This window comes from Salmo salar, chromosome 02 (genome assembly GCF_965601325.2).
Source record: "Salmo salar chromosome 02, fSalSal1, whole genome shotgun sequence".
Lineage (NCBI taxonomy): Eukaryota > Metazoa > Chordata > Actinopteri > Salmoniformes > Salmonidae > Salmo > Salmo salar.
In genome coordinates this window covers 14,667,162-14,772,284 of record NC_138292.1, presented here as the reverse complement: position 1 = coordinate 14,772,284, position 105,123 = coordinate 14,667,162, and the positions used below count along the sequence as shown (strand labels likewise).

At 44.5% G+C, this 105,123-nt stretch overlaps 6 protein-coding genes across 13 annotated transcripts; 1 reads left to right on the top strand and 5 right to left on the bottom strand.

Moving 5' to 3' along the window:
- Nucleotides 1-730: 730 nt before the first annotated feature.
- Nucleotides 731-14,868, bottom strand: LOC106574167 (BCL2/adenovirus E1B 19 kDa protein-interacting protein 2). 3 transcript variants are annotated; one of them, XM_045719064.2, is made up of 10 exons: nt 14,695-14,868; nt 10,423-10,503; nt 10,181-10,239; nt 9,831-10,088; nt 7,912-8,109; nt 6,492-6,594; nt 6,258-6,389; nt 2,923-3,009; nt 2,639-2,737; nt 731-2,534 (listed from the first exon to the last, which is right to left on the bottom strand). In XM_045719064.2, the coding sequence occupies exons 1-10, from the start codon at nt 14,736-14,738 to the stop codon at nt 2,510-2,512; spliced, it is 1,086 nt and encodes a 361-aa protein (XP_045575020.1). In that variant the 5' UTR covers nt 14,739-14,868; the 3' UTR covers nt 731-2,509. The 3 variants fall into 3 exon arrangements, with proteins under 3 accessions (XP_045575020.1, XP_045575021.1, XP_045575022.1); XM_045719065.2 differs by lacking the exon at nt 14,695-14,868 and adding an exon at nt 12,294-12,858; XM_045719066.2 differs by lacking the exon at nt 14,695-14,868 and adding an exon at nt 12,264-12,853.
- Nucleotides 14,869-15,665: 797 nt separating this feature from the next.
- On the bottom strand, nt 15,666-23,973 carry LOC106606071 (prune exopolyphosphatase 1). Of its 2 annotated transcripts, none has more exons than XM_082960103.1 (8): nt 23,763-23,973; nt 21,454-21,558; nt 21,148-21,350; nt 20,770-20,954; nt 20,499-20,657; nt 20,245-20,339; nt 18,307-18,465; nt 15,666-18,143 (listed from the first exon to the last, which is right to left on the bottom strand). In XM_082960103.1, the coding sequence occupies exons 1-8, from the start codon at nt 23,799-23,801 to the stop codon at nt 17,757-17,759; spliced, it is 1,332 nt and encodes a 443-aa protein (XP_082816229.1). In that variant the 5' UTR covers nt 23,802-23,973; the 3' UTR covers nt 15,666-17,756. The 2 variants fall into 2 exon arrangements, with proteins under 2 accessions (XP_082816229.1, XP_082816232.1); XM_082960106.1 differs by having other exon boundaries at nt 20,272-20,339.
- An 802-nt stretch (nt 23,974-24,775) lies between these two features.
- Nucleotides 24,776-44,311, bottom strand: LOC106574105 (unconventional myosin-Ie). The gene is made up of 27 exons (XM_045719068.2): nt 44,053-44,311; nt 41,536-41,673; nt 41,047-41,136; nt 38,235-38,329; nt 37,998-38,085; nt 37,802-37,891; nt 37,436-37,567; nt 37,224-37,358; nt 37,005-37,137; nt 36,692-36,888; nt 36,226-36,306; nt 35,462-35,548; nt 35,275-35,361; nt 34,977-35,144; nt 34,677-34,762; nt 34,495-34,576; nt 33,741-33,946; nt 33,368-33,512; nt 33,141-33,255; nt 29,285-29,454; nt 28,909-29,054; nt 28,656-28,802; nt 27,089-27,246; nt 26,902-26,976; nt 26,599-26,815; nt 26,259-26,434; nt 24,776-25,992 (listed from the first exon to the last, which is right to left on the bottom strand). Exons 1-27 carry the CDS (start codon nt 44,053-44,055, stop codon nt 25,916-25,918), a joined length of 3,324 nt encoding a protein of 1,107 aa, XP_045575024.1. The 5' UTR covers nt 44,056-44,311; the 3' UTR covers nt 24,776-25,915.
- Nucleotides 44,312-44,485: 174 nt separating this feature from the next.
- LOC106599237 (phosphatidylinositol 4-kinase beta) lies at nt 44,486-59,205 on the bottom strand. Of its 2 annotated transcripts, none has more exons than XM_082960100.1 (12): nt 58,440-59,205; nt 57,962-58,330; nt 54,610-54,837; nt 54,230-54,457; nt 54,020-54,129; nt 53,535-53,639; nt 53,284-53,407; nt 52,364-52,477; nt 51,670-51,821; nt 51,347-51,479; nt 46,308-46,428; nt 44,486-46,095 (listed from the first exon to the last, which is right to left on the bottom strand). In XM_082960100.1, the coding sequence occupies exons 1-12, from the start codon at nt 59,151-59,153 to the stop codon at nt 45,914-45,916; spliced, it is 2,580 nt and encodes an 859-aa protein (XP_082816226.1). In that variant the 5' UTR covers nt 59,154-59,205; the 3' UTR covers nt 44,486-45,913. The 2 variants fall into 2 exon arrangements, with proteins under 2 accessions (XP_082816226.1, XP_082816227.1); XM_082960101.1 differs by having other exon boundaries at nt 46,308-46,371.
- A 5,352-nt stretch (nt 59,206-64,557) lies between these two features.
- LOC106574568 (methanethiol oxidase) lies at nt 64,558-75,459 on the bottom strand. 4 transcript variants are annotated; one of them, XM_014150556.3, is made up of 13 exons: nt 75,358-75,459; nt 69,664-69,720; nt 69,330-69,380; nt 69,079-69,191; nt 68,737-68,922; nt 68,119-68,239; nt 67,362-67,544; nt 67,101-67,282; nt 66,958-66,997; nt 66,608-66,729; nt 66,173-66,265; nt 65,914-66,032; nt 64,558-65,508 (listed from the first exon to the last, which is right to left on the bottom strand). In XM_014150556.3, the coding sequence occupies exons 1-13, from the start codon at nt 75,359-75,361 to the stop codon at nt 65,346-65,348; spliced, it is 1,434 nt and encodes a 477-aa protein (XP_014006031.2). In that variant the 5' UTR covers nt 75,362-75,459; the 3' UTR covers nt 64,558-65,345. The 4 variants fall into 4 exon arrangements, with proteins under 4 accessions (XP_014006031.2, XP_014006027.2, XP_045554193.1 ...); XM_014150552.3 differs by having other exon boundaries at nt 66,919-66,997; nt 75,358-75,457; XM_045698237.2 differs by lacking the exon at nt 69,330-69,380 and having other exon boundaries at nt 75,358-75,456.
- A 23,127-nt stretch (nt 75,460-98,586) lies between these two features.
- On the top strand, nt 98,587-104,192 carry LOC106606092 (retinol dehydrogenase 12). The gene is made up of 7 exons (XM_014202212.3): nt 98,587-98,881; nt 99,830-99,964; nt 100,212-100,403; nt 100,683-100,844; nt 100,933-101,052; nt 101,215-101,419; nt 101,654-104,192. The coding sequence occupies exons 1-7, from the start codon at nt 98,815-98,817 to the stop codon at nt 101,757-101,759; spliced, it is 987 nt and encodes a 328-aa protein (XP_014057687.1). The 5' UTR covers nt 98,587-98,814; the 3' UTR covers nt 101,760-104,192.
- Nucleotides 104,193-105,123: the final 931 nt, after the last annotated feature.

Below are 105,123 nucleotides of genomic sequence, written 5' to 3'. Positions count from 1 at the left end.
AGGACGGGTGAAGGCTACGGGGTGTCTAGTAGAGGACGGGTGAAGGCTACGGGGTGTCTAGTAGAGGACGGGTGAAGGCTACGGGGTGTCTAGTAGAGGACGGGTGTAGTCTACGGGGTGTCTAGTCGAGGACGGGTGAAGTCTACGGGGTGTCTAGTCGAGGACGTGGTGAAGGCTACGGGGTGTCTAGTCGAGGACGGGTGAAGCCTACGGGGTGTCTAGTCGAGGACGGGTGAAGGCTACGGGGTGTCTAGTCGAGGACGGGTGAAGGCTACGGGGTGTCTAGTAGAGGACGGGTGAAGGCTACGGGGTGTCTAGTCGAGGACGTTGTGAAGGCTACGGGGTGTCTAGTAGAGGACGGGTGAAGGCTACGGGGTGTCTAGTAGAGGACGTTGTGAAGGCTACGGGGTGTCTAGTAGAGGACGTTGTGAAGGCTACGGGGTGTCTAGTCGAGGACGGGTGAAGGCTACGGGGTGTCTAGTCGAGGACGGGTGAAGGCTACGGGGTGTCTAGTCGAGGACGGGTGAAGGCTACGGGGTGTCTAGTGTTTTTGAACAGTAATATTCACTGGATGTACTTTGTATTACCACCTTTAACTCCAGTCCTACTCTGCTCAGAATAACCAGCAGTCTTTATGTCACACCTGAAGATTATTATTATTATTCCATCTTCACTTATTTACGTAAGCTTCTTCAACAACAACAAAACACACAAACAGCCCAAAGACGAGTCCCGTGATAACAGCTTTATTTACATGAACAACTGACGAGCAGACAGACCACCGGGACAAAGATGTGAATGCAGAGGAGTACAAAATAATCCCTGAAAAACAAGCAGCCAGATTCCAGTCGTTAACGAAGGACACCATATCTATCTGAGGCCATTCAGTTTCCTCCTCCACAATGCAACACAATTCTGAGTATTTCAGAACACCCAGCTGACATGAGCGATACCAACCACCATATAATCTTACTGAATACTAATCTGATTTAATACTGAATGCATCATCGTCTCATGTATTTAAGATCTGTTGTCCATAAATTTTAACTACCACCATTTTTTTTTTTTAAAGGAGTCTTTTGAGGACTTGTGTAGATTTAAAAACATCCCCAATGTGGTGTTGTTATAATTCAGTAGCAGTAACATTGAAAAAAAACACATTTCCAGTGGTAGCATTGTCATTGGTTACACTAATTGCACTGTTTGTCTACATAACCTGTTTCAAGTACTCATGACATCACCCTGAAGGAGGTAGTGATGCCGAAACGTTGGTAAATTCCTGGGAGTTTATATATGGAGTGTGAGACTTTATTTTCATAGCTTATAGTTTATTCGTTGTTAGTCAGCACCTCCACACAGACACATTTTTTCTGGGTGTGCGCCAGCTCATGTTTTTTAATCAGCATAAAGGACTAACATAAAACAATACATTCAATAGCTCCCTTTTTCAGAAAAATGTTTTTCATTTTCAGATGAATATTCTTCATCATCCCTAATTAATGGACAAGTCACTGTTCCTGTGTACGAGTTACAGTAAATGCAGGCAGTAGTATTCTTCTTCCATGGCTACCTCACTTCCTGTGGCTGTCAAAGCCCATTTCCTGAATGCCTGCAGCATTTCCATGGTGACACCCCTTCCTTTAAAATAGTGTAAAAGCCCTTACACATGTGGTAAGCAAAGCTCTAAAAAAATATATCTTAAAGTGAGAAGATCATTCAGCTATAGAAAGTATGGTTAGAAAATTAGAAAAGTACAGGTTGTTCAAGAGTTCTCTTACATAAATATTTGCTCTGAGGGTAGGCTATAAAAAGGCTTAGGTTTACAAGGTCAGAATAATACATCAGAATTTGTCATGCTGTAAATTCTGATTTATTTTATTAAATACACTTTGTCTCCATCTTAACCTAAAGTATTTGTTGCGCATCAATCACATTTTAGTAAACATTAAAAGGTGACATCCTAACAACCTGACAGTCAAAAGTGTTGTACTTGGCACTAGAGTGCAGTAAGCCCTTACAGATAAAGTAGCAGTAAATGTCAATGTGAGTTCCAGTGAAGGTAACTGTAACAGAAAACCATCTGGACCATTCATTTAACTCTAGTGTTAAATGTTGTGTTCAAACTGACTGTAGGTTGCTCCTTGATGACAGGTCTCACAAATCACTCTGGCATCAATACATATGATAGGGTTGCATTCAAGTACCACAAAATAGGGGCAGTTATGAAACTGTTGCAAAGCCAGTGGCTTGGGGAAGTGAACTTCTTTAGTGACGTTACGTTCAACGATGAACAAATAAAAGGTGTGTCTGTACACACAAAGTCTTTCATTTTCTGTACAACAAAAGTGCTGCACGTCCAAGCATACCTGCAGGGTGACATTTGGACTAGTTAACTTTTGAACTTGCATGGTAATTCAGCCCATAGTTCCTGGTCGTCTGCTGTCTTCCCCTCCTTCTCCTAGCCACTCAAAATGTCCGCTCTTTGGCTTCCCACGATATGTCCCTCACCTCACCCGTTCATCCTCACATCATACCTAGAGAAAACAAAGCACTTTTAATACGGGAATAATAATCCTACAAAGTAAAATTGTAATAACTTTGAGGCTAATATAGCTCTGAAGAGAAGCCAGTCACTCACTCTCGGATGCTGTCGGGGATCTGTAGGTGTTCCATTGGGATGTACTCGGACAGCTCCTGCAGGCTGTGAATGAAGCGGATCTTCCGGCTGAACTTCTCACTGTGGAGGGCACAGAGAGGTCAGAGGTTAGAGTGAACATCAGCATGGTCAAGGCATAGGCATATGCTGTAGCTGGATCTTCACAACAGATGGAGTGGGACTCACTGAAGCAGTGTGACTCGTTGAATCATCTTCTGAGGACTGATGTGGTTCAAATGAAATATGACTTTAATGGTTCTGCTCACCTGATGAAAGGCTTGACGACAGTGATGAGTGCTTTGATGTACCAGGCAGGGTGGACCACAAAGAGCCCCTTCAGGTCCTTCCTCAACCTGCCAGGAGAACCATCACCATGACTCCACAGACATTACATTTACATGACTCATCCACATTATTCAGGGCGAGTTACAATACGTGTCAAATACGTAGGTGGAAACAACCACATGATATGAGTAACATAGTGGCTGAGGCAGAATCTCTGGATGGAACACGGCGAATGTCTGTGATTTCGTAAACGATCCCCTAGGCATGGGCAGAAACCTGACGTCAATGTCTGTTTCTCTGAGTCACATGAAGAAAATCATTCACTTAGACGCCTCAGTAAACACCAGCCTTATGTGAATACAATAAGAATGTTCATCCTATGTGTAGTTCTCCTCTTAATGCCCTGGGAAGAGTGCCGTGATATACGGCTTTGAGATCTGACTCTGATGATATGACTCAAAAGCTCACGGTTGCATAGCAACTGCATTTGCCTCCCTCCAAATTGAGCGCGTGAGGTAACGTCTGAGGGCTGGTTTTCTCAAAGACACCAGTGTCTGGAAGTAGGTCTGGTCTCGTCCAAGTTCACCAGAAGACATGCTACAGATGGAGGATCTAAATTGGATCACCTGTTTGCAGGATAGCATTCCTGCAATGCAGGACATTTTTATGTAGTGTTTTTGAGGTTTAAAAAGGCTTCTGACGTTTTGACTTGATTTTCCCTTACGAAAAATATATCAACCCTTACACAAATGTCTAATTATAATCCACATAATAATTCACATTTCCGGTTGCTTCAAGATTATTTTCCTGTTGTAGCAAACTGGCTCAAATTAAGATCCTACATCTGTACCTTTGGCACTATAATTCCCTAAGGCAGGGTTTCCCAAACTCGATCCTGGGGACCCCCTGGGAGCAAGTTTTGTTTTTTGACCTAACACTACACAGCTGATTCAAATAATCCAAGCTTGATGAGTTGGTTCTTTGAATCAGCTGTGTAGTGCCTGGGCAAAAACCAAAACGTGCACCGAGTTTGGGAAACCCCACCCTAAGGTATATTAGGAGCAAGATGGTCAACCTGACGTTTTTCATGAATATTGTCTTCAATTGGGAGGCCACTGTGGTATGCACAGTGAATGTGGTGGTTTATGTATGGGAATGTTATGTTGTGGAGTGTGGCCAGTGGCCAGGCATGCAGAGACTGAGCACTGAGCTGCCTTTATATGGACTATGGAAACATCTCAGTGATAAGGAGGACTACATTACAGTAGAACCAACAGCACAGATACAGTATGAGACAACTGGCAAATATACCGACACGTGGATATACTTTAATACATTTATTTTTGATTGGATTTGTATTATTGATATTGATTATTGTACTGCGATATTGAGAGAGCCAGCACACAAGCATTTCACTGCACCTTTTATACCTGCTGGAAATGGTGTACGTGATGAATACAATTCGATTTTGCACACGCACACAGTCAGGGGTCAGAGGGTTATCTGAGGAATGTCCGGAGGGGGCACTTCCCTGTGGTAGAGATCCTCACAGCCCTGAGTCATTACACTACCCTGTGGTAGAGATCCTCACAGCCCTGAGTCATTACACTTCCCTGTGGTAGAGATCCTCACAGCCCTGAGTCATTACACTACCCTGTGATAGAGATCCTCACAGCCCTGAATCATTAGACTACCCTGTGGTAGAGATCCTCACAGCCCTGAATCATTACACTACCCTGTGGTAGAGATCCTCACAGCCCTGAGTCATTACACTACCCTGTGGTAGAGATCCTCACAGCCCTGAATCATTACACTTCCCTGTGGTAGAGATCCTCACAGCCCTGAGTCATTACACTACCCTGTGGTAGAGATCCTCACAGCCCTGAATCATTACACTACCCTGTGGTAGAGATCCTCACAGCCCTGAATCATTACACTACCCTGTGGTAGAGATCCTCACAGCCCTGAATCATTACACTACCCTGTGGTAGAGATCCTCACAGCCCTGAATCATTACACTTCCCTGTGGTAGAGATCCTCACAGCCCTGAATCATTACACTTCCCTGTGGTAGAGATCCTCACAGCCCTGAATCATTACACTACCCTGTGGTAGAGATCCTCACAGCCCTGAATCATTACACTTCCCTGTGGTAGAGATCCTCACAGCCCTGAATCATTACACTTCCCTGTGGTAGAGATCCTCACAGCCCTGAATCATTATACTACCCTGTGGTAGAGATCCTCACAGCCCTGAATCATTACACTTCCCTGTGGTAGAGATCCTCACAGCCCTGAATCATTACACTACCCTGTGGTAGAGATCCTCACAGCCCTGAATCATTACACTTCCCTGTGGTAGAGATCCTCACAGCCCTGAATCATTACACTACCCTGTGGTAGAGATCCTCACAGCCCTGAATCATTACACTTCCCTGTGGTAGAGATCCTCACAGCCCTGAATCATTATACTACCCTGTGGTAGAGATCCTCACAGCCCTGAGTCATTACACTTCCCTGTGGTAGAGATCATCATTACACTTCCCTGTGGTAGAGATCCTCACAGCCCTGAATCATTACACTTCCCTGTGGTAGAGATCCTCACAGCCCTGAATCATTACACTTCCCTGTGGTAGAGATCCTCACAGCCCTGAATCATTATACTACCCTGTGGTAGAGATCCTCACAGCCCTGAATCATTATACTACCCTGTGGTAGAGATCCTCACAGCCCTGAGTCATTACACTTCCCTGTGGTAGAGATCCTCACAGCCCTGAATCATTACACTTCCCTGTGGTAGAGATCCTCACAGCCCTGAATCATTACACTTCCCTGTGGTAGAGATCATCACAGCCCTGAGTCATTACACTTCCCTGTGGTAGAGATCCTCACAGCCCTGAGTCATTACACTCCCCTGTGGTAGAGATCCTCACAGCCCTGAATCATTATACTACCCTGTGGTAGAGATCCTCACAGCCCTGAATCATTATAGCATTCCTGTGATATTCATTTTTAACATTTACATTTTAGTCATTTAGCAGACACTCTTATCCAGAGCGACTTACAGTAGTGAATGCATGCATTTTTTTTGTACTGGCCCCCCATGGGAATTGCTATATATTCCACACGAGGGGAGGAGAAGCAGAGATAGGACAGGAATAAGAGCCCTCCCATTACGTCCTCCCATTCTGTCCAATACCTGGACCACAGCAGTGCTATACAGAGAACCATAGGGCCACTTGCCCCCTCCTCTGGACTCTTTCAGTACAACAGCAGAGGGAACCTTGTGAGAGAAAGAGCAAGAAGAACGTACTGTACCTTCTGTCAATGGAGGTGTAACACTGTCGCAGCCATTTGATGGCAGGCATCTTATTCCTGGGAGCCATGCTGCACAGGTACACCATGACATAGCCTTCTGACACCATCAGGTCCAGCGTCCCCACTATGTACCTGCACCGTACACACACCCCCAAATAAGAAACAAAAAGTACTTTGATTGTCATCTTTAATTGAGACCTCAACACCAGAGGGTGTTTGTCCGTCTACACTGACCTGAAGAGATTGTCCATGACGTACTCATAGTTCTCCACCGTGTTCTCTGGTAGGTAACAGGAGGAGAACGTGATGATGGCGTTCATAGCCTCCCCGTAATAACCTAGGAACACAGAGGCATACCTCATGAGATACAGCACATGTATATCACATAGAATTACATAGCGAAGAATGACAAGTTCCAACTGTGGGAGTATAGACGGAGTACATGTTGAACTGCTACTGTGTTAAGTACTGCTAATGGGGGTCCTAATAAAATACTGAAATACTTAAGGCAAATGTATTTCTGTTTGAACTCTTGTTGTTTGACATCATGATGAGGTAACTTGATTGGGCCCAGTAAGGCTGTTCAGAAAATACATACAATCTTATAGTCAAAGGAAGTCATTCCCCTCAACCTAACATACTATTATTTTAGGGGTATAAACAGTAATATATAGATGGATTCACCTGGATTCACACTGAGTATACCAAACATTAGGAACACCTTCCTAATATTGAGTTTTCCCTCAGAACAGCCTCAATTTGACGGGGTATAGACTCTACAAGGTGTCAAACGCATTCCAGAGGGACGCTGGCCCATGTTAACTCCAATGCTTCCCATAGTTGTATCAAGTTGGTTGGATGTCCTTTGGGTGGTGGACATAGGATACACATGGAAAACTGTTGAGCATGAAAAACCCAGCAGCGTTGTAGTTCTTGACACAAACCAGTGCGCCTGGCACCTACTATTTAAAGATATATATATATTTTTTAAATGTAACCTTCATTTAACTAGGCAAGTCAGTTAAGAATAAATTGTTATTTACAACGACAGCCTACCCCGGCCAAACCCAGACGACGCTGGGACAATTGCGCGCCGCCCTATGGGAATCCCAATCACGGCCAGATGTGATGCAGCCTGGATTCGAACCAGGGACTGCAGTGACACCACTTGCACTGAGATGCCGTGCGTTAGATCGCTGCGCCACTCAGGAGCAACCATACCCTGTTCAAAGGCACTTAAAGCTTTTGTCTTTCCCATTCACCTTCTGAATGGCACACATACACAATCCATGTCTCAATTGTCTCAAGGCTGAAAAATCCTACTTTAACCTGGCTCCTCCCCTTCATCTACACTGATTGAAGTGAATTTAACAAGTGACATCAATAAGGGATCATAGCTTTCACCTGGATTCACCTGGTCAGTCTATGTCATGGGAAGAGCAGTTCTTAATGTTTTGTATATCAGATAGAATTACATAGGGCAACTGAAAACCATTCCCTTTCACTGAGGCCTGTCGTTTTCAGCAAATGCATAAAGTGGGAGCTACACAACAGATGCTGAGTCATATGCACTCAGCTGGACTCAGTTATGGAAGCTTTGATTTTACAGGCTGGTGAAGTAGCTACTTGACAGTCATCTTCAGCTGTGTCTCACCTCCGTGGGAGAGCACCTGGAGGTATGGCTCCAGGACACTCATGTTGACGTGGTACTCCTGTCCTGCAACGCAGAACCTTCTCCAGCGGCGCCCCCTGTTGTCCACCTGGTCTAGCTCCATGGAGCCCATCTCTGCCTGCTCCATCACCGAGGTGCCTGAGACACCATCCTCCCCCCGGCCCAGCCGCGGCAGGTCATCTGGAGAGTCATCAGAGGTCAGATGAAGGTCAAGAATAGTGGGATTAGATTGTGCAAGCATCATACCATTCCATTTCAGAATGGAATTCAGAATTATAAAATGGAATGGAATAGAAGAATTCTATGTTCCAAATTGGAATTTCTCTCTCTCTCTCACACTTTCTTTCCTACTCTCTCTGTTTTCTGACCTCCCACTACAGTTCATTCTACCCCCACACCCCCTCAGTCTCTCTCCCCACCCTCATACCTCCCACTCTCGCTTTCACCTTCCCACTCCAGTTCTCTCTCACCCTCCCACTCCAGTTCTCTCTCACCCTCCCACTCCAGTTCTTGTCTCCTCTCTCACCCTCCCACTCCAGTTCTTGTCTCCTCTCTCACCCTCCCACTCCAGTTCTGCTCTCACCCTCCCACTCCAGTTCTCTCTCACCCTCCCACTCCAGTCTCCTCTCTCACCCTCCCACTCCAGTTCTCTCTCACCTTCCCACTCCAGTTCTCTCTCTCTCACCTTCCCACTCCAGTTCTCTCTCACCCTCCCACTCCAGTTCTCTCTCACCTTCCCACTCCAGTTCTCTCTCACCTTCCCACTCCAGTTCTCTCTCACCCTCCCACTCCAGTTCTTGTCTCCTCTCTCACCCTCCCACTCCAGTTCTTGTCTCCTCTCTCACCCTCCCACTCCAGTTCTTGTCCCCTCTCTCACCCTCCCACTCCAGTTCTTGTCCCCTCTCTCACCCTCCCACTCCAGTTCTTGTCCCCTCTCTCACCCTCCCACTCCAGTTCTTGTCCCCTCTCTCACCCTCCCACTCCAGTTCTTGTCCCCTCTCTCACCCTCCCACTCCAGTTCTTGTCTCCTCTCTCACCCTCCCACTCCAGTTCTTGTCTCCTCTCTCACCCTCCCACTCCAGTTCTTGTCTCCTCTCTCACCCTCCCACTCCAGTTCTTGTCTCCTCTCTCACCCTCCCACTCCAGTTCTTGTCTCCTCTCTCACCCTCCCACTCCAGTTCTTGTCTCCTCTCTCACCCTCCCACTCCAGTTCTTGTCTCCTCTCTCACCCTCCCACTCCAGTTCTTGTCTCCTCTCTCACCCTCCCACTCCAGTTCTTGTCTCCTCTCTCACCCTCCCACTCCAGTTCTTGTCCCCTCTCTCACCCTCCCACTCCAGTTCTTGTCCCCTCTCTCACCCTCCCACTCCAGTTCTTGTCTCCTCTCTCACCCTCCCACTCCAGTTCTTGTCTCCTCTCTCACCCTCCCACTCCAGTTCTTGTCCCCTCTCTCACCCTCCCACTCCAGTTCTTGTCCCCTCTCTCACCCTCCCACTCCAGTTCTTGTCTCCTCTCTCACCCTCCCACTCCAGTTCTTGTCTCCTCTCTCACCCTCCCACTCCAGTTCTTGTTTCTTCTCTCACCCTCCCACTCCAGTTCTTGTCTCCTCTCTCACCCTCCCACTCCAGTTCTTGTCTCCTCTCTCACCCTCCCACTCCAGTTCTTGTCTCCTCTCTCACCCTCCCACTCCAGTTCTTGTCTCCTCTCTCACCCTCCCACTCCAGTTCTTGTCTCCTCTCTCACCCTCCCACTCCAGTTCTTGTCTCCTCTCTCACCCTCCCACTCCAGTTCTTGTCTCCTCTCTCACCCTCCCACTCCAGTTCTTGTTTCTTCTCTCACCCTCCCACTCCAGTTCTTGTCTCCCCTCTCACCCTCCCACTCCAGTTCTTGTCTCCTCTCTCACCCTCCCACTCCAGTTCGTGCATGCTGTCAGGGAAGTTGCAGGATTCGCTGTCCGAGGGCGTCTCCAGGGCCTCCAGGTTGATGTCCAGCTCTGTGTCATCTTCGTCGGGTGAGAGGGCGGCGGCAGAGTACCCGGTGTCCCCCGACTTCACGCTGCGGTCCGCTGAGTCGGTGCGGGACAGGGTCAGGCTGAGGGTGGGCGCCACCAGACGCTTCTTCCTTATGGGGTTTTCTGACAGGGCCAGGCTAGTGGGTGGAGCTGGGGGAGTAGCATACACACAGGTATTGTGGGATATGGTGCAGTGCTTTTGGAATTAGGCCTTTGCAGACATATGGGTATTAGGGATTTACCTGGTCTCTCTGCATTTTCTCCTGGGGTCTCAGGACTATGGGCATCTTCAGGAAGAGGTCTAGGGGGGATTACAAAATACTTGAAAAAGCTTAGTACTGCTTTCTTACCTAGTCATAACCAAAAAGCATTCTTTGCAGGGACCTAAAATATTGTTTAAGATTGTCATGGTGAACAGGCTGGGGTTTCCAGTTCATGTGGTCAGGGGGTAAGGTGAAAGGTCAGGGTTAGGTTTGTCTCTGACCTGGGGAACTCCTCATCCTGCCATTCCTCCCTCAGCTCCATGTCCTGGATGTAGGAAGCAGCCTTCGCCCCCTCTGGACTCCTACAGAACAGACAGCATATCACAGTACATTCAATAGTCTTCAAATGCTTTGCTGTACATGCTGTAATAATCAAAAGATTCAACAACTGTCTATAGTCCTTAAGAGCTCAAATAAGACAAAGTCTGACAGACACTGATGAAGGCCACTGCCCAAACGCATGTACCATGTTTTTAATGTGATGATGCCAAATTAATAAAGTCTTATTTGTAAAGTCCCTGTCCAACATTACGCACGAATCACAAGGTCCAATCATTGCAATATGTTCATTGGTCACCAGGGGAGAACGACTGCCCCCTCTCATTGAAACCAAGGAAGTTCAAGGCCGACTGTGGTACTGCAGGCATTGTTAGCAGAAAACAGGATTATAGGGATGGGCATTTGACATTTTTTGATTGTTCTAGTACTCGCATAATGTGCATTTATTTATATGCCACCAGTGTGAAACAATACCTAATTTATCATAACCATTAGTGCTATATAAGATGAATTTATTGAAACTGTAAAATCAACTGGTTATATTATGTGGTGGAACACAATCTTCAAAAAGGCAGTAACATCAGCAGTGGCACTTGCATAGAAGCCTATGGCTGTGCAATGGCATAGCATTGTTTTGTTCATTTAACAGACAAGCCACTCTTACTTCCCAAGCCCTTATCACAGTCAAGACACACCTTGCAAGCAAGCACCCGCCCCACACACACACACACCCACCCACCCACCCACCCACACACACACAGAGAGAGAAGAGTCCTCAAGTTCTCCCTCAGCTCACTCCAGTGCTCAGTGAGTACACAGACACAATCACGTCCAAGTGCAGAAGAGTGAGAGAGAAAAACTAACAATGTAGAAGCTTGCAACTTGTCTTACTCCATGTGTGTCCTCTGGCTGTCATTGGTCTAGACTGCCTCTGCCAGTGGACACACTTGACAAGGTTTCAGGACCACTGCAAGAGTCAAACAGCACCCTCTGTGACTGTGCCTCCAGTACTCCATGGAAGAGTGGTTCACAAAGTGGCCAACACACCCTTAGACCCACCAGCTGCATGCATAATGCATGCACCCTTGGCACATATGTACAGTATGTCTGCTGATCACTTCCCTATATTGCGTTAACATTTACATTACATTTACGTCATTTAGCAGACAGTCTTATCCAGAGTGACTTACAAATTGGTGCATTCATCTTATGATATCCAGTGGAACAAACACTTTACAATAGTACATCTATATCTTTTTGGGGGGGGAGGGTAGCGGGGTAGGGTTAGAAGGATTAGTTAATCCTATCCCAGGTATTCCTTAAAGAGGTGGGGTTTCAGGTGTCTCCGGAAGGTGCTGAGGGATGGGCATTATATGCATTTGGTTTGCTAACTTGCTAAGTGGCTAGATGTCAAGATCAAGCTTCTTGGTTACAGTAGATAGTCTTGGTTTAGAAGACTCCCAGCTGTCACTTAAAAATTAAAACAAAGTGATAAGCAAATGCTAGATGCACCAATAAATTGGCAATGATAAAATAATTATAATATGTCCAACTGTAGGCCCTATATAGAAAGAAATGAAGAATCGTGAAACTACAGTAAGTTTATCCATATAGTTTAAGCACTTTTAGTGTCATTACACAGTATTAACATGTAGTAAACTAACTTTGCACAACTGTATTCAAGCCGTCAACTGGATTATACATTGCTTCCACATCAGCTTCCCGTCTCCAACTTAGTTCTACAGTAGTTACACAATGCCTTTGTAAAGAAAGATAGACTCACCGATACACAAAGCAACTGAGCATAGACTACCTTTCACCCTTTCCTCTGTATAAACGCGCACTCATGCAGACATCATGATTAAAAGATGAGTAAAAAAACGTTTAAAAAATGTTGATAAAGAAGATAAGTCATTTCAAAGTCGTCAATTGTAAACACTCCGACGTTCGCACAAGTACAGTGTTCTGACGACCCAACCACACAGCAAACAATACATTAGCTTAGCCAATCAGAGGGCTTTGTACGTGCTCGGCTGGTGACACGTTCACCACACCTGAGTGACTGAGAACTTTCTGATCTATCACTCATCGCAACTGGTAAACGCATCAAAATGAGCAGATCCGTAGAGAAATAGTTGAGTATCTCAATGCAGCAGAGTCTCAATCTCTTACCACACTGAAAGGAAACACATTTCGGCAACAATAACAGTTCCTGTTTACTCAACTATCATTAAAAAATGGTATTGCCTTCTCCTGATTTGTTTTTTTTACGAGAATGACACATCAATATATCCATCTCGAGAGCCTGTATGTGTATGGTTTGATGAGTCAACCCAGCTGAACTCGTGACAGTAAGGTTTAGCTGCGTTGGTTTGTGAGATGTGGTCTGAGTATAAACTCATATATTTAATTATATAAAATGTGGCCGTCCCGTTATGACGTGATCGTTGTGGCACTGAATACCTGAACATCTTGTGAGATTGGAACATAGGGGGTTTACAGGGTGTGTGTGTGTGTGTGCGTTTGTGTGCGTCTCTGTGTGCAACCAACCAGTGAACAGATCTCAACTCAATTGAACACTTACGGGAGATTCTGAGCGCTCATGAGACAGCGTTTCCCACCACCATCTACAAAACACCAAATGATGCAATGTATCGTTGAATAATTGTGTCGCATCCCTCCAATAGAGTTCCAGATACTTGTAGAATCTATGCCAAGGCGCATTGAAGCTGTTCTGGCTCGTGGTGCCCAACGCAATATTAAGACACGTTTGGTGTATTTTGGCAGTTACCTGTAGACGCGTGTAAAAAAAGCTGTTAATAGCTGCTCGTGGTGGGAAGGGAAGACAACCTCTGTGTTCTTGCATTGTTCCCGATGAAGCATGCCTATGGTGTATACTCTATCTTCCATTGTACTCTATGTTAAGGAAACCTGATCTTGTGATGGCCACGGCCTGTCGAGGCGGTTATTGAAGCCTCTGCCTATAAGAGGACAGGAGTAGATAGCGGGGATTAACCTAACGCAAAGAAAACTCCGATTCAAACTCCCTTTCCGACATCATTATAATGTCAAAATATGTTCCTTCATCACCTAATATGGAGTTTCGCTGAGCAACTCTCATATTTACTCCCGTTACAGCCGGTATGTAGCCTTCTTCCAAAAAGCAACGGAAAAAAATGCCTCTTCACCTCTAATCTATCGATAACTCCAATCTATCCACCTCCGGCAGATAGACTGATGACAATATACAGAAGAAGGGATATGGAAGGAATTCGGAGGCAACTAATGATGACATCAGAGATACAGTGGCAGTATTTCTGTACCTCGCAGTACAAGTATAAGACAGAGACTAAGATCAGTATGTTTCATTCCAATTACCGGTATATTAATTATAGGCCTAAATCAAATTTCTATCTAGTGGCATTATTACTTCACCCCAGACACTGTTCGTGAATCCTGTCAACAGCTCACAAAATACAGTGGTGGAAGTTTCCCTTTAGTCCATGTACATCTTAGTTATAAAACAAACATTGGCAATTACTAAGCCCATGCATGAATCAAAGCTTTGTCAGCTTTGCAACGCCAGCGATTCAGCACTGAGGAAGTCATTAGAGCAGAGACTCCCAGGACGGATGCCATCTTTATCGTCACTACTGGCCTGGTTAGTGTCAGTGGCTTGTGATTTCCCATTTCTCCTTTTGTTATTAACCCCTGTCCATTGTCCAGAGAGCAGGTCATATGACATGGAGTCTAGAGGGTGTAAAGGAGATAGATACAACACTCACACTTCTGTACTCCATATTTCCCTCTAGCAATTGAAATTCACTACTCCATATTTCCCTCTAGCAATTGAAATTCACTACTCCATCTTTCCCTCTAGCAATTGATATTCACTACTCCATCTTTCCCTCTAGCAACTGATATTCACTACTCCATCTTTCCCTCTAGCAATTGAAATTCACTACTCCATCTTTACCTCTAGCAATTGATATTCACTACTCCATATTTCCCTCTAGCAATTGAAATTCACTACTCCACATTTCCCTCTAACAATTGAAATGAGCTGAAACACTGATAATACTTAGTTTTTGTTTCAGGAAACCCACACCGCTATGAGCGTCACTTCACATTTGTTACACACACTGGTTGTGAAACTATGGGTTTCCACAGAATAAACTAGCACAGTGGTAGATACATTCAGTTTAATCACTTACCCATTTAGCATGTACTGGTCCCCCTGGTCTGTATAGGTCCCCATATCGTCCACCCTGTGAGTGAGATCAGATGATTATTACAGCACTGAATGGGTACCTCCAGGAACTAGTGTTTCTGGCAAAACAAGACAGCCTGCTGGCTCATCTGCCTTTCTCATGAGGAAGTCTGTTGATGTGGGTGGGTGTGTTTGTGTGGATGTGTCAGTGAATTCACCCTCTTCCTGTCCCTACAGGTTTTTCTGCATTTCAGCAGGACCTGTTGTGGTTGCTTCCCTATTGCCTAAGGCTAAGCTCACCTGGGCAGCTATGGTGCTTAGTCGTCAGATTGAAACATGTTTAGCTAGAGCCTCGCAGATAGAAATGCACAGCATAGAATAAACAGAAACATTTGTACTCTGCATAATGGAGGTTTGTCCATTCTATACATTACATTTCTATCTGCAGTGTTCTAAACATTGCATCCAATTGAATGTGCCTCAGTTCTCCCACAGTCAGGGAGGAGTTAAGGATAGGAGGGAGGTAGGCTTGGGCAATATACCGTTTATAACAGGGTATTTAGAAAAATACCAACGGTATGATTTTCAATACCATTATTTGGGTTGGGGGCACCCCCACCTCGCAGGGCCTGCCGCGTTGCAACTTAAGTATAACTATAAGAAATACATGATATCCAGCTCAGGCCTCCAGCTATGCATTTGGTTTGCTAACTTGCTAAGTGGCTAAATGTCAAGATCAAGCTTCTTGGTTACAGTAGAGACATTCAATGCCCTCCTGGATCAAGATCCCTGTTGCCTAATTTGTTTTGTGCATAAAAAAGAAGTGTGCACTTCCGGTAATACGTATACCCCGGTATGGTACAGAAACGGTATGACTCTAGAGGAAGGTAGACAGTAGATACCACACTGGGAAGACCTCCATGGTCCCAACATCCTCCACATCACACATACTGAGTTGAAATAACAAAGACAAAACAGGATAAGAAACTTTAATACTATTTAACCCTTTTCAACATTTCAGGTGAAACCATTACATTTCTAACTGTAAAACTTTAGTCCGCTGGTTTCCAAATGATTAAAAACTGATTGTCCTTCATAACATCTGCTAATGGTCTAACCTTGACTGAAATCTACTCTACCTTTTGGTGCAGATTATAGCTAGATCTCAACACTGTTCTCATCAATTTGGAGCATTTTATGAAATAAACAGTCATTTAATTAGACTACATCAGGCCTGGAAGTACCTTGAGTGGTTCTGGGGAGTCCTAGTCTCAGATAAAAGAGATCAAAGTATTATATTCAAATTAACATGACATCAGCAATATCATTGGTACCAAGTGCTTTAACACAATAAAGCGGAAGTTACAGTATCTTCTTGCGATACAATTGCATATAATCAGATAATTCTTAAATAATATTTTTTTTAAATTATGTTTACATACATTTGCAGTATACAAAATCTTTCATTTGGAGAAGATACAGTATTATAATGGTGTTTTGAATCAGAAGAACATTCAAAACGGATTTATTATCAATAAAACAGTCAGTCAAGGAATAATGTCTAGCTATCTCTAGCAATAACTATTCAACACAAACACTTTACTTCAACGTCAAACTGCTTATCAATTATGTAAAATCAACACTGCATATCATGCAGAGTGACACTTTATTTGGACCGTCCATCTGTAGATGCTCTACAGACTATCACATTTCAACTATGTACTAAACGCCAACCTTAACCTAACCCTAAACTTAACTCTTTGCCTAAACCCAACTATTAACCCTTACCCTAAGCTTAGTAATAAGCTGCTTATCAACAGATAGTTTGACCATCTGTAGAGCATCTACAGCTGGACTATCCAAATAAAGTGGGGCCGCATATTGGTTTAGGCATCTATCATAAAAATCTTTCTATACACATTAGTATAGGGCACAGTGCCTAGATGTCAAGATCAGGCTTCTTGGTTACAGTAGAGACATTCAATGCCCTCCTGGATTAAGATCCCTGTTGCCTTTGTACACAGACCACATATTGGTTTAGGCATCTATCACAAACATTTTCATATACACATTAGTCTAGGCTGCACACACACTCTTGGGGAGATGAGAGAGAGTGGATCTATTTTCTCAAATGTATTTCCCGGAAACATTTTTCCATTAACAGAGTTCCCACGTAAATGTCTTATTCCCATTTAAGGATGAAAGCATCGGTGTCACTAATATTTGATTATTTAACCTTTATTTAACGAGGCAAGTCAGTTAAGAACAAATTCTTATTACAATGACGGCCTACCCCGGCCAAACCTTAACCCGGACGACGCTGGGCCAATTGTGCGCCGCCCTATGGGACTGCCAATCATGGCCAGTTGTGATACAGCCTGGAATCGAACCAGGGTCTGTAGTGATGCCTCTAGCACTGAGATGCAGTGCCTTGGACCACTGCGCCACTCGGGAGCCCCCCCCATATAAAGCACAGGTGTCACTAACGTAAAGCACGGGTGTCACTAACGTAAAGCACGGGTGTCACTAACGTAAAGCACGGGTGTCACTAACGTAAAACACGGGTGTCACTAACGTAAAACACGGGTGTCACTAACGTAAAGCACGGGTGTCACTAACGTAAAGCACGGGTGTCACTAACGTAAAACACGGGTGTCACTAACGTAAAGCACGGGTGTCACTAACGTAAAGCACGGGTGTCACTAACGTAAAACACGGGTGTCACTAACGTAAAGCACGGGTGTCACTAACGTAAAGCACGGGTGTCACTAACGTAAAGCACGGGTGTCACTAACGTAAAGCACGGGTGTCACTAATATTTTCAATACATTTCCATCATCTCCAATATGATTGCCAGTGGATTGTTTACTCCTCTGGATTGGGAACAGTGTGCCTCCCAGTCCTTGTCCCAGCGGATCAATGTTGTGCCTACCTTAACACCCTGCACAGTCACAAACAATCTGTACTGACTGGTCTGAATCCTGTTGCGAGAGCTCTCTGACCATCCAGCTGTTATACAGGTTAGTGAGCTTGGATGCTCCGCTGACCACAGGAGTGTGAGTGACATCAGAGTCCCCCTGCGTTCTCCTCTTCGCTGGCCATCTTGCTGAACTTCTCCGTCAGAGCTTCAGCGCTGATCTTGGGCAGCCCGTTGTCAAGGGGACAGCCCTCCACCAGACTGTTCATAGGGGTGGGGGGGAAGTAGGAGTCCTCCTCTATCCCAGCGTCCTCAGTGCACGCTCGTTGCCGTGGTGCCTCGTAGCTCTCTTCTAGGTTCCCACCTTGCACCTCTCTTCGCTCCCTGTCCCTCAGGAAGTCCTTGATGATGGGCAGCACCTTCTTCCTGGAGGCCAACGTGTTTCCCTGGAGATAAGCCCTGATGTCCGAGTAAGGGCTGCTCATTGGACTCAGGCTCAGACTGGGGCTCCGGGATTGCTCCAAGGCTTGGCTCATCTGCAGGACAACAAAGACCGTTCAGTTCATCATATAAAGTAGACATTGTAAAAAACAACACTGGCAACCCAAAGCTTACTATCAACTCTTCATAATGACTTACTTTAACTCTAGATAGTCAACTCTATGGGATCATGTCTGATTGGGATGGTGTAGTTCTTACCTCCCCCCTGTAGAGGGTGCTGGAGCTGTAGACGGCCAGCTGCCTGAAGGGCTCCTTGTTATTGTTGAAGGAGATCGTCATGGCCACCACCAGGTTGTAGCTGTGCTTGTGGCAGAACTCACAGAGCTCTTGCTGTAAGCTTTGTCTCTGTAGAAAAGCCTGAAGGACAACATTTATAGATATTACAGTTTGTTTGTGAATCTCAGTATAAACTCAAGTGCACCTGTTGAGTCCCTTTATAAGTTCACATGAAGAGACGGCACAGGGTTTGTGCCTTTTTACTTGTGGTTCCACCTGATTGGACATGTGGGGGGGTGATCTTCATGAACTAGGTGCAACATCCCACCTTTACGTTTTGAGTGTCTGAAGGGTGCGTCAGGCAGTAACACGGGGAAGTGTCTGAAGGGTGTGTCAGGCAGTAACACGGGGAAGTGTCTGAAGGGTGTGTCAGGCAGTAACACGGGGAAGTGTCTGAAGGGTGTGTCTGGCAGTAACACGGGGAAGTGTCTGAAGGGTGCGTCAGGCAGTAACACGGGGAAGTGTCTGAAGGGTGCGTCAGGCAGTAACACGGGGAAGTGTCTGAAGGGTGCGTCAGGCAGTAACACGGGGAAGTGTCTGAAGGGTGCGTCAGGCAGTAACACGGGGAAGTGTCTGAAGGGTGCGTCAGGCAGTAACACGGGGAAGTGTCTGAAGGGTGCGTCAGGCAGTAACACGGGGAAGTGTCTGAAGGGTGTGTCAGGCAGTAACACGGGGAAGTGTCTGAAGGGTGCGTCAGGCAGTAACACGGGGAAGTGTCTGAAGGGTGCGTCAGGCAGTAACACGGGGAAGTGTCTGAAGGGTGCGTCAGGCAGTAACACGGGGAAGTGTCTGAAGGGTGCGTCAGGCAGTAACACGGGGAAGTGTCTGAAGGGTGCGTCAGGCAGTAACACGGGGAAGTGTCTGAAGGGTGCGTCAGGCAGTAACACGGGGAAGTGTCTGAAGGGTGCGTCAGGCAGTAACACGGGGAAGTGTCTGAAGGGTGTGTCAGGCAGTAACACGGGGAAGTGTCTGAAGGGTGTGTCAGGCAGTAACACGGGGAAGTGTCTGAAGGGTGTGTCAGGCAGTAACACGGGGAAGTGTCTGAAGGGTGTGTCAGGCAGTAACACGGGGAAGTGTCTGAAGGGTGTGTCTGGCAGTAACACGGGGAAGTGTCTGAAGGGTGCGTCAGGCAGTAACACGGGGAAGTGTCTGAAGGGTGTGTCAGGCAGTAACACGGGGAAGTGTCTGAAGGGTGTGTCAGGCAGTAACACGGGGAAGTGTCTGAAGGGTGTGTCAGGCAGTAACACGGGGAAGTGTCTGAAGGGTGTGTCAGGCAGTAACACGGGGAAGTGTCTGAAGGGTGTGTCAGGCAGTAACACGGGGAAGTGTCTGAAGGGTGTGTCAGGCAGTAACACGGGGAAGTGTCTGAAGGGTGTGTCAGGCAGTAACAAGGGGAAGTGTCTGAAGGGTGTGTCAGGCAGTAACACGGGGAAGTGTCTGAAGGGTGTGTCAGGCAGTAACACGGGGAAGTGTCTGAAGGGTGTGTCAGGCAGTAACACGGGGAAGTGTCTGAAGGGTGCGTCAGGCAGTAACACGGGGAAGTGTCTGAAGGGTGCGTCTGGCAGTAACACGGGGAAGTGTCTGAAGGGTGCGTCAGGCAGTAACACGGGGAAGTGTCTGAAGGGTGCGTCAGGCAGTAACACGGGGAAGTGTCTGAAGGGTGCGTCTGGCAGTAAGACAGGGAAAGACTCTGATAACTTGAGGACTGTGTTCAGTTTAGATCTGAAGGTGAAACATGTGCATTGTGAGATGGCATACTGCAGTAGAACTGGGTACATGATAGTATTTGAACCATGTTATTATCCACCAGTAGTAGGTATAACCTTGTGATGTATCACATAGTGAATAGTTAAGATGCACCTCCAGTGTCATATATATCACACTGACTGCCAGTTTTAAATCTCCTTCCGATGCCACCTTCATGTCTTTCAGTAGCATCTGTTCTGTGGTGAGACCTGGGAACAAGGGAATACGAGCAAAAAAACATTGTAGGTCTCCCTCTCCTTCATACGTAAACATGGCATTGATATCATGGGATGATTATCGTTCTAATCTGAGAGGCAAAAATCACATCCACAAGGCTGAGCTTCAGGTATTCATCCTGGGGTGTTTACCTGACACGTCAAATTTAGCATTCTGCAAGGACTGGAAGAGGACGCCCCTTGGTGGCAGGTTGGGGAAGTGCGTCTCCAGGAGGACAGCGTACTGGCTGTCTTTAGGGGTGACTTTCCCTGCCTCTGGGGCCATGTTCACACAGTCTAACACTATGGTGCCTGTGATCACAAAGAACAGGATGTCAGTCTCTTCACACAGTGACACAGTTAAAGGTATAGTTCACCAAATACTGACATGATTTCCACATACATCAGTTATATTTCTGGTTACCATATAAGAGCTGGGCCACCTGTTGGTCGAGGACTTCAGGGGCTTTCTGGATGATCCGTTCTGTCACCAGGGTGGTGCAGGAGCCCACTGTCTCCACGGTAACAGGACAGGAGGGAGAGGGCTTCCTCTCCAGGAGGTGATGGTCGATCACCTCCAACACCGCCTCCTCTAGATCACGGTCAGAGCTGCAACAGACAGACAGACAGACAGACAGACAGACAGACAGACAGACAGACAGACAGTCAGCCAGGCTATTTCAAGGAGTCTCTAGGTCAGTGTAGCTTTTGTAGAGATACAGGTGATGATCACATGGGGAAGTGTTTACGTCCTGGATGACAGTCAGTGGACAGGGGTTAAGGTGTCATGGTTGACCCTGACCTGGGCAGCACGTTGTGGTCCACCAGTGTGAGGTCCAGCCGGCCGGCCCGGTGTAGACTCCCCAGGTCCACCTCGTCCCGGAACACCAGGTCATCCTGGGAGAGGCCACTCTCTCTCAGCAGGAAGGTATTGTCCGTGCGCAGCGGGAACTCTTGCCGGGGAATGTTCAGAACGGGAAGAGGAATTTTCCCAGAATCAAGTGTCTGGGAGGGGGGAGAGAGAGGTGTTATAACACCTGACACTTGCTCTGTTGAACCATTCTCAACACATGGGTCGGGTCCAAATGATGGGGTGGGTTACTCTCACCTTGGACAGGAAGTATGCGTAGGCCAGAGCTGACACCATGGAGTCCAGGTCACAGGCCTCGTTCCCCAGGACCACATGGAACCCTGGGCTGCCATCTGCGTTCCCCTGAGGAGGGTAGAGTGAGATGAAGACAGTCACAAGAATATCCAACTCCTATGAGGGGATTTACCATGAGAAAATACAGGGCAGTCTATCCATTACTCTTGTAATGGGCCTTCAAAGGCAATCAGATGTGTCTTAGTGAGTGGACAGTGCTATGTGGACAGGCTGTGTGTGTGTGTGTTGTAATGTCAATGCACGTCACGATGATGCTGTTCACTGGAGATTAGGTACTCTCGGTTCTGCACAATGTCCCCCATCCTAGAGTAAAACCCTGGACACTGTTTGAATAGCCTTCTGAAGGGTCAATGGCAGATCCCAGTGCAGCCTAAAGTGGATGAGCTAAGGGCTGACTTCATTCCCCTGCCTGAAGGCTCTGGCTAGCTCTTTGTCAATTAGCCTTAGGCTAATTCCATCAATGACCTCAGTAGAGCAGACTGTGATGTAATGGCTAAGCTACATGACGGCCTGCTAACTCCACTACATGTTCTTGTTGAATGTTTTAATGTGGAGTTGAGAAACAAGTAGGGTGTTTCATTTTCCCAGAGCATGGCCGTCTGTGACAGCGGCACGAGTCATGGGTGCCAGAGCTAGGGCCTAACAGAGACAGCTTGTTGCGATAACAAAAGCCGGTCATGTGACAATTAGCCAGTCTACAGCCTGAAGCCTAGCAGCAGGTAGCCTAGCAGTTAAGAGCGTTGGGCCAGTAATCGAAACGTTGCTGGTTCTAATCCCCGAGCCGACTAGGTGAAAAATAAAATCGATGTGCCCTTAGAGCAAGGCACTTAATCCTAATTGGTCCTGTAAATCACCCTGGATAAGAGTGTCTGCTAAAATGTTCCCAGTCAGTGAGGGGATTATTAACATGCTCCTCTCCCCTGAACACTCAGTAGGTCAGCATGGAGGTATAGGGAAGGGACATCAGCCATCTGTTGCAGATTAAGAGTAAACAGAGTACTGAAGTAACTCAACTAGACAGGTGAAAGAAAATTCTCAGGAAGCATCCACCATACGACCCAGTCTCATCTATCCACCATACGACCCAGTCTCATCTATCCACCATACGACCCAGTCTCATCTATCCACCATACGACCCAGTCTCATCTATCCACCATACGACCCAGTCTCATCTATCCACCATACGACCCAGTCTCATCTATCCACCATATGACCCAGTCTCATCTATCCACCATATGACCCAGTCTCATCTATCCACCATATAACCCAGTCTCATCTATCCACGATGTTTTCAGATTGATGCAGAAGGAGAGGAAGCCACTGTTAACTATTGAAATGCACCGCACCTGTCTTTCATTTGCCATTAGACTTCTCTAAACCCAGCCTCCCCATGTACACACTGGATAGCACATCTGCAATAAGAGCCCTCTGTGTGTGCTGGTGCTGACTTCTCTTCCCCCTCACTGAACACTGAGTAAATAAGGTGTGACCTCTGAGGCGCTATAAACACCATCTGATCTCACTCATCTTGATAGGGCTTGTTTTGAACCCAAACAGTGCTCTTTTCCTTAAGGTCAAGAGCACAACATCAAGACCCTGAAATTAAAGCCATCGTATAAATGTAAGTGTGGGAGACATGCAACGCAAAACAATGCACGTGGGCATATTGACACCTGAGAGGCAGCTGACAGGCAGCTGACCCTACAAGAAATCTACTTTCATGTTCCATTGCAATTGAACAATTATATTTGTTTGAATATCACTGAAATATATTAATGCAATATATAATGCAACATAATGAAGCAGTGTATGAGTTACATTTAACGCAATTATGTGATCACGTGACAGTGCTAATTTACTTGGCTAGCCAACTAGCTAGCTGTAATTACAGTCTATGTACAGTACAAATGTAGCTAATGTACGGTGACAACTGTCTCAGTCGGATCTAATTTGTTGCGCATGCACGAGCCCTGAAGCAACACCGTGACCATGCGGCGGGCTGCTGTCACACTGCCCTACTGTTTTTAAATGACAAGTCTTTCGACTTGATCTACTCGGAATTTAATGTCTAGCTGGCTTTCTCCTGATATCTCTGAAAACTACACTAATTGAATTTGACCATCAAATGTACATGTCGAAGTTATTTAGAAGACTACATATCTAGCTGACGTTACCCGTTAAGACAAACTAAACATTGAAAATGGATAAAGCAAGCAAACGGCGCGACCACCAGAAACATTCGATGTTCCTACCTTCAGCACATTGCGACAGCTTTTTAAAAATATATCCATGGTTAACGGATGCACTACGTAAAGACAGTCTGAAATTACAGTTTGCTAGTTGTCTTTGTTGCATATAGCTAACAATAGCTGTATCTGCACGTCTCAGGAATAAACTGTAAGTTTGAAATGTTAATGTTCAAGAGTGGTGCGTGACTCGTTTTGGGCTGAAGTGACGTTCAAAGACGTGACGTGGTATTATGGGTAGTGTAGTATGAAATATGGTTTACAAACTGGTCGTTTCAAAGAGAACTGTTGTAGCAAAGATTTTTATAACTAAAGCAAGATAGACCACAGCCTCTCGCTTCCAATGGGAACAAATGAGCCATAGTGGGCAGAAGAAGCAAGAAGGGGGGCAGAGCCAAATACGAGCTAGCGAGATCCTATTGGCGCGTTCTAGCGTTATCTTCATATTTCTGTTAGGGAACGCCTACTCTGAAGTGCGCGTGTGCAATAACTTAATTTGCATTTGCACTCCCAAAGAATGCGACTTTTGAAAACTTTTGCAAGGGTAAAGTCTACAAACCTTAGTCCACTCTGTTCATAACATATTCCAGTTTTGGGAACAGAAAACTGTATTGAGATCAAATGTTTCATCGGTAGTGATTGGAAACGCCAAGCGGATGCTTCACATTTAAACATCCAGTGAAATATCTGTCTCGTTGTTCTATCTGTGGTAAGTAGTGTCGAGAGGTTTGTGATGGGATGCCGCTAATGTCAGAAGTGACTTTTAGTACCAGGTTAGGATAACTTACGCAGCAGGTTAGTATAATTAACGTAGCAGTTTAGGAGAATAGGTTAAGTTTATGAAAAGGGTTAGGGTTAGCTAACATTATCCTGACGCAACTCAATAGTTGACGTCACTTTGACATCAGTGCCATCCCTTCTAGACATGACCAGTGTCTATAGGATGTAAAAAGAGTGTCATGGGACCATCTTTTGTGACCCCCCCCCCCCCCCAAGAAACAACCCTCAATATATGATGGTTTACATTCTTAAAACATCTTTATTTTTTTGTTCATTATGACCTTAGACGTCAACTGTTGACAAACAATCAACTGTCTTTTTTTAACAGACAACTGTAGCCTATCTCTGGGTAATAACATGTACCATGTAGCCTATTATAAAACATGGGGAATGGTAGGCTCTGTTAAAATCTTATATGGTTCATCATCATCTTAGGTAGATATTTCACAATTCTATATCAGTAAAGATTTGTAAGGCTGGGTTTACACAGGCAGCCCAATTCTGATTATTTTCCAATTAATTAATTTGACCAATCAGATCAGCTGTTTTACTGATAATTGGGTAAAACATCAGAATTGGGCTGCCTGTGTAAACCCTGCCTTACCGATCTTCACTGATATAGAATTGTGAAATATCTACCTAAGATGATGAAGCATATGAGACTAACAGAACCAACCATTCCACATGTTTTATAATAGGGTACATGTACATCTACCTAAGACGTTGAGAATCACATAAAATACACAACTAATATATATCTTGTCAAAAATGTTTTATAATTACCCATTCTATCCCAACTCCACCTGAACTGAGATTATTATGGCCATTTGGTCCTATGTATTAAACAAATGTGAAAGAGCAAATAAAACAAAGATTTATTTGAACACTTGAGGTAAATGTCTATAAAAAGATGCCGGATAAAACAAAGTGCCTTTAAAAACAATGCTATCCCATGCTAAAACAATAGATCAAATCCATTGATAAAAGTTAGTGGTATTTGCACTTCAAACCATCTCTGGCAAAAATCATCACGTTCCCTTGTCTCTGACTCCAAAGAGAGATGGCATGGAGAAATGCTTTAATTATGCTTTTTGTGTTGTCTCTGTAGTAATGCACTTGGTATGGTTGTAATTCTACTGTTGCCACCTGACTCCTCGCTCTCATTGAACATGTCCCTCATCGCTTCATTCTAGATCTTCTCTCATTGGACATGTTCCTCATCGCTTCATTCTAGATCTTCTCTCATTGAACATGTCCCTCATCGCTTCATTCTAGATCTTCTCTCATTGGACATGTTCCTCATCGCTTCATTCTAGATCTTATGTCCCTTGATCCAGTCTAGATATTCTACCTTTAGACAAGTCCCTCATCGCTCCAGCCTAAATCTTCTTCACATAATTCCCAGGAAACATGCCTTCCCTCCCGCGAAGACGACCGTACCACCAGCCTGATGGATCTGGAGGGAGGACAGGTGAGGAAACCAGTCAATCTAGCCATTATAGATTATATAGTCCTTTTCTATCCTACAGATGAAGCACAGGAAGACTGCAAAATTTAAAATGTGGTTATAGTATGCCTTTAATAATGCTATACTACAAGCAGTATATAATATGTAGCAGTACTTATAGTGTATGACTAATAGCAGTTTTATACTACTGTAATTAATATACTCAGTTTATAAAAATATCACCTCAGAGATGATCTACTGTAAGGGTTTAGTACCTTCAGTGAGGATTTCAATTACATCCTCTGCGTTGAAGCTCAGCTCATCAGTGTCCTGGGCGTCGTAAGCATACAGCGCTCGGCATTCTGGGGAGCGAGGCTTGGGCTTGGGGGCAGGCTTGGGGCGGCCCGCTCCTGGGGAAGGCTTGACATCCTTCGAGCGTCTACGATGAAGACTGAAAGAAATTGAGATGAGAGAAAGAGAGATCTAGAAAAAGTGTCTTTCCCTTGATTTACAGTATCTAATACTATTTGAGTATTTGAAAAAACACCAGCAACAACAGGAAGAATATCCATTTTAAAAACCTAACAAGTATCCAAACAGGGCCTGAGAACTCACCCAGCCACTCCCTGGTCAGGCACGTTCATGAAAGCGGTGTCTGCCTGGCTCTGGTTGTTGGAGCGGTTGTTGGTCTGCCGGGACCCCTGTTGTCGTGGTAGTGTGGGCTGCTCCATACTGGACTGTCGGCGGAGCAGAGAGACCCTGGACGCCCTGGACGAGGGCGGCCCACCCCGCTGACCACCACCCCCACCTCGGCCTCTGCCCCTGGGGGCGCCTGAGACAGATGAGGGAGATGTTGAGTCAGGTCAAAAGTGAAATGAGTGGCATCATTGGAGAGGCTCAGATATCTAGTTCTCTCACCTTGTGACTGCTGTCCTGAGCCTGGAGTCTGGTTTCCCATGTAGCGACTTTTCCTGTTGTCCCTGCGGGTCGGTCCTGGGGAACACATGACAAAAAGGTGTGATGTGTCTGAAATGCTATGGGATGGTTGCACAGACCCAGATTAAGCCTACTAATAGAAGTCTCCTTTCAAAGTGCATGGACTCACTGGAGTTCTTGGGGAGCCCAGGTCCGATGGTGACTATGAGGACCTTGCTGCTGGGCTTCACAACCGCCTCTTCTCCTTGGCCCGGCTGGAACTGGATCTGCCTGGAGCCAGCCGCTGAGAACGGCCCCCAACCTCCCTTCTTCACCTTAAACTCCAGTCTAAATGAGGAACGGAGAGGGGGGAGAGAAGAGCAATGGGTTAAGAAATGGCTTAAAAGACTCAAACTGCATAACCTTTTTGCGTTATGTATCTTTGAGAGATTATTAATGATCGTTGTTGTAAAGCATTACACTGGTATGTTTTAAGGGGCAACCTGCAGTTGCAACATCAAATTTTGGACTTATAAATTAATGATATATACCCATTGATTCTCGAAACATAACAATTTAGAAATGCCTCATGAGTTTAGTTCAACTTTCACACCCAGTCCAGTGTTTCCCCTAGGATTTTTTTTCCGAAGCGGTGGCAAAGTTAGAGTGGTGGGGACGGGGTCTCCCTCCAAAATTCTTCCAGGCCCTCCTCTTGGCCGCAGGTTCTGCTGTTTTAAAGCAAATTCCCTGCCATTTAACACATTTCAATATGGGGTGGGGAGAATTGTTTTCAAAGCTAATTTCCTACAATTCTCCACATTTAGCCAGGGCTTATGCCATGTTCTTATGCTATCTGAGTGACTCAAACAGTATAACAAAATCACATCGGGACCCATGCCATGACATTTTTTAATTTTAGATTCTCCCTGACTGTCTAGTTTTCATTTTGGTGGTTGTAACATGATCTTATAAATATATAGCTCCATCGTCTTTTATACATACTTTATATGTGGTTTTAGTCATTTAAGTTGCTGATAAATGAATACACTGCAGTCAGAACCCAAAATATACGCTTACTTTACTCCAAGTTTTGTATACAAAGTAAATGCAAAACTGTATAGCCGCAAAACATGGTTAAAGCTATCTTTTTGATATTATGGATGATCAGTCCTTGCACCCATATGTCTATGAATTTGAGAGTGGTTTTATTTATTTAGCCCCATCCCTCAGCTTTTTATAGAAACCACTTTGTTATGGTTTCAACTGCGGATTGGCCCTTTTAGTTTAACAGTAAGGCCCCTTTTAGTTTAACAGTAAGGCCCCTTTTAGTTTAACAGTAAGGCCCCTTTTAGTTTAACAGTAAGGCCCCTTTTAGTTTAACAGTAAGGCCCCTTTTAGTTTAACAGTAAGGCCCCTTTTAGTTTAACAGTAAGGCCCCTTTTAGTTTAACAGTAAGGCCCCTTTTAGTTTAACAGTAAGGCCCCTTTTAGTTTAACAGTAAGGCCCCTTTTAGTTTAACAGTAAGGCCCCTTTTAGTTTAACAGCAAGGCCCCTTTTAGTTTAACAGCAAGGCCCCTTTTAGTTTAACAGCAAGGCCCCTTTTAGTTTAACAGTAAGGCCCCTTTTAGTTTAACAGTAAGGCCCCTTTTAGTTTAACAGTAAGGCCCCTTTTAGTTTAACAGTAAGGCCCCTTTTAGTTTAACAGTAAGACCCCACTGATTGGTCTAAGGCTAAGCTCAGAGTAAAGACTGACTGACAGGTTGTTGAACTTGAGCGGTAGCTTCCTCTGGGTCTTCTCATCATAACGTTTGTAGAGCAGACTGAGGAACTCCGTCTTGAAGATGCACTGAAGGACACTGTCGTAATGCTCCTCGTGGATGATGAAGAAGTCATCCTGCAGGGTGCTGAGGGAGGAAAAGATACACATATTTTCAATGAAAACCCCATTTCTACTACTGTGCATCATGACCATCAACTGGTATAACACTTCCAGAGTATCTAAACCTGCACCTGAGAGAGACTGACTGAATCTTCTCCACTTCTATCTGTCTCTTCAGAACCTCGTGGATCTGCCCCTTATCTGGTCCCTGCTTCACCTTCTCCCGACCAATCAGATACAGGAACTTAGGGGTCAGGATGAGGTCACGCTTCACAGTCTGCAAGATGGAGAGAGGCATATTATATAACTTGTTGCTATTATAGGCTTACTGACCAGGAACCACAATATATAGGGGGTTCAATGAGCAGACAAGCATTGGCAGTATCCACCAAACCATTGGTGGAGTATTAACACTGTCTCGTCTATCTAACATGAATAACAATAGCATTATGCGTTCTGTGACAATATCAATGTTGGTTTGTTACTGTGGTCATACTTGACTCTTACCCTAAACCTGCGGTCATATTTGGCAACCACATCTGCAAAATCGATCTTCTCCCGGCGGCCCACGAACTGCCGGATCTCGGGGTGGTTGTTGGTGCCGATGTAGTCGCCCACAAAGTTCCTGTTGAGACTGTTCCTCCTCCTCTCCTTCTTATTCAGTAGGATGTCTGAGGCTACAGGACACGACACAGTGTGATACAGTACTGAACTGTTCCTCCTCCTCTCCTTCTTATTCAGTAGGATGTCTGAGGCTACAGGACACGACACAGTGTGATACAGTACTGAACTGTTCCTCCTCCTCTCCTTCTTATTCAGTAGGATGTCTGAGGCTACAGGACACGACACAGTGTGATACAGTACTGAACTGTTCCTCCTCCTCTCCTTCTTATTCAGTAGGATGTCTGAGGCTACAGGACACGACACAGTGTGATACAGTACTGAACTGTTCCTCCTCCTCTCCTTCTTATTCAGTAGGATGTCTGAGGCTACAGGACACGACCCAGTGTGATACAGTACTGAACTGTTCCTCCTCCTCTCCTTCTTATTCAGTAGGATGTCTGAGGCTACAGGACACGACACAGTGTGATACAGTACTGAACTGTTCCTCCTCCTCTCCTTCTTATTCAGTAGGATGTCTGAGGCTACAGGACACGACACAGTGTGATACAGTACTGAACTGTTCCTCCTCCTCTCCTTCTTATTCAGTAGGATGTCTGAGGCTACAGGACACGACACAGTGTGATACAGTACTGAACTGTTCCTCCTCCTCTCCTTCTTATTCAGTAGGATGTCTGAGGCTACAGGACACGACACAGTGTGATACAGTACTGAACTGTTCCTCCTCCTCTCCTTCTTATTCAGTAGGATGTCTGAGGCTACAGGACACGACACAGTGTGATACAGTACTGAACTGTTCCTCCTCCTCTCCTTCTTATTCAGTAGGATGTCTGAGGCTACAGGACACGACACAGTGTGATACAGTACTGAACTGTTCCTCCTCCTCTCCTTCTTATTCAGTAGGATGTCTGAGGCTACAGGACACGACACAGTGTGATACAGTACTGAACTGTTCCTCCTCCTCTCCTTCTTATTCAGTAGGATGTCTGAGGCTACAGGACACGACACAGTGTGATACAGTACTGAACTGTTCCTCCTCCTCTCCTTCTTATTCAGTAGGATGTCTGAGGCTACAGGACACGACACAGTGTGATACAGTACTGAACTGTTCCTCCTCCTCTCCTTCTTATTCAGTAGGATGTCTGAGGCTACAGGACACGACACAGTGTGATACAGTACTGAACTGTTCCTCCTCCTCTCCTTCTTATTCAGTAGGATGTCTGAGGCTACAGGACACGACACAGTGTGATACAGTACTGAACTGTTCCTCCTCCTCTCCTTCTTATTCAGTAGGATGTCTGAGGCTACAGGACACGACACAGTGTGATACAGTACTGAACTGTTCCTCCTCCTCTCCTTCTTATTCAGTAGGATGTCTGAGGCTACAGGACACGACACAGTGTGATACAGTACTGAACTGTTCCTCCTCCTCTCCTTCTTATTCAGTAGGATGTCTGAGGCTACAGGACACGACACAGTGTGATACAGTACTGAACTGTTCCTCCTCCTCTCCTTCTTATTCAGTAGGATGTCTGAGGCTACAGGACACGACACAGTGTGATACAGTACTGAACTGTTCCTCCTCCTCTCCTTCTTATTCAGTAGGATGTCTGAGGCTACAGGACACGACACAGTGTGATACAGTACTGAACTGTTCCTCCTCCTCTCCTTCTTATTCAGTAGGATGTCTGAGGCTACAGGACACGACACAGTGTGATACAGTACTGAACTGTTCCTCCTCCTCTCCTTCAGTAGGATGTCTGAGGCTACAGGACACGACACAGTGTGATACAGTACTGAACTGTTCCTCCTCCTCTCCTTCAGTAGGATGTCTGAGGCTACAGGACACGACACAGTGTGATACAGTACTGAACTGTTCCTCCTCCTCTCCTTCTTATTCAGTAGGATGTCTGAGGCTACAGGACACGACACAGTGTGATACAGTACTGAACTGTTCCTCCTCCTCTCCTTCTTATTCAGTAGGATGTCTGAGGCTACAGGACACGACACAGTGTGATACAGTACTGAACTGTTCCTCCTCCTCTCCTTCTTATTCAGTAGGATGTCTGAGGCTACAGGACACGACACAGTGTGATACAGTACTGAACTGTTCCTCCTCCTCTCCTTCTTATTCAGTAGGATGTCTGAGGCTACAGGACACGACACAGTGTGATACAGTACTGAACTGTTCCTCCTCCTCTCCTTCTTATTCAGTAGGATGTCTGAGGCTACAGGACACGACACAGTGTGATACAGTACTGAACTGTTCCTCCTCCTCTCCTTCTTATTCAGTAGGATGTCTGAGGCTACAGGACACGACACAGTGTGATACAGTACTGAACTGTTCCTCCTCCTCTCCTTCTTATTCAGTAGGATGTCTGAGGCTACAGGACACGACACAGTGTGATACAGTACTGAACTGTTCCTCCTCCTCTCCTTCTTATTCAGTAGGATGTCTGACGACACAGTGTGATACAGTACTGAACTGTTCCTCCTCCTCTCCTTCTTATTCAGTAGGATGTCTGAGGCTACAGGACACGACACAGTGTGATACAGTACTGAACTGTTCCTCCTCCTCTCCTTCTTATTCAGTAGGATGTCTGAGGCTACAGGACACGACACAGTGTGATACAGTACTGAACTGTTCCTCCTCCTCTCCTTCTTATTCAGTAGGATGTCTGAGGCTACAGGACACGACACAGTGTGATACAGTACTGAACTGTTCCTCCTCCTCTCCTTCTTATTCAGTAGGATGTCTGAGGCTACAGGACACGACACAGTGTGATACAGTACTGAACTGTTCCTCCTCCTCTCCTTCTTATTCAGTAGGATGTCTGAGGCTACAGGACACGACACAGTGTGATACAGTACTGAACTGTTCCTCCTCCTCTCCTTCTTATTCAGTAGGATGTCTGAGGCTACAGGACACGACACAGTGTGATACAGTACTGAACTGTTCCTCCTCCTCTCCTTCTTATTCAGTAGGATGTCTGAGGCTACAGGACACGACACAGTGTGATACAGTACTGAACTGCCAGGACACAGTGTGATACAGTACTGAACTGCCACGACACAGTGTGATACAGTACTGAACTGCCAGGACCCAGTGTGATACAGTACTGAACTGCCAGGACCCAGTGTGATACAGTACTGAACTGCCAGGACCCAGTGTGATACAGTACTGAACTGCCAGGACCCAGTGTGATACAGTACTGAACTGCCAGGACCCAGTGTGATACAGTACTGAACTGCCAGGACCCAGTGTGATACAGTACTGAACTGCCAGGACCCAGTGTGATACAGTACTGAACTGCCAGGACACAGTGTGATACAGTACTGAACTGCCAGGACACAGTGTGATACAGTACTGAACTGCCAGGACCCAGTGTGATACAGTACTGAACTGCCAGGACACAGTGTGATACAGTACTGAACTGCCAGGACACAGTGTGATACAGTACTGAACTGCCAGGACCCAGTGTGATACAGTACTGAACTGCCAGGACACAGTGTGATACAGTACTGAACTGCCAGGACACAGTGTGATACAGTACTGAACTGCCAGGACAGTGTGATACAGTACTGAACTGCCAGGACCCACTGTGATACAGTACTGAACTGACAAGACACGACCCACTGTGATACAGGGCTTAACATATACAGTAGATGTAACCTACTGTGATGCAGTACTGACCGTGTATGGTAAAAAGCTCATTCCCACAGAGAGAAACCAATGACTTACCTTCCTCTCTCATCTTGACGTACTTGCGGACGGCGATGTGTTTGCGCCAGGCCTTCTGGATGGCCCGAGCATATCCGTTATATTTCCTTTCCCTCATCTCCTCCAGCAAGAACAACTACAGACACACATTTCACAATACTTCTAGAAATCATCACCTTTACACTCAGAATAACCAGACTGTTATGTGTCAGTAAAGAGGTTTTCTAGGGAAGGAGAGAAAGACGTACTGATTCTGGGGCCTTGATGAAGATCTTAGTCTTTCCCAGCTGGTACTGGTCCTGGTCCATGTTGACAGAGCGGAGGAGGTGGAGAACCCCCTTCCTCTCCTCCCCTGTCCACCGGGGCCATGTCTCCCTGGTCAGGATGGCGTACCTGTAGGACCACACACAGCCATTTTACTGGACTGGTAGAATGTCCTCAAGTCCCCCATACATTTTTTAAATAAATAGAAACAAAATATTGGGTGGAATTTATTCCGATCAAGCCAAACGCTGATGAAAAAAACATGAACAAATACATTTGTACTGACGTTTGAAATCTGTAAAGCCAGCATGGAAATCCATCTCTTGCACCCCTGACCCCTATGACCTTAGGGCTCACCTCTGCAGGAACTTGGCAAAGGCTCGGCGGAATGCGTACCCGGCGCGGCGCACACGAATGTTCTCCCGCAGGCCCAGGTACTCCACCTGGTGTTTGGCCCGAGTGTCCTCCCAGTCCCGAGGCTTCTTGGTCTCGTTGGGCTTGATACAGCGGATGTAGTGGGGGGTGCACTTCATCAGGGTCTGGACCAGGTTGTTGGCTTGTTTCTGAAGGACATGGAGGTTCAATGATTGGTAGCACCGACCAGGCGCTCAGAGCAGTAAACAGACTGATGGAAGAAAATACATCCCTGTACAATAACACATTCAGTGACCCGTGGCCTGGATGTTATGGAAGACAGGGGGGTGGGGGAGTCACTCATCTGAGATTGGACTGGCATGTCTGTTTCCATAGCAACAATAATATTTAGTGGACAGATCTACGTAAGCATAACTGGCATCGTAGAATCTGTGGGGAAGGAATGGGATGGGTGGGATAATGAGCAGCAGTGGTTACAGTGTGGGTCTTTCCTCACTGGTTATTTGGACAAATCACGATTTCGTAGGTGTTAGCATCTTTCGAATTTCGGGAGGGGAGGGGACAGTCGGCCCGTAGAGAGGGTTCCGCTCCACGTTCCGGTTCCACACCTCGTTCTAGCGTCTCTTCTCTTCACACGTATGAACCCAGAACTTAATCAAGCAGCTGACCAATTACGTGAGACTTTGTTCTGGTTCTACAGAGATTATAGTAGCACACAACCGCGTCAGATCCTTACCTTGATCTTGCTACTGGCGGTGGTAGGACGGCCCTTTTTCTCTGCCTCTAGGTTTTCTGGGAAAAGGGTTTTTATGAAGGCACTGCCCAAACACAGACAGACAGAGAGAGAGAGGCTGGTCAGTGGCGGTCTATGTAATTATCATATAGTATACCTATTATAACACGTCTCACTACACTTACAATTCACTGCTCTGCATCAGCTCAATGATGTCGTTGAAGAGCACATCTCTGTTCCTCTCACAGAAGCCACTGACGTCATAGGACACCTGAGAGAGAGAACAAGCTATCAGTCTTTCATTTCAGCATTTTCCCTCTAACACATTCTGACATTTAGGACATGTAGGCTCCATGTACTCCAAACCCCCACCAGGGGGCAATGTACCAAATAATCTAAGAGCTGTAATCTTTGGAATGTTGAATCAGGTTGTAATGAGGATGCATTCTAAAAGCCCATAGTGTTGTACTGTATGGTGTTCGTGCCTTGCCAGCGTAGTGGTGCACTATGAAGCCTTTATTCCAGCTGTTGAAGTGCTCATGGGAGCTGATTCCCGCTTGTAGCTTCTGGATCAGGGTCTGGTCTGCACCCTCCCCCTTAGCATGCATGGTGGCACACACATCGTCCAAGATACTCATGATGCCTGGGGGGTTCTGGGTAATAAGAACAGGGCATATCAAGAACTGTACCACACACACCATCTACTGGTACTGTAACTAGTTCACCTGAATTACAGACAAAATGGCCGGTCAACTTCAGCAATGGCCGAATATGATCACTCACCAGTTTGGACTCAATGAGGTCACACACGACTTTGTTGTTAAAGTACTCGATTGGCGTCCACTTAATCCCTTCCTGCACATACTCCTCCTACAAGAAACAACGTCAGTATCTGGGAAAACAGGCCAAAGTAATGTAGACGTATCATAAGACGAAAGAGTGAAACAAGTAATGTAGTGTTATCACTTACCTGCTCAGCTTTTAACGTGAGCTCAATGAAAATCTGCTGCAGTTTCTCATTCACAAAGTTGATGCAGAACTGCTCAAAGCCGTTTTTCTATTCGTGTTAAATAGAGATGTGAAGGAAAATGTTATGTTTGTGCTTTTCTAATAACCAATTCGACTGAGTTGATGCAAGTTACTGATTGATCATGCCTGGGAGGAATCCTCACTATCAGTATAAGCAATTTGGCAGTACGCCCAGAACCTTGTTTTGAGAAAGGAAAGGAATATCTCAGTTTCAAGGTGTCAGCTTGGAGAGAAGAAGCCTTGTGAGGTATTGGTCGGTCACAAGCATGAACCAAAAGTTAATGATGAATAAGCTAAACCATGCAAATATAACTTGTCTGTGGAAGCAGTATATAAGATAACTAACAGGACTACCATGGCAGAGCTAATACTTGGTGCATTTGTTTGTTGGAACCTCTCCAGCTTGATGATAATAAAGAATCATTCATTTCAGATTGACTTCAGGAGTCCCTGGTGGTAATTTCCACAACAGAGCGCATATGTAGTATTAACGATTTTGTATGAATAAAAAGCAGTAACAATTCAACGTAACTGGAGGTGGAAATTAGGTGTGCAGGACATACGTGTGCAATCTTAAACAAAATGATATGTGGTCTAACAGCCTATAGGTGGAAATGACTATGTATGCAGTGTTAAACGAAATGAAGGCTAGTCCAACAGTAGAAGTGGAACAACTCCTGTATGAGGCAGCACAGAAATATCCACCTGGAAGATTTCAAAGCCATAGATGTCCAGCACCCCGATGTTGAATTCCTCATGGTCTTTCTGTATGGCTTTGTTGATAGACTGGGGGAGTGGAGAGAAGAAAGAAATCTATGAAGAAGTTGAATTGCTAGTCTATATTTTCATGATACAGTACTACAATAAAAGGAAGTGTCATGGTCGTAGCAACAGTAAACCTCTTGTGAGACAACAGGACAGAACATGTGTACGCTACGCTGCCTCCCTACTGCTCCCATCTCTAGACGTGTTCTGTCTTGTGTGGCTCCCACACCAGCAGTCAAAAGACAAACAACTGGACAAGAACCCAGACAGCAAGTCCAACACATGTTCCGATAAGAGGGATGACTCTTTGTAGTAATTGTGAACATGTTTGGCCATGCTTTGCTGTTACATGTTCCCTCTACTAGTTAATTAGTCAAAATATAAGTGAAATGAAATGGACACTTACATCCACAAGAAAGTCAAACAGGCGTGAGTAGAGGGCTTTGGAGAGGGCGTCCCGTGTGAAGGAGGCCTGCTCTGTGTTCAGGGTGACAGCGATGCTCTCCGTCTTGCCTCCCCACTTGCTGTCCATGATCCGGCTGGTCAGCTTGTTTTTCAGACCCTCCTGGGAGATTCCCAACAGGTAGGCCGGGAACGCCAGGACTGCCGGAACATGGAGGAGGGGAAGTGATATAGGACAGCGAGAGAGATCACAAGTACAAAGAGGGCACAGGATAGGGGTTGGTTTGGGATTGTGTGTGTGTGTGTATGTAACTCACAGTCCTCACTCTCCACCACAGCGTAGTTTCCCTCCTCTCTGAAGGCGATGTTACCCAGATGCAGGATGCCTGCTACAATCTGCAGCACCATGTCCTGATCATCTACAGACAGGCCCACCACTGACATGGCCTCCTAAAACACACACACACACACAATGAAGACAAACTGCCTCTCTATACATGTGAAAAGAGAGAGTGAGCGAGAGAGAGAGAGCTCACCATGGTGTCAGAGAATTCCTTCTTATCGTTGACATCCTCCACGGTGTAGGTGCCAGACTGGTTCAGGTAGAGGTAGTAGTCAGGTGTGGTGACACCAAGGTTCTCCCTCATCTCTTTAGTGGCGCCCCCCAGGAGCTAAGGGTCAGGGTCGTTAGGTCAAAGGTTAATTAAGTGATGGAATTCTCTCCATAATTATTGTTATTCTGTCCCACCTGGTAGTAGATGTGGAAGTTCCTCTCTCCCTGGTTCTGTGACACCACCCTGGACTTCTCCAACAGGAAGTTGGAGATCTTCCCTCCGTCTGGCTCTCCTCCACGGCTGAACTGGATCTCAAAGTACTTCCCCTGTGGTAAAAACAGACACAGTGATTAAGGTTCCTTGTCCAGATAAGGCCTATAACAGGGATGCAACAACAAAGCTCCACCTAGAATCCTTCCTATTGCTTTCACCTATCTGGTCCCATCAGCTCTGCCAATGGGAGTGAATGGCAGAAGAAAGGCCACAACATTTTGGAATGAAATGCACCCCTAATTCCTTATCCATTCTATCGGTATTCCCAGATTCCCGGTTCTACTCACAAAGCGACTAGAGTTATTGTTGCGCACAGTCTTGGCATTCCCAAAGGCCTCCAGGAGAGGGTTGGATTGGAGGATGATGTCTTTTACGTGCTGTGAAGAAGAAGAATAAAGGAGAACAGATGAACCCACTAATATGTGTCTGAGAAGAAGAAATGAGAGAATGGAAGGGAGAATTAGTCAAATGTATCCCCTATACCTGGACTTTGGGACCTCCGCCCGACACCTTGGAGATGTAACCCATTATGTATTTTGCTGCTACGGTCTTTCCTGCTCCACTCTCCCCACTGCAAAGACAACGGAAAGCTTTGGGAAACAGGGCAACACCCGAACTCATTGTGATGGTATCCCATTGACAGAATGCATGGTTTATGTGACAGTTCAGGTTACAGGAAGTATGAAGTTTGATCTGTAGGAGTGAGATGATTGGTCAGACCTGATGATGACACACTGGTTCTCACAGTCGATCATCATGTTACGGTACATGTTGTCAGCCAGGGCGTAGATGTGAGGGGGGTTCTCATACTGGGCCTGGAAACGGAGGAGAAAACATTACTCCAGTGTCCACGGCAGGTAGCCTAGCGGTTAAGAGCATTGGGCCAATAATCAAAAGGTCGCTGGTTCGAATCCCCATGCCGACTAGCTGAACAATCTGTCGATGTGCCCTTGACCAAGGCACTTAACCCTAATTACTCCTGTAAGTCACTCTGGATAAGAGTGCCTGCTAAATTACTAATTCAAAGAAAATAAAAAATGTTTTAATAATATATATATACTGCTCAAAAAAATCAAGGGAACACTTAAACAACACAATGCAACTCCAAGTCAATCACAATTCTGTGAAATCAAACTGTCCACTTAGGAAGCAACACTGATTGACAATAAATGTCACATGCTGTTGTGCAAATGGAATAGACAACAGGTGGAAATTATAGGCAATAAGCAAGACACCCCCAATAAAGGAGTGGATCTGCAGGTGGAGACCACTTCTCAGTTCCTATGCTTCCTGGCTGATGTTTTGGTAACTTTTGAATGCTGGCGGTGCTTTCACTCTAGTGGTAGCATGAGACGGAGTCTACAACCCACACAAGTGGCTCAGGTAGTGCTGCTCATCCAGGATGGCACATCAATGCGAGCTGTGGCAAGAAGGTTTGCTGTGTCTGTCAGCGTAGTGTCCAGAGCATGGAGGCGCTACCAGGAGACAGGCCAGTACATCAGGAGATGTGGAGGAGGCCGTAGGAGGGCAACAACCCAGCAGCAGGACCGCTACCTCCGCCTTTGTGCAAGGAGGAGCAGGAGGAGCACTGCCAGAGCCCTGCAAAATGACCTCCAGCAGGCCACAAATGTGCATGTGTCTGCTCAAACGGTCAGAAACAGACTCCATGAGGGTGGTATGAGGGCCCGACGTCCACAGGTGGGTGTTGTGCTTACAGCCCAACACCGTGCAGGACGTTTGGCATTTGCCAGAGAACACCAAGATTGGCAAATTCGCCACTGGCGCCCTGTGCTCTTCACAGATGAAAGCAGGTTCACACTGAGCACGTGACAGACGTGACAGAGTCTGGAGACGCCATGGAGAACGTTCTGCTGCCCGCAACATCCTCCAGCATGACCGGTTTGGCGGTGGGTCAGTCATGGTGTGGGGTGGCAGTTCTTTGGGGGGCCGCACAGCCCTCCATGTAATCACCAGAGGTAGCCTGACTGCCATTAGGTACCGAGATGAGATCCTCAGACCCCTTGTGAGACCATATGCTGGTGCGGTTGGCCCTGGGTTCCTCCTAATGCAAGACAATGCTAGACCTCATGTGGCTGGAGTGTGTCAGCAGTTCCTGCAAGAGGAAGGCATTGATGCTATGGACTGGCCCGTCCGTTCCCCAGACCTGAATCCAATTGAGCACATCTGGGACATCATGTCTCGCTCCATCCACCAACGCCACGTTGCACCACAGACTGTCCAGGAGTTGGCGGATGCTTTAGCCCAGGTCTGGGAGGAGATCCCTCAGGGGACCATCCGCCACCTCATCAGGAGCATGCCCAGGCATTGTAGGGAGGTCATACAGGCATGTGGAGGCCACACACACTACTGAGCCTCATTTTGACTTGTTTTAAGGACATTACATCAAAGTTGGATCAGCCTGTAGTGTGGTTTTCCACTTTAATTTTGAGTGTGACTCCAAATCCAGACCTCCATGGGTTGATAAATTGGATTTCCATTGATTATTTGTGTGTGATTTTGTTGTCAGCACATTCAACTATGTAAAGAAAAAAGTATTTAATAAGATTATTTCTTTCATTCAGATGTAGGATGTGTTGTTTAAGTGTTCCCTTTATTTTTTTGAGCAGTATATATATATATTTTTTTTTGTATTACTATTTGTCTAAAGTCCTGTAAGTAAGAAGCTTCATCTATTGTGAATGCTGTTTACCGAGCTGGACAAAAACACATCTAATAAAAATACATGGTGAAAATAAACTGCTGGATGTTTGATAGCAAGTCACCTAGGGCTTGTAGAAAACACTCATATATATATATATCTCAATAGGTGATGCAAAGTATGTGTGTATATATATATATATATATATATATATATATATATATATATATATATATATATATATATATATATATATATATATATATATATATATATATATATATATATATATATATATATATATATATATATATATATGAGTGTTTTCTACAAGCCCTAGGTGACTTGCTATCAAACATCCAGCAGTTTATTTTCACCATGTATTTTTATTAGATGTGTTTTTGTCCAGCTCGGTAAACAGCATTCACAATAGATGAAGCTTCTTACTTACAGGACTTTAGACAAATAGTAATACAAAAAAAAAAGGCATTTACAAAAACTTCTGCAGTAGAATACATTCTCACATATTTGTAACAGAAGTGGTTAATGGAGTGTCTACTGGTCCCTCAGACCCGAGTGAAACTAAAGAAATGAAGGAGGTAACTGAGAAACAGGAAGCCTTGGGGTTATTCATTAACTCTGTGATTATGAGGTGAGGTAAACAATGGACAACTTAATGGCATTGAACAGATCATTTACATGATAGTGGGAATGTGGAAGGGCATACTTTGCATCACCTATTGATAAGCAGCATTTTATACACTACAGTTTCTCTGTCTAGATCGAGGGATGCAAACAAATCCTGAAACTGGTAGGTAGGTGCAGCCAGCCAGCAGAAAGCCCAGCGGCTTTAGTAGTGTGTATATTACTCACAGCTCCCTGGTAGAGCTCCACCTCTCTGTCGGTGAAGTAGGGCAGCTGTTTAAAGGGGTTGACAGAGATCAGCACCGACCCTATGTAGGTCTGAGGAAGACACGTTAAGAACAACTAGAATATCCATCTGGAATACACCACCGCCAGGGACCACAACAACGTTGACGTGTGTAGTTGTGATCACAGTGTTAGTCCCTAACGCTACATGTGGTGTACTGGAAATATGGTGGTTGAGACACAAACATATTATCCTTCCATGTTGTTCTACACTTTTTAAAGCATGTTATTAACGCTAATCTCATAACAGGCTAATGTGAGTGAAGTGATCACACAGGTGTGTAGGTCCATAGGGTGTGTGTGTGTGTGTGTGTGTGAGACAGAGAGACTACGGTGTATGTACATCTACAAAGCACAGCAAAGCCTCAGTGTATTTGCCACATATAGCAGTGTGTGTCCTGGTTCTACTACTAAGTTGAAGCTGAAGGATACGAAGATGTAGTCGTCCATGTATCTCTTCTTGAGGTTGTCAGTGATGGCATCCTCGTTGATCTTGGACAGCAGGACCATGTCGTCCACCCCGCTGATCTTAACATTCTGGGTCTGCCAGTGGTAGCGCTCCTTACTCCCCTGAGACAGACAGACAGACAGACAGACAGACAGAGACTTATTGCAACCAGTCACTGCAAATTCTCTCTTTCCGTTTCAACTCCTCTCCTCGTCCATTAATGAACACTCATATGTCCTCATTAACTGACTGAGGAGTGGGAAAGATCAGTGATGGGCTGGTAGCAGGGAAAACTGAATATGCCGGAATCTGACATACCAACTACTTTACACAAGAGGCTGTGAGCTCTTCAAAAATCGCATTGTGGAATTCTGTAAATGTACAATGGTTTGTGTGGTGGAAATAGTAATGGCCGCACAGTGTACACCAGTGGTCACCAACCTTGTACACAATAAATTACATAAAAGTAGCTTTCCAATACACTTTTTAGACTGTGCTTGTTAGACTGTGCCTGACACAAATAAGCTGAATGTAAGTGTTATGACCATAAAGTAAAGAAACACAGTCTTCATACTCATCGCGCCATAAAGATGTTCCCAACACAAAAGCCCATAACACATGTATTACACAATTACAGCAGCCTCGGTTTCAAAAGAGGATGACAACTGTGGTCATACTCAAACAGCTATAGAAATGGCTCAACCGTTGGTGTTAATCTACACACTCTTACCAAAATAACCTTGAATATTGCCATATTGACCACAAGATAGTGAGGTAATAACTGTCATAATACAGCTGTGTGCCTGTGTGCCTGCCAGGATGAATCAGAACAGTATCATTTTATTATTTAAACTTTATTTAACTAGGCAAGTCACTTAACAAATAACAAACAATAACAAATTCTTAATTACAATGACGGCCTACCAAGAGAAACGTTTATGATTGAAATACCCTCGTCAATTCAGTGGTGTAAAGTAATTGTCAAACACACATCACATTATACAAGGTGCTGAATGAGAAACTCTGCATATAAAAGAAACAGAAAGGCTAAGCAGCAATATAGTGTGTAGGCTGTGTTGTTCCTTCATTCATTCAGTCATGGTCAGATGGGCAAGAAGAAGCAATGCCACGAGGGAAATACCTTGTGATTTATCAGTCATGAATCACCATGACAGACAGATGGTTTGGGTATTGTTCTCGTAGTCATGCGTCTGGAACCAAACAGGTCACAGGGTGAATACCAGCAGTGGTTTGTTCTCCTTTTCTCTAACTTGATCAGTACGGATAAAAATGAGATCAGGAAAGGAAGAATATTCTGTCACGTTATCCTCCTGAATGTGTCCAACCAACACAGAGTCCCGATGTTGAGTCCCAAAGTTATGACCAGGTATAATGTTGTATGCATGACATCACAGAGGGGTCTGTCCCCCGTGGACCTCAAATCTTCCTATCCTGATTTGTCTACATTCCATTTCCCTCCTAGGGCCTGTTCATTGGGGATAACCCTGCCCAGACACGTTGTTCCAGGTTGATTCATTTGAATCAGCTTCACCTGCAGTTTGACAGGGAAACAGTTTTGCTAGCTGAGTGCTGTAACGTTTAGAGGCAAAACATTTACTATAGTAGCATAGCCACGGGAAGTAGTTGGGGGTATTGTTTGTGGAGGTGGGCAGGGTGGCAGCAGAGAAAACAATGTTTTGCGTGCTCTAATTGGTCCACTAATACAGGATTATTAAAGGCCCAGTGCACTACTTTTGTGAGAGAGAATAAAAAAATAAAGAAACCATTTATTTTGTATTCTGATTTTTCAGTGGGTGCTGCAGCACCCCGTGGCTATGTGTAGTAGACTACAGGTATGCCTAGGCTGTGATTTAGGTGTGCATGCAATAACCCCTGGGAAAAGTGTATGCCCAGGCTAGTCGTGTTTCCATCTGTAGGTAGGCCTAAACGTTGTGCCTATTCCAATGTTATTAGATACTATAGCCCCCTTTCCTTGTCACCTTTCCTATAACCTAGCACCACTGATCATGACTTGACAGGTGGAAGCAGCACTAAGGTGAAAACCTGCCCACACTTTTCAGGTATTGGAAAGGAGTTCAAGGAGTACTGGGACATTTGAGGCAATAGTCTACTGATTGAATCAAATGTAGACAGTCTACCTGTTCACGACAAGGAAGTCTGTGCAAAAGAAAACTGCGCAGACTTACTAATATTTGCATCGTGTGGATCCAACAGTGTTACACCAGTTGTTTAAAGTTAGTGATTTATGAATCAAAGAACGGACCGCGCCTTTTCAAGCTCCAGTCAGGCATCCAAGAATATTTGTCTACAATCCTCGTCATCCACCAGGTTTCTGTATCAAACACTAGGCAATATGACTTGTTGGCTCAAGGAAATATTCTCCAGTCGGGAGAACATCACGAGTAGGCTAAACATTCGATTTATGTTTAAATTCATTTCGGTGTGTAGTTGGTGATTGAGAAAAAGTATAGGTTACTTACCATTTTAACTTGATATTACTTCCTGATTGAGAAAAATGAGAAATCCACCTTACACGGAAAGCTTGAGGAGCTAAGCAAGGAGTGTCACGAGCTCAGGTGAAACGCAAACGTAATATCATACTTATAAATCTAAAGAGGGTTAATTTAATTGTCGGTATTATATGCTGTTTTCTATCAATGTAAAAACTTTCACCCGGTGCTTCAACGTTGATTGAGTAGCCTAGCCTGACTTCTTCTAAGGAGGTGTGGTCAGTTTGTAAGTCATTTATACATTTGCTTAATAGCGGCAAGTGTGGACAGGTAAGGGAATACCTCTGCAGATGGTATTATGGTGTCTTTTAAAGCCTATCACCCAAGTACAATGGTGTAAAGTAGTAGTATATGGTTACGTATTGAAATATCCAGACAGGTAAAAATGTCATTTTCAACAGCCTGACAGACAAATTAAATTTATTACAAAGAAAAATGTACAAGTTAAGGGAGGTCACATGATCATAACAGCTGGTCCATTAAATAACAGTTCATAAAGAAATAAAAAGGTTTGACAACACTAAGGTAGTAGAAAAACTATTGGGAGAAATAAAGTTAATTAGGATTCTAGCTTGTAATTGGTTTGCCCCTACACATTCAGAACAGGGGTGAAAATCCAGCTTCTATTGAGATGAATGTAGAGTGGTGGATGGACATAAAACAGTCATGATGAAACAGAGAACAGGTTTTGTATCTCTATCCTGCCCTAAAACACAGGAAATCAGCCATACAGTTCATAGACTCAATCTTTATCAACCTCGATCCAAAAGTATTCTGAATTAGAAATGTTGAAGTAACACTTTAAGCCAACCATTCGTGAATTGACTATTTTCCTCAGTGTTCAAAGCTGCTTTTGTGAAATACTTGGTTCTTCTGAGGTACTTCAGTCAAACTGGTGTTCTTGTAAAACTGCTTTGCTCTCCTTTTGTCTATTCAGACCATTCCCACAAGTACCCGTTTCTTGTGGCTCAATACAGACAGCAGTAGGCTCTTCTTCCTCCAAACTTATACCAGGCAGAAATACAAGTCTTCACAGTTGAGTCATGTCCCTTCATACAAAGTGATGCACAAAAGCTTACAGAAGAAATGAGGTTGATAGAAGATACATCGGTAGCGTGGAGCTACCTCATTCCAACCCACTATTGTCGGATCATATTTTGAGGGAACTATGTGAATCTAGCAAACAATGTCACTCCTCAACAACCAAGAACAGTCATGAGTATGGCAGTCCAAAGACAATGGAAACAGAGCTGGCTCCTAAGCATTTCACTAAGTGTTCATTCCATGACTGAGAAAGTGTAGAGAAAGCCACTATAATAGAGTTTGGAATGAGATGGTAAATATGGAGACTGAACACCATCACACTGGGGTGACAGATTGATTTAAAGGGCTGGTGAGTGTTATGTATATCTGAGGCACAGGGAAACTGTACCATTACATACTGCAGAGAGGGGGAGAAACAGAACACATTCCTCTTGGAGAAAACAAAGCACATTGAAAGATATGGGGGTAAAACAGACAGAGAAACAGAGAGACGTGAATAAAGATGCAGGAAAAGAGGAAAACCACAGCTGAAACCTCTCCAATCTCCTGTCTAAATCCTGTGAGGAAGAACATCAGTCCAAGGTTGAGGTGGTGTTAGAAACAAATATAAACTATGAATGTATTCTGTCTGTAGAGGTATGGGGGCTAGTAGGGGGAGTGGTCTCTGCCCGTGGTGCGGCCTCTCCAGTCCAGTCCATGTATGTCCACTGCACATTTAGAAACATACACACTCATGTATCCTTTCCATACACACGTCCTGTACACACGCGCGCACACACACACACGTTCACATGATGCCGTTGGTGAGGTACTGGAAGCCGTCATAGAGCTTGGTGGTGATGGAGCGCATGGATCCGTCCACCATCTGCTCCACCAGGACCTGCAGCTGTTCCTCCGTCAGGCTCATGTGGAAACGCTCCTTCAGGGTCCGGATGGTGCTGGAGCCGTGGAAGCAGGGCAGCTGGGAGCCTGGTAGGGAGAAGAGGGACACAGATGAAGTACAGTTTGGTACTTATAATGACCAAGTGTACTTATCGATAAAGCATTTTCCTTAAAGTTAAAGCTACTTTACAGGACTAACTAAAGCTAACATGACTACCATACAGACTAGGACAAGAGAGACATGTCATGACTGATACACAGTTGTGGGTCAGGACAATGTAAGAATGAAGAGTAATTACCTTGCTGCATGATCTCCACTATCTGGATGACTTTGTCCATGTGTTTACGTGCTGCTATCAGGCCCTGCAGCATGAGCATCTTATAGTAATTAAACATGTCTCCATCCAGACCTCCCATCACCTAGAGAGAGAGACAGAGTATCTTCTAGTCATTAAACATGTCTCCATCACCTAGAGAGAGAATCTTCTAGTCATTAAACATGTCTCCATCACCTAGAGAGAGAGAGTATCTTCTAGTCATTAAACATGTCTCCATCACCTAGAGAGAGAGACAGAGTATCTTCTAGTCATTAAACATGTCTCCATCACCTAGAGAGAGAATCTTCTAGTCATTAAACATGTCTCCACCTAGAGAGAGACAGTATCTTCTAGTCATTAAACATGTCTCCATCACCTAGAGAGAGAGAGAGAGTATCTTCTAGTCATTAAACATGTCTCCATCACCTAGAGAGACAGAGTATCTCCTAGTCATTAAACATGTCTCCATCACCTAGAGAGAGAGACAGTATCTTCTAGTCATTAAACATGTCTCCATCACCTAGAGAGAGAGACAGTATCTTCTAGTCATTAAACATGTCTCCATCACCTAGAGAGAGAGACAGAGTATCTTCTAGTCATTAAACATGTCTCCATCACCTAGAGAGAGAATCTTCTAGTCATTAAACATGTCTCCACCTAGAGAGAGACAGTATCTTCTAGTCATTAAACATGTCTCCATCACCTAGAGAGAGACAGAGTATCTTCTAGTCATTAAACATGTCTCCATCACCTAGAGAGAGAATCTTCTAGTCATTAAATATGTCTCCATCACCTAGAGAGAGAGAGAGAATCTTCTAGTCATTAAACATGTCTCCATCACCTAGAGAGAGAGAGAGACAGTATCTTCTAGTCATTAAACATGTCTCCATCACCTAGAGAGAAAGAGTATCTTCTAGTATTTAAACATGTCTCCATCACCTAGAGAGAGAGAGAGTATCTTCTAGTCATTAAACATGTCTCCATCACCTAGAGAGAGAGAGACAGAGTATCTTCTAGTCATTAAACATGTCTCCATCACCTAGAGAGAGAGACAGAGTATCTTCTAGTCATTAAACATGTCTCCATCACCTAGAGAGAGAGAGTATCTCCTAGTCATTAAACATGTCTCTATCACCTAGAGAGAGAGAGAGAGACAGTATCTTCTAGTCATTAAACATGTCTCCATCACCTAGAGAGAGAGAGAGACAGTATCTTCTAGTCATTAAACATGTCTCCATCACCTAGAGAGAGAGAGTATCTCCTAGTCATTAAACATGTCTCCATCACCTAGAGAGAGACAGTATCTTCTAGTCATTAAACATGTCTCCATCACCTAGAGAGAGAGAGAGACAGTATCTTCTAGTCATTAAACATGTCTCCATCACCTAGAGAGAGACAGAGTATCTTCTAGTCATTAAACATGTCTCCATCACCTAGAGAGAGAATCTTCTAGTGATTAAACATGTCTCCATCACCTAGAGAGAGAGACAGTATCTTCTAGTCATTAAACATGTCTCCATCACCTAGAGAGAGAGAGACAGTATCTTCTAGTCATTAAACATGTCTCCATCACCTAGAGAGAGAGAGTATCTTCTAGTCATTAAACATGTCTCCATCACCTAGAGAGAGACAGTATCTTCTAGTCATTAAACATGTCTCCATCACCTAGAGAGAGAGAGAGACAGTATCTTCTAGTCATTAAACATGTCTCCATCACCTAGAGAGAGAGAGAGTATCTCCTAGTCATTAAACATGTCTCCATCACCTAGAGAGAGACAGTATCTTCTAGTCATTAAACATGTCTCCATCACCTAGAGAGAGAGAGAGACAGTATCTTCTAGTCATTAAACATGTCTCCATCACCTAGAGAGAGAATCTTCTAGTCATTAAACATGTCTCCATCACCTAGAGAGAGAGACAGAGTATCTTCTAGTCATTAAACATGTCTCCATCACCTAGAGAGAGAGAGTATCTCCTAGTCATTAAACATGTCTCTATCACCTAGAGAGAGAGAGAGACAGTATCTTCTAGTCATTAAACATGTCTCCATCACCTAGAGAGAGAGAGAGACAGTATCTTCTAGTCATTAAACATGTCTCCATCACCTAGAGAGAGAGAGTATCTCCTAGTCATTAAACATGTCTCCATCACCTAGAGAGAGAGAGAGACAGTATCTTCTAGTCATTAAACATGTCTCCATCACCTAGAGAGAGAGAGAGACAGTATCTTCTAGTCATTAAACATGTCTCCATCACCTAGAGAGAGAGACAGAGTATCTTCTAGTCATTAAACATGTCTCCATCACCTAGAGAGAGAATCTTCTAGTGATTAAACATGTCTCCATCACCTAGAGAGAGACAGAGTATCTTCTAGTCATTAAACATGTCTCCATCACCTAGAGAGACAGAGTATCTCCTAGTCATTAAACATGTCTCCATCACCTAGAGAGAGAGACAGTATCTTCTAGTCATTAAACATGTCTCCATCACCTAGAGAGAGACAGAGTATCTTCTAGTCATTAAACATGTCTCCATCACCTAGAGAGAGAATCTTCTAGTCATTAAACATGTCTCCATCACCTAGAGAGAGAGAGTATCTCCTAGTCATTAAACATGTCTCTATCACCTAGAGAGAGAGAGAGACAGTATCTTCTAGTCATTAAACATGTCTCCATCACCTAGAGAGAGACAGAGTATCTTCTAGTCATTAAACATGTCTCCATCACCTAGAGAGAGACAGTATCTTCTAGTCATTAAACATGTCTCCATCACCTAGAGAGAGAGAGAGTATCTTCTAGTCATTAAACATGTCTCCATCACCTAGAGAGAGAGAGACAGAGTATCTTTTAGTCATTAAACATGTCTCCATCATCTAGAGAGAGAGAGAGACAGTATCTTCTAGTCATTAAACATGTCTCCATCACCTAGAGAGAGACAGAGTATCTTCTAGTCATTAAACATGTCTCCATCACCTAGAGAGAGAATCTTCTAGTCATTAAACATGTCTCCATCACCTAGAGAGAGAGAGTATCTTCTAGTCATTAAACATGTCTCCATCACCTAGAGAGAGAGAGACAGAGTATCTTCTAGTCATTAAACATGTCTCCATCACCTAGAGAGAGAGACATTATCTTCTAGTCATTAAACATGTCTCCATCACCTAGAGAGAGAGACAGTATCTTCTAGTCATTAAACATGTCTCCATCACCTAGAGAGAGAGACAGAGTATCTTCTGGTCATTAAACATGTCTCCATCACCTAGAGAGAGACAGTATCTTCTAGTCATTAAACATGTCTCCATCACCTAGAGAGAGACAGAGTATCTTCTAGTCATTAAACATGTCTCCATCACCTAGAGAGAGACAGAGTATCTCCTAGTCATTAAACATGTCTCCATCACCTAGAGAGAGACAGTATCTTCTAGTCATTAAACATGTCTCCATCACCTAGAGAGAGAGAGAGTATCTTCTAGTCATTAAACATGTCTCCATCCAGCCCTCCCATCACCTAGAGAGAGAGACAGAGTATCTTCGAGTCATTAAACATGTCTCCATCACCTAGAGACAGAGTATCTCCTAGTCATTAAACATGTCTCCATCACCTAGAGAGAGACAGTATCTTCTAGTCATTAAACATGTCTCCATCACCTAGAGAGAGAGAGAGTATCTTCTAGTCATTAAACATGTCTCCATCACCTAGAGAGAGAGAGAGTATCTCCTAGTCATTAAACATGTCTCCATCACCTAGAGAGAGAGAGAGAGAGACATAGTATCTTCTAGTCATTAAACATGTCTCCATCACCTAGAGAGAGAGAGAGAGAGACAGTATCTTCTAGTCATTCAACATGTCTCCATCACCTAGAGAGAGAGAGACAGTATCTTCTAGTCATTAAACATGTCTCCATCACCTAGAGAGAGAGACAGAGTATCTTCTGGTCATTAAACATGTCTCCATCACCTAGAGAGAGACAGTATCTTCTAGTCATTAAACATGTCTCCATCACCTAGAGAGAGACAGAGTATCTTCTAGTCATTAAACATGTCTCCATCACCTAGAGAGAGACAGTATCTTCTAGTCATTAAACATGTCTCCATCACCTAGAGAGAGAGACAGTATCTTCTAGTCATTAAACATGTCTCCATCCAGCCCTCCCATCACCTAGAGAGAGAGACAGAGTATCTTCGAGTCATTAAACATGTCTCCATCACCTAGAGACAGAGTATCTCCTAGTCATTAAACATGTCTCCATCACCTAGAGACAGAGTATCTCCTAGTCATTAAACATGTCTCCATCACCTAGAGAGAGACAGTATCTTCTAGTCATTAAACATGTCTCCATCACCTAGAGAGAGAGAGAGTATCTTCTAGTCATTAAACATGTCTCCATCACCTAGAGAGAGAGACAGAGTATCTTCTAGTCATTAAACATGTCTCCATCACCTAGAGAGAGAGAGAGAGACATAGTATCTTCTAGTCATTAAACATGTCTCCATCACCTAGAGAGAGAGAGAGAGAGACATAGTATCTTCTAGTCATTAAACATGTCTCCATCACCTAGAGAGAGAGAGAGAGAGACAGTATCTTCTAGTCATTCAACATGTCTCCATCACCTAGAGAGAGAGAGACAGTATCTTCTAGTCATTCAACATGTCTCCATCACCTAGAGAGAGAGAGACAGTATCTTCTAGTCATTAAACATGTCTCCATCACCTAGAGAGAGAGAGACAGAGTATCTTCTAGTCATTAAACATGTCTGCATCACCTAGAGAGAGAGACAGAGTATCTTCTAGTCATTAAACATGTCTCCATCACCTAGAGAGAGAGAGTATCTTCTAGTCATTAAACATGTCTCCATCCAGACCTTCCTTCCACCTAGAGAGAGACAGTCACAAGAAACACTGTTTTAGTCAATTAGCTTTGTTGAAGATGGCAAAGTGTTTCAAACCTGTGCTTTACTCCTGGTTCAAAAGAGTGCAAATCTGAATAAGAACGTCGCATTAGCGTTCCTGTCAATTAACTCACGTCTACAAACTCGTTGGTGAGCTTGAAAGCAGAGGTCTCGAAGCCAAGGTTGCGGGGCGAGCTGGACAGGATGAAGCCAAAGTCTATGTGGATGATGTGGCCCTCAGCGTCCAACAGGATGTTGCCATTGTGTCTGGAGAGATGACAGGGAGGAGAGAGATGAGAGAACAGAAATGGTCAGAAAGAAAGAGGGAAAATAAGAGAGTGAACAGAATGTAAGTGATGAGAGAGAGAGATGACAGGGAGGAGAGATGAGAACAAAATGTAAGTGATGAGAGAGAGGATAGAGGAGTGAATGAGAGGAAGTAGTAGGTGTGTCTGACCTGTCTTTGACCTGCAGCAGGTAGCAGATGAGACAGTAGCCTGCACAGCTCTGGACAAAGTTGCGCTGGGCCGTGAGGAAGGCCTCGGTGGTGTGGGTACCGTGTTCCTGCAGGAAGTAGTCCAGCAGAGGCATCTGGCTCTGTTTCTTCACCTGGCGGAGGGATATCAGAGAACTTTAACATTTAAAGTCCAAATCCAGTCTCCCTTTCAGATCATGTAACTCCTTTTTTACTTAACAAAAGGCACATCTTAATAGGTGGTCCAGTCATGACATAGCACGGGGCGGATCCCATCGGACCAACTCATTGAAGTTTGCAGGACGTATTTAATAATAATTTGGTGGGTATTATATACATGTGTGAATTGGAAATGTAGATATTTTTTTTTATTTTTTACATATCCCAACTCCCCCTGAGACACTCTCGGACAGTGGGGTCACGGTCAGGGCATTATCAACGGTGACTCAGGAGCAATTAGGGTTAAGTGCCTTGCTCATGGGCACATCAAGAGATTTTTCGGCTTGGGGATTCGAACTAGTGACCTTTCGGTTACTGGCCCAACCTGCCGTGTGCCCCTGGGAGAAAAGGTACTGATCTAGCTGGCTGAGGGGGAAAGGTACTAATGTTAAATACTACTAATAGTAATGTTTGTTTTTGCGTGTGATTCTGTTGGAGCCTTTCTGAGCCCACTCACCTGGTGGATGGACACAGCGTTGACGATGGGTTCAATCATGCCGCTGTCAGAGGAGATCACCAGGATCTTGTAGGGTTTGATCCAGATAGGCACGCGCTCCTGTTCCCAGATGATCTGGGAGAGGGAAGAGAGCAGTACATAATTAGTCCAGATAAAGTATATACAGGAGATTATACAGTGGGGCAAAAAGTATTTAGTCAGCCACCAATTGTGCAAGTTCTCCCACTTAAAAAGATGAGAGAGGCCTGTAATTTTCATCATAGGTACACGTCAACTATGACAGACAAAATGAGAAAAAAAATCCAGAAAATCACATTGTAGGATTTTTAATGAATTTATTTGCAAATTATGGTGGAAAATAAGTATTTGGTCAATAACAAAAGTTTCTCAATACTTTGTTATATACCCTTTGTTGGCAATGACACAGGTCAAACGTTTTCTGTAAGTCTTCACAAGGTTATCACACACTGTTGCTGGTATTTTGGCCCAGGTGTTGTGGACAGGTGTCTTTTATACTGATAACAAGTTCAAACAGGTGCCATTAATACAGGTAACGAGTGGAGGATGGAGGAGCCTCTTAAAGAAGAAGTTACAGGTCTGTGAGACCCAGAAATCTTGCTTGTTTGTAGGTGACCAAATACTTATTTTCCACCATAATTTGCAAATAAATTCATTAAAAATCCTACAATGTGATTTTCTGGATTTTTTTTCTAATTTTGTCTGTCATAGTTGACGTGTACCTATGATGAAAATTACAGGCCTCTCATCTTTTTAAGTGGGAGAACTTGCACAATTGGTGGCTGACTAAATACTTTTTTGCCCCACTGTACTGTAGTGTAAATGCTGGGTGTGGATATGTAGAAAGTAGAGGTTCATCTTTGCTGTGTATGTGGAGCTAGAGAGAGTCCATTCAGAATGACCTGGAGCTGCTGCAGCACTTGAGAGGCCAGGAGCTCTTGCCGAAGGTCGTCGCCACACTTGACGATGACTGACAACAACCTCCAGGTAGGGATGTGTCCATATGGGGAGCCCTCCCTTATCCGCCTGTTCAGAACAACACAACAAGTACAGGCACATACAATTAGCAAAGCTCAAACCTTTCCTCTAGCCTTGAGGTTACCATCAAGGCATGCAACACCTCCACGGTCCACTGTGGGGATTGAGTACGCACTGAACCTTCTCCTGCCACGGCTCCTTGAGGGCCACTGCTGAAGGGTCCTCTGGGTCCCGCTTGAATGTGGTTGGTGTGTGAGCTAGCTGCTCTGAGAGACGCCGCCTGTGTAGTGGGGGAAACACACATTCACCATCACTACTGAAGAAGCATCATATACATCACAGTTTGAAAGACCACATTATACCACCCAATGAAGAAGCATCATATACATCACAGTTTGAAAGACCACATTATACCACCCAATGAAGAAGCATCATATACATCACAGTTTGAAAGACTACATTATACCACCCAATGAAGAAGCATCATATACATCACAGTTTGAAAGACTACATTATACCACCCAATGAAGAAGCATCATATACATCACAGTTTGAAAGACTACATTATACCACCCAATGAAGAAGCATCATATACATCACAGTTTGAAAGACTACATTATACCACCCAAAGCTAGCTCTCTCCCAGCTATTCCTCTGTACCTGATGTCTCCAGCAGCGATGAAGATGGGTTCCTTGCTGTCCAGGCTGGTGATGCTGTCCACTGAGAACTGGGAGATGTTGTCACAGCTGTTGGTGTGGAACTCTGGGAGCTGGGATAACAGAGGAGAGGGAAAGAACAGGGGAGAGGGTGAGTCCACAGCCCATACTCCTTCACTACCTGATAAGGGTAGGTGGGCTCCTGACCCCTACCTCCACCTGCAGATCCCCGATGTCATCCACAGACCAGGCTTCGTTATCCTCATCGTAGTTGTGAACCGTTGAGAAGCCCCCGGCTCGCTGATCCACCATGATGCCGCAGTCCGGAAGGTTCTCCACTGAGCGCGTGATGCGGATCCTCGTCTCGGAGATCCGTACCGGAACGTTGGACGTCTCAAAGTCCTCACATTCCAGAACCTCCACATAGATGAGGTACGGCGCCTGACGAGGTAGAGGTGATTGTTTACATGTTTGTGTTGGTGCGTCATCCATTCTACACTGTGTGTGTGTGTGTGTGTGTGTGTGTGTGTGTGTGTGTGTGTGTGTGTGTGTGTGTGTGTGTGTGTGTGTGTGTGTGTGTGTCTCCCCCCCACCTTGTCTTTGGAGTTGAGCACCACAGCCTGTGTGTGAGGGACGCGCACCACGTGGTGGTCGAAGGCGGCGGTGGGCAGCCAGACGCGGGCGGGCAGCTTGTGGTTGAGCAGCGACAGCTCCGAGATGAGCCGGGACGTCTTCTGCTCCTTAGTGGGCAGCGTGGCCAGCCGCTTCCCAATGCCCATCAGGGACTTGATGAACTCTCTCTGGGGTGCCAGACGCGCAGGCTACAGAGGAGGAGGAGGAAACATGGCAAGAGTAAATAAGATGTATGAACATAATGACCTTAGGAGGAATAGTGTTTTGTTAGAATAGTTCAGTGTTGTGTTGGAACCAAATACTCTCTACAACAACACACCTTCTCGTGTTGACCTCCAGAGAGTAGGGAAATCAGAGCACCACTCCCGTGTCAAATTACAACAGCAACTTAGATGTACAGCCATGAGCCGCTGGTCCATTTGTGTCAAGTTCGTTTGAAATGATTCAGAAGTCAAGGCCCATTATTGCAGCTGATTCAAGTGAGCAAATGTGTATAATCGCCTGTAATCTCAAAATAGCCTTTTAAAAAGCCGAAACACTTCAGCAGCCAACTTGACACAAATGTCAGAAGACTAGTTGAAACAAGAAAGACCACAACTTGAAACCATTAGCAAATCATTCATTTGAGGCTAAATTATTGCAGCAGTGGTTTAAAGAAGTCCAAGTTTACACAAGCCGCAAAACACCATATACACACATATTTTATTCCAAAACAGGAAAAATAGATAATTAAACCAATAGAGTGGAGGTTTATAAGCATGTATCACAATCTGCACCCGTAACAACCATAGATACACAACTGAAATATGACCCCAAAAAACAATGACAAACGGATCCCACTACTGCCACCAATGACCTGGCAAGACCCCTGACCTGAACCCTGAGGACTATTTAGCTCTGGAGCCCAAACTTACATATTGAGATACATGCTTACGACTCCTCACTTCACATACAGAGAGTAGTCTACAACCCGGCTGCCAATGGAGACAGGCAGCCATCATCCCAGAATGCACCACAGAAGTCTGTGGTGATGGAGGCCGTTAACTTACTGTACCAGTCTTAGTCTAACAATCAAGACATTCAGAGCTGGAGCTCAGATCCTGGGAAAGGTGAGAGGTTAAAGTACAAAGTAAGGAAAGGAAAGGGGGGTGGAGGGAAAGATAAGAATATTTACTTTATTATTATTTTTGTTTACCAGCAACGAGAATCATAATTAGGTAGTATCAGACTGTATGCCCCCAGTGAATGGGAAGAGGCTGCATTGTGTGCCTGTGTATTCCAGGGTCTTGTCGTGAGGAGTGACAACATATCTGCAGCTCTACAATGATCCCAGTTATCTGGGTGAACTACTACTAACACCCTCACATGATACTAAAGGTCACAGAGCATGGGGAAGAGAATAGAGGAAATAGAGAGCTATGTCTATAGAGCATGGGGAAGCAAAGACAAGGAAAACATTAAGAGAGAGTGAGCAGAGAAAAGCTTCCTTTATGAAAGTCTAGTGACATCCAGTGTTTATGAATGGTTACTCCCAACAGACAGTGTCTCACTACACATTCATCAGGGGGAGGAGGAATGATGGTGGGAATAGTCCAAACTAAATACAGTGCCTTCAGAAAGTATTCACACCCCTTGACTTTTTACACATTTTGTTGTATTACAGCCTGAATTTTAAATTATTTTCGGTCACTACCCTACACACAATACCTCATAATGTCAAAGTGGAATTATGTTTTTAGAAATGTTTACAAATTAATGAAAAATTAAGAGCTGAAATTACTTTGAGTCAATAGGTCGAATATTCAATCCCTTTGTTATGGCAAGCCAAAAAAAATTCAGGAGTAAAAATGTGCTGAACAAGTCACATAATACTTTGCTCTGTGTGCAATAATAGTGTTTAACATGATTTTTGAATGACTACCTCATCTCTGTACCCCACACATACAATTATCTGTAAGGTCACTCAGTGCATTTCAAACACAGATTCAACCACAAAGACCAGGGAGGTTTTCCAATGCCTCGCAAAGGCACCCATTGGTAGATGGGTACAACAAAAATAGAAAAGCAGACATTGAGCATAGTGAAGTTATTAATTACAATTTGGATGGTGTATCAATACACCCAGTCAACACAAAGATACAGGCGTCCTTCCTAACTCAGTTGCCGGAAAGGAAGGAAAGCGCTCAGGGATTTCCCCATGAGGCCAAAGGTGACTTTAAAACAGTTAGAGAGTTTAATGGCTGTGATAGGAGAAAACTGAGGATGGATCAAAAACATAGTTACTCCACATAGTAACCTAAATAACAGAGTGAAAAGAAGCCTGTACAGAATGAAAAAATATTCCAAAACATGTAACCTGTTTGCAATAAGGCACTAAAGTAAAACTACAAAAATGTTGCAAAGAAATTAACTTAATGTCCTGAATACAAAGCATTAGGTTTGGGGCAAATTCTGGGAACAGAACCCATAACCCTGGCCATGCTCTACCAACTGAGCTACATGGTGCCACGTGGGAACAGAACCCATAACCCTGGCCATGCTTTACCAACTGAGCTACATGGTCCCACATGGGAACAGAACCCATAACCCTGGCCATGCTCTACCAACTGAGCTACATGGTCCCACGTGGGAACAGAACCCATAACCCTGGCCATGCTCTACCAACTGAGCTACATGGTCCCACGTGGGAACAGAACCCATAACCCTGGCCATGCTCTACCAACTGAGCTACATGGTGCCACGTGGGAACAGAACCCATAACCCTGGCCTTGCTCTACCAACTGAGCTACATGGTGCCACGTGGGAACAGAACCCATAACCCTGGCCATGCTCTACCAACTGAGCTACATGGTTCCACGTGAGAACAGAACCCATAACCCTGGCCATGCTCTACCAACTGAGCTACATGGTTCCACGTGAGAACAGAACCCATAACCCTGGCCATGCTCTACCAACTGAGCTACATGGGACCACGTGTGAGTCTCTGTGGATATGTAACCATGACACTTTCTATACAGAGACAGAAGAGGAAGTATTATTCCCTGCTCTGTCTGGAATATGTGCATTCCATTGACCCCTCACCCCAATAGCATGTCATCTTCGGGCCTATTTTTCAGACAACTGGTGATAACAGCTACAGATGAAGAGTGCTGGACTGTGAACCTTTTCTGTTCTTGTATAATGCCCCCCCGTTGGACCCCAAGCAGTTGCTTCCAAAGTTAGCTATCCCACTTTGTGAGATACCTGCCAAGATACAGAGAAACAAACTGACTTAGTGGAAAACAAAAACGTGTATATACTCCCAGTACACACCTCGTCCTGGTTGCTCTCCACCTTGGGATTGCTCGCTGTCCTCTTCAGGTTGCTGCTCAGGCTGATACTGACCGTGGCGTCTGACTTGGAGCGCTGATGCGTGCGCTTAGTCGGCGACAGACCGTGCTCTCCGCCCAAGCCGTGCCCGTGCAGGGATGGCGCAGTGGTCGGAAGTGGGCAGAAGGGGGCCAACATCAGTGGCTGGCGGGCACGGACCGCGGCTGGTTTGAGTTCATCGGAGAAGATGAGTTTGCGTAGCTTGGTGCCGCGCGAGTGTCGCTGTGTGGAGATGTGCATGTCGGAGGAGTAGGCACCCAGCAGCCAGGCGCACTGCAGCGAGAAGGAGATACTCTGACGGCAGCGGTGTACCTGTGGTGGGAAAAAATGATTTGATGTGAAAGGAGCTTTAGAGAGGATACATTTGTAATTCTGATGAGTAGCTAGCCACGGAGGCAGTTCAGGGAGGTAACATACGCACCACGTAGGGCTTGATGGCGTCTCCCACGTCCTCGTCCATGTGGATGTACATGTTCAGCAGCTGCGGCAGGTAGAAGTCCACCTCCTCGTGGCGGAAGCTGAACAGACGGTTGCCGATGTAGGCCTGCACACCCGGCTCCTTGGAGTTGTGTAGATAGGAGATGGCCATTGACACGTCGAAGAGTTTGGACTCAAACAGCCGCAGCAGCCACGACTGCTTGGAGGGGTTATGGCGCTGGCGCCGCCGCGCGCTTTTCACCGAGCCTGGAGGCAGTGCCTCAGAGTCCTCCTCCCCGGGGATTTTTGGGGGCTTGATAGGCTCTGTATGTACAGTCCCGTTGACCAGTGTTTGGTCTGTGCTATTGCCACCATCAGACCCAGAACCTGACCCCTCACTTTCACCTTTGAGGAACTTCACCTTCTGCAGCACCTCCTGGCAGGCCATCTTGGCCACCTCGGGGTCGATGACCAGGGTCAGCTCGCCCACGCCCTCTGAGATGACATCCAGGGGTGGGCTGGAGGCGACTGGACCATCGCTGTGACTGGGGCTGGGACTGGTGGTCTGCTGGTGGTGGTAGGATCCAGAGGAAGGGGAGGAGGGCAGAGAGAGGGAGGGAGAGGAGGAGATGGACAGAGAGGAGGAGGCTGTGGAGGGGCTCTGCGGTTCTAGTTCCTCCGGCTGTACAGCAGACAGACCCAGCTCCGTGTCACCCATCACGGCCGCTCACCGCACTCCCACTGGGGCCACAGAGAGAGAGAAGTGGGGAGGAGAGGATGATGACGAGGGGGAGAAAGGGTGGGGGTGGTAGTGTGAGAGAGAATAGGAAACAGAAAGAGGTTTCATCATCATTTTTGGGGCAGTCAACGTGTGACAGGCCTATGTTTGTGGCGGTCATGACATTTTGTCAGCAGGTTATTGTCATGCAAAAGACTGCTGGTCTCACGGTAATTGACTGTTAATTAACAAACACGTTTAGCATATCCAGGCCTCCACGCATACAAGCCGCATAAAAGCCTTTGGAACATCTACATTAAAAAATAAATAAAGTTCAATAAATCTATTTAATATACACAATCACAATGAATCCATTATGTATTTTAGGCAGGTCTTAAGAAACATGACATGAAGAAAATGTATTTCAGAAGAACATGTTATCTGGCTATGCGCCGTGCCATAGGCTGTAGGCTTGTTAATTTAGCAGAAAATATATTCTTATATGTCCCGTGACATTATTTGATATGATTTTATAGTATGAAGAATATAATTGAACTTAGCTGAATAAAATAGAAATGATATTTTTCCCATTCTGGAGCGAGTGTGCATATGAAGTGGCTGTGTTGAGCATAAAAGTGAACATTTCAAACAGGTCCTATACACTAGATTTAGAGTTATTTAGCAACTTTAGCTGTGAATGATACAAACCTTAGAATGTCTTAGAAATCAAAACATATATGGGCTGCATGATGCGACTATAGGCTATGGATGATTTGAGATGGGCTGTATGATGCGACTATAGGCTATGGATGATTTGAGATGGGCTGCATGATGCGACTATAGGCTATGGATGATTTGAGATGGGCTGCATGATGCGACTATAGGCTATGGATGATTTGAGATGGGCTGCATGATGCGACTATAGGCTATGGATGATTTGAGATGGGCTGCATGATGCGACTATAGGCTATGGATGATTTGAGATGGGCTGCATGATGCGACTATAGGCTATGGATGATTTGAGATGGGCTGCATGATGCGACTATAGGCTATGGATGATTTGAGATGGGCTGCATGATGCGACTATAGGCTATGGATGATTTGAGATGGGCTGCATGATGAAAAAATACAACTTAGAGGCCGCTTGCCTGCCATTAAATGTTTCAGTCATACCAGGTAGGCTACTCCGGTTATTTCACTCCACACATCAACTACATTTTGAGGAGCATGCAGCCTCCCGCTGTGCTACAGGTGATATTCTGCCCTAACTCTGTATGCCATGGCCTCTCTAACCCCGTTCCTGCAGCTACCCAGTGCTTACATTTGGGAAACCAAGTGAAATCTGTTCATGAACATTGATAGTAAAGTTTTTACAACTAAACATATTTCATTTAACTGTTGCCAGACAGACCCTCTCCTTGCGGGCTGGAGAAAGGAATGAAGGAGAGAGAGGAGGGGATGGAAACAGACAATGGTGAGATATTCTGTAGCTAAAGGTAATGTGTCAGCCTATTCATTATTAAAATATAAAACATGCCCTATTACTAGGCTATTCAAAATCAAATACAAATTCACTATAATTGTAGGTTAACTCTGTAAGCCGCCCTGCACAATCAAGGAACCAACAGCATGGCCTAGGCCTATACGTTCTCTCCCAGACTCATGGATAGAAATGTTGGAGCGTAGCATAAGGTAACCAGTCCATTCAGTATGCATAATAATACAGGCCACACTGAAAGGCCATTACTAGAACTATAGGCTAGACCAATTATGTACTAAAGACACCTTAAATCAGTTTGTTTTACATTTTTCTGCCATGCGTAATATGCGGTAGGTTATGTATTGTATAACGGCAAAATCATTATTTTAATTCCATTTGTTTTGGGCTTGGGCTCATATAATAGAAGCCTATAGGTATGTATAAGCTGCAATATGTGAATGGGTGTTTTGAATGAATCATCACCTTAGAAAGCGCTGTCCATTTCGTTGTGTTAGGCTTTGAAACAACATCCACAACGATCATGTTTTCCACTCAGTTTCGACCTGTTGTTGAACTTCTTTCTTCAAATTGATCAATCACCATTGAGGTGAGTTTTAAAAGCACATTACTGTTTTGAGAAGTTTTTGATGTGATTTTTGACCGCATTTGCATCGATATCAGAGTGGTTGGAGGGACAATAGAGCCCTGAATACCAGGCCGTTAGCGACCTGATGGTCGTTAGCGAGTTGGGTACTATCAAAGCATGTCTAGAGTGTATAAGCGGTGATTACCGTGACTAAGCGGTCACATGGAATTCTACTGCGGTCATGAATCATGACTGCCGGAGTGGCGGTAATATGGTCACCTCAACTGCCCTAGACAGGCCGCAAGTCTGCAAAACACAGCCCATAGCTCCTTTGATTCTTCATATAGCATTTACATCTAACAGGAATCAGGTTTGGACTAAGTGGAACAAGGTGCTCAGTGTGTAAAATGGATCTGACAATCTGTGTCAGTCTTCCCATCAGTCAACTAACATACTGTCTGTGAATGTAGGCCAATGACCTTTTCTATGAGTCACTGTCCATCTGTCTGTCCGTCTATGAACGTGTTCGTCTGACTGCGGTCACTGTGTTCCGGCAGGCCCTGCCATGTAACGCACATGGCCATACACACCTGCTAATTCTACTGAGCAGATTAGCACCACAACCTAGTGCCATGTACTACAGGCCCAAAGCAGGGGGAGGGAGGGTTTTGTCTCTGAAACCTCTGTTATCCATCAGGTGTCAATCTTCAACATGGTTAATAGCACCCCATCATAAGCCATCCATCATGGAACACAGTGAACATGGATCTACCAGAAACTTCACGACTACTAAGATGAAACCAATACATTTTTCACATTGTTGAATCAACAACGTGGGCTAAGCGCCTCGATCATTGAGAAGAATGGGTGCAGTATAACACTGGTCCTGCTGTATAATACTTGTGTGGGTGGTGGAGCAAAGTACTTCCTCATTGGGCTAGTATCCATCAGTCTTTTTCTTTGTCCAATATGCTGAAAAATGTAAACTCAGAAAGGGCTGGTGGGTGTAGAACAGAAGTGTCAGGTTTGTATACAGTGTTCAGCAGATGGAATATGAATTAACCCTTCGCTAACTGGCTGCAGCAAGTTGTTGTTGAATTAGCCGTTTCAATAAGCAGGGACAAGGCAGGGAAATACGCATAGCTAGCATAGTTATCCTAATCGTCCAAACAGAATCATACAAGTGTCTAGCCAACCAACACCGTCTAGGCAAGGGGTGGGTGTGTGTCATGGAGATAGGTATACAAACATTTGACACGTGTGGTTAACGTTATAAATATGCTGCAGTTGCGATTAACTTTGCTAGCAACTAACGTTGGCAAAACATTTACTAGAACGCTAACGTTAGAGATGGCTAACTCGCTTCAGATGAGTAACGTTAACGTTAGGTAGAAAATCAAACACTAGCTAGCTAACTAACTGACAGTAGTTAGTTAACAGTCCACTAGCCAGCTAGTTGTCGAGCTTGCTGACTAGTTCAGAGCGTAACGTTATTTGCTAGGTAGCTAACATTAGAACTTTTTATTTTAGTTAGCTATAACTTAGTAGCTATAGCCGCCTCCTCATTCCTGGTCAGATTTAGCTATCTAGCGTTAGCTACCTATCTTCCTTAAACGATGACAAGAAATACCGGTCTATCTTAGTAGCTAGATTAACCATTATGACAAATTCTTTACTCGGGTGTTTTTGTATCTAATATCTAGCTACCAAGTTAATAGCCGACTAGCTGCTAACCTAAACCTGAGGGATTAACGTTGCGTGCTTGCTAGCACATAAGTAGATACACCAGCTAACTCGCGTATCAAACTCCTCGTTGTCTTGAAGGCCACGCCACTCTTTGAGTGCTATGAACAAGTAGAAACATAACTCCTACCTTTAAGATTGTATTGGCTGATTAGCTTAAGTTTTTTTGAGATCCAATTTCTCTGCTCCATTTAGAATGCGTTCAGTGCCGAGTTCTCTGAACTACTTATTGGAGAGGTGACAGACAGACTAGGGCTGCCTGCTTAGTGCCTGTGTAAAATATTTGTGCATTATGACAAACTACTCCACAATAAGTGTTATTAATATTGTTGTAAAACATGGAAAATTGCTGAAGAGAACGTGAAAATTTTAGCTACATCCAAAAGTGCGTAATAGGGTAGAGTAGGGTACACTATACTACCACTGTATTATACATAGGCCACAGAAGGTTGGTGGCACCTTCATTGGGGAGGACAGGCATATGGTAATGAGTGGGAAAGGTGGAGGTCAACAACATCAAACACATGGTTTCCATTCGCTCCATTCCAGGCATTATTATGACCAGTCCTCCCCTCAGCAGCCTCCACTGACATAGGCCTATCCTTTACCAATGTATTGATAATATACCTTTCATTACCATAAACTTGTTTAATTTGTCATAGCGGATGGCTAAGTGCACTCGCTGGAAGCTTCCAGAGATGTAGAAGTACTGTTGCCACAGATACAAAAATGCCTTTTATGGGTCAATAGTATGCTTGTTCAGTATGTTGTATGAGGGGCTTCCCCACTTTGTCACAGTGCTTGGACTTGGATCACACAGTTGTGCTCTGCCTGGCTGCTGGGGATGCAGGAGGATGTAGTAGCGATGCATCAGCTACTGCTCTCCTGAGACCTAGAAGTACTGTTGCCCCAGACCATGGTGCGTCTTGGGTGTGTTTGTGCAGAGTGGAGTGTTTGCCCCCCCCTCTCTGGAATTTCCACTCTGTCACACACGCGTATGGCCAAGCCTGGCATGAAAAATGGGACTGCTGTGCTGATAGCAATGATCTATTTGCATTATCTGACAATATTAATTTTCTCACTTCTGATGTTAATTAACCACATCATTGGATCTGAAAGTAGTATGGATTGATTCAGTTTAGGGATGTAGGAAAGTAGCTGGCCAAATCATGCCTGGAGTAAAATTGAGAAAGTTTATAGGTCACCTGCACTTGATGTGGGCAGTAGCAGGCGCTGTTGAGCAATTATAAATTATAAGGCTCATTAGCTACTAAATCCAGCCAGCCAAAGGATCTTTGCTCCAGTTCACACAACTTGGCCACCATCAAAAGTTAATTGGAGCCATTTTCCAATACAAACCAGTAATGCCAAAATGTTAAGTCCTTTAAAATAAATCATTGCAGTGATACCCACTGGCCCAAATATTGGTCTAAAGTGGGTAAATGACTCACCCAAGCTTGAGAAAGCTTTTGATATCACTTGATAGATTTGCTTAAGGGTCATGCTTCAAGGTCATTCCAGACGTGTAGTATAATGAACCATAGCTATGAGACTCAGTGATCAATTATTATTATCATTCAATGACTAAACCAGTATGAATATGCAGTATATTTATTCAATGTATTATTTAAAACCATTGATATCTTGCAAATGAACATGTAGTCAATGTAGTGCAATGAGTATTTAAATCAAATAAACTGTATAATAATTATGCAAACCATTATTAATGTAGCAGAATTGGTAGCCTGGTGGTTAGAGGTAGTTAGCCTAGTAGTTAGAGCGTTGGGCCAGTAACTGAAAGGTTGCTGGTTTGAATACCTGCACCAACAAGGTGAAAAATCTGTTGATGTGCATTTGAGCAAGTCACTGAACCCTAATTTACTACAGGGGCACTGTACTACTATGGATAACCCTGTAAAACAACATGTTTCACTACACCCATTTTACTATTAAATTAAGAGTAATCAATAGTCCAGACATACAGATTCATTCAACCCTGCTGAACACACACACACACACTCGGGCCATTAAGGAATTATGAAAATTAGAACATCTTCATATTCTTAAAACAGTAGGTTATACATCGCCATCAGATGTTAGTCTATGAATTCCATATGTTCGAATTTTTTAAAACCTGAGTTTCACCACTGGCATTAGAAGTAACAAAGAACAGATAACATTTGGTCCATAGATGAGATAATGATTTAAGGCACAATTACGCATTTAAAGCAAAGCAGCATACAATGATTAGGCAGCATTATAGGGCATGAGGCTCGAGAGTAAGCCTCCTTCCCCACCCGTTTCCAACTAATATAAGTTACATGAAGTCTATGTAAAGTATGGTGGGAATGAGAGGGGGAAAACTGGGGCCTCCTGCGTAACTTTACAGCCAGATGTCAGAGGTGCAGTCTCCCCCAGGGTATCGTAGCTCGTGGGCCAAGGCCGGGCCATTGGGCTCTTTCCCAAAGTCGACCAGGAAGTTCTCGTTCACCTTGAGGCCACCATTGGCTGTGTTCACGTCAATCTGCATCATAACAGAACCCTCCCTGAACAAAGATAGAAACAGACAAGGGAAAATAAGAAATAGAGTCAAGTATTCCATTTGATAGTGTTTAACTATTGGTGTTAAAGATCTTATTGAAGCAGCCCATGATATTGAAAACACTTATAAGAGCAGTAGCTTACAACTGAAACCTGTTACTGACATTTTGTGTGCATTGACCACATGTAAAGTGGTGGGAAATTGTAATTCTTGAGTAAAAGTAAAGATGCCTTCATAGTAAAAGTCACCCAGAAAAATACTACTTGAGTAAGTCTAAAAGTATTTGGTTTTAAATATACTTAAGTATCAAAAGACTTATCTACTTAAGTAGTACTTTAAAGTATTTTTACTTAAGTACTTTACACCACTGAGTAATAGAAAAATCTAAGACAGATGAACAGGTCCTCACTTGATCATTTCCGGGTAGAACTGCTTGTCCCAGCCGCTGTAGAGAGAGGTGGTGACGTACAGTCTCTTCCCATCCAGACTGAGCTGCAACATCTGGGGGCTCCCTGGGATCCTCTTCCCCTGGTGTGGAGCACATGTACACACAAGTCGTTGTCTGCACCTTACAAACGCAACCTAAACACCTACTTTTGACCTACTGCAAACATTCTGCCAGTGTATGTGAAGCGTGAGTTTGGGCATAGATTGTTATTCTTACACACCTTGATTGTGCGTGGGGGTGGTTGGCTCTGATTCTCTGGGTCCTCCAGTACTTTGACAGGGCCATCGTTTAGGATGCTCCCTCCCAAGAAGAGCTGAATACACAGGGAGATGTGAACACAGTCAGTGGACAACTAACCATTTCAGGAGACTGTCCTAACTAGCTACCTTAAGTTGAATGAACTGAATAAGTCGCTCTGGATAAGAGCGTCTGCTAGATGACCAACATGTAAATGTAGGAGGCCACTTGCTTGACCCAAACACAGGTACACATCACATAGGCAGACTGATGAAGATGATTAATTTAAGTATCCACATAAAAAATATGGACTTGTCATGTTTAATACCTCTGTCCAAGACCATTGCCTGTAAGATGAAACATTTTTGGTGGGTGTAAAATAATAAAAATCCGCCATTTTGTAAACTTGTGATCTCACCTGGCCAGCCAGACGTGGGTTCCTCCTGTTTGTGATGTCATACTGTCGTATGTCTCCGTGCAGCCAGTTACTGAAGTATAGGAAGCGGTCGTCCAGGGAGATCAGAATATCTGTGATCAGACCTGAGATGAACAGATCACACAGCATCCATCAAATTCAGGAAAACCCATTTAATTTGGTATTTCCATTTGATTATGGAACGGGTAGCTACACCCAATTCCAAATGTTCAATATGTACTGGAAGTGTTAAATGTATCCCTAATCTGCAGTACTTTCCCATCAACATTTTCCCCCCACACACACACACTCACTTGGCATCACTGGCAAAGCCCATCCCTCCACTTTCTTACTGGGGACGTGGATAACCTTCTCAGCAGCCCAGTCTCCTTTCTGTTGAGACAGTACCATTTTAGAAGACACTCAGCCAAAAACAAAAGCAAGAGAGATCATACATGTTATTCTACTTTTTCCTATGTATGAATGTGTTGCTCACTGGGGTCCTGTAGAAACGGAAGACGGTTCCTTGGAGTGCACAACCGACGTAGCCCTCCGTGGCGGCGGGATCATGGAGGAAGCGGATCTCCAGAGGAATGGCGCCCTCCTCCCCCAGGTCCAGGGACTGTAGCCGCTTGTGAGTGGTCCAGTCCCACACGTGGATCTTCGATCCATAGAGACCTGCAGACAGAACAGCAGCATTGAAACATTGTTCTCAACAAGTGTAATACAAACACACGTATCACCTCTATTTACACACCTTCTTTGACATGTTCCAGGTTGAAACCGTAGGCGAGGGCTTTGGGCGCTCCCCATTCGGTGCTCATCATGACGTTGTGTCGGGGCTGGTACCAGAAGTCATAACCAAAAGGTGCCGCCTCACCAGGAAGCTCCCAGTTACCAACCACCTCAAACGTTTTACCATCCAGCAAGATAAAGCCACCTGAGAGAAACACATCCTGCATCAGTCATCTAATCCAAATGAATATTAACTTGTCTAAATGACACTCCCTTGCCCCACCCAGTATTCTTTATCATTGTAGATTGTAGAGCCTTTAGTCCCTTATTATAAACTGGGTGGTTCCATCCCTAAATGTTGACTGGCTGAAAGCTGTGGTATCAGACCATATACCACAGGTATGACAAAACATTTGTATTGTTCTAATTATGTATGTAACCTGTTTATAACAGCAATTTGGCACCTCAGGTGTTTGTGGTATATGGCCAATATACAGCTATGGGCTGTATCCAGGCACTCTGCGTTGTGTCATGACTACGAATAGCCCTTAGCCGTATTATATTGGCCATATACCACACCCCCCGGGCCTTATTGCTTAAATATAGGCATGTTTTTTATTAATCCCTATTCTTATCTGTATGATACAGAGTAAAGTGTTTCTAGGTCACATACATTGTATGAGGCTGAGGACAAGGAGAGAAGCATCAGGTGTTGTCTGCTTTCTTTTGCCCAGAACACACAGTCTGTCCCCCTACTGCAGCGTGTTGTCTCCTCCTACCTTTGCCATTGCCAGATGGATCTCCCAAGCTGCTGATCATAATCTGGCCACTGCCCAGGCAGTGTGTGGTGTGGGGGTTGGCCAGGCCCGTCTTCCAGAAGATATCTGTGGGCTCCACAATCTGTGAGGAAGCAATCCTTTGGTTTAGATCAGATTACAACCTGCATGGGTTTGGACACTTTCCTTTAAAAAACAAATGATGCATATTTGAGAAGATGGCTACAGGCTGTTGGTGAGAGATGGGTACGAGGCTTGACCAAATCTGTACATTCAATTGTCTGTTTTTGATTCGTCGTGTGCTGGAGCTCCTTGTATGACATTGTGTGGCGTTGACTGGATTTGATGTGTCTGTATGACATTGTGTGGCGTTGACTGGATTTGATGTGTCTGTATGACATTGTGTGGCGTTGACTGGATTTGATGTGTCTGTATGACATTGTGTGGCGTTGACTGGATTTGATGTGTCTGTATGACATTGTGTGGCGTTGACTGGATTTGATGCGTTTCATTTGTTGATGTTCTGAAGAAGAAAAAAAAAACCTTAGCTGTGCAACATGGTCACCGAGTTCTGTAGTATCACTATAACCCATCACCTGCTGTAGAAGGGTGACCCTTTACCTTGTGCATCTGTGGAGCGCGGGGGTCTGTCCCAGTGTCCACTATGTAGACCCGGGAGGAGATGAGCGAGGGCAGGATAAGTCGGTTGCGCTTCTTGGATGAGTCGCCAAAACAGCTGCTGCAGGCGTTCCAACCAGAGTGGTGTAGCTCGTCATTCAGGTTGGGCATGGGCAGTCTGTGGATGACCTGTACGCGCAGACATTACCAGGTCACTCTTTAATCCACAAGGTCAAAGGTCATGTATAATACTGTCATCTCTTCAGTATTTAAACTACCGACCACTGACGACAGGTGTGAAAATCAAAAGCAAGGCAGTGGTTGTTTGATATAGATCAGCAGTACCTGACAATAAGTAGGAGACTTGGGGTCCACGTCGACAGTGGCAAGGTAGTCTGGTTTCTGGATGCCAGTGTTGCGATAAATGCAGGGCAGGTACACAATCTCCTCACGTGGACCTTCAAAAACAAGATCCCCGTTTCAGGAGGCACTACCGTCATTCACTCCTCCCTGACCACAAGAACAAGGACCATGACAACCGCAAATCCCAAAGAGGGATGGATATTAAGGGTTGCACTATTTCCTAGTCAACTGACCAGTGGGGTAAGTTGAGCCTGCTGTGGTTTTCCCATCTGGGGAGGTGGTTACTGAATATAACCAAACACAAAGCGCAAAGAATCAAACCGCAAACAATTCCAGTAGCCTAAAACTGATATGTCTGGTTCCTCAAAGTTCCAGTAAAATATAGACAATTTATGGCATTTGTGTGTGTAAACAACATTTTCATGCAACTGACAAACTCAGGCAACCCAAAAAATAAATAAATAGTCCTGACTTGTCTGATGGGCAAGTGCCCTTTAGACCTTAATGTCAATCCTTCCTAAAACACATGGGGTGAGCTAAGCTTGTGTTTCCCAGAAAACAACTCACCCTTCATGGCATCCAGTGGGCTTTTGTAGCCAGGTCCACAGCCTGTGCATTTAGTTGCTGGAAAAACACAAGCAAACAGCAAGTGTCCTTTTCATAGAGTTCTCCAAATAACTTCACTGCCACACACAGCAATCTCTGTGTTTACTATTACTGCTGGACATCTATGGCAGGTAACAACCACAGAAACTGTCACACCTACAAGTCATATATGCATTCGTCATACAGTTGTTAGGCATATGTTTAAAATGACCTAGTAGTTTCATCACAGGTAAGTCATGTAGAGAGACATTTTTGTTGTAAAACTGTTGCAGAATGAGTGTGTGAAAGGAGACATTCACTTGTCCACTTTGTCTTCCTTTCCCAAGGTTGCTGTTACTGGCAGCAATCAGAATAGTAGGTAAATGCACTTTTACTGTACAAATCTGTAATGCAATGTTATATCTCTAATGTTATGATTGTGAATGTCAGAGAACAAATCAAATCAGCACAACATGGTCCCAAAAATGCAACGATTATTTACCCAGCCAATGTTTGCTCTAGGGTCCAAATAAATAAACGGAGCACTGTTGAGAATATACCAGTGTGCAGATTCTGTTCATTAATACATCAGAACTTTCTATATCAAGGTCATACAGATATTTACATATTAACTATTTTTAGGCCAATTATGTGTGTAAGATTTGACAACAAAAAAAAAGAAAAGACAAATTGTCATTCCCCACTATGGTGCCAACTAGAGGTCGACCGATAATGATTTTTCAACGCCGATACCGATTAATCGGCTGATTATTATTATTATTGATGATGATGATGATTTTTTTTTATATGCACACACACACCTCTGAAGTGACAACAATACTGAAGAGTCTGCTTAGGAGACAAATACTCTCAACTGTTTGAATAATAAAAATAGAGTTTAAGTTACCTGTGATGAATGCTGAAAACAAAAACTGTAATTTCTATATGCAGGAAATCCTATTTTAATAATGGGCATGGTAAGAATTGACTACCAAAGTGCGAGTCACAATTCCCTTGACACCTTCTAGCAAAATCTGAAAAGCGTTTCCTTCATTTATTCCATAGGATATTTTTAGATTAACTTAAAATAAGGTCTGTGTTTGGTTTAGGGTTACACCACCTTGCCAATTTTATAACTGTGTAGATAGGATATAACTCTGATCAATATAAGCAAATAATTTTTTTTGTAGAGTGGATTTATTAAAATAGGTTGACAAACGTTACCTAGTGAGATTTACACGGGTATCAAAACGCCGAGGAGGTTTAAGCACAAAACACAGACCTTATTTGAAGTAGATCAAGACATTCTCTATGGAAGACATGAACGGTAAAATAACGAAGGAACCCCTTTCAAGTTCAGCCGCAAGTTATTACAGGAATTATGACGCGTCGACTAACTCTCTAAACCATATACCTCTGACTATTACGAGCCTGCTGCTGCCTACCACCGCTCAGTCAGACTGCTCCATCAAATATCAAATCCTAGACCTAACTATAATCTAATAAACCTTAGGTCATTAATATGGTCAAATCCGGAAACTATCATCTCGAAAACATTCTTTCAGTGACATACGGAACAGTTCCGTATTTTATCTAACGGGTGGCATCTATAAATCTAAATATTCCTGTTATGTCGCACAACCTACAATGTTATTTCATAGTTCCATAAAATTCTGGAAAATTAGTTCGCAACGAGCCAGGCGGCCCAAACTGTTGCATATACCCTGATTCTGCGTGCAACGAACGCAAGAGAACTGACACAATTTCACCTGGTTAATATTGCCTGCTAACCTGCATTTCTTTTAGCTAAATATGCAGGTTTAAAAATATATACTTCTGTGTGTTGATTTTAAGAAAGGCATTGATGTTTATGGTTAGGTACAGTCGTGCAACGATTGTGCTTTTTTCGCAAATGCGCTTTTGTTAAATCATCCCCGTTTGGCGAAGTCGGCTGTCTTTGTTAGGAAGAAATAGTCTTCACAGTTCGCAACGAGCCAGGCGGCCCAAACTGCTGCATATACCCTGACTCTGTTTGCAAGAGAAGTGACACATTTTCCCTAGTTAAAAGAAATTCATGTTAGCAGGCAATATTAACTAAATATGCAGGTTTAAAAATATATACTTGTGTATTGATTTTAAGAAAGACATTGATGTTTATGGTTAGGTACACGTCGGAGCAAAGACAGTCCTTTTTCGCGAATGCGCACCACATCGATTATATGCAACGCAGGACACGCTAGATAAACTAGTAATATCAACCATGTGTAGTTAACTAGTGTTTATGATTGATTGTTTTTTTTATAAGATAAGTTTAATGCTAGCTAGCAACTTACCTTGGCAACGTAAAGCAGGTGGTTAGAACGTTGGGCTAGTTAACGTTAGGTTGAGTCCCCAAGCTGACAAGGTAAAAATCTGTTGTTCTGCCCCTGAACAAGGCAGTTAACCCACTGTTCCTAGGCCGTCATTGAAAATAAGAATGTGTTCTTAACTGACTTGCCTAGTTAAATAAAGGTTTAAAAATATATATATAAATAAGTCGGCAAATCGGTGGCCAAAAATACTGATTGTTAAGAAAACATGAAATCGGCCCTAATTAAATCGGCCATTCCGATTAGTGGTCGACCTCTAGCGCCAACACCCCACTGAGAGTTCCTGCTCCCTAATCACAGCCACTACATTAATGGTAATCAAAAGTGGTTTAGGCTATGCCAACTTGGACGCATGTCTTGAGTTACAGAATAATAGCAATTCAACAGTGCAGACATCGATTCACAAGAGACTGACAGGGTTGGGTCAGTAACCTTGATTTACAGAACAACAATGGTTAAAGCCCATCTCAGGGTCCTAAACTCCTATGGTGACTGGGTCTAGACAACAATCGTTCAGAGACTGTATAGATTTCAGATAAGCTTCATTAGCATGAATGGTAAGGCTACTGTTGATAGAGCGAAGTGAGATAATGACATGTCTATGTATATCTGTGGAACTTAGAAGGACTCTGCTGATCCAGAGTGCTGGTTGTCTTTGGCATTGTACCAAATCCTATAAACTATCAAAATAAAGATGAGGAAGGCACAGTGATGCCGAAACGTTGGTAAATAACCATTAAATTGCTGGGAGATTATACTTGGAGTGTGCGACTTTATTTTGATAGTTTATTCGCCGTTAGTCAGCACCTCCACACTAACTATTTTCTGGGTGTGCGCCAGCTCATGTTTTTATTTATTTTTTATTATTGTACCAAATCCTGCCATAATTTAGTGCTACCTTTATTTGGAATAAACGATTGCTTTAGTCAGGATCGAAGCTGTGCCATTTTCCTTCCACATGGCAAACAATGGTTTCGGCCTAAACCATTGTTGCAGCTAAGAAACAATAGTGAGAAAAAAACATGTGGAAACCACAACAGATATCAAGCAATCTTCCAGGAAACTAGTCTCCAGTCCAACATTTCACAACACAATTCCTTCTAAGATATACAAGCCCACAAGTTCAGCTTGCGTTCATTTAATGGGTTTGACTGTTGCAGGTCCAAAGAAATGTGGATGAGTATCTTGCATCATTGTTGGATCTACCAAATTCTCTGTTATGAAAATAGGCTACAGTCTAACTGTCAAAAGGACATTTCCATTTAAAATGGAATAATGCATAGAAAGTTATTTTTCAGTGGTTCTGCTGAATCATCACGATAAAGTGGATACTTTAAGATGAACAAGGCAACAAGCACTAGAGCAAGATACCTTTTACACTGAACCCCAACCCCCCAGTTTAGTGTCACTGCACACGAGAATAAACAGGACCCCATTCAAACGCATAGGCTACTTACACAATGTGAAGCAGGCAATCTGGTGGTTGCATCATTTAGACCAGTGTTTCCCAGCCAGGGGTACTAGGACCTGGGGGATACTTGGCCTATCCACAGGGGGTACTAGGACCCCTGGTTAGGACCTGGGGGTACTTGGCCTATCCACAGGGGGTACTTGAAGACTCATGAGAACATAGGCTTACTGGTAAAATGCAAATGTGGGGGTACTTCAAGGGCACTCTGGGAGAGCAAAATGTACTTGGTGGTACAATAACCTAAAAAGGTTGCAAACCACTGATTTAAACCACCAAACCTATGCAATTGTGTGACCAGGTGTGAAGGTCCATGCTGAAAACAGTTTTTACTTTAATTCAAAATGGTGTGTGAAAGACAAAGTATCCTATAGTAAAAACATAGCAAGCAGCTTATTTAGGGAAACATTACATGATTAAATCTAATTGAAATATCGCTGTAACTTCCATTTCATCCAGTCCTTTTGCATTTGTAAGGCAATGCACGAGTGCCAATATATACACTGCTCAAAAAAATAAAGGGAACACTAAAATAACACATCCTAGATCTGAATGAATGAAATAATCTTATTAAATACTTTTTTCTTTACATAGTTGAATGTGCTGACAACAAAATCACACAAAAATGAATCAATGGAAATCCAATTTATCAACCCATGGAGGTCTGGATTTGGAGTCACACTCAAAATTAAAGTGGAAAACCACACTACAGGCTGATCCAACTTTGATGTAATGTCCTTAAAACAAGTCAAAATGAGGCTCAGTAGTGTGTGTGGCCTCCACGTGCCTGTATGACCTCCCTACAATGCCTGGGCATGCTCCTGATGAGGTGGCGGATGGTCTCCTGAGGGATCTCCTCCCAGACCTGGACTAAAGCATCCGCCAACTCCTGGACAGTCTGTGGTGCAAGGTGGCGTTGGTGGATGGAGCGAGACATGATGTCCCAGATGTGCTCAATTGGATTCAGGTCTGGGGAACAGGCGGGCCAGTCCATAGCATCAATGCCTTCCTCTTGCAGGAACTGCTGACACTGCAGCCACATGAGGTCTAGCATTGTCTTGCATTAGGAGGAACCCAGGGCCAACCGCACCAGCATATGGTCTCACAAGGGGTCTGATGATCTCATCTCGGTACCTAATGGCAGTCAGGCTACCTCAGGCGAGCACATGGAGGGCTGTGCGGCCCCCCCAAAGAAATGCCACCCCACACCATGACTGACCCACCGCCAAACCGGTCATGCTGGAGGATGTTGCAGGCAGCAGAACGTTCTCCACGGCATCTCCAGACTCTGTCACATGTGCTCAGTGTGAACCTGCTTTCATCTGTGAAGAGCACAGGGCGCCAGTGGAGAATTTGCCAATCTTGGTGTTCTCTGGCAAATGGCAAACGTCCTGCACGGTGTTGGGCTGTAAGCACAACCCCCACCTGTGGACGTCGGGCCCTCATACCACCCTCATGGAGTCTGTTTCTGACCGTTTGAGCAGACACATGCACATTTGTGGCCTGCTGGAGGTCATTTTGCAGGGCTCTGGCAGTGCTCCTCCTGCTCCTCCTTGCACAAAGGCGGAGGTAGCGGTCCTGGACATATTTCATTGGTTGTCTTACTCAAATATACACACACACACACACACACACACACACATACATAATGCAATACATTCAGCTCTAGGTTAAATTACGTTAATGAAAAGTTGACGCTATGGGAGTAGTTAGCATTATGTTCTAGTAGATTGACTTTGCTATTCAATCATTAACTTTGTCACTCCCCATTTCTATGTTTTTTGACAGATTTCCTAAAAGTTACGAAAATGAGTGAAAAAGCAAGAAGATTGGACAAACCCATCTTGCAGACTTTCTTCGTCCGAGGTATCCACAGGAATCCGGGCTTTCTATGGGTTCTTTCAGCTGGTATGAGAGTGGAGCAATGCTTGGTGCGGGTTTTATAGGGTAAATGGATTGAGGGAGGAAAGGGGAGTGTTTTTGGCAACATAACGTTGCACGTAGAAATAAGTATTGAGTGCATTTCGTTTTGCATGGCCCGGTGGTGGTTATTTCGTTTTGAGACCAATAGACAATGGATTGATCAAAATGACATAAACCCAGCCCAACCGGGGCACAGGGCGATGCCAAACGAACTATCCATTAATATATGAACGAAGAGATACCCCAGCGCGATGGTCCTGTCCTCTGTTCTAGTTTGACATAACTTTCTACAACCGGTTTCGTCAAGTGCTTTGACGGCAACATAACATTTATCTGACACGTTTCTGGCGCAAAGCAAGGTAACATGTTCTGCATTCAGTGCACTATAAAATACATATGCCGTTTAAAGTGTTGTTTTACAGTTTATTTCCTATGTTTCATACTGATTAGATATACGGTCTATTAAACTCGTGCTACCTTCCTACTTACACTGTGTCAAGGGGTCATCTCTTGCGTAACTCGATATGGGGGAATGTGAGGTTAAAGCCACAGTCTGGAGGTTTAACAATGTTGTGTTTCAGTCCGTAGTCAAAAACAACCTATTTCAAATTAGACGCAACTATGAATGTAAGGACTTAATCCATAAGATTGACTTTGCTTTTTTAATCATATTTTGAAGATATACATTACAGACTCAAATGACATCAAAAACATAAACAGTAGAGTATTACAAACGTATATTTTGAATTAGGCCGTATGATATGATAGTAGATAATTCTACAAACCCATAAAACATTTAAGTATTATTTTATCAAGAATTGTAAGCCTAGGCTATTTCATTAATGAAAATGACCATTGAGCTGCAGGAAGTATCCCAGATTGTGCCTTTCAGAATCTTCAGGACTGACTTTGTCACGATTTCAATATCCCCCATGTCTCTTTGGAAGTGTTGAGCAGACCAAAGACAAATCAGAAAAGAAAGGATTAATTTAATTTAATCTCTGTGTCCATGACTGTGACAAATGAGGTACAGTTCAGATAATTGTTAAAGAACATATTGGACATCTGCAAAATGCATTAGATATTATGTAACTCCATAAGGAATTCAACATTCCCACCATTTCTCAAGCTTGTCAAGCCTTCCTCAGTACTACAATCTATTGACAGACACAGGCAGGAGAACATGGTAGTTCACCCAAATCACATTTGTTTATAAGTCAATACTCTATATAGCTGTAGGCCTAGTCATCACTAGCCTTCTAGCAATATGGCTGAGTCTCTCTAGCCCATAGATTAGGCTACTTTCAAGGTAAGGAAAGAATGTATGTAAAGTCATTTGAGTGCAATAAGGGACAAGGAAGCAAAAGTTGGTGGCAAATTTGTAAACCAACACCAATCTGTCAAAAAGGCATTGAACTTTTAGAAAATACTAAACATGGCATAGTAAATATTCTCAAACTGAATTAAAAATGCATTAATGTACAGTATAGCACCTTAAAATTATTTTGTGTTCAGTTGATGATCTGTTTAGAATTGATTTCTACCACTAAAACAACTTCCACCACAAGAACATGCCTTACAGTTGATGGAGTTTGGATCCAGTCTGTTGTGCATCAGTGTTCATTAAAGCAAAACGTAGAACCAGTCAAGTCCAACAAGGGATCCCCACTCAGTTTCCCCACACTGATGACATAAAAAAAAGTTACAAGGTTGACCAATTGTACTTTAACAGTATGCACTGTAATCTTCTGTGGCCATTTGCAGGGAAGACCCACAGGCTGTGTGGCCTAAGGCAACACGGCAGATGTTCTTGAGTAGGACCGAAGAGCAGTATTCAACTCAGAGTTTGTGAAAGGGAAGGACTAAGATGGGGAGACCTCCTCATGGGACCCTCCAGTCTCCTGGCTCTCTGGCAGCGGCTCCATCTCTTCTTCTACCTTTTCCAAGATGTTATCCTTTGTTGTGTCCATTTCTATAGCTGCCTTGTAATTCTCATCTAACGTTCCTTCTCCACTTTCCTGCTCTTCATCTACCTTCCCTTCCTTAACCTCTTGCTCCTCATCTCGCTCTTGCTCCTCATCTACCCTCAGCTTCTCCAGCCTCTTGCTCCTCATCTACACTCTCTTCTCCAGCCTCCTGCTCCTCATCTACCCTCTCTTCTCCAGCCTCCTGCTCCTCATCTACCCTCTCTTCTCCAGCCTCCATGTCCTCTTTACCCCTGCTGTCTTCCTGCTTGAGCTCTGCTGGTGACTCTGGCTCCAGAACCTCAGGACCTAGCAGGGCCTCTCTGAGAGTACTCATCAGCTCTGACTGGGTCTCTGCCAGAGTCTTGGTCATTTCCTGGTCCCGCTGCCCAGGGACCAAGTCAGTAAGGTGGAAGGACTGTCGCAGCAGATCAGGCTGTTCCTCTAGGTAGGACAAGGCCTCCACTAGCCAGGCCACTAGCAGCTGCACTAGGTCTTTGTGTGTGACCCCTGCTGCCCCACCCTCGGCAGCCAGCCGGGCCCAGCGGGCCAGCAAGAAACTCTGCAGCACGGGCCTCAGGCACATCTCCAGGGGCTGGAGGCGGCAGGTGCAGCCAGCGGGGACCACGGCCGGCAGGGTGCCAGTGGCACCAAGGGTGGTCAGGAAGTCCTTAGACACGTGTCCACGGTGGCCGTCCAGGATCAGCATACCTTTGGTACTCCTGTTCTGGTCCAGCATGTGTTGGCGCCACACCAGAGACTCCCACAGTGCCAACTCCTCGTCCCTGGTGAATCCCTCCACCTTGGCCTCCAGCAGGACAGAGTTGGGGAGGCCTGTGCCCTGCATCTTGGGGAGCTGCCCCTTGATTAGGACCAGGGTGCGTAGCATGGTGCCATCAGCCAGCGCTGACAGATAGATGGTGACCAGAGGTTCCCTGGTTCCCACCAGCTGGAGAGCCTCTTCTTTGTCCACTTTGGCTGGATCTGCAAGCACCTCAATGTCTACAAAGATAGACAGCTCGTCCATGGCAGCTATGCCTGTGTGGGGCAGATCGTGGGCCTGGATGTGCTTGCGGGTGAACTTGGTGAAGGAGTTAGCGTTGTCCTCCATGGAGCGTGGCAAGCGGCAGCTGACCGTGGCGGTCCGCCCAACAGCCTGCCAGCCAAGGCGATGCTGCAGCATGAAGCTCACAGCCCAGTCGTAAGAGATACGGAAGGCGCTGCTGTGACCGTCCTGGCTGTGGATCTCAGAAGCCCTCTGAAAAAGGTTCTTCTCGTTGAGCGGCAGCTGCTGCTCTCGCTGGGCCATGACCCACTCCACCATGCGCTCCACCGCCTCTCCCTTGCCGGGTCCCCGGCCATCACGCTCCAGCTGCTTCTCCTTATCCTTCAGCCAGGCCCGGATGAGATTGGACTGGGTGGATAGCTGCTTGGCGGCTTGACGTTCCCCGCAGCACAGAGCGAACAGCACTATCCTCAGCAGACGCACAGAGAGGGTGTCCTCTCGTTCTTTTACCACCGGGCGTGCTGTCGGAGGGGTGACGGGAGGATCAGATGCAGCAGGCTGCTGTTTAGACTCCCCTTCATGAACAATTTCATCAACGTCCTTGCCAAGACCTTCAACCTCCATTTCTTCATTGTCTGTGTCTGAGCCCATGTCCTCCACTGGGGCCATTGCCTCGTCCAGGTCACTCTCTGGCCCTAAGGGACCCCACTCGCTGCTGTCGTCAAAGCGGTCTGCTCCCGTGGTGTTTCTGCAGAAAGACAAAGCAGGAAAGAAAGATGAGTGGTATTTGAGGCATGACTGATAAAACATCTCAATTAATCACAATATTTTGGGGGGAGTAAATCGTGTGAAACCAGGGTGAAACGGCTGGAGTGTGTCTCGTAAAGTACCTCATGTCCTCCATGATGAATCCAACATTAGGGGAGCCTGTACAACAACAAAAAGAGAGGATAAGAGATTTAGATTTGAAGAGAAAGAGCACGCAGCTAAATGTAAGTGTTACAACAAACATTTCTGTTTCAGGTTGAACTATGTAGACTTTGTTTTCCCTATCATAATGTATTATTAATATCATCCTTCACCTTCACAGTTCGCCTGTCAAGCAGTCACAGACTATGTTTAGACGCTTGTATACTCATGGAGATGAAGCTAGTCTTGGCATTGATTATATACTGTATGTGTTTTGGTATCACGAGATGATATTGTGTGTGCATCTACAAAGCATCAAATAAATGATTGACCTGAGTGGTGGGGTGAGAAGCCATGATACTCCCAGAAGCAGCTGGGCTGCTTGCACAGGTTGGCTTTGCAAACGATGCATCCAAACACGCTCTCATGGCGCAGGTTCTTCAGATTGCAGTTCTTGCATCTCTTGGTCTTGGCGGTGAGTTTAACCAATCTGTGCCTTAGTTTATTTGGATTGCCTTGCAGGGCAACCTCTCGCACACTCGCTAGTCCCTCCTTATTCTCAGAGTGGATGCGTGCTTGTCTCTCTGCACACTTGGCTAGCTGGTGCCCTAAGCGCTTGCGAAAGTTTGCCTGGGTAAAGAGTCCGCCCTGCACCCATGACGGTGGGTTATCTTTGCGGCTCTCCCGCAGCACTATGAAGGCATTGACAATGCTCAGGTTGACCAGGAACCAGAAGAGACTGCGCCAGTGCTTGTCTAGTGGCAGCCCTCCTAGAGGGTTGCAGGCAAGCAGCTGTTTGCAGATGTCCACTCCTCGCATATTCTCCTGCAGAAGTCGGAAGGCTAAGGGCCGCTCGATGGGGCTGAGTTCGCCCACTTTGGTTTGAGACTTCCTCCACACTGTGTCTGGCTGCCCCGGCTCGGCGTTGGTGGACAGGCAGCCCATCTCCTTGGTGTCTTTCCAGCGGGTGGCCAGCAGGGGACCCAACTGCCTCTGCAGGAAGTCGCCAGGCTTCTCCAGCTGACCCTGCTCCCACAGCTCCCTGGGGAGGATGGGGCTTGGTGGAGGAAAGGAGCTGGAGGCGTAAATGCCCTTGTCCAAGAGCATCTGCATGAGAGGGGCAGAGGCCAGTGAGCTACCCAGGAAGAGCTGGTGGTGTTTCTGCTGGAGTCCCTCCACTAAGGGGGGAACTACACTGAACCCCAGCTCATTCTCCTTCTCCCTCCCCATGTGGATGAGCAGTCGGTGGCAGTAGCCCGACTTGGAGTCACACAGCAGCCAAACCCCTGGTTGGGCCTTAGGGTTCCCTTTGGCTTGGCCGGCCTCCGTCTCCAGGCTGGGCAGCAGGGCCCGGTCGATGGCCAGGCACCGGTTGGGTTGGTAGGCTTCCCACATGGAGTCGCCAAGGATGCTCAGCATAGGTCTGAAGAGACGCAGCCTGTCACTGCCACTGCCCTCCCCCTCCTCCTCCTCCATGGAGGTGAGCAGACTACCCATCCAGATGTTGTTCGAGATCTGCTGGAAGCGCTTGATGGACATGGCCCTGAAGAAGGTGTGGCAGTTGTCGTAGTGCTGCCAGGACCAGTAGTTGGCAGGCTCTGGGAGGCTCTGAAGGCCCATGAGGATACTGAGACCTATGAAGCCCTTGATCTCATGAGCGGCGACAGGGACCCAGTCCGGGTCACGCTGCCCAAGAAACTGGCAGGTCTTGGCCTTGGCGTTGGTCTCGTTGGCGATGAGCTCCATGAGTGAGTACGGAAAGAGCAGGTTGAAGTAGTCGACAGCGTCACTGTTTTTGTTTAAGAACTGGCGAGGACCGCAGCTCTCTGTGAAGTCGAGGATGGTTATGGAGTCGGTGCCTCTCAGCAGAGGTTCTCTCCAGTTCTCCATTAACACCCATTCAGACCTCCCCACTTCCACATCCCCCCCGGATTTGTCCTCCTCCTCCTCTTGGCAGAACTCAATGTCAGACTCCAGAGACTCTGTGGGGGAGGGAAGGGGATCACAGGAACAACAGTTAGTCTTCCGCTCCACAGAGCCAAGTTGACAACTTTTCTTTTATAAACACACTGGGCCATTTCTTATGTCAGCGAAAGTCCACTTTTACAACACCATGTGGATAGAAAGAGAACAGGGAAAAATATAACACCTTCTCAACTGACCAGTAGTCTGAAGACAACATAAACGGCAGAGGAAAACAGATTGGTATGCAGACTGTCTCCTTGGTAAGACATTCCTCCTCTGCACTTGGGTCATTTTTAGACTCCACACATTTTCCTATTCACTTTGGCACAAAACATGCTTTGGAGTGTGTCTTGACGTACAACATCTGTCAGTTCCTGTAATGCAGGGTTCCACAAGTGGCAGCCCGCAGGCCTCTTTGTTGGACATGAGACTGTATAAAACACCAGCAAATCAGCGCCAAGTGATTTACATTTTCTGTTCCAACGTATTCCCACGCATAATAGAGAGATATGTGATCGTATACAAATGGAAGCAAGGATTGAAATGATGTTTTAGTCAAATATTATATCCGTTTGGGCTTTGAGGTCAATTTGTAATGATGTTTTGGCCCCCTGACCATCCCCTCAAGAAAAAATCTAATCGTCACGTGGCTGAATCCAGTTGATGATCTAGCAACATGGGATGCAGCCATGTAGAGTTATTCTACCTCCTTAATGAAGAGAAGGGGAATGTGTGGTAACAAACACCTGTTGTGTGTGGTTGTGAATAATAGTGTGTGGTTCATCTTCTGCCACATTACTTTCTGTAGACACACACACACACACACACACACGGCCTATACTCGCTCACCATTTAATTTTTTTTTGTGTTTACAAGTTTGTAAAAATAGTTTTACATTAGGTAGGGCCAATAGCTTTAGTGCAACCACATGACCAGAACATAAGGCCTTGTTCTAACCAATATAGAGTACAAATATTTATGTTTGAAGACCCCCTCTGGTGTCCTATATGAGGGGATTTTACGGGCACTGTACAATATCTGGTGTGTACCATGTCTCCTACTGTACAATATCTGGTGTGTACCATGTCTCCTACTGTACAATATCTGGTGTGTACCATGTCTCCTACTGTACAATATCTGGTGTGAACCATGTCTCCTACTGTACAATATCTGGTGTGTACCATGTCTCTCACTGTACAATATCTGGTGTGAATCCTACCATGTCTCCTACTGTACAATATCTGGTGTGTACCATGTCTCTCACTGTACAATATCTGGTGTGAACCATGTCTCCTACTGTACAATATCTGGTGTGTACCATGTCTCTCACTGTACAATATCTGGTGTGTACCATGTCTCTCACTGTACAATATCTGGTGTGAACCATGTCTCCTACTGTACAATATCTGGTGTGTAACATGTCTCTCACTGTACAATATCTGGTGTGAACCAGGTCTCCTACTGTACAATATCTGGTGTGAACCATGTCTCCTACTGTACAATATCTGGTGTGAACCATGTCTCTCACTGTACAATATCTGGTGTGAACCATGTCTCCTACTGTACAATATCTGGTGTGAACCATGTCTCCTACTGTACAATATCTGGTGTGAACCATGTCTCTCACTGTACAATATCAGGTGTGTACCATGTCTCTCACTGTACAATATCTGGTGTCAACCATGTCTCTCACTGTACAATATCTGGTGTGAATCCTACCATGTCTCTCACTGTACAATATCTGGTGTGTACCATGTCTCTCACTGTACAATATCTGGTGTGAACCATGTCTCCTACTGTACAATATCTGGTGTGAACCATGTCTCTCACTGTACAATATCTGGTGTCAACCATGTCTCTCACTGTACAATATCTGGTGTGAACCATGTCTCTCACTGTACAATATCAGGTGTGAATCCTACCATGTCTCTCACTGTACAATATCTGGTGTGAATCCTACCATGTCTCTCACTGTACAATATCTGGTGTGAACCATGTCTCCTACTGTACAATATCTGGTGTGAACCATGTCTCCTACTGTACAATATCTGGTGTGAACCATGTCTCTCACTGTACAATATCTGGTGTGAACCATGTCTCTCACTGTACAATATCTGGTGTGAACCATGTCTCTCACTGTACAATATCTGGTGTGTACCATGTCTCTCACTGTACAATATCTGGTGTCAACCATGTCTCTCACTGTACAATATCTGGTGTCAACCATGTCTCTCACTGTACAATATCTGGTGTGAATCCTACCATGTCTCCTACTGTACAATATCTGGTGTCAACCATGTCTCTCACTGTACAATATCTGGTGTCAACCATGTCTCTCACTGTACAATATCTGGTGTCAACCATGTCTCTCACTGTACAATATCTGGTGTCAACCATGTCTCTCACTGTACAATATCTGGTGTGAATCCTACCATGTCTCCTACTGTACAATATCTGGTGTCAACCATGTCTCTCACTGTACAATATCTGGTGTGAACCATGTCTCTCACTGTACAATATCTGGTGTGAATACTACCATGTCTCCTACTGTACAATATCTGGTGTCAACCATGTCTCTCACTGTACAATAACTGGTGTCAACCATGTCTCTCACTGTACAATATCTGGTGTCAACCATGTCTCCTACTGTACAATATCTGGTGTCAACCATGTCTCTCACTGTACAATATCTGGTGTCAACCATGTCTCTCACTGTACAATATCTGGTGTCAACCATGTCTCTCACTGTACAATATCTGGTGTCAACCATGTCTCTCACTGTACAATATCTGGTGTGAATCCTACCATGTCTCCTACTGTACAATATCTGGTGTCAACCATGTCTCTCACTGTACAATATCTGGTGTCAACCATGTCTCTCACTGTACAATATCTGGTGTCAACCATGTCTCTCACTGTACAATATCTGGTGTGAATCCTACCATGTCTCCTACTGTACAATATCTGGTGTCAACCATGTCTCTCACTGTACAATATCTGGTGTGAACCATGTCTCTCACTGTACAATATCTGGTGTGAATACTACCATGTCTCCTACTGTACAATATCTGGTGTCAACCATGTCTCTCACTGTACAATAACTGGTGTCAACCATGTCTCTCACTGTACAATATCTGGTGTCAACCATGTCTCCTACTGTACAATATCTGGTGTCAACCATGTCTCTCACTGTACAATATCTGGTGTCAACCATGTCTCTCACTGTACAATATCTGGTGTCAACCATGTCTCTCACTGTACAATATCTGGTGTCAACCATGTCTCTCACTGTACAATATCTGGTGTGAATCCTACCATGTCTCCTACTGTACAATATCTGGTGTCAACCATGTCTCTCACTGTACAATATCTGGTGTCAACCATGTCTCTCACTGTACAATATCTGGTGTCAACCATGTCTCTCACTGTACAATATCTGGTGTCAACCATGTCTCTCACTGTACAATATCTGGTGTGAATCCTACCATGTCTCCTACTGTACAATATCTGGTGTCAACCATGTCTCTCACTGTACAATATCTGGTGTGAATCCTACCATGTCTTCCAGTGTTCACAAGGGGAGATAAGCTCAACACCTTGTGCAACAAAACACTTGGCATCAGGCCAAGTTAAACAACGAAGCAAATGGAAAAATATAAAGACAGCAATCTACCACAACTAGATATCTTTGTCAAATCATGGGGCTCTTTTGCTGGCACATTTTGCACAAAATGTCACCATGAATAGATACATTTTGTTAGGGTGTTGCCATCCTGGTTATATGTTATAGTACGTTTAATGAATAAGATTAATGGTGTATAAATGTTAATATCTAAATGCTTATGCATTGTACTTAGTAGTATACACTTTAAATTGTGCTAGCAATTTCAAAACATTTTCTAAACTGCAAATATAAAGCATCTCTCCTTCCATGGAAAAACTGACATGCAAATGCTATCTGTTTGGAGTTGTGTGAGGAGCTTGAAGACACCTACCGTTTGGTGTGCAGGTGCTGGAGCCGTGACTTGGGTCCTGGGCCAGGTGCTTGGCCATAAGGTCACCTGTCTGAGAGCTGAAGTCACAGACCTCACACCACAGCTTCAAATAGCTGTGTGGAACAGAGGGAGAGAAGGTTGGCAAGTATCCCTAGAAACTGGCAAGGCAAAAAATATAAAAAACAACACAGCGGAAAAAGTGTCCATTACCAAGGGGGTGGCCGCTTGTGCAGGGGGACCCGGTTGGTTTTCATACGTGGTGCATGATTTCTGCAACAAGAGAAATGAACGCTATCAAACTGTCCAAGTCATCTATGATCAATGAATGAACTATTGTTTCTTTAACTAATAAAACATGATCTATATTGAAGCTTGACTCACGTAATCATGTGGTCTGCGTAGGAGCGCGAGCAGCAGGTGCTGTAGGGGCACACGGCACAGTGGACGAAGGTGGGGTAGTGGTCGGGGAAGCTGGGTACGTCTGAGCTGCACTCCATGCACCGCTGCTTGACTAGAGACACACTGTAGAGGTCACACAGAGGTCAGACACAATATATGCGTTTATACATCACCCTGGCCATAAGCCAACCCTCCAAGGGTGTCTCAGGGAGAGTTGGGATATGCAAAAAAAAAAACGTATTTCCAATTCTCACACACACACACACACACACACACACACACACACACACACACACACACACACACACACACACGCACGTATTAATACACACTTGTACATGTGTGAAATATAACAAATACAAACACCCACCAAATGATGATTATATTTATACCTGCTCTCAGCGCTGGCGCTACTGTCACACTTCTCAATCAAAAACTAAGTCTGAGATGAATGATAGAAGACTCCATGCACAACAATATGACTATTATTCACCTCCGTTTCTGAAACTTGGTGAGCAGGTCCAACTGCTTGATGGATTTCCTCATGGTGGTTTTGGTTGTTTGTGGAGGTGGTTTGGTATGATGTTGTAGATGATGTTGTATGTTGGTGTAGGTCTGGCCTGCCTGAGGAGTGGGGCCTGTTGTCTTATAGTCCATCGGTACATTCTTGGGCAACTGTCCCTTGTGGTGGGAATATGCCCTGATGGTCACCTAAGTACACAGACAAGAATACAACACAGTGTTTAACCCCATTTTACTAATGAATACTATACCTATACTAATATAACTCCTTCTTGATCTAGGACATGCATTTCTTTTTGGTTAACCGTTGTTCTGTCCAACAAGTCAATTGCCTGAATCTCTACACACAAAAGGGTTCCAAAAGGGTTTTTCGACTAGGAGAATCCTTTTGGGTTCCATGTAGAACCCTTATTTTGGCTTCCATGTTGAACCCTAAGGATTCTACATGGAACCAAAAAGGGTTCTACCTGGAACCAAAAAAGGTTCTTCAAAGGTTCTCCTATGGGAACAGCAGAAGAATCCTTTTCGGTTCTTGAAAGCACCTTTTCTACTAAGAGTGTAGATAAAGTGGCAAGACATTTCTCTGTGGATGACGCCACTTTGTGGCACAATTAAGAGAAGGTCTAATCAGTGAAATTAAGCTGTTCATCAACTCACTTTAGTCCCAGGTTGGAGCCCCTCCAGCTGCTTGGGTTTGCGGAAGGTCCTGTGGCTGTGGGTTTTGTGCTCCATTCTGTCCGTGGCAGAGAGGAACTGCAAACGGCACTTGTTGCAGTGACTCGCTCTACTGGACTGAAAAATCAAGAGTTGGTTTCAGTGTTTCAGGGCTATACATAAACTGCAGAAGAAACTGTGATCTCTTTTTGTCTTTGTACAAGAGTTTACAAAACACTTTTTCTTGCAACGCCTACTTTGCAGTATCACTGCCTTTATAAAACATATGGGACCGGTTTCCCAGACCCAGATTAATCCTAGTCCTGGACTAAATACACACTTACAATGAAGATTCTCTGTTGAGATTGGTGTTTAATCTAAGACTAGGTATAATATGAGTGTGGGAAACCAGGCCAAAAATACTTTTTTGCACTTTAAAAAAAATACCTTCCTTTAAGTCAATTCTTTACAACAGTTCTAAATCAAATCAAAGTTTATTTGTCATGTGCGCCAAATACAACAGGTGTAGACCTTACAGTGAAATGCTTACTTACAGGCTTTAACCAATAGTGCAAAAAAAAAGGTATGTGTGTGTGTGCGTGTGTAGGTAAGTAAAGAAATAAAACAACAGTAAAAAGACATTTGAAAATAACAGTGGCAAGACTATATACAGACACCGGTTAGTCAGGCTTATTGAGGTACATGTAGGTATGGTTAAAGTGACTATGCATATATGATGAACAGAGAGTAGCAGTAGCGTAAAAGAGGGGTTGGCGGGTGGTGGGACACAATGCAGATAGCCCGGTTAGCCAATGTTCGGAAGCACTGGTTGGTCGGGACAATTGAGGTAGTATGTACATGAATGTATAGTTAAAGTGACTATGCATATAAGATAAACAGAGAGTAGCGGGGGGGGGGGGGGGGCACAATGCAAATAGTCCGGGTAGCCATTTGGTTACATGTTCAGGAGTCTTATGGCTTGGGGGTAAAAACTGTTGAGAAGCCTTTTTGTCCTAGACTTGGCACTCCGGTACCGCTTGCCATGCGGTAGTAGAGAGAACAGTCTATGACTGGGGTGACTGGGGTCTTGACATTTTTCAGGGCCTTCCTCTGACACCGCCTGGTGTAGAGGTCCTGGATGGCAGGCAGCTTTGCCTCAGTGATGTACTGGGCCGTACTCACTACCCTCTGAAGTGCCTTGCGATCGGAGGCCGAGCAATTGTCGTACCTGGCAGTGATGCAACCGGTCAGGATGCTCTCGATGTTGCAGCTGTAGAACCTTTTGAGGATCTCAGGACCCATGCCAAATCTTTTTAGTTTCCTGAGGAGGAATAGGCTTTGTCGTGCCCTCTTCACGACTGTCTTGGTGTGTTTGGACCATTCTAATTTGTTGTTGATGTGGACACCAAGGAATTTCAAGCTCTCAACCTGCTCCACTACAGCCCCGTCGATGAGAATGGGGACGTGCTCGGTGCTCCTTTTCCTGTAGTCCACAATCATCTCCTTAGTCTTGGTTACGTTGAGGGATAGGTCGTTATTCTGGCACCACCCGGCCATGTCTCTGACCTCCTCCATATAGGCTGTCTCGTCATTGTCGGTGATCAGGCCTACCACTGTTGTGTCGTCAGCAAACTTAATGATGATGTTGGAGTCGTGCCTGGCCATGCAGTCGTGGGTGAACAGGGAGTACAGGAGGGGACTGAGCACGCACCCCTGGGGAGCTCCAGTGTTGAGGATCAGCATGGCAGATGTGTTGCTACCTACTCTTACCACCTGGAGGCGACCCGTCAGGAAAGTCCAGGATCCAGTTGCAGAGGGAGTTATTTAGTCCCAGGTTCCTTAGCTTAGTGATGAGCTTTGAGGGTACTATGGTGTTGAATGCTGAGCTGTAGTCAATGAATAGCATTCTCACATAGGTGTTCCTTTTGTCCAGGTGGGAAAGGGCAGTGTGGAGTGCAATAGAGATCGCATCATCTGTGGATCTGTTTGGGCGGTATGCAAATTGGAGTGGGTCTAGGGTTTCTGGGATAATGGTGTTGATGTGAGCCATTACCAGCCTTTCAAAGCACTTCATGGCTACGGACGTGAGTGCTATGGGTCTGTAAGCATTTAGGCAGGTTGCCTTTGTGTTCTTGGGCACAGGGACTATGGTGGTCTGCTTGAAGCATGTTGGTAATACAGACTCAATCAGGGACATGTTGAAAATGTCAGTGAAGACACCTGCCAGTTGGTCAGCACATGCCCGGAGCACACGTCCTGGTAATCCATCTGGCCCCGCAGCCTTGAAAATGTTGACCTGTTTCAAGGTCTTACTCACGTCGGCTACGGAGAGCGTGATCACACAGTTGTCCGGAACAGCTGATGCTCTCATGCATGCCTCAGTGTTGCTCGCCTCAAAGCGAGCATAGAAGTGATTTAGCTCGTCTGGTAGGCTCGTGAAACTGGGCAGCTCGCGGCTGTGCTTCCCTTTGTAGTCTGTAATAGTTTGCAGGCCCTGCCACATCCGACGAGCATCGAAGCCGGTGTAGTATGATTCAATCTTAGCCCTGTATTGACGCTTTGCCTGTTTGATGGTTCGTCGCAGGGCATAGCGGGATTTCTTGTAAGCTTCCGGATTAGAGTCCCGCACCTTGAATGCGGCAGCTCCACCCTTTAGCGCGAATGTTGCCTGTAATCCATGGCTTCTGGTTGGGGTATGTACGTACAGTCACTGTGGGGACGACGTCCTCAATGCACTTATTGATAAAGCCAGTGGCGGATGTGGTGTATTCCTCAATGTCATCGGAAGAATCCCGGAACATGTTCCAGTCTGTGATAGCAAAACAGTCCTGTAGTTTAGCATCTGCTTCATCTGACAATTTTTTTTTATAGACCGAGTCACTGGTGCTTCCTGCTTTCATTTTTGCTTGTAAGCGGGAAACAGGAGGATAGAGTTCTGGTCGGATTTACCAAATGGAGGGCGAGGGAGAGCTTTGTACGCGTCTCTGTGTGTGGAGTACAGGTGATCTAGAATTTTTTTCCCTCTGGTTGCACATTTAACATGTTGATAGAGATTTGGTAGAACTGATTTAAGTTTGGGAACGATCCTTACTTTTTTATGGTCCTGTGTCTCTCAGTTGGTAGAGCATGGCACTTGCAAGACCAGGGTTGTGGGTTTGATTCCCACGGGGGACCAGTACGAGAAAATATATGTAAATTGCTCTGGATAAGAGCGTCTGCTAAATGACGTAAAATGTAATTGGCCTGGGTTGTTCCTCTACCTGGTGTCGTATGTAGTGCTTCTGGTAGGAGTTGGGGCTCTTGAAGACCTTCAGACAGTAGACACACAGGTGGTTGCATGTCTTTGCATGATTGGTACAGAAGTGATTGTACACATCAGAAAAGAAAGAAGACCGGTACCGACACACCTTGAAAAGAAGAAGGGATGGGATTTCAGGAAGGTGTGGTTCTGAGAGTAAATGGAGAGGCCAGCATTTATTCTATCCTGTTTAACTGGAGGTGAAAGGTTACCAACCTGGCAAATATAGGGCATCTCTCCTGGTTTGTGGGTGTTCTTCATGTGATGCAGGAACACAGGCTCACTCTCAAACGCCCACTCACAGATCTTACAACAGGCTGCACGGTCAATAGAGAAAACAATCAGAAATCGTCCATCAAATGCAACTTAGTTTTACCATAAAAAATATATATATCTCACAGGATGCATATTAACAACAGGTGAATATGTAAGTCTGGTAATATGTGAGGGCGTACTGGAAGACTGAGTGGGCCCGTGGGCATTCTCCACATGGTACTGGAGCTGGGCGCTGGTAGAGAACTGGCGGAAGCAGTGCTGGCAGGAGGTCAGCTGGTCCACCCATTTAGTCATCTCTGGGCGCTGCTTCATGTGGTCCATCAGCCTGCCGAGCACACACGCACACACACAGTTACATCCTTCCATCAATTTAGATTTGCATTCGCATAGTTCTAACATTTGAATAAGTTGTCCAGATACTTTTGTGGCAATATATCACATGCAAACATTTGATTGACACTTCTGCACCTAAATGTTGTCATTTCAAATCAATTTATGGTCAGCCTGTATGTGTACATACTGTGTGTGTGTGTGTGTGGAGCAGGTGACCCCATCCTCACTCAATGTTGCTATTGGACCACTTGGGACAGATGAAGCATTTGAAGGAGTAGTTCGGCTTGGTGGGCTGGCTGTCGACCAGGGACTGTTGGCCCGCGAAGTGGCCATAGTAGAAATCATCCACTAGCATAACCACCTTAGGCGGAGGGTCTGGGTTGGAGCTGGGAGCCCGTTCTGGCAGGGGGTTCTGAGTGCCACTGCTGCTGGAAGGCCCAGCAGTATTGACCAGGTCTGGACAGCAGAACTGTGAGGGGGGAATTCAATGAGGTTTAAATTGCCATCATGCTCATCATTACTAGTGGTGAATGTTCATGGTTTAATATCTGGAATGTTCTATGGTGCATATGATTAAGCTTCTTACACACATATGTCCTTGAAGTGCTTCTTGCATTTTGAATTGGGCTCCACATCGGGGGCATATCTTCACCTCCTGATCAACTGTAAAACAAACAGAACAGGGAAACATTTGCCCGATGTTCTGTTCAGCGACATTTTCACACTTAGAACCAGCGAGGGCATATGATAATGAGCAATAGATCTGATATGGATGTAATTACTGTACCTTTGGTGTTGCCCTGTGTCAGGGGCGTGGCCACGGGTACATGGGCCTGGCTGTTGCTCTTGACGATCTGCAGAAGCTGCGATTGGAGAGCGACTGGGACTTGGTTCCATTTCACTATAGCACAAAGGAAAGCAGGGGATGTTCAACAGATTTCACTATAGATACAAAAGCTGTACTTCTTTGAATCTGGACCCACCCATAAAATAAGAACTTACAAATCTGAGGCTGTGAGGAAGTGTTGAGTAGAGTGGGCCGGGTGCCCATGGTGCTAGCCGTGGTGGTGAGGGGGGCGTGACTGGCCCCGCGGATTGTGAGGGTGGCAGGGATTTGCATAGTGGCAAAGGTGCTGGGCGCCGCCTGCCGTAAAACACCACTGGGGCCAGCAGTGGGCCTAATCTGTGCAGGCTGGGTCACAACCTGAGGCATCCCCATAGACGGAGCAAAGAACTGCCCTCCAGGTCCTACCATAGGAGAGAGGGGGCTGTTAACAAAATGGTGTTACTATACACCATGTTGTCCAAAATGGCTGCTGTCAATAACTTGCTTCCTGGAGACTTTCTGAGGGGGACCCCTGTATGTCTATCGTAGCTCTGTGAAAACAGCATTGGATAAAGATGATGAAATTAAAGATATAAAGATTACCCAGAGAGTAGGGTGATGGGTCGAATCATCTGGCCTTGCTGTAAATTCAGAACTATCCCCATAGGGTTCTGCCCAGGCCTGACGTTTCGGACCGGGAAACCCTGTGAGATATAGTAATGAGATGAAGTTAAATACATTCTTAAATGCATTCCACCTTGCTGAGCTGAACCAAAGCAGGCCAGAGAAGATCCGTGAGCAGTGATGCAGCCCGTACCTGGGTGAAGTAGATCTGCTGGGCATTGGCCGGGCCGGCACCAGGGTTAACAGCTGTGGGCAGTAGCATGGTGCTCAGACCTGTAGGGGTTTGGATCTGGATCAGCTGTTGTCCCTGGACCATGCCAGATGGCACCAGAGAGGGCATACCAGGGACTCCCGTGGGGACCATAAATTGAGGTAACACCGATGACGACACAGGAGCTGAGGGACACAGAGGAAGGGGGACAACCTAGTGGTTAGTGTCCAGGGCGGGATCTGAACTCCGGTCTACCAAGGGAGAAACCAATGTCTTGACCGTTAGACCAAGAGGACATTCCCCCTTTGCTGAGAATGAAACTGATTTTGAAGTCGTAGGCCTGGGCTACCTCATCACGAGGCCATGACTCATGTCTGCTACAACTGCTTCAGCCCTTGGTTCTAAGGGTAGGCCTACTGTATAGTATAATCAGTAGTGTTGCCACTTTAAAAAGGAGCAGCTTGTGCATTCTCTTTAGTTTCTGACTCCGAGGTGTATAACACATTTATAAATACTCCTGTACAATCAAATAATGAAAATCAATTCCTGAGCTTTTCCTGTGTTTCTGAAAGTGAACGACAGCGGTTTTAACCTTTGGGCAGTGTGCGTTTGAGACACCATGCTTCCCCCAAAACATCAACTCACGTGCTGTAGTGGTGCGCTGCAAGACAGAGGAGGAGGACGGGACTGTGTTGGAAACCATTGCCAGGACACGCTGTGCAGCTGAGGGAGTGAGGGAGGGTATGCTGGGAATTGGAGTCTCTCGGGATGTCGAGGAGACAAAGGTGGCTTCACAGACTGCAGGAAACACACAATGGCATAAACAGCAAGGTACAGTTGAACTACATGAGAATTAGCGTCCATTCTCGTGTTTTTATTTGATCTCACCTAGTATTGATTCTGAGCTCTTTCTTTCAGTTTCTATTCTGTATTTCTTACTTCTATACCATTGATATTGAATATTCCATTGTTGAGGAAAAGCTTGCAAGTAAGCATTTCACTGTACTATTTACCCTTGTATCCTGTACACAGGACAAATAAACTTTGATTTTATTTACATTCACAGCATAGTCCTATGCCAGGGGTGTCAAACTCATTCCATGGAGGACCTAGTGTCTGCTGGTTTTTGGTGTTTCCTTTCAATTAAGACCTAGACAACCAGGTGAGGGGAGTTCCTTACTAATTACTGACCTTAATTCATCAAGCCAATCGAATCGTACAACACCGGATGTTACGACACTCGTCGGATGTGGCAGGGCTTGCAAACTATTACAGACTACAAAGGGAAGCACAGCTAAGAGCTGCCCAGTGACACGAGCCTACCAGACGAGCTAAATCACTTCTATGCTCGCGTCGAGGCAAGTAACACTGAAACATGCATGAGAGCATCAACTGTTCCGGATGACTGTGTGATCCCGCTCTCCGCAGCCGATGTGAGCAAGACCTATAAACAGGTCAACATTCACAAGGCCGCTGGGCCAGACGGATTACCAGGACGTGTACTCAAAGCATGCACTGACCAACTGGCAAGTGTCTTCACTGACAATTTCAACCTCTCCCTGTCTGAGTCTGTAATACCAACATGTTTCATGCAGACCACCATAGTCCCTGTGCCCAAGAACACTAAGGTAACCTGCCTAAATGACTACAGACCCGTAGCACTCACGTCTGTAGCCATGAAATGCTTTGAAAGTTGGTCATGGCTCACATCAACGCCATCATCCCAGAAACCCTAGACCTACTCCAATTTGCATACCGCACCAACAGATCCACAGATGATGCAATCTCTATTGCACTCCACACTGCCCTTTCCCACCTGGACAAAAGGAACACCTATGTGAGAATGTTATTCGTTGACTACAGCTCAGCGTTCAACACCATAGTTCCCTCATAGCTCATCACTAAGCTAAAGACCCTGGGACTAAACAGCTCCCTCTGCAACTAGATCCAAGACTTCCTGACGGGCCGCCCCCAGGTGGTAAGGGTAGGTAACAACACATCCGCCACGCTGATTCTCAACATTTTTGCATCACTGCCTGGTATGGCAAATGCTTGGCCTCCGACCGCAAGGCACTTCAGAGGCTAGTGCGTACGGCCCAGCCAAGCTTCCTGCCATCCAGGACCTCTATACCAGGCGGTTTCAGAGGAAGGCCCTAAAAATTGTCAAAGACTCCAGCCACCCTAGTCATAGACTGTTCTCTCTGCTACCGCATGGCAAGCGGTACCGGAGCGCCAAGTCTTGGTCCAAGAGGCTTCTAAACAGCTTCTACCCCCAAGCCATAAGACTCCTGAACAGCTAATCAAATGGCTACCCAGTTATTATCTATGCATAGCCACTTTGACAACCCTACCTGCATGTACATAATTATCTCAATTACCTCGACACCGGTGCCCCCGCACATTGACTCTGTACCGGTACCCCCTGCATATAGCCCCGCTATTGTTATTCACTGCTGCTTAATTATTTATTTGTTTTTCTTATCTCTTACTTTTTATTTTGTAGGTATTTTTTTTAAACTGCATCGTTGGTTAAGGGCTTGTAAGTAAGCATTTCACTGTAAGGTCTACCTACACCTGTTGTATTCGGCACATGTGACAAATAAAATTGGATTTGATTAATCAAGTACAAGGGAGGAGCGAAAACCCGCAGATACTCGGCTCTCCGTGGAATGAGTTTGACGCGTGTCTTATGCTAACAGACTATATGACTGAGTCATTGACCATTCATACATGTTCAGACCATGACAAGGGACGCAGTGATCAGTCCGTCACCAAGATGACAGTCAAAAGGGTGTGCCAGTCTGTCTCTGTGGCAATAGTTGGCCAATGGGCATGCTCACCGTTGTCGTTGTCGCCCTCTATGAATTCCAACTCCTCCTCCACGTCGTCATACATCTGTTGCCATGGCTCCAGCTCCTCCTCCTCACACTCCATGAATAAATCGCTGTCCATATTGCTGAACGGATCAAATCATGTCTAATAAACAACTAAGACACACTGAATGGTTAAAATGTCTAATGTCATAAGTGTAGATCTATCGCTGGAGAACTATGAACAGTGTCAGAACACCATACAGTACATTAAAAAAGACCATTGTTGCTTGAATAAATATCAGTATTTTATAACTGTCACGTGTTTGTGTAACTTTTATTTATTTATTATTTATTTTACCTTTATTTAACTAGGCAAGTCAGTTAAGAACAAATTCTTATTTTCAATGACGGCCTAGGAACAGTGCCTTGTTCAGGGGCAGAAAGACTGATTTTTACCTTGTCAGCTCGGGGATTCAATCTTGCAACCTTTCGGTTACAAGTCCAACGCTCTAACCACTAGGCTACCTGCCATAATCTACAGTATTGAAGAAAAAAAAGCCTATTGATTGAATGATGACAATGTGACTCAGAGACCTGGGTTCAGAAATATAGAAAATCTGTCCAGGATTTAAATAATCTTATCCAAATGCATTTTTAAAGATATAAAAATATTTATTAAAGTATTGAATGAAAACATTGCTTCTCTGACAATTTTTTGGGGCCATTTAAAAAAAATATATATATATACATAATTGAGTTAATCTATTATTCTTCTGTAGCTCATTGTGACATAATTTCTCGCTAAATGTCCCTGGCAACCACTAGGAAATTTACGAAAGGGGCGGGGGACAAAAAATAGTTCTCTACATGCATGACAGATTTGAGGTGCATGACTCAAATAAAACAGCTGTTCGTTCCGTGAGTCTAACAAGTTATATACATGTATTGCAGAAGACATGATCTCGTAATGCAATAGTCGCATTCCAAAGAGATAAGACCCCCCCCACATTTTGGGTAAAATACATTCTGCGTCGGCGTAATGTTACAACTGACTCACAACGTTTAGGCTACGCTATTGATGCCTTTCCACTGTAACGTTTAGCGTGCATATTAGGTATATTTACGGCACAAAAATAAATATTATTTGTGACACACAAACTAAAAGTAAACCATAAACTATTCTAGTTAAATACTTACCCTTTCCAATACGAAGACAGAACGCTAATAAACTAGAACACACAGAAATTATTCGCGGGCTACATGTTCCCCATTGGAGGCATATTAATCCGCATGAAGGAGACAGACGTTTACCTCTTTCAGCAAATTACATTGGTCAAAACAAAGTTTTGCGTCATTTCCGCTTTAAAATCTGCACTGTGATTGGCTTCCATCAATGTAAAGAAGATAGGCGGAGCAAAGCGTTTCAGGAAATAGGGTTGCCCTAAAACTGCGTTGTTTTCATAAATTACATTCAAAACGTAATTAATTCAATTCAATTCATTTCTAACACGGTCATTAATACTCAAATACATGAAATAGTATTAATTTCAACCAAATTTGTGTCAATACTAATATCCATACACTCACTAAAGGCAAATTAATTGAAGGTGCAAGCAGCCATTTTGTTATATCATGATGCTATTGATAATCCCTTATTCATGGCTCAAATTCCATTGCATTACATTGAGCCACTGGACTTCCTCATTTGCCTTGTGAGAAAAATGACCAGACACTCAGCCCTGACAAAATGCTGTCTAAATGCAAATACACCTCACACGCGATACAGTTTTGGAAACATTTGGAATTTTACTTTCATATAAGCAAGAAATAATTGTTCAAATACAAAAGCTACATTTACTGTGCCATTTAGGAAAGAACATTGCCTCAAACCGAGACTACACTTCCTCCCCTCCAATTTCCAATGGCGCGGAACTGGGGAGGAAGTTTTGTACTTTGGCTGGGGGCTGTGTTTTTGAAAATTCTGCAGGGTGCAACAATTATGTAACTTTGCTAAAATGCATACAGTAAGTGTATATTTTGTATTTGAAAGATTATTCCACCCTGATGTGAAAGTTAAGTTACAAAGGATTCCAAAACTATCGGAAGTGAAGATTATTAACGTTTCTAAACTTTAAAACAGTGACAGGATTGTAGTTCATTGATCCAGCTGTGGTCCATACTTTTAATTGAGAACTAAATGGCTGGGTTCTCATGAACTAACTATTGATGTGCTGATTAATGTTACATACTCACATTGCAATTTTATGTTCTCACATTACAATTTTACAGAGTGAACTGTGTGTGTGTGTGTGTGCGTGTGTCAAATCAAATAATGTTTTGTTGTTGTCACATGCGGCAAATACAACAGGTGTAGACCTTACTGTGAAATGCTTACTTACCAACAATGCAGTTCAAAAAATAGAGTTAAGAAAATATTTACTAAAAAAATCATAACAATCTTTAAGTAATACAAGAAAATGACATAACAATGTAATGTGTGTGTGAGAGAGAAAGAGAGAAGGGGTCATCATCCAGGATAATTGATTCACTTTTGGATTCATGTACATGTAGTCCACTCAACAAAACAATGTTACAAAAAGACTGCTTATAGGCTATAGGCCTAGGCTGTCATCAAGGCTACGTTGAAGAATCTCAAATATAAAATATATTTTGATTTGTTTCACTTTTTTGGTTACTACATGATTCCATATGTGCCATTTTATAGTTTTGATGCCTTCACTATTATTCTACAATGTAGAAAATAGTAAAAAATAAAGAAAAAACCCTGGAATGAGTAGGTGTGTCCAAACTTTTGACTGGTGCTGTATTTGGAAATGTGTATATATATATATTTAATTTTATTCTCTTAGGTTATAGGTTTAGGCTATTGTAACGCTGAATTGACCAGTAATATTACTGTGAGGTAGCAAACATAACCCATCAGTGCAGCACAGTAGGCATGCTATCTCCCTCTGGTCCCTATACATTTGATAAAGGACATGTGTCATGCAGCAATAGGTCTTACCTCAAATAGCCTAACCAAACAACTATCACAGCAGCCTATAAACATAAGGATATTAGCCCGTCATTGTGATGTCAAAGTTTATCATTGTAGGCAGCAGGTTGGCCTAAACGGCATGCCATGGATATAGTCTTTATGCCAGATCATGTTCTAGGAATTGTATTCTAGTAAAATGCATTGTTATACAATTCTGTCTATTCATTTGCATTGGTATGTTTACATTTGTTTGCAGCGTTTTCATTCGCTGGACTGGGCTCACTCAGTTCACACCTAGAGATGTAACATAACACGTTGTATTTCGACACCACTGCTGCTCTCGTATTGCCCATGATACATTAGAGAATACGATTGTAATCTCTTCGTAATCTGAAGACAGACGCTAAATCCCTCTATTTAAATTGCTTTAAACCTATGAATAGCCTCGCTCTCAGATGAGAGCATCATAGCCGACAAACATCGTAATATTCCTCGATTAGAACGAGGTGTCTCCCAAGGCGGACGGTATTCGGTCCGTCCACCTATGGTCTGGCAGGTTTTTGCCTAGACTACGGATAAAATGTGGGATGAAGTTGATCCGTCTGCGCCGGTTAAGTATGGCGCTGTCATAGCGGTCACAGTGATCTGTAAGTCATGGCCTTTGTCTTTCATTGTACTATTTGAAGCGTGTTTGTTGCAATGAAATAACCAAGTAAAAAATATAGAACAGAGTTTGAATTAAATGTGAAGGGTGGCAAGGAAATCACTCAGAATATGAAATCTATTTAACGGTTTAAAGAAAAGGCTCAAAAGGTCATTTCCATTCTCTATTATCATTCAACTCGGTTTGTCTTTTTGTCTCTCTTCTTATTGTTTTATTAGAGAGTGCGATAACTTTGTTTTTATTTTGAATATTAAACAGACAATAATAAAATTGGTTGTGTTAATTGTAATTTGTGAAGAACACTTACTAAATTTGCCAGCAGATAATTATGCTCTCTTTGCAGACATCTGTTATTAAGATGTTATCTTGATGTTATTCAATGTTTTTTAACAGTTCTTTATCACAGAAATATCCCAGCTCTTAATATCAAGTGCACAGTTAACTCCTATTCATACATTCCAGGAGCATGTTAAAATGCTCAGAGTTTATGTCAGTCCACCGAGAAAATTTTGATTTTAAGAGACATACATTGCCTCCTCCAAAAACACATCATCAGCTCAGACATCAGAGCTTCACTGTCAGTTCTAGTCCGTATTCCTGGTCGCCATAATATTTTGCTCTCAAATTAACCCACTACACTCTTAGAAAAAAGGGTTCCAAAAGGGTTCTTTGGCTGTCCCCATAGGATAACTATTTTTGGTTCCATGTAGAACCCTTTTAGGTTTTATGTAGAACACTTTTGGGTTACATGTAGAACCCTCTGTGGGTTTGACCCTTTGGGTTCTAAACGGAACCCAAAGGGTTCTACCTGGAAGAAGAACCGAAGAACCCTTTTAGGTTTTAGATAGCACCTTTTTTTCTAAGTGTACAGATTTCAAGCCATAATGTGGGAGGGAATCAATTCTTTCCATGTTGTTTGTTGCACCGCCAGGCGTTGTTCTGTTGAGAAAATGGATTGCTGGGGGTGTGTGTCGATCTTCAGTCCAATTACGTGGCAAGACGGTGTTGGTCACCGGTGCCAACACCGGCATTGGCAAGGAAACGTGCCGTGACATGGCACGTAGAGGTATGGCACAATCACATTATGTAGCTATGTACACAATGTCACAAGTATGTGTGTGTCATACTGTAAAGACACAGTTTGACATACTTTAAGGCAGGGTGTTAAATTGCTGCCTTCGACCATCCCATCCCAGGAAATGGTTGCAATACTGGGAGCAGGGTACCCTTCTCTTTGGACAGGATGTGCGATGTGGGGGGATGGCGTGTGTTGTGTATTTGTGCCTTCTCTAACTGACTTTGGGGTGCTGTAGGGGCGCGGGTGGTGATGGCATGCCGGGACCTGACACGGGCTGCGAGGGCGGCGGACGAGATTCGTCAGGCCACGGGGAACAGCAACATTGTAGTGCGGCACCTGGATCTGGCCTCTATGTACTCTGTCAGAGAGTTGGCCAAAGAGTTCACTGCCAGTGAGGATCGCCTAGATATACTCATCAACAACGCCGGTGAGCATCAGCAACCACTGGAACAGCCATGTCTGGGCCCAGATTCACAAAACATCTCAGAGGGAAAAGTGCTGATCTAGGATATTGTTTTCTTCCTTTTAGATCATAACAAATAAGATTACATGGACCGGGGGGACCTGATCCTAGATTAACACTCTTACTCTGAGACGCTTTGTTAATACGGGCCTAGAATGAGAAGCTGGCTTTATGGCATTATGACTGATAAGGATGGTTGATTCCAGTTATATAGCGCTTCATCATGATGGTTGTCTCCATCAGGTGTGATGATGTGCCCTAAGTGGCTAACAGAGGACGGCTTCGAGACACAACTGGCTGTCAATCACCTCGGACACTTTCTACTGACCAATCTCCTTCTGGGGAAGCTCAAGAGCTCCGCCCCTAGCCGTGTTGTCAATGTGTCTAGCATTGCACACAAAGGGGGTAAACCGGCCTATTGGACTTTTTTCTGCCTTTCCATAATATAGGTGCCATGCAATGTAAAAAACAAAGTCTATTTCCCTACATCTAGGTAAGATCCAGTTTGATGATCTTTTCTTTGCCAAGAGGCCGTACAACTCCCTGGTCAGTTACAGGCAGAGCAAGCTGGCCAACGTGCTATTCTCCAGAGAGCTGGCCAGAAGGTTGAAAGGTAAACAGAAATACCCTCGGTTGTCTTTGGTCTTGTGCACATTTATTACAACCATTACGACAACAATATTGTCACCAATAAGAGTTTTAATTGACTGTCAGGTAGGACTTTTCCCAGACACAGTGTAGAGGTGTAAAACACTGGGATCTGGTCCCCTGGTAGGTACGGGGGTGACGTCCTACAGCCTGCATCCCGGGGTGATCAGGACAGAGCTGACTCGCCACGTGGAGACCTGGTTCCCCATGCTGAGGGCCATCCTGTCAGCCCCCTCCATGCTCCTCATGAAGACCCCCACCCAGGGTGCCCAGACCTCCATCTACTGTGCTGTCACCCCAGGACTGGAGCACAAGTCTGGCAGCTATTTCAGGTAAGCTCTGTGGTGAAAGTAGTGCTGGATAGGACATGGACATCAAGTATTTTATTGTTTTCAATTGTTGTCAAGGTTGTTTAGCTCCGGTTTGTAAAGTGTTATTGGTGTGTGTGTGTGTGTGTGTGTGTGTGTGTGTGTGTGTGTGTGTGTGTGTGTGTGTGTGTGTGTGTGTGTGTGTGTGTGTGTGTGTCTGTGTGTGTGTGTGTGTGTGTGTGTGCGTGTGTGTCTCAGTGACTGTGCCATGACGGAGACCGCCCCAGAGGGGAGGGATGATGTGGTGGCCAAGAGGCTTTGGAAGGAGAGTGCCCGTCTGGTGGGTTACATAGAAAAAGACTGAACAACCCCCTCCACCTGAAAACTATAGAGAAGACTGAACAACCCCCCCATCTTGAAACTATAGAGAAAGACTGAACAACCCCCTCCACCTTCAAACTATAGAGAAAGACTGAACAACCCCCTCCACCTGAAAACTATAGAGAAGACTGAACAACCCCCTCCACCTTCAAACTATAGAGAAAGACTGAACAACCCCCTCCACCTGAAAACTATAGAGAAAGACTCAACAACCCCCTCCACCTTCAAACTATAGAGAAGACTGAACAACCCCCCCACCTTGAAACTATAGAGAAAGACTGAACAACCCCCTCCACCTTCAAACTATAGAGAAGACTGAACAACCCCCTCCACCTGAAAACTATAGAGAAAGACTGAACAACCCCCTCCACCTTCAAACTATAGAGAAAGACTGAACAACCCCCCCACCTTCAAACTATAGAGAAGACTGAACAACCCCCTCCACCTGAAAACTATAGAGAAAGACTGAACAACCCCCTCCACCTTCAAACTATAGAGAAAGACTGAACAACCCCCCCACCTTCAAACTATAGAGAAGACTGAACAACCCCCTCCACCTGCAAACTATAGAGAAAGACTGAACATCGCCCTCCATCTTCAAACCATAGAGAAAGACTGAACATCGCCCTCTACCTTCAAACTATAGAGAAAGACTGAACATCCCCCGCCATCTTTAAACCATAGAGAAAGACTGAACAACCCCCTCCACCTTCAAACTATAGAGAAAGACCGAACATCGCCCTCCATCTTCAAACTATAGAGAAAGACTGAACAACCCCCTCCACCTTCAAACTATAGAGAAAGACTGAACAACCCCCTCCATCTTCAAACTATAGAGAAAGACTGAACATCGCCCTCCATCTTCAAACCATAGAGAAAGACTGAACAACCCCCTCCATCTGAAAACTGGGAACTCATGAACTTAGGACAGCCCCAACCCTCTCTGACAAACAGCATCAACAGATTGGACGACTGATACCAAGGAATCCTTAAGCCTCTCAATATAAAAAAAACCTGTAAGGAGTCTTCAAAAAGACATGAATGGGTGATGTATTGTTACCAGGTTGGGGCGTCCATGCTTACCTTGGACATTGCAGACTGAAAGACTAACAGACCTGTAGGAACTCAACTCAGGACAAAAAGTCCTTTCACCTCACTATGCTGGAGATCAGATATCCAATAAATTGTTTGGAGCATCCATCACTAGTCCTTCTTGTAGAATTCTGGCCCCTGTTAACACGGACGTCATGTACCCCAACAATCTGAGGTTTAACGGGGGTCATGTACCCCAAAAATCTGAGGTTTAACAGGGGCGCCATGTACCACAAAAATCTGAGGGGGCACAAAGTATGTGAGGATGGCTGAGGGAGTGGTTGGATAATTTAGCAATTTTCAAACACCTGAAACAGCTTTTTCCTACAATCTAGAGCCATCATCATTATGCTTAATTTTATGTTAAAAATATGTATATTTTTCTGCATATCTAAGCATACTTTTTGAACAGTCTGTATCCTCCTGACTGGTGGTTATTTTTTTAAAGAAACAAAATATTATTCTCTACATCTCTGCCAAAAATCTGGGTAAAAGATTGAAAGGAATGTGAGTCTTATTCAGTACATTTAATAATTCCTCTCTTTTCTAAAGTCTACCAACCTTGCCAGCACACATGCCAGCTAAGATAGTTAGACAAGCTAGCTACTCTAACTTGTTTGATAGCCTGAAATGGCTTCTTTATAGCTAGTTGTGAGGTTGGGAGATTGGGAACCTATCTGGGCTAGCTAAAGCCAACTTCAGAAAATTGCTAGGAGGCTATTTATTTTTTTATTTATAAAAACAGGACACATCTGAGGGGGCACGTGCCCCTGTGCCCCCTAGGGGCATTATACCTCTGCCTGATAATATGAATGTCAGTTGAGAGTGTTATACTTGATAGCTTAGTACATTGGGATGAATATTACACTGGTGATCATGCATTTAACACATTAGAGTGTCATGTTTATGAAATAAGCAGGTAAATAGTATATTTGATCATTAGAGATTGCAGATACTTATTGCCAAGTATTCACCTGTTTATTTCCTGAGGGCACTGTAAAAGCATGTTTATCCTAAATGTTCTCTGTAAAGAGTAATTGTCTTTTAGAATTCACTCCTGAAACAGGAAACTACTGATGGCCATTCTACTTTGTTTTTTCTTTATTTAACTAGGCCAATGGTAGCTTAGGAACAGTGGGTTAACTGTTCAGAATGACAGATTTGTACCTTGTCAGCTTGGGGATTTGATCTTGCAACCTTCTGGTTGCTAGTCCAATGCTCTAACCACTAGGTTACGCTGCTGCCCCTTTTCAAGGAAGGATCATCTTCAAGGTCATTTTGCAACGTAGCAACGAGGACAGTCTCAAATAAAATGTTAGCTTTGTTTCTGTCGTTACCTTCATTTGAATAACAAAAATGTGTTTTGTATCAAACCTGTATAAATGTGATTCTCTTATTCCATCTGTAAAGGTTTTCTGCCATGCAGTGAGTAGGAGTAACCAGCAGAGGGTAATGTGTCCATTATAATTGAGCCACCAGAGAGCAGTGTAGTCCACTTACCACGCAGTCAGCACCCTACAGCCTCTTTCCAGGATTGCCGATACTGAGTAGTAACTGAATTGTTTTAAACTTACTACTCAGGTGTCCTGTCATGTTCCCAATGAATCATATTTTTACAATGGTGACAACCAACCTCTCAAATATAATTTCAAAATAGCCAATATTGTTCCAAGCAGTTCACATCCAGAGACCCATAAAAAGTGTGAAATTGTTTTGTATTGTGGGAAAGCGGGTTAATTTCATAAGCTATGGTTGTCTAAAAATATCAGTGTCAGAGAAATTATTTTACAACAAGTGCTTTGAAATAAAGAAGCTGAGACACACACTATACCACCATAAGTATATGACATTCATAGTGTCTAATAGACTCTACTATAAGGGTTTGGAATAATGTTAGGAGTCAGTAAACATGCTGTCCTTATAGACCTAATGGTTCAGTAGACATGCTGTCCTTATATACCTGATGTTTCAGTAGACATGCTGTCCTTATAGACCTAATGTTTCAGTAGACATGCTGTCCTTATAGACCTAATGGTTCAGTAGACATGCTGTCCTTATAGGCCTAATGGTTCAGTAGACATGCTGTGGTTATAGGTCTAATGGTTCAGTAGACATGCTGTCCTTATAGACCTAATGGTTCAGTAGACATGCTGTCCTTATAGACCTAATGGTTCAGTATACATGCTGTCCTTATATACCTAATGGTTCAGTAGACATGCTGTCCTTATAGGCCTAATGGTTCAGTAGACATGCTG

Coding starts and splice junctions, on each gene's coding strand:
- LOC106599237 (XM_082960100.1), bottom strand. CDS start 59,153: ATGGGTGACACGGAGCTGGGTCTGTCTGCTGTACAGCCGGAGGAACTA. Junction 53,640..54,019: donor ATCGCTGCTGGAGACATCAG/GTACAGAGGAAT, acceptor CCCACTACACAG/GCGGCGTCTCTCAGAGCAGC. Junction 51,480..51,669: donor CTGCTGCAGGTCAAAGACAG/GTCAGACACACC, acceptor TCATCTCTCCAG/ACACAATGGCAACATCCTGT.
- LOC106606092 (XM_014202212.3), top strand. CDS start 98,815: ATGTGGGATGAAGTTGATCCGTCTGCGCCGGTTAAGTATGGCGCTGTC. Junction 100,845..100,932: donor TAGCATTGCACACAAAGGGG/GTAAACCGGCCT, acceptor CCCTACATCTAG/GTAAGATCCAGTTTGATGAT. Junction 101,053..101,214: donor GCTGGCCAGAAGGTTGAAAG/GTAAACAGAAAT, acceptor GTCCCCTGGTAG/GTACGGGGGTGACGTCCTAC.
- LOC106574105 (XM_045719068.2), bottom strand. Junction 41,137..41,535: donor ACATGGACGACTACATCTTC/GTATCCTTCAGC, acceptor TGTCTTCCTCAG/ACCTACATAGGGTCGGTGCT. Junction 33,947..34,494: donor CCGCCAGTAGCAAGATCAAG/GTAAGGATCTGA, acceptor CATGTCCTTCAG/AAACAAGCCAACAACCTGGT.
- LOC106606071 (XM_082960103.1), bottom strand. CDS start 23,801: ATGGATATATTTTTAAAAAGCTGTCGCAATGTGCTGAAG. Junction 21,351..21,453: donor ACGCATACTTCCTGTCCAAG/GTGAGAGTAACC, acceptor CCCCCCTCCCAG/ACACTTGATTCTGGGAAAAT. Junction 20,658..20,769: donor GGTGGCCCAGCTCTTATATG/GTAACCAGAAAT, acceptor TTGTGATCACAG/GCACCATAGTGTTAGACTGT.
- LOC106574568 (XM_014150552.3), bottom strand. Junction 69,381..69,663: donor CCCACTGGATGCCATGAAGG/GTGAGTTGTTTT, acceptor GGTTATATTCAG/TAACCACCTCCCCAGATGGG. Junction 67,545..68,118: donor TCCATCTGGCAATGGCAAAG/GTAGGAGGAGAC, acceptor TGTTTCTCTCAG/GTGGCTTTATCTTGCTGGAT.
- LOC106574167 (XM_045719064.2), bottom strand. CDS start 14,738: ATGGGGACCTATACAGACCAGGGGGACCAGTACATGCTAAATGG. Junction 8,110..9,830: donor GCACGAACTGGAGTGGGAGG/GTGAGAGAGGAG, acceptor ATGACTCTCCAG/ATGACCTGCCGCGGCTGGGC. Junction 6,595..7,911: donor CCAGGTGCTCTCCCACGGAG/GTGAGACACAGC, acceptor CTGTGTTCCTAG/GTTATTACGGGGAGGCTATG.